This window comes from Drosophila persimilis, unplaced genomic scaffold (genome assembly GCF_003286085.1).
Source record: "Drosophila persimilis strain 14011-0111.01,24,50 unplaced genomic scaffold, DperRS2 tig00000191-arrow-pilon, whole genome shotgun sequence".
NCBI classification, from domain to species: domain Eukaryota; kingdom Metazoa; phylum Arthropoda; class Insecta; order Diptera; family Drosophilidae; genus Drosophila; species Drosophila persimilis.
In genome coordinates, this window is record NW_020825298.1 from 4,216,726 (window position 1) to 4,359,447 (window position 142,722).

General features: G+C 42.0%; 10 protein-coding genes and 2 non-coding genes across 24 annotated transcripts; 7 read left to right on the plus strand and 5 right to left on the minus strand.

Moving 5' to 3' along the window:
* Nucleotides 1–5,697: 5,697 nt before the first annotated feature.
* LOC6588951 (NPC intracellular cholesterol transporter 2 homolog a) lies at nt 5,698–6,416 on the minus strand. The gene is made up of 2 exons (XM_002015336.2): nt 6,349–6,416; nt 5,698–6,288 (listed from the first exon to the last, which is right to left on the minus strand). The coding sequence occupies exon 2, from the start codon at nt 6,264–6,266 to the stop codon at nt 5,823–5,825; it is 444 nt and encodes a 147-aa protein (XP_002015372.1). The 5' UTR covers nt 6,267–6,288; nt 6,349–6,416; the 3' UTR covers nt 5,698–5,822.
* Nucleotides 6,417–7,294: 878 nt separating this feature from the next.
* LOC6588950 (aspartate aminotransferase, mitochondrial) lies at nt 7,295–10,686 on the plus strand. The gene is made up of 4 exons (XM_002015335.2): nt 7,295–7,416; nt 9,118–9,277; nt 9,352–9,702; nt 9,759–10,686. Exons 1-4 carry the CDS (start codon nt 7,340–7,342, stop codon nt 10,452–10,454), a joined length of 1,284 nt encoding a protein of 427 aa, XP_002015371.1. The 5' UTR covers nt 7,295–7,339; the 3' UTR covers nt 10,455–10,686.
* On the minus strand, nt 10,687–13,124 carry LOC6588949 (uncharacterized protein KIAA2013 homolog). Its single transcript, XM_002015334.2, has 5 exons — nt 12,898–13,124; nt 12,364–12,841; nt 11,356–12,300; nt 11,174–11,298; nt 10,687–11,105 (listed from the first exon to the last, which is right to left on the minus strand). Exons 1-5 carry the CDS (start codon nt 13,082–13,084, stop codon nt 10,918–10,920), a joined length of 1,923 nt encoding a protein of 640 aa, XP_002015370.1. The 5' UTR covers nt 13,085–13,124; the 3' UTR covers nt 10,687–10,917.
* Nucleotides 13,125–13,179: 55 nt separating this feature from the next.
* LOC6588948 (histidine triad nucleotide-binding protein 3) lies at nt 13,180–14,203 on the plus strand. 2 transcript variants are annotated; one of them, XM_026988105.1, is made up of 4 exons: nt 13,180–13,570; nt 13,655–13,845; nt 13,910–13,956; nt 14,026–14,203. In XM_026988105.1, exons 1-3 carry the CDS (start codon nt 13,258–13,260, stop codon nt 13,949–13,951), a joined length of 546 nt encoding a protein of 181 aa, XP_026843906.1. In that variant the 5' UTR covers nt 13,180–13,257; the 3' UTR covers nt 13,952–13,956; nt 14,026–14,203. The 2 variants fall into 2 exon arrangements, with proteins under 2 accessions (XP_026843906.1, XP_026843905.1); XM_026988104.1 differs by having other exon boundaries at nt 13,910–14,203.
* A 1,129-nt stretch (nt 14,204–15,332) lies between these two features.
* LOC6589363 (histone-lysine N-methyltransferase 2D) lies at nt 15,333–20,844 on the plus strand. Its single transcript, XM_002015332.2, has 5 exons — nt 15,333–15,493; nt 15,618–15,792; nt 15,900–16,173; nt 17,046–19,491; nt 19,569–20,844. Exons 1-5 carry the CDS (start codon nt 15,433–15,435, stop codon nt 19,781–19,783), a joined length of 3,171 nt encoding a protein of 1,056 aa, XP_002015368.1. The 5' UTR covers nt 15,333–15,432; the 3' UTR covers nt 19,784–20,844.
* Nucleotides 20,845–20,972: 128 nt separating this feature from the next.
* Nucleotides 20,973–22,086, minus strand: LOC6589362 (derlin-1). The gene is made up of 3 exons (XM_002015331.2): nt 21,533–22,086; nt 21,354–21,464; nt 20,973–21,291 (listed from the first exon to the last, which is right to left on the minus strand). Exons 1-3 carry the CDS (start codon nt 22,030–22,032, stop codon nt 21,171–21,173), a joined length of 732 nt encoding a protein of 243 aa, XP_002015367.1. The 5' UTR covers nt 22,033–22,086; the 3' UTR covers nt 20,973–21,170.
* A 5,962-nt stretch (nt 22,087–28,048) lies between these two features.
* Nucleotides 28,049–54,304, plus strand: LOC6589360 (fez family zinc finger protein erm). Of its 2 annotated transcripts, none has more exons than XM_026988617.1 (2): nt 28,049–28,566; nt 51,513–54,304. In XM_026988617.1, exon 2 carries the CDS (start codon nt 51,525–51,527, stop codon nt 53,415–53,417), a length of 1,893 nt encoding a protein of 630 aa, XP_026844418.1. In that variant the 5' UTR covers nt 28,049–28,566; nt 51,513–51,524; the 3' UTR covers nt 53,418–54,304. The 2 variants fall into 2 exon arrangements, with proteins under 2 accessions (XP_026844418.1, XP_026844417.1); XM_026988616.1 differs by lacking the exon at nt 28,049–28,566 and adding an exon at nt 49,443–49,689.
* Trnar-ucu lies at nt 34,783–34,855 on the minus strand. The gene has a single exon. It is a non-coding gene; the product is annotated as a tRNA-Arg (tRNA).
* Nucleotides 54,305–60,131: 5,827 nt separating the features above from the next.
* On the plus strand, nt 60,132–61,119 carry LOC6589359 (protein lifeguard 1). Its single transcript, XM_026988864.1, has 3 exons — nt 60,132–60,285; nt 60,362–60,610; nt 60,684–61,119. The coding sequence occupies exons 1-3, from the start codon at nt 60,178–60,180 to the stop codon at nt 61,041–61,043; spliced, it is 717 nt and encodes a 238-aa protein (XP_026844665.1). The 5' UTR covers nt 60,132–60,177; the 3' UTR covers nt 61,044–61,119.
* Nucleotides 61,120–61,544: 425 nt separating this feature from the next.
* LOC6589358 lies at nt 61,545–61,957 on the plus strand. Its single transcript, XM_002015328.2, has one exon. The coding sequence runs from the start codon at nt 61,545–61,547 to the stop codon at nt 61,869–61,871; it is 327 nt and encodes a 108-aa protein (XP_002015364.1). The 3' UTR covers nt 61,872–61,957.
* Nucleotides 61,958–63,647: 1,690 nt separating this feature from the next.
* LOC6589356 (mitogen-activated protein kinase-binding protein 1) lies at nt 63,648–109,185 on the minus strand. 11 transcript variants are annotated; one of them, XM_026988933.1, is made up of 18 exons: nt 108,776–109,185; nt 76,501–76,592; nt 74,740–74,983; nt 74,203–74,412; nt 72,991–74,136; nt 71,662–72,926; nt 71,280–71,596; nt 71,048–71,193; nt 70,758–70,802; nt 69,579–69,690; nt 66,822–69,329; nt 66,487–66,582; nt 66,261–66,406; nt 66,122–66,197; nt 65,980–66,054; nt 65,253–65,450; nt 65,035–65,191; nt 63,648–64,964 (listed from the first exon to the last, which is right to left on the minus strand). In XM_026988933.1, the coding sequence occupies exons 1-18, from the start codon at nt 108,851–108,853 to the stop codon at nt 64,787–64,789; spliced, it is 7,089 nt and encodes a 2,362-aa protein (XP_026844734.1). In that variant the 5' UTR covers nt 108,854–109,185; the 3' UTR covers nt 63,648–64,786. The 11 variants fall into 11 exon arrangements, with proteins under 11 accessions (XP_026844734.1, XP_026844732.1, XP_026844735.1 ...); XM_026988931.1 differs by lacking the exon at nt 108,776–109,185 and adding an exon at nt 104,166–104,467; XM_026988934.1 differs by lacking the exon at nt 108,776–109,185 and adding an exon at nt 81,542–81,672.
* Trnag-gcc lies at nt 70,094–70,164 on the plus strand. Its single transcript has one exon. It is a non-coding gene; the product is annotated as a tRNA-Gly (tRNA).
* Nucleotides 109,186–142,722: the final 33,537 nt, after the last annotated feature.

Below are 142,722 nucleotides of genomic sequence, written 5' to 3' on the forward strand. Positions count from 1 at the left end.
TATGCTTTAACCTGAACTTAAGCAACTTTTATATTCATTTTTTAAATGTTAAAGATTCTATTTATGTCCGAACGGAAGAAGAATAATTCTTAAACCATCACCACAGTCGAGAAGGTTGTGTTATGGTCTGGAAGGGACTTTCCTATTCTAGTATTTTCAAATGAATTCCCAATTACTCTGCAAAGTTCCCCTGTAGCATGGCTTAATCTGTACAGCTTCCGTTGGATCAATTCACCATCAACTTCGTCGATTGAAAACCTCTTAAGAGCTGAAGAGAATTACACATAATTGACAAATAACAGAAAAATATAAAAAATGTCAACAAAAATACGGCTTGTTTGTCTTTTCATTTCTTTTTTGTTCTCATTGCAGGAGAATTAATTTAAAATTAATTTGTTTTTAATCACGCAAATTATTGCAAAGCGAAAGGCAGCCAACTGAAGGACACTCCCCGGATAATTTGCACATGTGGGCAAACAAATGAAAGCGCATTAAAAATGTAGAGGTAATCAGAATGCTAATGATGCCACTGGACAGAGGACTTCGTACATCGGATAGCGACTCCGGTTGACTCCTGCCCGGGGTATCCCCATTGCAGGAAGCAAACAAAATGTAAACGTATTAAGCTATCTGTTTCGCCATTTGATTAACTGCAGTGAAACGCAATTTCGATTTTTTTTACTCCTCCGCCTCGCTGGTGTCCTGTCGTGTACTGTCCAGCCATATCATAACTGTCAGCATCAGCCCTGCAGATTGTTCCTGTTGAAATTCTTTTTTTCCGGCTGCGTCTGTTCTGTTCTGGCTGACAGAAGAAAAAAAACTGTTAAAGAATTGACAGTTGAGGGGCTAGGGCATGACACTATTTGGCCCCCATGAAAAATTCGCTTATAGTTATGGCTTTCAATGAATTTCCATGTTGTTAACAACGACTGTCCGGCCACATGCAAATAATTAAGATAACTGCAAGCCAAAACTGACAGCGAATGGGATTTATTTAAAATGCCAAACCGCAGCAGAGAACAGCAACCATACCATCCAAAAACAGAAAACCAAAAAAAAACCAAAAAAACCGTACTCTGGTGCAGTAAAAACTGCAATGCCATTAAAATATATATAGAGACGAATTCAATTTTGATCAGCCAGTACTTAGGAGTGGGAGAACTATCAAAAAATACATCGTAAATATGAATAAAGAATGTACAAAAAGCGCTTCTTGGTGTGCAGATACAAGCTGTAGTTCGCGCCTACATTCAAAAATGGAACTCTGGAAAAAACGATGCTTTCTTGGTTGGATGTACAATAATAAAGACTGTCTATGAATCCAGTGGGTGACTTATACAAGATTATAGCATCTTATCGTTATGGCCCGGGTAGTTACAATATAACCAATAAAAGAAATGTTGGGACAAATAATTGTATAATATGAAAGTCCTATCTCTAAGATTTTTCAACTTTGTACCACACAACTTTTAACGGAATCTCTACATATAGAACATTTTCCTATATTTTCTCCCTCCTATTTCTGTCAAAGCCATCAATGCCCCAACTAAAAAATAGTCCCAACTTCTAAAAGTTATAATTATCAAAAAATAAACGTCCTCTAACGACATGTGCCACAAACAAATTTCTAACTTTAACAATTAATCAAACCAATTCTGTCCCAAAAACCTTTTTACATAACTCTAGAAAAAAAACTCTGAAGTTTCGACCACTAAAAGCACTTCTCAAACAAAACAAAAAGTTGTCATTTAGATGGGAAAAAATTATTATTAAAAAATGTAAATAAACCAGATAATAAAAAAAAGTTAAGCAGACTGTCAGCGGCAGAGCGGCCGCTTTTTCCTTGGAAAACACCGAGAGGTCCTTAAAGTGGAAAGCTGGCAATTAACGGAATTTAAAAACAAGAAAATTCGCTCTGTGGTAAGGCCAAAAAAAGCGACATGGCTACCCAGCACTGCAGCTCGAATTTATTTACGTAGGGAAACCGCATGGAAACGAAAATTGTTCATATAACATTAACATTCGATTCCTGGCCAAAAGTGTGGGGGCTTGGGTGGGGTGGGGATTGGTCAACAGTGGCTTGGGCTTGAATGTTGCATTTAACTCTTAAATGCAGCAACAGACCAGATATGATGATACCTGGTACTTGTATTGTACACAGGGAATATACAATTTGCGAAAGCACAAAAAAAGAACCATCTTGGTTTTCGAGTCGTAGCTGTGGAGGATATCCTCTGTTCACCAGCTTCATGAAACATAGAAACGTGAAATGTGTTAAGAAATAGGCCACAGGAACCGATAGAACGGAGCATCGTACCACAAATAACTCCACGGAAAGGAAGATTGGTCTTACCAATTTCTCTAAGGTTAGTAGTATCTCAAAAATGTTGTATCTTTTTTTTTGGTATCATCTCAAGATGATCTCTTAGATACTTTCCTATTGGGTATTGACAAAGAAATGATAAAAACATACAAGTAGTAAGGTGAATACACGATTTTTTCAGCGCGGCTCTAGGCTTTAGCAAAGACTATACAATACAATATTGTATAGTCTTTGGCTCTAGGCTCTTTTAAATTGTTGTTGAAAACGAAAATTCTGTCTTTGTCATTAGTATTGGGTATTTAAAAGTGCGAGTGTCGACTTTATAGAGAATTTTTAGTTGGTTATTTTCATTTTCAAAGAAAGATCTCTGCACATGCTGCTATTTATGCAAGAAATTCCGTGCAGACACAGCGGCTTACAAGGGGGTGTGACAGCAGAGCGAGTACGAGTATGGGTTGTGTATGGGTGAGGGGGTTGTGGCGGTTCTGATGCACGGGTTGACTCCTCATATGATATGCAGCCAGAGATGGAGGCAGTGCCACCAACAGCAGCAGCAGCACGAGACATGGCTATATCCGCCTACATATTCTTTTTCTTTTCATTTTTTCCATTTTATTTTTTCTCTGAATTTTCCCTCCTTTTTCTACTCCGTTGGCTCCACCTCCTCATCTTTTCCTGTATGCCTCCCCCGTCGCGTTGTGTCAAGTTTTTAAACGTCAGCTGTGTCTACAGAGAGAGTGAGGGAGGGTGGGAGAGGGGGAGGGAGTGGGAGTGGTGCCTCGAGGGGCAGATTGGGGGCTTGGCCCACATTTCTTTGGAGTTTCGGACTGTCGTGTGCTTTATGCGGATTCATATGTAAATCAAGTGAAAACATCAGGGGTACTGGCGTAGAAGCATGTAGGAAGTGGACTTGTGAAGGCTCTAACCGGAAGACAAAATAAAATTGAACTTTTCAAAAAGGAATCGCTTGAATTCGGATAAGTGCAATTTATGACTATATTTTTTGCAGTTAAAGTTAAACGTTATGTTATAGCACTTTAAATAATGGCACAAATCCTCCAACACAATTTCCCTTTATCTCCACAAAAACATTATTATTCAGAATCCTAGGTAATTTCAGTGATCCTCCAGCATGATTAATCAGTAGTTAATGTATCATATTCAATTTAACATTGAGATTTCCCTTCTAGTCCCCTCATCCTATACAAATGATATCATTTGTCTAGTTATCTTTCAACCCTCTTAGGTTCCTTCCTCATTATTCCCTAAATTCTTGGTTTTCGATGGTCTTTATCCCAGTAAAAAGCCAATTACTTCCACTCCCAATGATCATAGTTCAAATCTCAATCAATCCCAAACCCAAATAAAGCATTCAAGTCAACCTTAAGCTGTTCGAAAATGTATCTGGTAGCGCAACAACTGAATAACGGAACTACTGGAGTGGGAATGGGAATCAGAATCTGCATTGCATTTCACGAAATTCGTGGGGTAAAGTGAATGTAATAAACCGATTTCTTTTGCTTAAATATCCTCCTCCTCCGCCTGGCGCACTGCGGATAATTCTATCTGCACCGAGCTCCCTACGCCGTATGCCCCACCCATAACCCTACCCTTATTCCCATCCCATCCCTCATCTGCTCGCTCAGCCTTTGCATTATTTGCATTTTGCCATATGGTACATGCACGTATATGTGTGTGTGGGTGTGTGGGTGTGGGTGTGTTTTGGCGGAAAAAGGAATGGAAATTGAGAAAACGAAATGGAAAGCGCTGCTGCTGCTGCTGCTTCTGCTTCTGCTTCTGGGTGCTGCAGTTGATTTGTGTTTTTACTTGGTTTCAGCTGCTACCCCCGAGACCCTCTTCTGGTTCCCTCCCTTTCACAATCTCCTCGTATGATTTTGCAGTTGTTTTTTGCGTCTTATCAGCCCATTCCATTCCATTCTTTGTGCTGGAGAACAGAATACGTAAGCGAAACTGTAAGCGAAACCGAAATCGAAACCGAAAGCAAAGCCACTGGTGAACATTGTATTCGATTCGATTCGATTCGGCCACCTAGCAGCTAATTCATTATCTCCGTTGTAGGGAGGACTGAGAGTTTGGAAAACAATGATAGTGATTCATAATCAGACGGCAAATCAACATTACCCTAGTCTTATTTCGCCTGTAAAATGCTTATCAGTACAGTAGCCATTCTGTTAGGTGTACACGTACTCTTTCATAAACACAAATGTCGTTTTTCAACGATGTATCCAGTTCCTTCTAAAAGCCAAGGAACCAACAGTTGTCTGTTTTCTATCAATGAATCAACATCTACAGTAGAACTTCTAGGTGTACGCGTACTCGTTTATTAACAATCTGGTGATATAGTAACTGAAAACAGTTGTCCAATTTCTTCTGAAAGTGAAAGAACCTATGAAAATTCTGATCAGTACAGTAGCACTACTGGGTGTACGAGTACTCTTTTATAAACAATCTGTTGCACATTAACAGTTGTCTGTTTTTCATCGAATTGTCGACTTCTAGTTGGGTGCAGAGGAACCAAATAAAAAGAGACTCGACTAAAAAATCTATTGGATACCCTTGAACATACAAATTGTCTCTGTAAAAATGGTGTTATATAGCGATTTAATTACTGGCACTTTAATGAACAATACAATATCAAACTCTTGTCCTACGACCTCCTAGCTACTCATTTATTTATAAAAATCTGACGATCCAGTAATAGGGTATGGAATAAGATAGGCTAGGTTTATATAGTGAACATAGTTTGAACTACAGAAAAGTATGCGAATAGGTCGTGCCGAAAATTTCGGGTTGGTCTAGACTCTACAGGGAACGGCAACACTGATCTGCCCAGAAGTGTTTTTAGCTATCAACAATCCCAAGCAGTAGCTTTTGAAAAAACATCGCCCACTTCATATTCTGCGAGGAAGAAGTGAAATTTCGAAGGTGAATGGTATAAACTTGTGAAATATAATTACCGAAAAAGCAACCCTCTCTGCATCGCAAACTTCTGATCAAAATCGTAATATCCCCTTCGAGGGTAAATGTACAGGTTTCACCCTTTCAAAAGCTGATCAGTATAGAATCACCAACCGGGAGCTAACATTACCTTCCCCTGTTAAAAAGCAATACTTGTCTCTTACCCGAATCTCACTCTCTGATTTGTATCGTGTGCCTCCCTCTTGTGATGTTCTGATGTATAGAGGGAGATGACTGATGATGGATGACCGGAGGCAGCAGAAAGCGGAAGATGCAATCAGAAGCAAACAAAGGAAATAATAATAAAAGGCCTAACCGAAAACATACTCACACTCAGGCACGCAGATAAATATAGACACAGGGGCTGTGACTCGTACAACCCACACACACAAAAGTTAGTTAATTTTGTATTTCTTTATTTTAAATTAGATTACAATAAGAAAGAGGGAGAGAATACAGGCTGAACTTGGGGCGGCTTCCGTTCGCCACTCTCATGCCCAAGTAATTCGCGGGGAGACTTCTATTGGATCTTGGCGGGGATCTCCACACAGATGATGTCGTCGCTATTCTGATCCTGCAGCTCCCACTTGACCAGCACGGCGACCTTCGGATAGGTCTTGAGAACTGGCAGGGTGGCCGTGTAGCGATACGATTCCCCCTTCTCCAGGGGGCACTTCAGACCGCTGTTCACACAGGCATTGGGATTGGCCAGCGGAAAAGGCATCTCGATACCCAGAACCTTGCCGTGGACGACAGTCTTGACGGCGGTCGCCTCCTCCGCCAGGTTAATGTCTATCGAGAAACTCACTGTCGTGTTGCGCCTGAGGATGCACTCCGACTTGGTGGTGTCACAGCCCTCGACGACCACACGGGTGAACTTCCCGGTCTTCGATCCGCAATCGCTGAACTCCAGGCCCTGGACGAAGGCCACCAACAGACAGGCAATTACAGCAAATCTCAGCATTTTTCCTCTCGCTTTTGCTTTCCTGCTTAATTCAATTACAAGGTAAATTCACGTTTATCGAGCGGAAGACTTTTCTCTTTACCTTTTATTTTTCTTTTTCAACCCCGCGGCGGCTACGAATCTACTGAACTCGCTAAGCTCGGCAAATCTTACAAGAAACCAAACGCGAAAGAATAACGAAAACAGCACGGACAAAGCTCCAAGAATATGCGAACAGCTGTGCGAAGAAAGCTTTCACCTGGAGAGATGGACTTGTGGCGATAGGAAGATCTGTTGTGGTCTTTTAAAGCGTTCCCTCACGGTTATCGCAAGCGTTCTTATTTATTCCGATATGATCTACAAAACATCTTCTGAATGGAATCTATGGATATCATTCCCTATTAATTTATTTACGGAAAGATCGCATAACAAAACGTTATAATTATTTTAAAAAAATTGTCGAAGTTTGATCGTGTCCATTTAATTTATTTATTTATGATTTGTGAAGATTTTTGAATGGCTAAGTTGTACTGCTGTAAATGAAATTTCGGTTTAATCAGAAGCTGTTCATCAACCAACGCAGATATTAACGGGTCTTTTCTGCAAGACTTCTTAAAAACTATATCTGATATGAAAGAGCCCCTTAGATACCTCAAAACACTAGATTCCAGCCATACTTAAAGACATCACCATCTATCCATCTCTATGCAACCTCCTTATTTCATGAAGTGGTTTCTCTTGGCCCATAGACCAATTTTAAAAGTAAAACCCAAACAGAAAACTTAAAAGTAAGTAAAATGCAAAGCTTTTGGCGAAGCTGCCAGATGGGTGAATCAAATTTTAGCGGGCCCATTCTCTGGCTGTTTTCATAAGCTTTCTAAAAGTTTAAGCTCTCTTCTGTCGTATTTTCTCGTTCCCCATGCGGTCACATTACTTGCGTGCGTAGCTTTTACCTTAGTTCGGGCGGATTTGACTAAAATTCCACTAGTTAGTATTCATCTGAAATCCATCGGTGGCTCTACCGTTTGCCGGCATTTACCTCTCATTATTATTACGAGAAAATAGTACATTTATTTTGTGCATTTATAGCAAACATGTCGCAGATCTATAAGCGCAGTTTGCTGTTGAGCAACCGTGTGGCACCCTCGGCTGCCGCCGCTTTGCGTTGCAAGTAAGTATGGAGAGAGGAGGGGTTGTTGTTGTTGCTGTTATGGAACCACGTTGCAGATTGCAGCGGCGCAGTGTCATCTGTCAAGGTCATTGCAGTTGCCGGTCTCCAGTGACTGCGGCCCCCCAATGATGTTTTTTGTGTGCAATTACTGGTGCAATTTGTGGGCCAATGCGAATTCTGAGTTGTGCTTTTTTCTTTGAGGCTGATTTCATTATGTCAGCCATGAGGTGACTGAGAAACTGGAAATGGGTCTGTGTGAACCAGATGGGGCTTAAATTTCATCATTTTATGGGGACTTATAGCAGACTGCTCAGCTGTTCTTATCAAGTTGTGGAAGCTCTTGCTAATATTTGCATATGTTTGGAATTCAAAGAAGTAAATGTAGGCACAGTGGACTATCATTGGTTACAGAAGAGAGAAAACATTTAAAGTACTTTAACGTTCATAAAAGTAATTTAAATGAGTTAAAAGTACGAGTATCTGTTTGACTAGAGAGCTTTCCCTATATAATATAAGTGTCTAAAAAATGTAGTATGTTTTTATGTGTGAATTTATCAGAATGAACGGATGTTTATTTATTTTTAAAGCTAATTTCATGACGTTCCATGGGTGCGTTTTTGTTGTATTTCTATTTTTTCTTCGCGCTTGACAAAACATTCCAAAAGCAAATAATTGAATAGAATGAAACTGAACGACTTATAGATGCCCTAAATAATATTTATTATAGTTCAAAACTGTTTCGAACAATTTTTCGTTAATATTTCTGTATGGAAACCAATATTTGACAGTTAAAAAAATTCTGATAATATATTAATACATTTGAATGGCTTTATCTACAGATATTCTCTTCTACACAATGTGATTTTTATAAATATCCTAACCATAAAGTTCTGGTTTTTTTTTTCTGACTATCACTGTACTTTCAGTATTTTACGTCACATTTAAGCTATATTTATATTAAAAATCTGTTGTCATAATGCAAAATTCATTACCTCTATTAAGACGCCTATGGTCCAGCGAATGTAAGGGCGGGTAAGCCAATCTGCTATGGCCCCTGAAAAGCCGCACACAAATTTCGTAGGGTAATACATTGACATATCACGCTTTGGTCGCGTGCTTTGATTTTTATGGTACTACTCGTACTTCTTGGTTTATGAGAAAAGTTTGTTTTATCGAACTGCAACCGGAAACTTTTGTGGACTTATCAACACAATCAAAAACGGCGATAGGAAGCGGCTTCCTTAATTGAAAGAACTTTGATTAAATTTAGAATTTCCTTGAGTTCTGCATTAAATGTGACAAAACCGTATACGTCAGCAGAGACATTATCACTGACGTAGGCTCCGTGAGATCCTATAAGGGTGGATTCAGTTCATGTAAATCGTTCGAGCTTGTTTACTGTGGCGTCAGGTTGATAAGAGAGCTTGTACCCCCTCGAGGTGTGAGAACAGAAGGTGCAAAATCCAAGAAAACCTCCAGATGACTTTCAAACTTTAGCCACGAAACCCAAATGATAAAAGCAAGTGGTAGATAACCCACTAAGCAGCGCATTTTAATCTCTCAATTAATTTTAGGAAAGATAACAATATAAGAAGAACCCATTAAGGGGGCTAAAGGTTCAGGCTACAAAAATAGAACCCAAGATAGTTGAAGTGCTCCAAGAAACCCAACTGATTTGTCACACCATTTACTCTCTTACAGATCATCATGGTTCTCGGAAGTAAAAATGGGTCCTCCCGATGCCATTTTGGGCGTTACAGAGGCATTTAAGCGGGACCAAAATCCGAAAAAGATGAATGTGGGCGTTGGTGCCTATCGCGATGATAACACCAAGCCCTTCGTCCTGCCCAGTGTGCGGGAGGTGAGTCCTGAAAATAGCCAATCAGCTTAACAACCACTCAACGATACATTTTCTATTTGACAATCATTTGACAGGCTGAAAAGCGGGTTTTGGGTCGCGGCTTGGACAAGGAGTATGCCCCAATCATTGGCTTTCCCGAGTTCTACAACAAAGCCATTGAACTGGCTTTGGGCAAGGACTCCAAACGCCTGCAGGCTAAGCACAATGTCACCACCCAGACGATCAGTGGAACTGGAGCTCTCCGCGTGGGTGCCGCCTTCTTGAGCCGTTTCTGGACAGGCTGTCGCGATGTGTACATGCCCAATCCCACTTGGGGCAATCATGTGCCAATCTTCGAGCACAGTGGTCTGTCCGTTAAGCGTTATCGCTACTACAATCCCGCCAGCTGCGATCTGGACTTCAGTGGCATGATTGAGGATCTGAAGGTGCGTCGAATCGAAAGCGAATACCTAAAAGGTGTATATTTAATGTGCCTTTCCAGAAAGCCCCCGAAGGAGCTATTGTTCTGCTGCATGCCTGCGCACACAATCCCACTGGCGTGGATCCCAATGTGGAGCAGTGGCGTGAGATCTCCAAGGTCGTGAAGGACCGCAAACTGTATCCCTTCATTGACTTTGCCTATCAGGGATTCGCCTCGGGCGATGTGGATCGTGATGCCCAGGCGGTGCGCATTTTTGAGGCCGATGGCCATGACTTCTGCCTGGCCCAGAGCTTTGCCAAGAACATGGGTCTGTACGGAGAGCGTGCTGGTGCCTTCACCGTTGTCTGCACCGATGAAGAGGAGGCCGCACGTGTGATGTCCCAGGTGAAGATCATCATTCGTGGTTTGTACTCGAGCCCGCCCATACACGGAGCCCGCATTGCGGCCGAGATCCTGAACAGCGATGACCTGCGGAAACAGTGGCTGGTGGATGTCAAGCAGATGGCCGATCGCATCATCGATGCCCGCTGTACGCTGAGGGAGAACCTCAAGAAGCTGGGCTCCAGCCGCAGCTGGGAACACATTGTCAACCAGATTGGCATGTTCTGCTTCACGGGCCTGAAACCCGAACAGGTCACGAAACTAGCCAAGGAGTACAGCATCTACATGACCCAGGATGGTCGCATTTCCATGGCCGGAGTGTCTAGCAAGAATGTGGATTATCTGGCCGAGAGCATACACAAGGTCACCAAATAGAAGATGGTATCAGTGGAAAGTGGAGGGTGGAATTTTAGTAGCTACTTATCGGCACCTGTACGGAATTTTTGATTGCACCAATCCAACGAAATTTAAATCGTGAAATTTAGTCAAACTAATTGCATTTTCTCACACAATCACTCTATCTCTCTCTCTCTATATATATATATCTCTGTACATAAGCTAAAAGATCTGCCTTTTGGAAAAGTAAAGCATTTTAAATGTTAATGAATATAATCGAATTTTGTTTGCTTTAATTTCGTACAAATCATAAGTACGCGATATAATGGATATTTACTGGGCTGCAGGGATCACAAATCAATTTGATTTACACTAGGATTCACACTCTTTCTCTTTATCGTAAATTTATGATATTTTGTTGCCATTTCGATTTGTGTTTTGTATTTTACTAGCATATGCCACACACTGTCCCAAAAAATATATGTACTATATACAACTAGGATCACGGTTTGTTATAACGATACCTTAACTTATCGCTTGGTTCGCAGTACTCCTTGATAATTAGCTTACATAGGAAAATATGAAATACTATAATTATTGCACACACAGATACCCAAAAGAGCGTGGGCAGGCCGCCCAATTGATGGCCATGCTTGTGCAAAGCAATCAAATGTTGTTCATGGGCAGGAGCTATACATGGAATACACGATTTAAAGGTTTCAAGGTTCTCCAAGCAATAATGAATAGAAGAGACTCACCCTCGACCACTTCTTTAACATGAATGGCATGATGGAGCTCCTCCATGTGCTGTTTGTCCTCGGTTATGTATAGTATTGCTGTCAGAGGTTCAGTCAGTTTAACTGGGAAGTGTCGACGGCTTTGACTGCAAAAGAAACTCATTTAATACTTAGAAAATTACGTTTTTATCAGAGATATTTACGTGAGCAGTACAGGCTCATCTAGACAGCCGCCATCGCAGGCATAGTAACTGCGATCAGAGCGATCCAAAGCCACTTGGATGATCGCCTTATTATCATCCTTGACAATGATGGTGACATTCACATGTGTCTTGTTGCCATAGTTAAGACGTCGAAAGTGGAAGTCCCTGTGCAGGAATTTTGGATGGATATTGCACTCCAAGTGCTGATTGCTAAAGCGAAAGCTCCCAAAACTTAAGACCATTGCTTGTATAACACCTGAAGCACCCGCACGTATGAGATTGTGGCAGCCCTGTTTCTCGAGCGTCAGCATCCAAGAGGAGACCAGGGAATTCAGCTGCTGCAGGGTGGACATCTCCCGCCACAGGTTCTCCGCCTGCAGCGTGTGATAGGAATCATAACAGCCCTCGGCATAGGTCAAGGCCTTAGCTATATCCTCTTTTTTGGCCGAAGATACGGCCGTGCCCATTTCCTCGAACTCGAAGCAACGCACCTGGGAGAGCACCGCATACATGGTGGCATTGATGCGGTCCCCGTTCAAACTATGCTCTGCCTTGGATGTGCTTATCGTAAAACCTGTGGCCCAGAGATCTGCCCACACATCGATATGCTCCTGGCGAAAGGTATTGATGCTGTACGATGAGCCCGTATTGGCTGCCTTTGAGCCCAGTTTCTGCAGGAGCTTTATCATGGCTTGCGTGGCCTGTTGTTCGTTAGCCTCGACAGTTGCCTTTATCTGCGCCTCAGCAACGGGCTTGGAGTAGTGTATCGCTATGGGGTACACAATACGCACTGTTCCCCGCTTGCGGACCTGCAGCTTTGCATCTAGCTGTGGCTTCACAATGCTTACGACAATCAATTTACTGGGATCCTCTGCGACGGGCTGCACAATGCCCGTTAACACGTCCAGCTCGTTGTAGAACACCATACCTGCGGAAGCTGGCTCACTGAAAAGGTAAACAAGCACACGTCAGAACAATAAGAGGCGCCGATCAAAGACACACAGTAACCTTAGCTTCAGGGTGCGATGCGAAAGCCTGGGCAGGTTAACGCGTGGCATTATCAGCTCCACGTCTTCAATCATGTTGCGCGTATTGGTGATCTGCAGCTCCTGCACGAGGACATTGGGCTGCGTGCGATGTGCGTAGTAGGTGTAGGAAGCAAAGTAGCCAGGGAAGCACTGAAACCGATGCACCATTCCCGTCAGATACTCGACAACGGTTGATTCCTTTTCGACGCCCACACTCTGCTGTGCCACGGACACAATCGGCTGAAAACGGATGGGCAGTTGCATGGCACGACCGTGCTTGATGTTCAGCGACGCATCGTGGGCTATCTCCAAACCGATGTAGCCGTTGCCAATATATGGCGTGAAATCGCGCTCGCCCGGCAGCTTCGAAGGCGACACGTGACGAATGTTGGCATCGAATTCATAGTTCTGGAGTATGTACGGTGTCAAACGGTCATCCATGCACACGCTATGGGGATCTGTAAAACATAATGCGGTTATATATAATTGCCCAGATGAAACGGCCATTGGTTACCCTTCTGCTCCGGTGCACTTAGAAATATATAACGAAAGATCGGCGGCAGCATATAGAAAACTGTGCACACGCAGAGGAGCAGCAAAAACAAACGGCGATACGAGGAAAGGGTGCCTTCGGCCAGACGCTTCAGCCGGCGCATCACATCCACCGTCTCGAATTTGTTTTTGGCTGAGCGGAACAACATCGTTATGGGTTGTCGATTGAGTTTTCATTGGAAAATTAATTTTAAACTCATTTGTTTAGGCTTAAAACCTAAAAAAAAACTTGCCACCCATTTACGTACTAGCCACTGTGAATGGCAAAATTGTCAGCTGATACGAACCAGTGGCAGTGCCAGACTGCACTTTCTACGACAACATGCATGGAGAGAATTTCCTGTTCAAACGGAAGAAAACCATATTTGCCGCCCTCACTGGACTAGGCTTGCTAGGCCTCGTCGCGGTCTATAATTGCGGAATAAATAGCCCAACGACATCAGCGTCTCAACAGGAATGTTTATTTTGTGATTTTGCCAACGGTAAACAAGGGCCGCCGCCAGTTCTGGAGGTTCAAACCGACGAATATGTGATATTCAAGGATAAGAGTCCTGCGGCAACGTATCACTATCTGGCCATCCCCAAGCAACACTTTGACAGTTTCAATGCTTTAAACAAATCCCACATTGGACTTGGTAAGAGCCGCCACGTCCCAACAACATATACATACACATGTAGATGTTTGTTTATAATTTATTCATGTCCATGTGTTTGATCAGTGCTGCGGATGGAATCGGGCATGGTCGAGCTGCTAAAATCGAAGAATGTTGACCCTTCGAAGGCGATTATTGGATTTCACATCCCGCCATTCATCTCAGTGAAGCATCTGCATCTACATGGGATTTATCCCCCTTCGGAGATGAGCATTTGGAATCGTATCAACTTCATGTCTTCATTTTGGTTCAAAACGGTGAGAAAACACACCTGTATTGGGCTACTTTTACTTATTGTTTTTTGTTGTTGCTTTAATGCAGGCCAGGGACGCCAACGAAGCTCTGGAATTGAGAGAACTGTAACAATGGTCCGTGTAAATACCCGAATGCTGTTTTTTGTGTAGTTGACTTTTTATATTTTTTTTTGTTAATTTCAGTATGTAAATAATGCAATATGTTGTGGTGGTTGTTTAGCATTAAGTGAAACCAGTTACCTGTGAATTGGTATCGTATCGAATCAAGATATCAGTGATAATCGTACTCTTGTCTTGGCCAAAGACAAGAGTAAAACTCAACTCAGACTCAAGCCATTAAATAAAACTGTACAATATTTGATGTGGCAGTATTATATTTGGTTTAATATATGCGAGCGTATTTAGTAACTTTAGTAAATTTAAATTGTATATTTATAATTACTGATTTTCTGGAAATAGCAGTGTTGATAACAGACCAGTGGTTTCTTAGCGTTTCGCTGTGAGTGGTCACGTTTATTTGAAACGTTTCCTGATAATTTTCGGTATATTTTGACGTCGAAATTGAGTTGCAAGGTATATAGGTATTTGTTATATTTTATCAAAAATTTGCATTCTATTCTTGTCACTCATTCACTTTCAAATAATCCCACTTTGGCGGTCAGCTCAGCACCAATTGTCTTACACTCTATACTCACTTACGTCTTATTACGCTGTATTGAGAGGGGGGTAAAGGGTATTATTGGGATCGAGATATTTATAGGAATCTAATCAAATGCATTAAACACGTCAATCTGAGAAAATGTCACTTTTATAGTTTTCAAATCAGCATGGAAAACAGAATTTTCAGTATTAATTAAAGGAAATAGGGTATAAATACGTCTATACTCATAGCGGATACCTGTTGAACAGCAACAATGACGTAAAACTCAATACACCATACGTTTCATGCCGTACATTTACGTTTTATTCTTTGACCTTCTTTTCTTAAACCGTATTTTAGACACAATCCAATAACAAGGAGTACTATTAAGCGACATATCAGTTACAAAATGTATTCATCAGTCTGATAAAACTATGTGCTTTGCGCTGAGGGTGTTAGCTAGCCAGTAATATTAAACCAAAGATCAAAATCGTGGAATATGATTTCCGACCATGCACAGAGAGCGATTAACCCGTTGCCGACCAGTGGGTATTGAAATACTCTGATGAAACTTGAAGTAGTTCCTTACAGTTCAGGTAAAAGATATCGTGGTCTTTTTTAAAGCAATGATAAAGGATATGATAGACCTGCCAGAGCAATTATTATTTGTATTATTTTCCTCGGTGTAACTGCATTTGTTATCCTGTTTAAAATAACGGGGCTTAAGTGGGCTAAGTTCGGTTTTTCATCGGTATATTTTGAAAATGAGGCGGTATATTTCGGTATATTTTCGGGGGTCAGTCACACTGTTAGAAACGCTGCCTGAAGAGAGTTTGTTTTAATTTTTGCAACAAGATTCGCGAAAAGCCTTTGAGAAAACCCACGGATTAACACTGAAATCCAGCGGCTTGGAGTGCATTTAGCATACGGTGTGCAAAACAGCGTGCACAATGTGGCCACAAACGTTGGAAATGTCGCGGGACGAATGCCGAGGCATGCTGCGTCGACTTGGTAAGTGGAAGGCAGCACATCCAGGAGCAAGCGACGCTCGCATCATGCCCAAATACGGCCAGATATCTAGCCAGAACCCCAGTGAAACCCCTCTAATGTGTTCTCTTGCCTTTCATTCGCTTAGAGCTTGAATCCTATTCGCATATAATAAGCGTTTTTCGCGCGCAAGGCTCGCTGAGCGAACCAAAGGGCAAAATGCTGGAGGAACTGCGACAACTGTTTCACATAACCCCGGAGCGTCATCGGGCGGAGGTGCGGCGCGCCGTCAACGATGAACAGCTCTGCACCATAGCCGAAAAGTAAGTGAAGTGCAGGAGAACCCAGTGCGAAAATTAATTCCAATTTTCAATCTCAATCTCAACCTCGTTTCGTTTCGTGTCACTCTGTGCGTGTGTGTATCTCGCAGTGTCTGCGGTCCGAACACCTGGCAGGAATGGTCGCGCGAAGGTCGTCGTCCGTATCCGCTGCTACCGCGTATCAGTCCCCAAACGGCGCTCAGCATTGTGGCCAACGATCTGGCGGCGAAGGCGTGTCTGGAAAATGCGAAACTATTGCCGCCCGCCGAAACGGGGGCCCACTATGCCGATGCCCTCATCGATCAGGCCAACCTAATGGCACTGAAGCATGGCCGGAACAGGGCCCAGGAACACGGTCCGACGCTAGTGATCATGGATGAGCCGGTGAGAGAGAGAGAATTATATAATCCCCCTAGCACCGATGTGGCGTCCGCCCGATGTGCATATGTGATTTGCTTCGTGGGTTCTGCTTGTGCTTGCTTGTGTGCGCGCGCGGGGGCAGTGAAAGTACAGTCTGCCTGGGCCGCGGCTGCGGGCATGTGTCGCTTAATCCGCGTCTTGGTTGGTGGGTGGTGGGGTCACGTGTGGCGTCTCCTATAGCAACATTTCCATTGGAATTATTTCCCCGGATCGTATAATTTCTATCATGATGGAGAGTCGGATTTTTAGTGGGAATATCTTTAGGTCCAATTGGAATGCTTCGTTTCGTTTATGTTTTGCCTGGAACGCCTACAATCAGCACGAAGAAGCAGAAATATCAAGTGTTTCTTTTTCGATAATTTTATTTTATTTTTTATTTATGATTTGTATATTGATAGAAATTTTATTAAATTATAGTTAATTTTAATGTGTTAGCAGCTGTTAAACATTAACTGCTGTTAACAGCAAAATGATAGCACGCCGCTGTGAATGGTTATTCCTTTACATGGCACTGTAAGCAGTCAGCCGTTATGTTATGTTATGCCTGAAAATTTAACAGTTCTTTGGATTACATTTATTTTAAATCGTTTTTTGAATGAAATATATTTAAATTTAATAGCTGTTAAAGGTAGATTTTAGGCGTTATATTCTACATTTGATTTTCTTTGGGTTATTTTTCTTTTAAATTTAAGATATTTTATGAGATTTTTAAACAATTTGAAGGTTTTTTAATTTGTTTAGATCTTTCTAAGAAATACGCTCTGATCTGAACGTTTTAAGATACGGACATGATTCCAACGACTAATCTCTTACCCCTATCCTATCCCCTTTCGCAGTTCAAAGTACCCGATGTCCCCAACGAGGTAAAGAAGGCCATACAGAAGCGCAAGGAGAACGAGGGCATCGATGCCAAGCTCAACAAGAAGCGACACATGCAACAGCAGCAGCAGCAGCAGCAGCACGAAAAGCTGGATCATCAACTTCACCACCAGCAACATATGCACGTGCTGGGCCAGCTACCCGGACATCAGGCTGGCGCACAGGAGGACGGCGAGATGATGCCAGTGGAGCCGCGACCCAGTCCGAGGACGCAGCAGCAGCGCTTCTTCTACCAGCAGCAGCAGAAGCACAAGCAACGGCTGGCCAGCAAGCGCAATCTGGCAAACAGCTTGGGTCCCTATCCCGGTGCCGTAGCGGCGGGTAGGGCGGCAGCAGCGTCAGCTGCCACAGACTCTGCGAAGCGAGTGGCAGCACCGGCCAAAAGCGGACGACGGGCACAGAAGCAATTGCAGCAGCAGCAACAACAGAAGATGCAGCAACAGCAGCAGCAAAAAGTATTATTGCCCGTACCGGAGGCGGCGGGCAATCATTTGGTGGTGCAATCACATGTGGAATACATCCTGGACGAGGCACTCAAGTCGGTATGTGCCACCACAGCGACGCCAGCGCCCGCACCCGCACCCACACCAATGCCATCCCCATCGCCCACCGTTATGGTGTCGCCACCCACGGGCTTTATGAACAAACTGAAGCCAGCCACGAGAGTCGTGTATGGCCCGACAACAGGAGCAGCAGAGATGGGTTCGCCCACAACGCCCGGTGCCCCCAGTCGGGTCTTTGCCAACTCGCCGATTGTCTTTAAAGAGAAACTGCAGCCGAGCGTGGTGCCCGTCCAGGTGCAGGTGCAGAGCCACACGCCTGTCAAGAAGTTCATTATGGAGGAAAGGCAGCCGGACACCACACCAGCGGTGCCCACATTACCCGTTACGCCCACTATACCCATGCCCATCTCGACGGCCAATCTTCCACTAGCTCCGCAAATCATCAGTGTCCAGCAGATACCGGCCCCGCCCATGGGGGCCAAGCTACGACCTGCTCTGGGGCTGCTGAATCCAACAGGCAGCAGCACCACCACCACCACCATTCTCCCACCCGGCACCAAGCTGACGCCGAAGAAGATCAATTTCCTTGACGGCACACCGCTCGATGTCAAGCCCAAGACCTTGCCCAGTTCGGCGGTGCGACTACTGCCCTACACGACGGATACGACGGCCACAGCCGTTGCCACCCCGTCCTCGCCGCAGGCCATGTCCAGCAATCTCAAGGAGCAGCCGCGGGGTACAGTCACGCCTCTCAGCAGCGCCTCCACGGTGAATATCATCAAGAATATACCGGCCAGCAGCTTGAACAATACACTTATTACGCCTCTGGCGACGTCTACGGCAACGGGCACACCTATCTTTCGTGCAAAGGGCCCATCTCAGCCGCAGCAGCTGCCGCCAGGCAGTGTCACTGTCAAGGCAGCGGGTACAGGCGGTGCATCTACCACCACTGGGGGCCCACAGATACTGGGAAACATCAAACTGACGAGCGGCGGCACAGGGACGGGCAGTCCCCTAAACATAAAGCAGGTGCACAGCAGTGCCCTACGCAACATCAAGATCTGCTCGCCCAATGGCAAGGTGTTCCTGCAGCCCGGGAAACTGACCGCGGGCAGCATCATCCACAAGCTGAACAATGTGACGGGAGCGAGCGGGACGACAACGACAGTTGCCACGGCGTCCCTTTCGCCGACTGGGGGGATGGCACATCCGTCCAGCTCTCCGCATCAGAGGTTCAACCTACAGAAGATGCAGATTATGCCGGCGCACACGCAAGTGATGTCCAGTGTTGTGACCAGCAGCAGTTCAAATACAATCACCGTGACCAGCGGGACCGGGACATCATCGAGCAGTGCCAAGCTGACAACAAAGCCCACCACCCTGACATTTTCCACTGGCGCTGGGGGGAAAAACAATCTGGTGTTCCTGCCGGCCAGTGCGGCGAGCGGTATGCGAGCCGTGACGCTGAGCACGAAGCCCAAGCCGAGTGTCCTGGTCATTGGTGCCTCCACCTCGGCCTCAGTAGTCTCGCCAACGGCAGCCTCAGTCTCGCCCAATATTCTCACAGGGAGCAGCAGCAGCAGCGGCAGCTCAGCGAAACCCAAACCGAATCAACTAATTACAGAGGACACGCCCATCGATATTATCAATATGCCCATCATTGTGGCCGATAATGGGACGACGGCGATGGAGCCGAAGGTCAAGTCCGGGCCTTTGGTGGTACTCAATGCCACCGACTGGGAGATGGAGTTGGATCAGGCGGCCACCCAGACGGTGACCACAACAAATTCTTCCAAACAGAGTCTCGATGATGTCATTATCGAGGATGTGGATGTGGAAGACGATGATGTGGTGGCAGTGGAAGTGGAAACGGAACAGGACACCGAGCTCAACAATCGCAGTGAGTTGGGAGTAACGGGGTTCCTCCTAAAGCGAGAAAGACAGTTGCTAATCCTTTGCTTATTTTATTTGTTTCAGTCATTGAACTGCATCCAGAGGATGACAGCGCAATCGAGTATGTGGACATGGATCTAGAGCAGCCCATTGAGATTGAGAGCACCAGCAACATATCTCCAGAGACGGCTACAACAGCGAATTCCCTGATGGCAGCTATCGTTTCACACGGGGGTCATCCAACGCAGCTAAAGACGAAGCAGCAGGCAATGGAGCAGCCACTGGCCACCACACTGTAAAAAAAGCAGCAGCCTGTTAAATCATTGTTAAACGGAGTTGGAGAAGAGAGTGTTGCAAGAACGCACAGCAGCAGCAGGATTCGGTTTGAATTAGGTTTAGATTTTCAGTCTTAGTCTCAATGTCGAGATGTGTCTCTTAGATATCTCTGTCTTTTGGGGCAAAGTGCAAGATTACCTTATACATAATTTTCTTAATTTGAACGAAAAGAAGCAACAATATTTTTAATGGCCAAAATCAGTTTAGAATACCCCATAAACAGCCTCCCAATTCGTTCTAAACATTATCGTATACGTAGTTAAAGGAAGGTTTCTTTTTTCGGTTATAAATATTTTAAACCTCTCTCTCTCTCTACTGTACATAGGGCCCATTGCCATTGACGTCTAACCCTTTTTGCCGGGGATTCCTCTCTGCAGAACCTTACCTTGTATTTTGTATAGATTGTATATAGAGTCTACGATTCATCCATCCCTCCCACCCCAAATCATCATCATCAACAGCCCCAGCCCCCTATAACAACATTATTTTGCCTAGCATAGTTTCATTTTAGTTTAGTTTTCTAAGTTTATGATCGAAATTACACGCAAAATAACACACACAAAAGCAGGAAATAAGAAGAAAGGTAAAAATTGTTTTAATGTTCAAAACTTGGAAGAAATAATTCTTAGTTCGTATGAGATTATAGAGCATAAATCGCGCGACGACCCCCCAACCAGGATATGAACATGTAAATAAACATCATATGATGAATTTCGAAAATCCAAACAAGCCCCTATACCGCATATATAAATATATACATATGTATAGATTCTATCACCCCTAGTTCCATTTTTTTTTTGATAGGATTTCAAGCCCCACACAACAACAAAGTGCTAGATGTTAAGTATTTTACTGGGTCGATTTTTTCATAAAAAAATGTTGTATCTTTTAGACCAAAACGATAATGGAGAAAAACCCCTAAACCCCTAAAGAAAAAAGGAAAAATATAAAGTTTAAGAACAAAAGATAACTCTTCCTCCCTCCAAACACAGAGAAAAAGAGAAGAATAAGTAAAAAATATTATAAAACGAAAACAAAATATATATTGTTGAACAATTGCGTGTCGCTGTAAAATTTTTAGCATAGAAATTTTAAACCGAAATAAATTTAAATGTAACAAAAAACAAAGAAATAGATTTTTTAATGGATATATTTAAATATATATCTATGTGTATGTATAATTTCATTTTAATGCACAATACAATCCTCCCCACTTAACAAAATTTACTTATTGCTGCTGCTGCTGCTCTAGAATCGAGCGATGATTGAAAGATATCAGGTTTTTGGACTTGGTTTGTCACAAAATGCAGATGTATAAAAAACGGGATCCATAGTGTATGCGTCTGCTTCCTAGTTTCGACCCAGGGCCATGCCCCTGCCCCAGGGACTTTCGGGAGGCGGTGGCGCTCTACTCTCCGGTGGGACGCCAAAGCCACCAAAACCACCAGAAGTGTCGGGTACCAGGCGTTTCCTTAAAGAAAGACCAAAGGTAATATAAAACAAAGTTTCTTTAGAGGCTCTCCTATTACTTACAGGAACTGGGGCGTCTCCAGCAGGGCATTGCCGCCCAGCTCCTGGGAATATTGGAACTTGAGGAAAAAGTAAACATGTCCATTGAAAATGCCAATTAACGAGGCCAGAGAGCTGTAAGGATTAGCAAATAAATAGGTTTAAGAATGCTCTTACTGCAGACTTCGATAATGATAACTTACAAGTGGAATATAAACTCAAATGCAGCCAGCACCCATGGCAAATACATGGCTTTAAAGCGACTGCCAAACCAGAAGCTGACTGTCACATCTTTGTTAAGCTGGCACCAGACGTAGGTGATCGCCATCACCATCATGTCCATGAGGAACTGGACGTTAAACAGCATCCCGCCTATGTTGGCCAGCACTGATGTCACGATGAGCAGATACAGGTAATCGGAGGGACTTCGCCCGTACTGATCCTTCTCCAGCCTGCTGCTGTACTGCACAATGAAGTAGCAGTTGATGAGGAAGTGGAAGGCCGTGTTCGGTGTGATGGGGAACACAAACAGCGAGGTCACACATCGCCACAACTGGAGTTTTCCAAACACCATCGAGCGGTCCAGCGACAGACTCCAGATGTCCAGCAGTTCAAAGCGGCATAGTAGACTGAGCAGCACAGTCGTCGTCAGCCAATAGCGGGTGAAGCGGGGCAGCGACCGGTACCATTGGCCAATGTCCATTGTGATTTTATTTTGATTTTACTTAATTAAAGGCTTTTCATATGAAAATATATCTTTTTAATCGAGATTCTTCCAAATTTCCAACAATTTACGTGTCTTTTAGTGGCGGACTTATCGAAAACTTAGCCCTCTTTACCCCCTCTTTTTAAACAGTTCAACGAATTGAAACATATGGCGAATAATATTACTGACTGTAAATTCTTCTTGAAGATCCATACCGTTTTCCGTTTAACTTACAAAGAAACCACTATATCTGTCACCTAAACTGCGCTAAAATGATTAAATTTTCAGAATTTTCGGTAGAATATTGACATGCCCCCTTGGCTTATAATGGGTTAATCGTTCTGGGTCAAGGATTTGAACCCATATTCCTCGATTTTGATATTCCATCGAATATTACTAGCTAGATAATGAATCTATTTTCTACTTGACTGGCTTATTTTAAATACATGACTTTGATTGTTTTTGTCTCAACAACAATATAATATAGTGGGCCATTAGCCCCTCGTTTTAAAAAAGGCCACACTATTTTCTATTAATTTAATCTTTCTTTGATTTAAAAAACATCGCAAACATCGACTTGCAATCCGAATGACTTTCTTTGTGAATGGCAAATATAGCGATGATGAAGAGTGTGGCCAGAGTACCAAACTGTACTGCGATTTCGTATGGAATATTTGGCGCGCTCTCAGAGAATTTTCAAAATTTAAATAATGGAATTAAATTAAAATAAATGGAAATTAAAGGCCATTAATACAAAAACTCAATACAATTAAGAAAGCGTCGGCGATGATAATAACGACGACGATGGAGACAGGTTGATCAGTTAAACCATCAGGCTCGGGGAGAAAACGTTTCCTGAAAGAACAGATTATTGTTAACAAATGCCTCATGAAAGGCAGAAAACTTATAGAATCTGAGGTGTTTTTAGAAATTCCCTCCCGCCCAACTCTGCAGGATATTGGAATTTGTGGAAATAATAGACATGTGCATTAGAATAAGCAATACAATTTTCCCGGGAGCTATATATAGAAATTTATAAATAAATTGTGCCAGAATATGCAATGTGATTAGAAACAAAACAAGTGTAACCAACACATTAATAGTCGATTCCTGTTTCGGAGTTTCCTTATAATCCAGCCACGTTCGCCAGGATGGCCGTGATGATCAGTAAATACAGATATTCGGATGGACTGCGTCTGTAACAATATTTCTCCAGTATGCTGCTTTCATAATGGATAGCGACGATGCTGATGGGGAATAGCCCCACATATTCTTTGCTAATGGGATACACGAACAACGCGGTGACACATCGCCAAAACTATCCTCCATTGAGTACATCCTTGCCGTTGAGCTGCAATCTTTCGATGGGAAAATATCCAAAGTGGCAGAGTACAGAGACCAGAATTAGAGTCGTAATCCAGATGCGTGAGATGCGGTTTGATCTGATGCCGTATCTGTCCATTTAATGGAGATGTTGTACAATTCTCCAGGCCTTCTGGCTATGTCAGAGAAATCGAGCGAATCAACAGAATAGGCAGACCATGTCCATTGAAAATTGAAATTAATGAATCTAGGGAGCTAAACGGCTTAAATATTAAGAGGATTGCCGTGTTCGAGTGGATGAGGGTACAGTCACACCTGAAGTTTGAAAACATTTGTTTCCTGTTGATGTTTGTTTTCGTTTTATAGAGATGTGAGATCTAAAAATGTTGAACTTCCTGGTGAATGTCAAATATCGCAAAAGCTTAGTGTGACCGCCCGCAATAGAAATATTAAGCTCTGCCTGACACGCTTCTTCTTCATAGCTGAATCTTTGCCGCCCTAATTAATTTTGAATTTATTACACTAGAAAATGTGATTATTTTCATTTAGTCGTATGTTACAATGAAAATTGACAGCAGGGACATCTTTACTCAATATCCCCTCTCTCGTTTGATCGCATTTTTGGTTATTTTTATTTTGTATTCCTTCTCAAAAGCAAACCCACAAAGAGATTTGCAACTACAATAGCATATATATGTATGTATTCATTGTGTGTGGTTGCAGGACACTTAATTCATAACGGGCGAAGGAACAAAAATAAAAAGCGAAATTTTCATTTCATTTTTTGGCAACCTTTTTTATAAGGTTATCTTTGAGGCCTTTGTGCAACTTTTTGATAGCAGAGCAGACAGGTAAAGCAAGCGTGTGCCACACACATACGAGAGGAGTATGTACACACCGCCAGAACACATCCACGAACAATTGCAGTGCAGTCGTGCGAAATTAATGAAACACTTGGAAACTGTGCGCTTTTCCAATAATCTGAACTTTCAAGAGTTCCGATGTACTCCACTGAGTGGTGGCCACGGCCATGGCGAATTAATTTGACAGTACGTACAGTACATCAATTTCCACAGAAATTATAACTGTCACAAAAGCGTTTACGTAGATTAGCACAAATTGTTGCTAATTGTTGTTCTTCTCCGAAACGAAAGTAAAAGCCGGTTTATGGTCGGTCTCTAATGTAAAGTTCAACATTTCGAGTGGTATGGTGTGGAAATTCCGATGCATACCGTACAGTCTTTTCCCCCATTGGAACTCTACAAGTGCGAGCGAGTCAGCAGCTGTGCGGGTGGTTTGCCTGTTGCGTTTGAATGCGGTGGAAGCAAGAGAGCGCTAAGAGAGGGAGAGAGTAACAGTTACAAAATGTCGGGGCTAATCAAGTGACTTGCGGGACCGGTTCAGCGTCAGGCCACACCCACCCGATTGGCCAGCCATACGAGAAAATATGGCTGCTAGAGTAGCGCAGACGCATTTTCCCTGCCTGTTTGATACGCCCACTAACGGTACTCGTTTGCTCATCATGAAGTTCCAGGCACACGACACGCACACGCACAGTGGGATTTACATAGATTCAGATGGTGGCGGGCGGGGGTCCTCGTATTTATTTACTTATCCGTTGAGCTTTTTGCCTTGGATCCTGGGCCTGTGCCTCGCCTGGCACTCACCTGGCCGGCCGTCATTTTGTTGTTGCTGCTCGCTCATTTCGTTGCGTTCTATGTAGAGAGAGAGGGAAGAGTCGTCACCACCTCCGTACACCTCGCCACTCCCCATATATCCACCACTGTACACTCCTTCATTGCGTCTTTTATTTAATATTTTATATGCAAACATTTTATTATACCTTTTTCAACTCTTTACTGCCTTGCACAATCCGTTGTCATCGTCATCATCGTCTTTTTTGCTTGCCTAGAATTTGGCTTTTGTCCATTTCAATTGCTGTAATGAATGCCTGCTCTCCTTCTCGCCTCCAGGCCTTTCAGGTAACCCCTTACCTCACCATTACCACACCTCACCTAACTTTACCTCTTCTTTAGCTCCATCTGACTCTCTCTCCCTCTCTCTTTCTCTCTGTCTCTCTCTGTGTATCTCGTTTTGCTCTCTGCCTTATTGTTGCAGACACTTGAGGTGTGGAAAATGCAAAAAGTTGATTTCTTGAGCTCTTTATGGAAAAATCTCTTGCAAAAGTTTTCATTATTAAATGGAATTCTCTGACGAGAAATCTTAAAAGTTGTGAGCTTAACGAAATGGTAGAGGAAGTTTTCGGAGATTTTAATGTAGACACAATGTTTAACGGATTTTTTTTAAACATTGGAATGATTAATTTTCTTGTATTTCGATTATGGTGTTTGGATATAAATTTTCAAAAGAAGTGTTGTATCTGCAATTCAATAGACTTAATGTTTTCCGTAATTGGAGATTTTTTATACGAATAGTTATATACAACTGATATATGTATAAGGAAGGATGTAATTACTAAACCGTCAAACCAAAGTTTAAGATCCTTTATGATCCCCAAGGTTTTTAACCAAAATATCAGAAGATGCTAGATTAATTATCTCAAGCTATTGGAACTTAAATTAGATAACAAATATATTACATATTAATAAGTTTTTTCTTAGGATTTCATAAAGAAAATGAAAAATCTTCTAATGAAGATTTCATTAGAATCGCTTATCTTAAATGGCCTAAGGCAATGAAATCTCATTTAAATCCTTCGTTTTGCGACCAATACAAGTAATAAGTAATATTTTAAGATTTTTAAATAACTAACATCAGAATCTTAAGGAGATAGTTTATATTAAAGCCAAGGCAGTCTATGCTCCATAATTGAACTTTTCTACTCATTCACGTACTTAAACGTACAGCCAACTCTTCAAAAATGAAAAAAAAAAATATTATTTGGGCCGTTCCAGATCGGGTACTCGGTTACGCCCTTTGCCAATTGTGAATTCTCAGCGCGTAGTCCTGCTTTGCTGCCCTTACCGCCTGGGAATTTTTGTGTGCAATTCGTTTTTGACATTTTGCCTTGCATCTAATTACAGTAATTATTTGATTAAAAAATCTCCCAGGGTGCTCAATCGTTTCACCTTTTTTCGACACACATTCTCCCGCTCTCTCTGTTCCGTCCCTATTTTCTCTCTCTATCGCTCTCTCTCTTTCTCTGTCTCTCTTTCCCACAGCATCTCCATTACAAAATAACAAAGACCATCCATCCATCCATCTCATATGTGTGTTTTGGTTGTCATGGAATCCAGAAGGAGGAAAATTTCATTGCGTAGCATATTTCACAGGACCCCGTCGATGCAAAACTACACAAAAATGCGATTCCATAGAGCATTTCTGCTCCGATAATGGCCCAGCGGGTAAGCGAGACGGAGCGAGCGTACATAGAGGGGGGCACCCAAAAAAAAAAAACAGAAAGGAAACCAAAAAAATAGTGGAAAAAGTAGGAAAATACTCGTACTCACCTGTGTAAATGAGAGCCCAAAAAGAGGCAAATCACAGGAGCAGGCAGCGCAGCCAACAGCAGAGCGGGCGACGGCGACGGCGACGCTACGCCAAATTGCAGTACAAATATGTACACTTCTCTCCAGGGGGGGAACGGAAGGGCAGGGCATGGGTGATGACTCCAGGGGGGGTGGAGGAGATGAGGTTATGTAGGGGCAAACGCTTAGTAAAAGGACAGTCAGCATTATGGGTATTCTGGAAAAAGATATACGATTATTGAAATTAATTTGGAGAGACGTACATACATATATATGTACATATGTATCTTCAAGCACAGTCATTGTATTGAAACGAATAAAAAATCATATACATATATTAAAGGTCTTACAATTCAGGGGGACCCAATTGTTGTCCCGTGCCAAGTTAAAAATCACTGTTGCACAGTGTAATTAATAAATAGTAAACTAAACATATATAATTCCTGATATCAATATCTACAAGTGTGCAAGATACGAAGGTAGTATGGATTTACTTTTGGCCTTTAATTTTACAAATTTAGTTAAACTTCTATCACGCTATCCGTGTTTTATGGAATTCAGACCCAAAGCAATTCAGTATATCTTTCAGGAATACCCTAACTATGAACGATGACAGCTGCCATCTAGGCCCCGAACCCGAAGCCCATTCCGCGCAGATGATGATGATGAGCATGATGGCGTTAATATCAAAGCACACTCTGACTCACACGCACACACACACAACGTTTCCCTCCCTCTCACACATATTTGACACCACCGTCACCACCGCCAGCGATGGGTGCGAATGGGACAGGAACAGGGGAGGAGATCAAATGATAATGATGTTTCTTGTGTTCCGAGCAGCCAGCTTGCCCGCCGCCTGGAAACATAACGGCAGTTAGTTTCGTGGCGGGAGAGCGACAGAGAGAGAGAGCGCGCGCATCAAATCGCGTTATGTGCTTTTTATTGCTTTGACTTTGCCGTCGGCAGAACACACGCATCGAGAGAGTGGGCGAGTAAGACAGAGACAGAAACAGAAACCGAGCCGGAGCGAGGACAGAGAGCAGGCGCGCTCTTGTTGGATAAAATTACCGTTGGCTGTTGCCGTTTGCCGTTTACTGTTTTCCGTTCTTAGCGTCGCCATATTTGACTCTGGTGCGGGGCACAGGACTCGTCATACATCCTGCCGCCTCCTACATTATTCTCTGTTGCTGTTGTTGCTTTTTGTTTTCGCCTTAATTTACTTTGAATTCATAAATCAAATATTTGCATTACGAAATTGACGTCTTGAACGCGCGGTCGCAAAAGTATTCTCGTTCTGGCTGCAGCTCTAGCACCAACGCTCCTTCAAGGACTCCTACGTGAATGAGCGAGCGTCTCTGTGTGTGGCAGTAGAGTGAGGCGAGCCGAGCGTCTCAGTGTGTGCCCCACACAGAGTGTGGCACTGCCAGTGCGTTTCGTGTGGGAGATAATCCCTAAAACAAACAAGAATCTGACCTGCAGCCGATTAGTGGGTGCTACGGTGGGCAGCAGCGGCATCTCGAACTTTGCCCCAAAAGGAGGCTCTTTGAAGTGCTGAAGAAATTTCGAATTCCATTTCAATATTAACTCAAGCTCAAGACATCAAAAAAGGAATATTAATTGCTTCTGGTAAACATTCGAAGAGCATCAGATCTACTTCTGGCAAATAAAACGTACATCTATCCTTCCGGTGATTGGCGACTTTCGTCCTTGTTTTGAGGTAAGTCTAAATATATTTACACACCTTTCATCTTTGTCTGTTAATTGTTGTTTGTGCAACGTCCAATGGTTTGGCATTTAGATATTCAATAATGAAATTGATTTGTATTTGGTAAATGTTTGTATGAAAATTATGAATGACTTTTCATCCAAATGGAATTTACGAGAGTTCTAATCGGTGTTGGTTATTATCGGGAATGGTGTTTAACTAACTGGAAAGTTATTGGCACTGGTCTGAAAAAATAAAAATGCAATTAAAATCACAATATCTAAACTGTAAATATTATATTTCATCTATTGTATGAAGAATATTATCAGCCTAGAAAACCGATTTTGTTCAAAATTATCATATTCATTACTTTGCAAAATCGATTAAATATTTGGTAAGAATAAATTTCTATTTGGTAAGAATAAAGTCTATTACTCCATAAACAGAAGATCGGAATAGAAGGAGCAAAATATATATATTTTTCAGATAGTTATTCTCTAATAATTTTAAACATTTTAATCTCCCATAACTAACAGAGCTAATCCGATTTGAATTGGTGCAATATATAGTCCTACAGCTAGTTTTCCAACCTAGCTCAATAAAAAATTTCATTTAGATGGTTTTCAGGCCAGTAAGGAAAATATCTCTCCCCTCAGACGCCTCTGACAAAAAAAAAAGCCACTAGCCCCCTGGGGAACTTGCCCAGAAACCAACAGAACTGAATTATTTAAGCCAGCGACTGTTAAATGCCAACTAGCGGCTAAGCCAGGCACTCGACTGCTTGCTTGCCACTTGCCCCAGTGGCGGACATGGACACCAGGCCGAAAAAAGGGAGCCCCTCGAGCGGGGGTGGGGGGCACGACTGGGCTCGGGCTTTGTTGCCCCCCAAGGCAACTTCACTAAGGATCAGACGTGTGTGACTCTGTGTGTGTGAAATGAAATGGAAAGTGTCCTTAGAAGCCGCCAACGGAGCGCGACAATCTGTCAAATGTTCAGTTGTTGTCGCCTGTCGGCGGGTGTCGTCTGTCGTCTGTCGCCTGTCGCTGGCTGGTCGTCTATCAATTGTTAATGTCACAGACGCCCAGCAGGATGGAAACAAAGATTCTCCTGAGGATGGGAACCACCTCGGGAAGCTTCACTTCACTTAACATGAGGTTTTTGGCCTGTTTAACTTTCGTTTTGCCTGTTGGCTTTCTTTATTTTTAATTGGGATTTCTGGCGCTGCGGTTGGTTAGAGACCCAACGCCTTGACAGGACTCGTTCTAGCTCTCGCCCTCGCCCTCGCTTTGTGGTCTCCACGCCTGAGTGAGCACCGTCCACAGTCTGGTCCTTGCTGGGGGTAAATCTTACTTCAGTCTTACAGCTACAGCCACGTGGTTGCTCCTGCTCACTCCCTCCAAATGCGCTTTTGAATCAAACACAATATGCAGAAGTCCTTTAAGGGTTTGAGGAGCCCTCTGGTTGGGGTTTTACAAAGCGTTTACCAATTTCTTGCTTCTATTTTGTGGTTTTTTTTCCTTTTTGGTTTTTTGATTTCCTGACACGGGTAAGCCGGCAATCATTGTGACATTTTAATTGTTTATTTGCACAGAGCTCTTGCGGCCTGCCCTCGCTTATCCTGCAGGATTTTATATCCTGCTGTACTCGGAAGCGTAGCAGGAGCTATAGTCCTGAGTCCTGCAGCCCACTAAAGTGCTTGAGTTGCGTTGCCAACTTGCATATATTTTCATAAAAGATTTAGCGGGTGAGAGCAGTTTTTGTGTGTGTGTGCCCTCTGAGGAATTGAGTTCTCTGGTCCGTTGTGGTGGTCCTGCGGTGGAGAGTCCTTTGCTTTTGTCATGCTCTCCACTCTCCTGGTTAATGTACATTGGTTAATGTAAATATTTGCCTTTTGTTGTCACTTGAAGAGCTCTTCACTGCTGTTTATTATTAGTTCCCTTTTTTATTTGTGCTTTATTTTATTTGGTTTAATTCGGGGCTTTCCAGAGGACACGCATGTCGTTGGATGCTAAACCAAAAATGTGTGGAAATTATTTATAAGATGAACGAAAATGCAGACATTATTCATGATTTTTTCAAACTTTAAATATAATATTTAAATACAATTTGGTTAGTGCAAAAATGTAACTAAATTCTGGATTATTTTGTGATGGCTGTTATTTATTACAGAACAAAGTTGTACAAATCTATACATTTTCCAGACATATATAGCTTTATCCTTTTTACCGCTAACTATAATATTTAATAGCATCAAAGGATATACATAAATATGTGATTTTTAAGTACAGAAATTTGATTTAATATCCTCTATATATGGCAAAAGAACAATCCATTTTCCAGTTAATATTTGACCGAAAACAGTATACTTCCCTTATTCTTTTCTAAGCACAAATAATGAGCAAATTAGGAAGCATCTGCTGCCTAATAAAATGAACAAATTTAAATTACATATATTCAACCATAAAAAGGCATTTCATATTCCCATCTTTCAATCCCCTTCTAAAAAAATATGGTTGCCTTGGCACCCCGTACCTTTCTTAATTAAGTCAGCTTATCTGATGTATCTCTTACATATCTCTGACTTTATATCATATCAATATTTAATAATAAAAAGAACCCCCCCTCCCTAAGCCTCGACCGAATCGCTCAACGCGTTGGGCAGCACTTGAACAGTCCGTGCGTCAGTCAGCTGGAAAAAAAGAATGGTTAAAAAATCAACATAATCAACTTGTAAGTGCAACAGTGGCACACACAGAGAGAGCTCTGAACCACCACCGAAAATCGAGGAATAAACTTCCATAGCTCTGGGCACCCTCATAATGTGTCTGGTTTGAACTCAATCAAACAGTTCAGGCCTAATAAACCAGATACCGGAATGGATGGTTGGATGCTTGGATGGCTGCATATGGAAGTTTATTAGATACAAATTCTATGGATTGTGGGATATTGCTGGCTGCTGTTAAATGACTGCCCACTCCCCTGACTTTCAAAAAAAAACATAGACGACAACCATTTTGCTGTTCTGATAGTTGCTCTATTTTTTGGCCGCTTCTGGGTGCCCCCGATAAGGGGGTAGGAAATGGCAGAGGCTGGCATCGCCATGTGTAGCCATTTTTTTGTAACAACTGGTGATCCAGGATCAGGACCACGTCGATAAGTAACCCCTATAGGGCATACAGGACTGCTGATTCAAGTGCGCAAAAAAGGAACTCTCTACAGAGAAGGAAACCTGGGGTTCGTTCGTTTGAAAAACCCGCAATTAAGTCTGCGTTTATGTAGTTTATGTAGGACTCACTCACTCTCTCTCGCTCACCCTCTCTGTTTCGATTCCTGTAACTTTTTGTTTATTATGCCTAATTGCAGTTACTCCATCATCATCGTAGTTCTATCCTTGTGCGCTTTTGTCTGCGCTCCTTTTGCAGCTGCTTTCATTCTGTCCGGGCCTGTTCTTTGTTCTTTTTTTTGTGTTCTCTCTTTTTTGGATGTACCACATGGCGCATGCTTTATATCGCACTGAAGTCAAAGTTTGTCGAGGCGTTCCCCCGAGCCACTTGCATGCTTAGATATTTGCATTATTTGCCACTTTTTTTTCTTCTCTCTGTACAGCTCTAAAAATAACTTTGAGCCTCGTTAGGGGTTTTTCTCTCGCTTTGGATTCCACTTTTTCCTGTGGCGAAAATTGTTAGTTTCGAGCCGAGAAAAAAGTGTGGAACTTGCTCGACTGTGCACAGTGGGTCACATTTTTACTCACAATCGATAGTGCAAAAGAAAAGGGTTACATAAATGGGGTAGTATGGGATGCGACTCCTTAGGGGGTTAGGTTCTTGCGTAGTAGATCTCAGTGTGCAGAATGGGAATATGTACTTGTTTTTTTGAGCTGCGTTGAACTTGTTTCTCAATTGGTTAATGCTCGCATGGAATATGTGTTCTCAGTCTGTAGTTCGTAGTGCGAATGGCACTGTGGAGAGGTTTACAAATGAGATCTGAATAGGGTTGAATCATAGATTGATCAGAGATAGAGGAGAGTTCTAAAAATGATTGAATAAAAGGTGCACATGGGTTGAACTAGAGATGAACAAGAGATAGATATTACAGGGATGCTGGAAAGATGCGTTCTATTGATCAGAGATAGAAAAGAGTTCTCTCGAAAATGGACAAAATGTGGACTAGAGAGCAATGGAAAGTATCTACTAATGAAAGGATCTTCAGGCTCTTGCAAGTCAGATACTATGTACCAGGATCAGTTATTTACATACTCGTATGTTAAACAGCAAGAGACTTCTATAATATTCATAAAGTGGGAATAAAATAGAATGAATAAAATCTGATAAAATTAGAAGGAACCAAGAACCAACAAAGATACAACTGTAGATTCATTATTTCCATCAAGATATCTGTTTGAGTGTGTCTTTTATATCTCCAAAAGATCCTTCCTTGATCAACAGAAAGATCTCGGACTCAATTTATTAGTTCAAGATTGTTCCAATCCAATTTTCCACTTTCTTTAGTGCTGACCTGGAAAAGAGCTTTCAGCACAAAATGCTCCACTTCTGCACAATCTGAGTTCCATGGCAGCAGGCCTTAGGCGAAACCCTTCATGAAAATCATTTAAAAAGAGATTAGCAACATGCAAAAGTCAGCCAGTCAGACAGGCCGCAGCAAAGGTCGATGAAAAGTAAATTATAGTGCACAATGCCAGCCAGAGATAGACGGGGGCTGGAGCCCAGACTGTCGGCAAATTACCTCCCAGTAAATGGGGAATTTATACATAAAATGCGCGCCAAGAAGAACATCGTTTTCGGTTAGGGGTCTGTGTCGGGGTCTCGTCTGACTCGAATGATTGCACATTTGAAGGCGTACCAGTGGAACCAAAATGGCGGAATTGCATTTGATTTAGATGTGTATTTGCATGTGTATCTATGGGTGTGTGTGTATCTTTGTTTGTGGATGATTTGCGTGTGCGGCGCTGATCATTTGACAAGCGACAACAAATTGCCGCGTTTCTATAATAGGAAAGGTTACCTACGGGTACATGTACGTGTACGTGTATCTCATGGATAAATCAACCCTCTATAAAAATACATATATACATACATATATTCGTAGAAGAGAGAGGGGCAGAGGTAGAGGCCCTGCATCATTCTGTCAATATTTGCATTGGCCGTGTAAACAGTTTTAATAGGCTGTTTATCAGCTAGTTTGCCACTGCGCTGCGAAATGTATCTACCAGATACACGCGTACTCGTACTTGACAGCTGTTGCAATTTACGCTTGAACTGCGCGATTCAAAAATGTACGCTTTATTTGCGTTTGGGCTTGCGGCAGTCGAGATTTCTCCATCCACTTCACTCCACTCCACTCCACACCACTCTCACTCTCCTCTCTAGCGTTTTTCTCTAGTTTGCTTAATGTATCTTGTAGATACTTATGATGGTGTTTGCCCTGTGCAAATAGTTTTGAAGAGGGCGCCAATTTGTTTGCCGTTTGTCAGTTTATTTTTAATTGAAAATTACACTTTTTCCAAAAACACAAATTCCCCCGTTGAGGTTTTTGATAAACACAACACACAAAATGAATGAGAGAGAGAATAAGAGATGTTTGCTCTGCTTAATGAGGTTGAAAGTGGGTGGTGAGATCAGGGAATTCCCTGCCCCTATACAAATTTAATATCAAACCAAAACATTTGTAACATTTGTAAAGCATTTGATAAAATACAAACATCTCTCAGTGATGATGTTCTTTAAGTTCCAAGAAACTCAAGGTTGGTTTTCAACTTTTATAATTTATTTATTTTTTCATAAAATCAAAAAACAGGAGATCTATAATACAATGCAGTGGATGGAATGCCTGAGAATACCTTAGAATCCAACAACAAAATTCATGTCGTGTGCAAGGCGAAGCACATAGAAAAGGGTTGGCTTGGATCAAATAGCGCAACCACTTCTGATCCGAAGCAGAGACTACATAGACTGCATTATTGATTAAAAATATATATATGACTATCATCGGAACACGTTTTTTCAACATTCTCTACTCTAAGCCCGCACTTATATATATCCATCTGATCTTCCACTTCATCTGTCTTTCACTCCAAACTCTTATAGTCGTGATCAAGAAGATCCTTAAGTGCATTCAATTCATTTGGCCCAAATTATAGTTCTTAGCACGTAGGAGTATATAGAAAAGCAAAGCAAAATAAAATTAGAATATAAAATGTGATTTTGGTTGCAACCCTTGCGGGGATCGAACCCGCGACCTTTGGATTAGAAGTCCAACGCGCTATCCGCTGCGCCAAAGGGTCTAACAGACAACGGGCGGCATTTTACGCACGAAAAACATCAACGGAATCCGAAAAACCAAAATGCTAGGATCCGAAATAAACATATCAAACAGAAGTCTAGGAAACAATAGAGAAATTATTTAGTAAATATACACGAACTTATGAGAGCAGCAAACATCTATCGAGGCTCTATATGAAACACCTATTCAAATACAAAATGTTGTGCGGGTTTTGTTTGCTTTGGTTCTATTCCACAGATGTCTGTGGTGCGTGTTAATTATTTATAGAACAATGCGAATATTCAGGTATACATACAAAAGTATCTGCATAAATTGCCGCTGGCTGGAACTTGTTGTCGTCTGCTTAATGTCTTTTTGGTTAATCAATAGATCCCCCGATTGAGATTATGCTAAGGAACTCTTAAGGAACTCTCCCCCTAAAACGTGCAACTCTGTTGGAACGGGCATTCAAGTGCTCAATTGGTGCCTTTCATTTGGTTTCTTTTCTCAGTTTAGTTCGGTTCGGTTCAGCTCGGGTACGGTCTTTGGTACGCTTTCTTATCAACCCGCTGAGATCTTCATGCGCTTTTAGCTAATATAGGGGTGAGAGGTTTGAGTAGGGGTTGTGTCCTGGAGGGTTCATTCTCTATCGTGACTCTCGGCAATTACTCAAAGCATTCGCTTGGCTGTTGCTACTTTCAGTTTGTTAACAATTTAATCAAATTGAACCAGACACTGGACCTGCCACCCGCTCAAGCCCTTCTCCTACCCCTATCCATGAAATTCCTTAAATAGAGTAATCGTCGAAATGTGAAAATTTACCCATTTGAAGTCCACAGTTTTATATCTCTTGCTTATCTTTCCGCGCTTTCGTTTTCGACTTCATTGAAAGTGTCCCCTTTTTTTTACTCTGGGGGAGTTTTCTCACTTGTTTTTCATTGTCCTGCTACGTGATTTATCTACACCTTCCGACGGTTTTATTTCTGGCGGTATACGTGTACGTGTCCGGTGTACTGTGTGCCCTGAGGGCAGATTATGCAAAACATTTTCTGCTTGCACTCGAGGCGGATATTAAATTTTATTGCTCATGTTGCCATGGACTCTGGCTCTGTGGGGGAGTCCTTGGAGTCGGGAGGAGTGGCTGATTCCATTGTTGCGCTCATTGAGCACTGAAGTGGCCGTTTGGTCAATTAGCCTGGACTTCTCGTAATAGGAATGTGTGCAGTTTTTTATGGGGGGCAAACGCGAAAGGACACCCAGCAGGAGATGGTTCCATTTGGCGGGAAGAATGACACAGTTCTAGGATTGAAAGTTGGTTTAAAGACTCTCTAAAATTGTATATTTGAGTTCGTTTTTGAAAAGGGTCAAGTACTTATAGAATGAAAGTTTACACAGAAACAGAAAATGGAATTCTAACAGGGTTCAACTTTTCTAGACACATAGAAGAAGACCTAACGATTCCAAATGAAACGTTAGTAAATTGCCCAAAGATCTAATAGATTTTCACCCCCCCCCATCCTGAACTTTCCTCAACATTTCTCTTCATAACAACTTTATTACAAAATCACAGAGGATCATTGAAAACCCTGCAGAGTTCCAGCTGTTTACAAAATATTCTTAAAGGTGGTACAGTTCCTCTTTGAAGAAAAATCTAATGTTTTTCCGTTGTCCTTAAACACTCTCAAAGATCGCACCTTGTCCTTGATTACTGTACCTTCAATTGCCTTACTATTATGCCCCTTATAAGAAGTTCATTAAACAGATAGACGCAGCTGCTGCCTCTCAATCTTAGCTCAATCACAAAAACCCTCAAAAGCAGATCGGATGACGTTCGGGCGAGGAATATGTATGCTGCTGCATGCAGCAGGCGCTACACGCCCCATAGATGACGCCTCCTAGAACCACACGGCACGCGCTATCCCGCCAAGGACAAGGACAAGGACATACGGGTTTCTTTCGTGAAGTTATTTGCACATGTTCGGATGACAAGAGCGGGGCATGTTAATTGCTACATATGCGACACACACCAAGGTATCCGCCTACTCGGAGGGGGAAGAAGTGTGCTGCTAGGAGCTGTGACTGTGCCTGGGCCCCCGACCAACCCTCAGATAGAGACGGCGCTGATCCTTCCGGTGCCTCGAAGACAGGAAGCAATGTGCGCCGCTCTGCGAACAATTGTATTTATGCTGCGGCTGTGCCACTGAGATTCTTTTTCTCTCTGGTGGCAGCTGTCGACAGCGGTCTTGTCTCGCTCCTTGAAGTGGGCAGAAAAGGATAATCGAGCGACTTGTTTGCCCTTACTCAACTATCAACATCATTATCATCAACGTCGTTTCATACCGTTCCGTTCCGATCATCATCTTCCATGATTATCCTGGCGAAAACCGGTTGCCTCTTTTTTTTTGGGGCGTTCACCATCCATCGTCCTGGCCTGACATTTGATTTCGCTTTCGGCGGAAATGCTTTTTCTTTCTACGGTTGTTGACACGCGATCCGATCCTGCTGTGGATCGGTGGAATGTCCTCTCGCCTTTAGAGCGTCTTCGGGGAGCGTCGGCGTGCGGCTTCTACTCTCATCCTGTTCGCGTCCTGGCGCGTGTGCCGCGCTTCCGGTTAATTATATTCGAACTGTGCAAAGAAGTCCTGCGAATGAAAGCGAAATTTTATGCTTTCAATTCTTGAATTAAATGCATATGTTCTCTCTCTCTGATTTCTGTTTTTTTCCCCTGTGCTCCCTATTCTGGCATGTCCTTTTGTGTAGGCTGTCAGTCGCCGTCGCCGTCGCAGTCGCAGCCCAGCTCCTGGCATTGTCCTTTGAGTGCTTTGCTAACTAAACAACTGCTCATTAATTGCTGGTTCTGTGCGCTTTTCTTTCATGCTCTCCAACGAAACGAAACTCCAAGACTACTACGAGTAGTCGCAGGACGATGATGACGAAGATGACGATGACGAGATTTTTGGCATTATAATTTGGCTCGTGCCAGCAGCTTGCTGTAATGCGAGTAGGCGACAGGATGTCGTTGTGTGCTCTCCCCTGTGGGCTCTAGGGAAGATTCCTATTCCATCCTTCAAGGTGACGCTTCTCGAGTGACTCTAGCGGGTTCTCCTCCTAAGATTGCGTTGATTTTTCATAAAAAGAAAACAGAAGGCAACAGAAGGGGAATTTAATGTTAAAAACCATAATTATATGCTTCTTGAATAATAATTGTGCAAGGTTGTCAAGATTTTGTCAACATTTATTCATATTACACAACACATCTGATGGTAGAAGTAATTTTTTGCCTTTGGACAGCTGTCGGGTGTTAAGAAAAGCATTTCAAATAAGAGGATATCATTAAATATTCAAAAGGAATGCTTCTGATTTTATAAATCCAGGGAGAATTATTTAAGAAACGAGTACTTAAAGGCAGTTCGCTAATATGCTCTCGATCGTTTCCCAAGAGGCTTTTACCAAAGACAATATTTCTAAACAGTAAGATGAATAATGCCCATACGTTTCAATAGCTATATACAGCCAACCCGTGACATCTTGCTAGCTTTGCTTGTACATATGAAAGGTGAGTTCTATATTAGGTATATATTGTGATCTATTGAGTTAGCATTTAGGCAAAGAATATATTTTTGCAAAGGAGTCTTCTATGCATGCTCGTATAAATCAGTCCTACAGTTCTCTTAAAAAATTATAATCCCTTAATTCATTCAACATATTGCCCAAATCCATTGAAAAACATATTCCCATAAATTTAACTGTCATAACCATTCAAGTCCCATGCCATTTTCCGTTTAAGCTAATTACCTTGTTACACCTTAAACCCCTTTTGGAAGCCGCTTGCCACTTCTACCCCTGCCTCTCCCTCTCTCTGGCACGACAAGCCCTAACAAAATATTTAACTATCATGTCAAAACAGGAACACGGTACGATATTCTCCCACGCTGTAGCAACAGGATTCATAATAGCAAATAAAACACTTCCCGAATGATTAGCATAAGGATATGAAATGTTGTTCGTCGCGTCGCTTCCTGTCATAAAAAAAGCAACAACATAACGCAGAGGGCGACACTTCCCCGGAACAAGCGCCGTACAAGGGTTGAGCGCCTGGGCGACAGGACCTGCCAGAACCAAAAAATATAAAAAACACGGAGCTCAAACTAGACCGCGCGGCTGGGTCCAAGTCAAACGGTTGTCCGAGTCCCGAGAAAATGTTAAATTTTCAACGCGTGTCAACGTTTTTGGCTGGAAGTTGTGCCACTCCCTCTGCGCCTCCCACTCTGCCACACAGTGCCACAATGCCAGTGCGGTTAAGCGGGTTATGCAACATTTTGACATCTCTTTGGTGCTGGACACGCGACCCAGGGACCCGCAAGCGGGCCAATACAATTATAATTGCAACAAATTGAACGCCGCCACGCGGACACGCGTCTCTATTAGCTCATCTTCCGGTAGAACGGTGGGTGGAATGGGTATGCGAGGGGGTGGTGGAGTGGCTGAGTTGGGCTTACTTTGTTTTTCCTTCGGCTCGATTTTCCCATTCGTTGTGTGCTTTTTTTTGTGTGTGTGTTTTCTGTCCTCATTGGTTGTTTGCTGGACTTCCTCTTTGGCTGATTTATTGGCTTTTACTTATTTCCGGTCATGTCCGGTTGCTTCTGGGTCTCCGCCTGGGTGGTGTCGTGTCCGGCGACACTTTAAGGGCAATTTCCCATAAGTACTTATTATTGGCTTTCTTTTGAGTCATTTCTGTGATGTGTTGGCGGTGACACATGCTGATGAAAAAATAGATTGGCAAAAGGAATTCATGTGGATTTGCGGGATATTAATATTCATCTATGGAAATGATTTTCTTGCATGAAAACTGGATATTATGGGAGATATTATTTGAAAATTCAGCAAACATTTTGTGTGCAGTTTTCCAATTTCAAAACATATTTTCATATCCTAATTCCAACAATACCTCTTCATTTAAACTTCCATTCTCAAAGAGTTCATCTTTTAACACTTTGACCCCAGGCTGCATTCCTTAACCGAACATCCATCCACTGATTCCCACAATTATTGTGGTCTCTGTGCATATCCTTTCCTTAGGACAGGGATAACGAATAGTGTTTTGGTGTACCCTTTCTTGATTTAACCAAAATATTTAAGGCAAATATTTTATAAGCTATGCATACATTTAAGCACAATTAAACGACTAAGCAGCCCAAATTACAGGCCTAATCCGAGCAGAGGTTCTCTAGGCCTGGCCCAGAGCCCTTCGCGATGGGCACAATAGGGGCACCCACACACTTACCGAGGGGTACGTACATATAATGGTAGAAAGATCTATGGGGCTTAGGTAGCCGAACGGAATTGTCGGCCCTTTTCAAAGCTAGGGAAACCTTTCCCATTCCGTGTCCCTCTCCAGAGAACAATTGTGCACAAGTGCAGAGAGATGGAGAGGGAGAGAGATTTGGGAAACGTATTGACAGTATTTTGACATGTTTCGACTATATTTTGATGGGTTATTAGACAGCGGCAAACATAAATCCTTTGCTACCGTTCGGCGGCATCCCTATTGTTGTGTTCTCTCTCTTTCAGGGGCCTGTGTCCATAGTCCGGACATCGAATGGACCCAAATTAGCACAAATTACTGCCAAAATCCCTTGAGCGTTTCCCCTCTGCACAAATCAATAGGTTTTTTGCAGAACATTTTCAGCTGGCAAAGTGTTTTTTTCTTGTTCAATATTGATCAATGATCTGATAAAACGTAATTTCCTAATTGTGGTTAATTTCTGCGGCTGACCTACGATCCACTGACCAGAGGTCCTTCAGCTGCAGCTGCGGGTTTGCGCTTGAGGGCATCCTTTGGGTTGGGGTTGGAAATTATGTAAAATATTTGTGGGCATATGCAAAATTGATTAGGAAAGACCACAATGGGCAAGGGCAGATTGGTATAGGCGATAAGAGATTGCAAAGGATTTTGGAATAGTTTTGGATCAAAAATTACAGCTGTAAATGCAAGCATTACGTGGCAGGCTTAAACGAGCTGTGGTAGAGTAGTAATTATCAATATAAGATATACATAGATAACTATCAGTTGGACACTGTTTTACTGCACAGTAATCAAGATATTAGTCTTCAAAGGAATACGAAATTATTTCCATCCAATTCTAAACTCTATTAGATATTCTAAGTCTTTTTTTGCAATAAATACAATATCTTGTATTTGAAGTACCAACTAGTAAGAGAAGGAAATATTTATTTTGAAGGGTTTCAATAGAGATACATATATGTTCAAATATGATATGTGATCCATAATCCAACCAACATTCCCATTTCTCTTGGTTAACCCTATTCTCCCTCTAATCCCTCAAAAATCGCTTTCCAACCCCATACCTCGAGATAATTATCTTCTTAAATACAATATTTTTTCCCATTAATAGGCCTCACATACCATACCATCCAATCCACTTAACATGATGCTCCCAAACCAAAGCCTGAGCCTGAGCTAAGCCCCCCAGAATCCAAATCTTTACCTCCAGATAAATAACTTGCCTTCACACTCAATTTCGCTAATAAATATGTTTTGCCAATGTGGGCGAAAAATAATTCCCCAACCGCGTCACAACCCACCCCCATTCCCCCCCCTCTCTGATATTTAATTTCCCTTAGCTAAGCCACAATTTCCGGTGACACCTACCAGGAATATGTATAAAGAGTAACGCCCCCAACAGACATAAAATCAGGAATTTTTCGAAGCTGTCAAAATGCGGAAAGAAATTATGACAGACGGGAGGAGAGTAGAAGAGAGGGGGGAGCTGTAGGTTGGGGGTAGGGAAATGCCAGCATACGCATCGAAAGCCAATTAGGGAAAAAAAGTAAATCACGCGTCACATGCGAAAATCTTTCATTCATTGTGGCTGGAAGGGAGAGAGGACATATCCCAACCACTTCAAACGACCTCGAAACAGACAAAGAAATCTACCAACGAACCAACCACACACACGCACACACAGATATACCACACATGTACAGTAGTCATCCCACCCCCAACCCTTGGAGGAAGCCCAGAAGGAAGCCGAACAAGTGCCAAAAGCTGATTTCCACTGTAATTACAATTCACACTCCTCTCCCCCTCAGCGACAGGGTGGACAGGGGAGGCAAGGACTTATAGCCGGCAAAGGGGAGAAATAAAAACCATCCTGTAAATGTGTTCTTTTTGTTTGGCAGCACTTAAGCGATGGCCTCCCCACCCCTGCACCATCCATAGCAGAAAACCAAGCCAAACATTTAGCTTATTATTTCGACTAAAAGATACCCCTTATTTGGTTTTATTTATTAGGTTCTAGGCAGATCCCATACAAACTTATAATACGTCGAAAGGATGAATATATATGATTGATCAAGAGAATTTCGCTCACCACAATACCATACTATAAAGTAATACCATACTATAATATTTATGCGATTGCAATGAATTTTGGTGAATTGGTAGATTACTTTAATATTTGTAAATTATAGACACCACAGCCTTTTCTGAATTTGGAAATTCGAAAAAGACAACAAAATTAGATCAGCGATTACATGTTGCTTATAAACACTTTGAATGCTCCTCATCTTATTGTTTCCATAATACATTCCATTTGTTCTTCATTCCGATCGCGATCACTTTTGACAATTAAAAGGAGAGTACCCGCAAAGTAAGATTCTAGTATCTTTAGAATTGTGGATACCACAAGTTTTTGTAGATTTTTACTTAATTGTGCACAACAAATCCTCCAATATCTAATTCTTTGAAATATTCTATATCCATTATGGGATCTAATGTAACAAACATTTATAGAAAATCAATATACCCTTCAACATCTCGGAATACCTGGTATAAACAGATTCTGAGAATGATGAGGAGGCTGAGCGTGGTGGGGGAAGGAGTCTGAGGATGATGATGAGTTGTCGTGTAACCCACAAAACAGACACACCCACTCGGCGTAGAATGGTGTGGAGATGGTGGGTGGGTGTGTCTGGTGTTTCTCGGTGCCGGTGGTGGTGGTGCAGGGAAAAAACTCTTTCTGCATTACGACTCATGGCTGGGTGGTTTTTCGGCCTTCTGTGTGGGCGTCAAACGCGTGTCAGGCCTACCACTAAATAAACAAAGAGCCATCCTTGAGGGGGAGGCAATAGAAATGTCACAAACAAACCGATTAAACAAGTACTTTTCAAACAAACACCCACAGAAAAAACGAGGACTGAATCAAAGACCGAATCAGAGCCCGAACCCGAACCCAAACCCTAACCCAGACGCACAACGAAATCAAACAATAACCAAAAAGTTTCCAAGGGTGACCCAAAGCCAACCCAGCAACCCTTTGCAAAGTTCATCTAAAACATTTCCCATTTTCCTGGGACTTCCGATGATGATATACCGGAGATGACATCGGTTTGTGGGTCACGCGCCGGAAATAATTTCGGCTCTCATCTTTTGGGCATTAGCAATCTGCTCAATATGTTAATGCCTGCTTAAGCCTATTACTGCCCATTAAAAAATTATTTCTCCTTCACCAGAAAGGGATTCGATTTTTTAAGATTTGTGCGAATTTCATGTTTAAAGTTTAGTTTAAACGAAGTGTGCCGGAAAATGTCAAATGCATGTTCGAAATGTAAATATCTATTATCTGTTGATGCGATTAGTCGGTCAACGGGGTTTGGTCCATAATTGGCATGGTCATCTCATATGCGGGCTCTAGATGGTGGGAAATAATAATAATTGGGTTGAAGGTGTGATATAAATAAATTGTAAAAGGGTGCTGGGATGGGTTGTCAGTGGCAGAAGGAGTTAAACCTTTGGAAAAGCTGTTTATGAGAGTTTAAAAAGGGAGTCTTGGGGGAATGGGAATGGCTGTGGAGGGGTTATGTTTTCCTGGATGAAACTTAAGGGAAGATTTTAGCAGGTTTTACACGGATTTAACCTCATGGATAAATATAACAGTAGACTAGAATACAATCAGGAAATTATATAGATAGGGATAGATGGAGGCGAGTTTTTATCTATAGATATTCCTGATGTAAAGCATTGATAACTTTCTTTCCATTGAGCTAGTATTTCTATGAGATGTAGCTGTGATCCACAAATACATTTGACTGAATATCTCTTTGCAGCTTATCAAACTTAAGATTGATTCGTAGTTCCTACAATTTCCTCAAAGGAATCTCTATAAAACAATCAAACTATTCGCTCATCCAAACATGCATTCACCCAAGAAATAGAAGAACTCTTATTCTCAGGACATGGACACATTCCCTCCTTTGTGTGTTCCCATTGCTTTGGTCTAATTTGTGGGTGTTATGGGGAATTAACCTCTTAATGAACTAATTTACTCAAGATTAAGATGGCAAACAAAGGAGGCGACCGCAGCTAATTGTAAAAAGAGAGAGAGAGAGAGAGAGATGGAGTGAAATGGAAACAGGAATTGGAACGAGCGGGACATGGTAGGGACATGGACATGTCCTCAGGGCCTAGGTAAAAGATCTGAGATATGAACCGAGCAAATTGCCAGGCGGTTAATCTATTTAAACGCGCCAAATACGCGCGACACAAAAGCAGGCAAAAAGATAGATCATGGTCGAGTGCACAGATTTAGGGATATAGCGGATCAAAGGAGGAACAGGCCACACGAAATCCGTCTATGGCCAGCACCCAGACAATGGCCTAAACTCGTCTAATTGCGCGCCTATGAATTGGTCAGGAGCAAAAGCAGTAGCAAAATCTGTAGCAGAACCAGGAGCAGAAGAGAATGGAGAAAGAGAAACCTGCCAAGCCGATTGTTGAGATCTGCTTCGTTCCCTTTCGCTTTCCCACTCCTGCGAACATCCCTTAATCTGTGTGTTGGTAATCGGTAATCGGCGTAGCAGGAGCAGGAGCAGGGGCAGAAGGAAGGACAATACAGCGGCCGAAATCTTTTTGAACTTTTACTTGAGCGCAAAAGAAGGTTAGCAAAATATTATTATAAACCTTCGGAACCCATAGCCCACATAAACATGGTTCTACTCGTGTCTGCCTGGACAGACCGCATAGGAGAGTCCTGTATCCTGTGCGTGTGTGTTTACTCTTGAATGAACCGAAAACATTTCAATTTGACAATCGTAATGGAGGCAAGGAGGAAGCGGCTCAGCGCTAATATAGGCAGGATTTGCAGGATTACATCAATTGTAAAATTGGTCAAACACCGCAATTGTTTCATTTCTCAAATAGGATATTCCGTTGCCCCAGGGGACACTCACCCACACACATAATCATAGATACAGATACAGATACAAGCCAAAGGCAGCTGTTGAGTTTCCCTTTGGTCCGGCAGGAGAGGCTCTCATCACTGGCCATTGTCCAGCGGCTGGGACTCGTCCTAGTTACACATATGCATAGACGACATAGACCCGCTTAAGTAACCAAATGTATCTCATGGATACACGCACTCACTCACTCAATCTGGAACTCGGGGAAGGAGACAGGAACGGGAACGGCAACGGGGACGGACCTCTTGTATAATGCCTTGTAATCGCCCATGGCTTACCGCACAGATTATGCAAGCCACGAGAACACTGCGAACACGCTCATTGATTGGGTTCATTGGAAAAACTCTCTGTTATGCATGGTCTCTTATGCATTTCCCTTCCATCAAAGCCCCCAGCTTTCCACTCTCGAAGGTGTAAATCTTCAATTTTAAGGTTAATTCGATGTGGCACGAAATGTGAGTTGTGCAAATGTTTTATTGGTTTAGTAGAGCAGTCAGAGGGCGTACCGGCGTACTGGAGTAGTAGGTGCGATAACTAAAAGGTTGCCAAGTACGCGTATAGGAAATGGTGTGCAGATTGGAAAACGAAAGATTTGTGATCTGAGTTGCTAGACTTGAAACGGAGCCTTTTTATGTGTAATAGTTTATCATTCGAAATTTTATAAGGGAACCATTAACTATCTACTGAAAATATATAACTTTGAGCAGGTGAAATGTCTAGTTTCCTAACTCTACTATCCCATGAAAGTATTTTACAATATTAAAATCTAAAAAAATCTAAAAAAATCTAAAAAAATTCAATAGTATCTTTAATCTGGGCTGGAATATTACAAAGAGAAACCTAGCCTTTCTATCTATAGATTCTTTATCTACATATCCAAAATATATTTATAATCAGAATCGCTTTACCCTCCCTTCGTTATTTCCACCCCCATACCATTATAAATCCTTTAAATCCATAGCGCACCAATACTCACACAAATATCCCTACTTTTGGACGCTTTGAAATACTCTCTCTGTTCATAATTTATGTTTGTCCAAAATGAGCTTCAGGCACTCAAAATTAAAAAAAAGCCTAAAAATAAATGCGAAATCCACAACCATTTTGCAAACTCATTAAAAATTAAAAAAAAGCACAGGACAGGGCAAGGAAGCAAAAAAAGGACATGAAGCCTGGTGAAACAAACAAAAAGAGCTTGCACTCGTACTCACTCTTGCCTTCTCCCTCCTTCGCACTGTGTGTCCCACTCTGGCATTCTGTGTTACCTTTGCACTCTGCACTATTTGCATCTCTGTCCGTCTCCCTCTTTTGCACTTTTGCAGGCTCTTTTTTTGTAGTTGTTGTTGCTCTGATATTTTATTTTTGCACTTTTTGCGAGACTTTCAAGCTTTTTGTTTTTGTAGTTTGCTGCTTGCTGGTGCTGCTGCGCTGCTCTGCATTTACAGTTAGTCCACTCTGCCAGACCATTGCACTCCTCTCCCCGTTTTCCACAGCCTCTCTGGCTCTTTCATCGTCCACTGTATTCTTCTCCTCCTATCGGGTCGCCGCCTTCCCTGTCACCTCTTTTTGCTGCCTCTCTTCCTGAGTGTGTGTGCTTGTTTGCGTATGCGAGAGCAGCGTGTTTGGTCATGCTTGCATGGCCTTTGAATCGCAATGAATGAGAGAGAGGGAAAGTATGAGAGCAGATGGAGCAGGAGAGGAATTACCAGTTCGTTGCCAGCAGAGGTGGTCAGCAGAGGGAGAGAACCCGAAGCTGAGAGCGTAGAGCATGAGTGGGAGGGAGTAGCAGATGGACCAGGTGGATGGGCAGCCCCAAGGTGTATTTATATGTGGTGAGGCGCTCCCTTTATTAAATGTAGCCTATTTTGTATGTTGCTTATTTCCTTCTTGGATCGCTTACTGAAAAAAAACATATGTATGAACATCCCAAAAGCAAACTTTGGAGAAACCTCACCTGGCTTTTTCAACTCTGGGATCACAAAAGGGAGTAACTGAGGAAGTATGGTATGGATCTGAATAGCTGGAGTTAGAGGGAGTACTAAGCAGATGAAATGACAGAGTGAGCAAGAAGTGGAGTAGCAGAGGGAGCAGAATGTGGATCCAAACAGTGGACGTACCGCCCCTGGGAAATAGGAGAGAGAGTTGTCGTTGTCGTTTTGGTTGGTGACTGCAAGGAGAGAGTGAGTGGTTAGAGGCCAGCAGTAGGGGCAGCTTCAGATGGAGACTGAATGGGGCCTTCAGAGGGAGCAGTATATGGCACAAAAGAGTGGACAGCCCCCAAGCGAACCGGAAATGCCATCGAGTGAGGTCAAGGTGGATCCCAGGCCGTTGTCGTTTTGGCTGCTGAATATACAGCTTTTCCAGTGGCTTTTTTTTGCTCATTTTATTTATTTAACTAAATGCAGATTGCACATTTCTACATCTGACAGTCATTTTGCAACAAAATGTGTATCTAATAGTCATCATGATGTTCTGGACGACGCTGATGATACATATACTATAGGGCATAGTTCGTTTCGGACTGTTTTATGATGAGTGACAAGTGAGTTTGTTGAAACAGCACTCGGACACGAGTTGCAAGCAAACAAGTCCACATGGAGGTTACACACACGAGTACCAGATAGACCCCGAATCTAGCAGGGAGGCCAATGCCAATGTGAGCGGGGATATGACCTTTTTTTGGTGGTCAGGGGCGTACATAAATATGTATGCTCTGCCGTTTACTATGGAGAACTTAAAGAATAAGATTATTCAAGTATGTACATATGTATATGTGAATTTTCATTTGATTTTACTGCAAAATGTAAAAAATTCGTACCATATATATAAGTTTAGAGAATTTGCTCTTAAATTTCCATTCTTCTGCTTCCCTTCTCTTTAGCCTTGTTGCATTTTCGACTATATACCACTTATCCCACACTATCCTAAGTAGCATCCTGGCTTTCCTTTACCAAAAAACTACCATTTCAATAAGGATATCTAATCAACAATGGACTGATATTTGCATATCGATTTCCCGCACACACAAGAGTCGAGTCGCCACAATGAGCCCCAGTCGAGGATGTTTTCGTTTACATAAAAATGCAATGAAAATGGCGGCTACTGTGTATTTCCTTGCTCATCCTGCTCGTCCCGCGCCGCTGTCCCTTTTGCCCGTAGACCCCTAAAGAGTTGTGCTTTTGTGTGTCCCGTTAGCTGCAACTGCACAACTCCAGGATGCGCATTGCCAGGCCTCTCGGTTAGGGCTCTCGGAGAGCCCAGCCAGGCTCCCAGAGCAAACAAACTTGAAGAAAGTCGCGTGGGAGAGGAGATATCATCAAAATGAATATGAGATTATATTTGCCTAGTGCGCGGGGGATTCTTGAGCAGGGGAAAAGGCATACAACTTAAAGGAAACGAGAGATACATATATAAAATGAGATAGAGGGAGAGGGTACGAGTATCCTTGCCCGCTGGCAGGCGAGAGGTGAGCAAACAAAGACGCTGATAAAACGAAATGCCAAAACGACAATTGAAAGGCACAACAAAAGACAAGAGCGGCCCTAAAAGGGGGCTACATGGAGGGGGTTTCGACTGTTGGACTAGTGGGAAAAAGTCAACTCGAGAGGGAGTACCGGTTAGGGGTCTCCCTGGGCTGCCATTTTTTGGTGTCTGCGACTCATCCAAAATCAAGTGTGAAAGGAATACGGCCAAAGGTTGCATAGCCCTAGACTTCTCTTTCACTCTCTCCTATCTGTGGCTGATTCTATCCCTCTTATTCCCCCTCACTCTCTTCCTATTCTCTTTCTCGTGCTGATTCACCCCCTCTTTGAATCTTCCTTTTGCTCTTCCCTCACTGCTCTATCTCGTATAAATATTTTAGGGGCGGTCTCTGCCTCTGCCTCTTTCCCTCTACCACTCTCTCTCTCTCTCCCTCTATCTTGCTCTCTCTTTTGCTCTACCTTTCTCTATAATATTCCAATTCGACATTTTGTCGTTTCATTCATAATGCAGTCGACGTCCTCCGTCGCTGTCGACGACAGCGTCAGGACCCCATCCAATCTGAACATCATAATGATGTTCTTCTTTCGCCGGACTCAAGCAGGCCATCCCGCTCTTTCCTTTGGCGAGGCTACCTCTCACTCTCTCTCTCCCCGTACATCTGCCTTTCTATCTCGCTCAGAGAATTTCGGGGGTTGTTTTGCCATCCAACGCGCAACCCTCTGCCGAAGCAGGCTGCTCGTCCTTTTGCTCACTCCCAGCTGAGGTCCTGTCGGGCCTTTCGGGTGTGTTTGCGTGTGTTCTTTTCATATTTCTTAAGGCCCGCACTACCGTGTGTTTGCCATCATTCCGCTTCGGTCGCTGATCCTGTGCTGAACACAGCGCTTCCCACTGTCGCGTTCCGTATACGTATTCCTCCCGAACAAATAACTTTTTACGAGATAAAACAAGTGAAAAAGAACAAACTTTAAGCAAGTTGCCAATTGTCGTGTGTTTTAATAATTGTGTGGGAGCTATTAACCATCGAGTTATTTGAAGAGTGGCTGCAGAGTGTCTGTCGTCCACCCAACACGCATTGGATACCCACATAGGCAGCGCCTAAATATGGTTTACTTTGTACGTATCTATAAAGAGTATATCTACAATATATTATGCTTACTTCGGTGTTCTTCTCCGACGGGAAAATTATCATTGTATATATGTATATGCAGACCTGACAGTGGGTCAGCGGGAATTAAGCAGTGTCAGTACTTTTAAAGTTTTTAAAAATAATAATTATAAATTAAAATTAGCCAAAAGTTCAATATTCCAAAAAAAATGCATTAACGAAGTGAAAATTCATCAGTGGTTCCACTTGTCATTTCAAATCTTTCTATAGTCATCTCATATTTTTCAAACAAATGAAAAGCCTTCTTCAACTTTAAAATTATTATAGATTTATTAGGTATTACTTGAAGTTTTTCAAAGTTGTTGTTTTTAATAAGAAACTATAGCGGAAAAGAATTTTAACTTAGTAGACATTGGGAGTTAGCTTTAAAATATTGTTAGGAAACATTTAAATCACTATTATGAGAGTATAACATGTCTACTTTGGAAGAAATATATGATCTTAAACAGATCTACAAATAATGGAATTTCTTGTAACATGTTTTAAATCCTGTCTGCCATCGATCGATCTGCCTTCAATTAAGTCAACATCCAAACTCCCCAACTTGAGACAAAAGTCGCCCTCATTTTCTCTCCAAACATTAACAATGTTTTCTACACACACATTTAATAAGTCTGATTGCATAGTCGCACTCTTCAAGAGTTGCCCCAAACACAGAGAACTCTCAAGAGGCCACTAGAACACCCGAGCATAATTCGGGGCACTCAACCAAAACAGAACTATGTACATATATGAACATGTACAATATATGGGTCCCAGCCCGGGGGAAAAGTGCCAAAGTTCCAATTGAAATGTTGTCCGTATCCGTCTCCGCCTCTGGGTTCGGGGTCAGCGTGTGAAATATGACCAGCCCCCTTTTTTAATCTTATTAATCTTAAACAACACTTAGAGAGAGAAACTACTCGGGGGACACGGAAAGTCAGAGTCAGAGTTAGCCTTGGCTATGTGTATGCTCTGTGCCCTCTAGAGCTACTTACTGAGGCGTCAAATCAAGTTAATTAAAAACGAAACTCAGAGGATGGAGGGTTAAGTTAAGGAAAGCGGTAATCGCACCGGATGTCGCACATTAGGAACACTCGAGAGCACATGTGGAAGATGGAGATGGCGACCGGGAGACCGGCAGACCGGCAGACCGGGAGAGACTGAAAGACCTTACACTTGCAGCCAAGTGTAAACGATTTAATGATGTGCAAATAAAGCCAAGACCCGCGCCAAAAAAAACAACAACAACCTTCGATTGGGAATAAGAGTATTCCCGGACTGTGTTATGATTGATGGCAATATGCTAAAAAGAAAAGCGAAAGAGTTGAGCCCTTGGGCTTTGTTTGGGTTAAGTGATGTGTGAGCCAGGGACCAGGTCCAGGACCGCGCACGGGTTAAAATAAATATATGCAAAAATTGGAAAATATCGGGGAATATACATATTAAACGCAAATGCGGTTTTGTTTTAATTGCAACCCGCTGACTGGCCATGAATGAGATGGCCGATCCCAGGCCAGGATAGGAAATGTCCTGCCGCTGGGAGCACGCCCTCTCTGCCTCGTAGGCTCTCCCTGGAGTTTGTTTTGCATCGCATTTGTGGCGCATTAGTTGCACTTGACTGATCCTGCCCCCGGGATACATCATAATACATATTACGTTGCATAACAATGGAGGCGTACGCGTAGGCCTTCGTATTAATTGATAACCCGTTGCTTAGTTTGCATACACACCAGATCGTAGAGAGCTCTCGACTCATTTCTATTCTTTCTTTTGTTTTGTTCTATTGCAGAGTCCGCGTGGCATGCAACCGTGTAGTCCAGCGGGCGTTATTGCAATGATGCCGCCATCGAAGAGTCCCGTCATGGAGAGCGCCGCCTCGGATCAGTCCGCCGTCGGCATGAACCAACAGAATACCACCAATAATGGCAGCAGCGATGCCAAGCGATCGTGTCCCCTGAAGTTCTCCATTGCCAAGATCATGGAGCCGGACCACAAGCCCCATCAGTCTGTGGCAGTGCCACCAGTGCAGCATCCATCCGCCATCCTGGTCGATGAGGAGGAAGAGGATGCCGACGTTGATGCCGATTCGGAGCGATCCTGCAGCCCCATTGAGGTGATCAGCCTGGAGCAGACACCCCACTCGGCGGCTGCCGTCAACTATGACTCCGCCTTCAAGAAGTACGTCCCCGGATCGGCGGGGGCTATCTCCTCCTCCGTGTCGCCCTCCGCCTCCGCCGTGCAGCAGTTTGTGAGTTCCCGCCACCAGGAGCTGCTCTCCCAGTATCCCCTGCTCTACTATGCCCCCAATCAGCTGATGTGTGCCGCTGCAGCCGCGCAGTACGCGGCCCTCACGGCCCAGCAGCAGACGCTGGCCAGTGCCGCCCACCTGAGCAGCTTCACTGCCTCCCTGAACGCCAGTCTCCACCATTCGCAGTCGCTGCGCCGCAACCTGGGGCATCCTCTGGCCGCGGCGGCGGCTGCGGCAGCAGCTGTCCAATCCCAACAGGTGCCCACGATACAGCAGACCCTCGAGAAGTCCCCGGTGGGGCAGAGAACCCCTCATGCCAGCGGCTTGTGTGCTCCCTCTTTGAAGCGAAAGCGATCGCAGCCAGAACAGGGCGAGACCACGCCACCACCAGCATCAGTGGCGTCAGCAGCAGGAGCAGGATCAACCACTCCCACTGCAGGACCCTCCTCCAGTACAGGTCCACGCTCCAGATCCCCTTCCCCACATGGCTCCATCGATGACAGCAGTCCGGGATCGGCGAACGGTGGCAAACCCAAGACCTTCTCCTGTTTGGAGTGCGGTAAGGTATTCAACGCCCACTACAATCTCACACGCCACATGCCCGTCCACACGGGGGCACGCCCCTTCGTGTGCAAAGTGTGCGGCAAGGGATTCCGACAGGCGTCAACATTGTGCCGCCACAAGATCATCCACACCTCGGAGAAGCCGCACAAGTGCCAGACCTGCGGCAAGGCCTTCAATCGCTCCTCCACCTTGAACACCCACGCGAGGATCCACGCGGGCTACAAGCCGTTCGTGTGCGAGTACTGCGGCAAGGGGTTCCACCAGAAGGGCAACTACAAGAACCACAAGCTCACCCACAGCGGTGAGAAGGCGTACAAGTGCAGCATCTGCAACAAGGCCTTCCACCAGATCTACAACCTCACCTTCCACATGCACACGCACAACGACAAGAAGCCCTACACGTGTCGCGTCTGCGCCAAGGGCTTCTGCCGCAACTTTGATCTGAAGAAGCATATGCGGAAGCTGCACGAGATCGGAGGGGATCTGCTGGACGATGATCTGCCGCCGGCCTACGAACGGAGGAGGGAGTACACCCGCCGCGAGCCCTTGTCCAGTTACAGTCAGGCCAGTCAGCTGACGCCGGACTCCTCCGAGGGCAGCATGTCGCCGCCCATCAATGTGACGACTCCTCCGCTGTCCAGTGCAGAGACAAGCAATCCCGCATGGCCTCGCTCGCAGTACCAGTCGCCAGCAGGCTTCCATCCGTTAGCAGTGCCGCCCTCGAGTATCCATGGGGACTATCCCGGAGGATCGGCCTTCCTGCAGCTCGCACATCCCGCATCCCAGCAGCAGCACCAACCGCCGCATCCACAACAGCAGCAGCAGCAAAGGCTGTCTGCAGCCGCACTGGAGAATGTCCCATTCATAGCGAAAGTATTCTGACAGAGATACTATGCGGACAGTCTTAACTCGGCGTCAGCTACGGCTTCGATATCCACGACTGGCTCCACGGCCACGGTAACAACTACGGCAACATCCACCGCCACGTCGGCGGCCAGGAGCGATTTGCTCATCGATTGACTGCAGTTTGTGGCAGCGGCAGCCGCTGCAACCACAACCACCACAGCAACCGTTGTAAGCGATTCTCACGAAGTAGGGGAACCCCTGAGGAGTTCGACATCCCCAGAGCTAACCTGCACGGCCCTGAGCAGCGCTGTACGAGCCCTGAATGGACTCTTCTAGGATGAAGGAGATCCAGATACAGATCTACCCACCAGGACCCCCCAAAAAAGAACAACAGCCAACAAATGGTTTCAACTTGTGCAATACTCCCCACTCACTGATTATAATGAACCACCCGCTCAACACGCCCTCTATGATAACTCTTTCATATGTGTCCAAAGGTGTGTGTGTGTGTGATTCTAACTGTATATAAAGAATAGCAATATAAGAATTGTTCCCCCTTAATAGATGTTGCATTCCCTTAGATATACTCACTTTACACCTAAGCATCTCTCTCTTTATGTGTAGATATATAGATACAAGTACGATCGTACGATCTAGATAGTTCTGAATGTCTCCCTACCCCACCACGCACTGAGTTCTGTGTAGATCGGCTACACAGATCCTCTGAAGTGCGCTTTGATATAGGAAATGTTTTCGGAATTGTCTACGAGCATCATCTGTTTTAGGGATCTATCAACCAATTTACATCATTGCAAATGTATCTTAGAGTTGTACTAGATTTAGCCCTCGATGTCTGTGTTTAATCCATGGCGAAAATTAAAGAACATTTTAACAAACGAATCGATGGATGCTTTGAAATTGTTTAGAACTTAAGTGATATTATTGATAATGTTTAAGCAATAAATCAATTCTTCAATTATTAAATGGAATATTGTTTTACTTTGGGAATGGAGGGTATCAAAGGTATGAGAAGGGTAGCTTCTGTGATAGATCATTCAAAATATTCATTAATTTATGGGTGTATGGTATAGCATCCCCAAAGAATGGAATTAAGCTGGAAATCTCAAAAATAAAGGACTTCGTTTTCATTATTGATTGGGTGTGGTATTATGGTATGGATAAAATTTATGAACTGGAATTTAATTAATTCTTGATTCAGTGTGATATGGCAGGAGTCTGGATACAAAATTTTATGGCTCTAGCTCGTACAGTCGCTGAGAACTACGCGTCAAACAAGACGGGCAGACAGATATGGCTGAATTGGCTCGGCTATTGATTCTACTACATACATCTACTCTCCCCAAAAATCTACCCCTATACCTTATCCGAGTAAAGGGTATAAGATAGATAATTATTTCTGAGAACTTGTTTGAATTTTGTAAACAGGCTTCCCTTTAAATAATCTGTAACGACAAATCCTACTCCGGAACCATCTCTCTCTTCCCTGGCTCCATTTTAATTCCCTTCCCACACATATGCAAATAACTGAGCAACTGAATGAGGGATCCCCTTGAGATTGTTTGCGATCCTGGGAGTAAATAATGCAAATGGATGCGCTGCCAGCGCCTAATGAAAACAATTATTGCTGCATTACGCGAGAGAGTAGAGTCGCGTTTAATGGGCTCTAAACTGTCGTCCCGGCCGCCGCATGACATTTGCAACTTAATTAGTGGCGAGCTGCCTGGTTGTGCCTGCCCCCACTCGACACTCAACGGAGCCCAGTTCCACTCGGGGAACTCCGCAGGTGGCAAGGACTAAGGACACCAGAGGCAGGACCTGGCACACGCCAAAGTCATTTGCATAACGCTTTGATCTGCTGCTAAGAAAAAGGCGGCACAGAATCCGACTTGGTCTCTGTCTGGGACTGAAACTGAAACTGAAAGATGGAAGTCGGAGCTCTTGAGGCTGCTCATAAAAATGCAACACAAGCTGCGTGCCCTCTCTCTCCGTGTCTGCTAGGACTGCCGGCCCCTTGCTTGTGAGGATGTGTCACAAATGACAGTCAGAATATGTTTGGGCAGAGCGCAATTAATCAAATCGAGATGGGGAAATATTCATATGTGTTGGGCATCAACGAATAGGGAATACTTTTATTTCAAGAATTATATTTATTAATGCTTTTCATGTATTTTAATAGATTTTTAGCAAAGAAGTCTCGTCTCGTGTATTTTCTTAATAAAGAAAACTACTTTCTGGAGCTTACACATAGTTTCATAGAGTGCCCCTATATCCTAGGAAGACGTAAGACACGCGCTACGGAAGGAGGAAATTATTAATTAGAATGCACTTAAAACTGGGAATATTTATTTAGAAATATTTATGTTCATTGAAAAATATGATTGTCCTCCCACTGACTTTGATTTCTTGACATCCAGCAGACTTGCACTAATACGTAATACCCCTGTCGGATATGTCGCATGTGACGACCACTTGAGTTGACATTTCTCGATGCTCACCCTTACCCCTGCCCGCTCTTTCTATAGAGTGGTGGGGTGTCAGGGTATATGAATAATTCAAATGGAAATGGAATCGAATCGAATGGGAGGAAATGGGAACGAAAAGCGAAATCAAGCGATGCAATGCGTTCTTTTTTATGCAAATATCCAAAGATCCTTTTTGGGTTCCATCGTCATTGTGACTTACAGTGGACCCTCAGCATATGCTCAAGCACACCGCCCACTGACAAGTTTTGCCCTCCACTTCCTCCTCCTCCTCCTTCAGGGCCATTCAGTTGACAGTCTGTACGCACACACAAAAGGAAGCTTGTGCCCAATTTTTAGATGACTTTTGACACCGCCTCGCGGCGTTCTTTTGAACCTCAGAGAGCGAGAGCTCGAAGCTCGGAGCTGCGATGCGCTCGATGATGATTCCTATCATAATGCCCAGCATCATCGTCATCGTGCAAGTGTGAGAGGAAGTCGAAGGACAACCCCCAATTGTGGAATGAATGTGAATGGTCCTTCACTTGTTGTCATGCTGTCCGTTCTCTCTCGTCCTGGGTTCCTGATTTCCTTTTGATGTTTGCCTTATGCACGCCTAAGCGACCATTCGAGTATCCATCATCTACCATCTCCATAAGGCCCCCTCTCCCACCAACAATCGCATTGACACAAAACTGACTTATTTGGCTAATTGAACGACGCGGTTGGCTGGCTGGCTGGTGGTTGCCCCATCCGCAGCCGCATCCGCATCATGCAGATGTATTCCGGATAATACTACTCCACTTTTTCCCACTTTTCAGCTCGGTTATGCATGACGCCTTGGCACTTCATTGAGTCGATTCCATCCGCTTTTGGCAACTCAGCCAAATGACATTAATTAAGCTAATTAATATCAATTGATAGCCGTCAAAATGGAAGTTTGTTTTGTTGCCAAAGCTAATCAGTGGTTTGCAAGGGAGGCGGGTAGTTATGTAGAGGTTTCGGTAGGTTACAGCTCATTAGAGAAGGAGTGAAAGGAGGCTCAAGGGCTTGGATTACTTTTAATTAAATTATTCCCTTTCTTTCGAGGAATAAGAATTAGTTAAGTTCCTCAATAATCCTATCTTCTCTATCATCTAATGCTACATATTTTTAACCTGAGCTGGAGCTCGGCTAGAATAATATGCCAGCAATTGGCAATTTTACGATGTAATTTCTTAAATTCACTCTTATCCGGATTCCTTAAAACCCTGCTCGGGGGATATATATTTTATTAAGAAAGTTCTTAGTAAGTATAGATTCCAAATGCAACAAATTGAGGCTACCGCTACCTCAAGTCCTTCAATTACTCATCCCCAAATACATTTTCTTTCTGGGTTCCGCCCTCAACAACTCCAATTACCCCAAAAGTATGATTAGTTCCACCATATTTATGACTTTTTTTAGATATCATAAATCTGTTTACCCGCCATAAACAATTTCCCCAGGCGCCATCAAAAATCAGACCATAACTATTTCGAACTGATGTATTTTTTTGCATATCAATAATTTGTATCGCTCCAAGGGTGCGGCCACGCCCTCAACAACTCAAGCACGCAACAAGGAATCGAGGAATCAGGAAAAAATAAAATCAAAATAGAGCAAAAGAAGATGTGTCTGAGCGGAGCACTCGAGCACCTCGCCCACAGCACAGCTAAAAAATTATAATCCAATTCCATTGTTTAGCAGCAACCGCAGCAGCAGAAATGCGAGGGGAGAAATGAAATTTCGCAGACAACGACTGCGCTTATCACCTACAAAAGCGGGGAACAATGGGTCTAGATGGATGCAGAGAAGGATGGATGGTTGGATGGCTGGATGGCTGGAGGGTCTCACTCCCCGCTAAGCATCGACACAGCAGTCGAGCGTGAATTGCAGCGTAATCTCTTCCGGTTATGATTACGCCCTTAAGTGAGGGGATCTTCCCGCGAACGGACAGGACGATGATGCCAGGGCATTGTCTGGCTTAATGCTGTGACCTATCAGCTTTGTATCTTGTATCTCGGCTCTCGGCTCTCGGCTCTGCACTGCACTGTACTCTGCCTCTGTTCATCTCCTTGTGAGCGCAATCTGCTGTGATTATAATTTCTTAAAAAGCTAAAGCTGCATTTTCCTTTCAATTACGAGGCATCACCATCTTAATGGCCATGTAAGTGTATCACTCTCTGCTTCTGGTTCCTGCCGCCTGACAATGCGCTGGCAAAAACACTTAACCCACGCCGAGCCGTGGCCCGAGCTGTTGATAGCCGACGACGACGACGACGACGAGAAGAACCTTCGCTGTTCGGTAATTGTGTCGTTAATTGTCGAGGTGTCGACCCCGCGCTCGCGCTCTCTGAACTATGACACGACTTTATCCTCCTACGCTTCGAATGAGTCCCATATCCCATGTCCCATGTCTCTCATGTCAATGGCTGGCTGCCATTAAAAAAAGGAAACCACGGGGGCTGAAGATGCGAGCATTATGGCATTCTATATATGAGTATGAGTACTTATAGTTTGGTTTCTGTTTCTTTTGTGTGTGAAGGATGGGTAGGATGTGTAGATTACACTGCAAGAAATTTGTGTACACCAAAAAGTGAAGATGAGTTCTTTGGAAAAGAGTGCTTTTACATTAATATTTCTTCTGATTTCTTTGGATAGTCTAGTAGAGATTTAGAATGTTCTTAAAGGATATCTGAAAGGGTTTGTGGGGACGACTTTTATGGGTCGTTTTTCTGACGATCTTTTACTTTTAGAATACTTTATATTTGGAATCCCTTTCTAATAAGCGATATAAGTATAAAAAAATGACTAGATAAAAACGATTTCCGCTCCATAATGAAAGGTATGCACTTTACTTTTCTGTTGAAAGAAATATCCTAGCTAAACTTCTCATACTTTCAAGTGATTTTTGTGTGAGCTAAGTATATTAAGTATAGTGGAATCTTATCAAAGAAGGAAACGTGCCATACAACCCAATATAATATCAATATCTGTCGTTTTGCTCTACCACTCTGACCACTCTTATTCCATCCTATGTATTGTTGAACATATTGTCAAATATAATAGCAATCCAAATCAGAATGTAGCAAGTGCAGCTGATGGGGGTCTCAGGTCTCGGGTCAGTTCGGTTATGTGCAGAGCAGTTGCTCGATTTCCCAGGGCTCGGGCCCATTATGGACCGAGGTGAGAAGATACAAAATGATGACAATATATGATGGGATCTGCATGATGCTTGGCAACACATTGAAATGCATTCAACTCGACGTAACGCGGCTCAATTAGTGCGGTTCAGCGGCTTCCAATGCAGCTTCAGAGCGCTCTCCTCCTTCCTGTTGTTGCCATTGTCGCTTCTCGCTTGTCGCCTGTCGCTTATATACGTCCTGGGCCGACAGTCGTCAGTCGCCCGTTGGCGGCTTTATGTCAACTTCTTACACGCTTATTCACACCTGAGGACAAAAAAAGAGCGCCCGCCCCGCTGCCAGTTTGTGCTGCCTGACAAGTTATGAATATGCTGAATATCCGAGTGGTTTGCATGCCCTTTATCTAGCCCAAAGGCTCTGCCTTCCCTCCCCCTCAAGCACCTCCCCAGCGGCATAAAGCATATTGCCGGGCATTGAGGCATCCCTCATTACGTGGCAAAATCCGACGCACCGACTTTCTATTAATTAGTTTCATGTGCTTTCAAGTTGTGGCTGTGGCTAGAGATGTTCTAGCCAGTTGCTGTCTTACAGTTTTGAAGCACTGAGAGAAATTCTTTGATTATAGCAAACAAGCGTCGCAACTTCAGATACTCTTGTAGATTCATGATTCCTTGAGAAGAATTATGATTAGGCCATACGATTTTGGTCATAATTGTCTGAAATATGAAGAAACATATTGAACTACAGCTCTTGGACAGTCTGACGATTGATTTTTGATATGTCAGCTGTACACTAGTAATATATTTGCCCAATCTTTATCAATTTTGTCCGAATGATTTAATACTAAAGATGTTATGACCTAAAGATTGTTTCGACAGATTGTTCATATTGCTGGTACCAGCAAAAGGAAGGGCCTGCAAAAAGTTTAAGATCCTATTAATAATTAGATTGCCCAAAAGTATAGAAAGTGTACTTAATCGAAGATGCAACCTGTTCTCTGAGATCATTCTCCATTCTAGTATTCGCTGGCTGTACTGATCGAAATTAAGTTAACTTTTTTTTTGCCGCCACAAAAACACAAATAGAATAACAAATTCAAAATTAATAATAAAGTAAAAACAAAAAGAGAGAGGGCGACATCCAACAGCAAAGATGCCTTGCTGCGCACAGGACAGCACCCATGACTTGACATACGAAAATGTGTTCGAGGATAAATCGACTAGGCGCAGTTTCATTATGAAAGTCTGTTTGATAACGGCAGTAAGTTAAAGATGCCATCGGGCAATCCGGCATGAAAAGAGACATCATTTGATATCCTCGTCTGTCTGCACCACAGTGTATGCTACTTGCGACGACAGCAATTTTGGCAATCTTTGTGACTAATGAAGACGCCAAAAGTTGGCTGTACAGAAATTCTTGGATTGTCATTGTGGCCATCGCCGCCACATTAGTAATTCTGATTATGTGTTGCTATTGCCCCTTCCTTTTCCGCAAGAAGCCGATTAATTATATCCTGCTCATGATATTTGTCGCTGGGGAGTCCATTTTAATATCCTTTATATCAATGAGATATTTGCCCTCTCAGGTGAGCCATCCATCCGCTCTGGGCGTGATTCACTAAATTTCCCCTACATATGTTCCATTTCCTAAATGATTAGGTGTTAATGGCCATTGGCTATACGGCCCTCCTGGTGGTGGCTCTGGCCCTGTTCGCTCGGTTCGCTCCCTGCGACTTCACCGGCTGTGGTCCATATCTGCTGATTTTTTGTCTTGTGTTGTTTGTAATGGCTATTGTTATGTTCTTCTACCGATCGTTCTGGCTGCTCATTTTATTCTGCAGCCTTGGAATATTGGTGTTCTCCCTGTATCTGGTGGTGGACATACAGATGATGATTGGCGGTAAACATAAGAACCAGTACGATGAAGAGGACTACATACTAGCTGCCCTCTCTATCTACATTGACATTATTCAATTGTTCTACTACATACTCCTGTTACTTGGCTTACTTGATGAGTAGAATTACGAGTATTTATTGTGCTGATTTGAATTTTAAGTGCAAATTTGTAAATGTATGTAAATTAAGGATTACACTATCTATCGTCTATAAACTCAATAGCTTTTATCAACGCGAAAACTTGAAGGATACGCAGAGAAATAAAAAGAAGCAGCGGTAACGTTGTGAGCCCTGGCAAGGCCCGGCAAATTGTAAAATATTTTAGCTGTTTCCACTCGTGTATAAACACAAGAATAAATAGACACGAATACCAGGACGTTGAAGATTTTTTTATGAAAGCATAGCAATCTTTAGGATCCCACATACCAAAACTCTTTCCGCAGTTTCTGTAATATTTTACTTCTGATAATGTTTGCCGGTCTTTTGATCGATCAAAATATTTTTACTGTACTGAGTTTTCCCTCAAATTCCCTGAATCATTGCTACATTGTCAATATATTTCCGAAACATTAAAGATCTGTATTTACAAAAAGAAAATAACAAAAACTAAAAAAATCTTCAATCATGACCGAGGTGCAAAAGTTAAAGGATGATCTGTCTCTGATCTACACAAAGAACGAGATGAAGCGAGTGACGGATATACTTGATATAGTCAACAAGATTCCATGCTGTCACTGCGGCCACAAGATTCGATTGGCTTTGATTTCGCCGGTGGTGCACAAAATGTTCAATAAACGGAACGTTCTCATCGCAATTGGAGCTGTGCTGGGAGTGATACCCATCCTCACAGCGTATCTGACCAGAAGGTATAACCATAATCAATCCCATGGCAGTAGTGCTTGTGTGTCGTCATTTTTCTACACCCTGACGGATTGCGAAGTGGTCTTTTGAGTGGCCCTGCGTTCCTGCTTTTATGTTGGCGTACATTTATTTTATATATGCATTCCGTTTGTCAGTTGGATAAATGTTTTAACATTTTATTAAATCGGTAAAAGTTTTGTAGTTACGTTACCAACTTATTAACTGCAATTCTAATTTCCTTAGATTATTAAATTTTCCAAGGAATGCCATAGTTTCTATCAATAATTTACTCCCACGGCCATCTCTATTAAGCGGAGTACAAAACAAGAACCGTGGGTGTCCGTTCAAGAGGGCTTTCGCTATAAATAGAGGGAGTGGAAGGGCCGGGCATTCGTTGGCAAGGGCGTGTCTGTCTGGCATTTATCGAAAACATTTCGTGTACAACTTTTTCCCTCGCCTCATGATTGGGCGCTGCCATAAATTATTCATAAACATAAATGCCAGAAAGAGACCAAAACTGATGGGTAGATTGTGAGAGGGATAGAGAGAGCGAGGAAAGCAGAGGTCGATGGGGAGGTTGGGAGTTGGCAGTCATCGACCCAACATTGAACATGGCCAACCAGTCTGATTGAGTTAGCAAGTAGAGCATGCAGTACAGTTTTCCCATATTCCTTGTCCGCTCTTGTCTCTTGCCCTACCCACCCCCACATATTGGCCAAGTTGTTAGGCTGGCTCAATATTGACACAAGTTAATTGAAGCCCAACGGCTGGCAAAAGTATCAATGGCAAATGGCGGACGCCTGGTCTCCGGGTTCAACGCTGAACTGAACAACCACGCAGGGCACTTTGGCTTGCTCACATTGTGACCCTCACCCACCCACCCATTCACCCATCCATTCTCAGGGTGGATGTACACACAATACCCACCCATTCTATGGGGTGGGGACGGGTGGCCTAATCCATCCGTGAAAAGTTTAGAGCGGGCACAGGCCGGCAGTCGATTGAGTCTCATACACATACATGTGGAGCGTGTCGATTTCATCACCTGCTGGGCCGGTCATCTCTTTGATAGCTTTAATGGATCCTGATTGCCCAGGACCCAGACGTTTTGTGAAGGCAATTTTAATTCAAATATAATTGGGTCTTCTAAAGGAGTTCACATATGGGGACCATGCTTTTGAAGAAAGGTTTGCCTTTTGATTGGGATGTTCTGGCACTTCTGTACACATATATTAGTGGGTAACGGCCAGAAGAAAAAATTTCTGAAAAAAGTAAATGGTATTTATACTGAAGACGTTTCCCCATAACGGCTTGAATCTTGAATGTCTAATTTCTTTTCCGTTTCTTGTAGAATAATCTATACAATTTACTCTACAGCTATATCTCGATATCTATCACAAATCAATATGATTGAATAAATAGGCATACATGTTATGTATATATTCTATTTTTTTCTAATAAAAAGTTATTCTTTTTTTTGGTTTTTCTTCTGGTAAACGTTGAATTATGTTTTATTATTATTCGATTTCAATGATCTTAAACGTAAAACAATACACGATTCTTGACAGTTAGTTGTATTAATCAAATGTGTACTTCGATATTATTTTTGGTGTTGGCCGCTACCCATCCTATGCTAAGATATATACACACGCTACGTGTCGATCCAGTAGCCATATGCTGGCTGCATATGGCCAGGTCTCTCCAGGGTTAAGGCTCCTTTCAAGCCCAATCGACTTGGTTGCTAAATCGAAAAGAAAATTTAGCATAAAGTCGAAATGGGCCAAAAGGTTTAGTGGTTAAGAAGAGAAAGGAAAAGAGAGAAGTAGGGGAGAGTTGGAGAAGAAGAAAAGCAATTTTTAATGTTTTCAAAAATTATGCATTATGTATTATTTTCGTTTTGAATTAGTTGGTGTTGATATTTTTTTTTTGTTTTGTTTGTTTTTAGTTTTTGTTTTTGAGTTTAGCAGATAGCATAATTAATCGTAAGTGTCGTTTTGTTCTAATTTAAGTTAAATTTAATACATTTCATTTAGTTGTAAATTATTGTAATGTAACTTTTAGGACTAATACAAGTTCGTATCGTATATATATGCATATATTTATAGGTAGGGTTATAATTGTTGTAAATACAATCGAATAATTAACTATTACAGCATAATTACAGAACAAAGTGCTGGGAAATCGTTCAATGGAAATCTTGCTTAAATGTTTTCAATCCGAATAAAGCATCGACTCGGATCGGAGTAGATAGTTCATTCACATAAGCATTACTCTGATAATCGTGTGGCATAAGTATAATGTTGGAGTAGGCAATACAATATATAGTATATATATATATATGGATAATTGAAATTTTGGAATATTAAAATTTGACACAAAATTCTCTTCCGTCATCTCATACGAGTACCTGCATAATAGTGTTCTGGTCTTGTACATTTTGACTAAGCCCCACAAAAAACACAATATCGAAAGGTAACAACAGAACAAAGATTGGAATACAAATACAAATAGAAAATCATATACAAAGAAGGCATAATGTAAGCGCACTTTACAACAATTAGTACATTCGATATATCATCACGATCATCATCATTCGCCGGTCCATATCATTCTCGCCTTAAACTCAAATAACACTTAACACATACGAAAAACACTGCTTATTAAACTTAACATTTATAGAATTGAATTCAAAGCTAAACGGACTTTTATTGCCATATAAATTAGTGTTTAAAATTGAAATGCACTCGGGCACAAAATGAAACAGAATTCTTATCAACGGATCTAATAACTAAGCAAAAGATTACATTAATTAATTGTTATTAATTTTTATTAATTACAAATTAGTTGCTTGGTTGGTTTGTGTCTGTTGTGTGTGTTGGTTGGTTGTTTGTTTGTTTGCCTTCTGCCAGAGTGTTTAGTTAAATAAATATCCTTTTAGTTAGTTGTATCTCCTGCGCAGTTTTTTTGGGCACTGCCTTCGATTAGTCTAGCCTAAGCTCTACACACTAGGAGTTATTCTCACAGTCATCGGGTTTGTGCTTCGTGCGTAAATTGCTCAATAGATCGGCACAGTTATTGACCATCATCAGATAGTCTCCATTCTCAGCTGTCAGCTGCTCATAATTGGTTCCCCCACCAACTCCCAATCCCACTCCTCCCCCATTATTTGTCTTTTCCGTTTGTCTAAAAGGAAGAGAAAACCATAACTTATATTATCTACTTATATATGATTCATTTTTATTGATAACTGTACCTATTTGTGGGAATGCTGCTGAGCATATTCCTGGACATGATCAATGCATTCTCCAGTTCCTTCAGCAGCAGAGTGTTCTTCAAGTTGGCATGCAGCTGCATGGCTGCCTGCGTTGTCGTATAAAGTTTATTGATCACATTGTGGACCTGGGCCTCAGCTAAAAGAGAAAAAATATCTTTGTTATATCATATCTCATATTTAAATGAAAATTTACTTACGATCTGCTCCTTCATAATCTTCTGCAGTCGCCACTCCACTTCTTTGCTTGTTGGCATTGGCGACGGGACTGCTGTTGTTGATCAGTTTGCTCTTGTGATCAAAGGCCAAGTTACGCGGTCGTGGCGGCACTATTGGCTTGTTGTTGACGGTGCTATTGGGCGTCTCCTCGGAGCTGGAATCATCCTGCATGGGTGTGGCTGAAAGGATTATTGTGTATGTTTAGTGTATTGTATTTGCTTGTAAATAAATTAAAATTTTCTGTATTCCTTAAACAAGTAAGGAAAAATAATTAAGAACATTTAATGTGCCCTTCATCATAATGCTTGCTCAAACCGAGTACTCTCTACATTTACCTCTAACGTACATACACCTGTAGATGAATTTATCTTTAAATTAACATCATTTTAATTATATCTCTACTCTTAATGTAAGTTCTAAAATTAAAATGCCGCGAATTTCAAACATTGTACCGTTTGAACAAGCCACTAATTTCTTTACAAATTATAGATTTAAGCAAGAAATTATAGGTTTTCTTTCCAACACACTTGTGGTACTACTGGATAGTTCTACCGTAGTTCATTAAGGTACCAGTAGTCAAAAAAGTAGTTACAAAACATTGAATATTTTATAGTATTCATACTGTTTTCGTTTCCTACTTAAATCTTCCTCTCCTTCCTCTACTTAAATTTTGATACATTTATTGCTTTTGTACACAACTGTACTAACCACTGCTAAAGTTTGGCGTCTTGCGACGATTGTTGTTGACATTGTTGATCTTGTTGCTATACTGTCGACTGGCAGCTGAAAAACGAAAGAATATATATATTAGATTTCTTTGCATATCTTTTGGGTGTATCTCACGACTTACCAATGGGTCCATTGCTGCGTCCCTGGCCATTGCTGGTACTGCGCAACCGATTGCTGTCTTCGGGCTCCGAGTCGCTCTGTAAAGTTAAAACCAAATCACAATTGTTATGATATTTTAATGCGTTATTCTCGTTACTTACACCCTGATTGAGGACATTCATGGAGTTACTAGAGGCACCCAGTCCAGTCTTTCCCTGCAGACTGTTGCGTTTGCTGGCCGATCTGTTTACATTGCCATTGCGATGCTGGACTTGAGGCTTTTGCGGTGTTCCATTCGATTTGCTTGCTGTTATATGGAAAGAAGGGGAAAATATCACAGATTAGATCGTGTTGGGGTACTTTTGCTATTATTTCGAGGCTTCTTACGCTTGCCAAAGTTGCCCATGTGCAGGTCACTCAGCGAGCAGGCACGGCGTATGGATGACTCCTCGATGGGCATGGGATTGAGCGTTTTGGGATTACCTGCAAAATGGGTTGTAGACAAGCGATTAGTGGTTGGATCACACATGCTTGGGGTGTTATCTGCCAGTGCTCAGTCATCGAATGGCGAATGGGTTGGTGGGTCAAAAAAGAACACAAAAACTAAGTATAAACGGGTGCAAAAAGAGGGGTGGGCGCACAATATGAAAGTGGTGGGTGGGGTGGAAACTCAAGAGGAGATTCTATGGTACACAACAACCAAGACGGAATGGGGCTCAAACCTTGCTCCGTCATAAAAACACCATCCGAGGCATGATCATCATCATCCGCATCATCCTCATCATTGATATCCATGGGGTTGTTGCCTGGTTCATCATCTGCAATGACCTCTTTGGCCAGTTCCACTTCATTGCCACCTAAATGGTAGGCAAAATCCGCACTCTCCAGGACATCCGGCAGGCTGCAGTTCCTTCGCATATTCCTCGCATAGGCACACAAATCGGCATCTCTCGAGGCCTGATCCTCGACCAGATCCTCATCGGGTGGCTCCCCCCGGGCCAGCATATCGAAATTCATGGTGAGGCTCTTCACGTAGCCCTTCTCCTTGGAATTGCAGTTGAAGGGACGCAACCGCGACTCGGTGGCCAGGCGTATCTGCTCCATTTTGCGCTCCTCCATGGCTATGAGCTTCTCGATAATGTCAATCTTTTTGGCTATATTCTGGCACTGATGGCTGGTGGAGTTGCCGCCGCCACTCTCGCCGCTTCTCTCCGCATTGTCCATGTTCTTTCGATACTTTTCACGCTCCTGCTGGATCTCATCTACAACGGCCTGCAGTTGCGGCTTCGTATAGAGCTTGAGGCTCTGCATATGCTCGAGATTCTCGGGTGCGTTCCCATTCTCCGCAAAGTACATCTCAAAGCTACGTTCTCCATAATCACTGGGCAGGCTTCCCACCTCCAATTCGGGCACATCCTCATCTTCATGGTTGTTCTTTGCGTTCCGCTTGGCACTGGGCGTGTACTTGATCTGTGAGACCGTGTTGAAGCGCACACTGATCTTGGGCCTGCCCATCCGCTGCTTCATGCTAGTGGCCCGCCGGCTGCTCTCGCTCGTATCGAAGCGTGAGACCTTTTTCAGACAGCTCTGTGTCCCAGCCAGGGCTCCACTGCTCACCGAACTCCTCATGGCCGGTCGCCTTTGCTGATGCTCTCGCTGCTTCTCCCGCTCAAACTTCTGCAAATTATGCTCGAACTGCTGCACCACACTGGCCGTCCTGGACTGTGATTTCTTCTTCTGTGCCTGCTGCTGCTTCTCCAAGCAGGTCAATGTGCTCATCAGATTCTGTGGCTTAGCAGGCACCGGTGGCTTGGGCTTCAAGGGTTTCCGTACGAACAGAGGCTCCCTGGTCTGCATGGGATTCGAGTTGCGCTGCTGCCGCTGCTGGGCAAAGTCTGTGCTTAGGGATTTGTTCACACCGGAGTTGTACTGCTTGTTCTTGGAGCGCATTGTGGGTATGTTATCCATTGTCCCTGGACCCTGGGCTATCCGGGGATACGTCTTTGAGTTGGGCAGCGGCTTCAGGGGCTCCAGATTGTAGCCCGTCACATCGAAGCTGTCGTAGGTAGCCGATGTCGTTGTGGTTCTGGCCGCTGCCGCCTGCCTCATGTAGTAATCAAAGCTGCCATAGGCATTGGGACTGTTCCCGTACGACTTGGACACGGGTCCGTGGATGATGAAATTCCGGATGCCCGCATGGCGCTGCATAGCCGCTGCCTGCAGGGGACGCTGCTCGAGCAGTGCCTGCTCCAGCGGGGCACTCTTGCAGTCGCTCTCGTCCGAGAGGACACTCTCCAGGCTGTTGCAGTAGCTGCCGCCATCGGACAGGAGTGACTCTTGGCTGTGCTCGTGCGGCATCTGGCCAGAGCTGCTGAGGAAAAAGCTGGCACTGGAGTGGCGCTGCGTCTCCAGGAAGCGGGCCTCCTCCAGGCGCTGTTCGCGGGCCGCAAACTGCTCCGGCTGCAGGATGTCCGAGAGGGAGACCTTCCGCTCGCACTGGTAGATCTCCCGATACACATAGGTACACTGCGTGCGGGTGGGTGTGGACTCCCCCGTGGAGCCGAGCCCCCGCAGGTTGGCCGGCATCGAGTAGGAGGCGGGCAGGCCCCCGCCTCCGCCCATTGGCATCTCATCCAGATCCCCGTACTTTCGCGTGATCTCATCGATCATCTTCTCGGTATCCGCATGGATCATGTCCAGTATTGTCCGAGCATCATCTGCGTACACCGAATGTCGCTTGGGCTCTGCTGTCATCATTCCACCGCGCTCTGATTCTGCAGACCACTCCACCTCCTCGTGGACGGGCGACACGGGACACGATTTGTAGTGCTTCAGGATGCTGGGCGTGCGTCTATTGTTTCCTGCCGGATTCCGCTTTACACCCTGCCGTGCAGGCGCTGTCTGAGTCTGCATTCGCATCGTATGGGCAGATCCGCCGCCACCGAAGGGCACTCCCGGGGGCGGATGAATCTGATGCACTCCCACATGGTGGGGATACGGCGGATAGTGCTGTTGCACTTGTCGCATGGTCTGGAAATTCTGCTGCAACTTGGATTTGGGTGCCGCACAGTTGAAGAATTGCTGAGAGGCTCCAGCATGCGATTTGTGTTGGAAAGACTGTTGTTCAGATCTTTGAGGTTGTGGTTGTTGTTGAATATTTCTGGGTGGTGGTGTGGCATTTGTTGGTGAATCGGAGGAGCTAATATACTGCGAAGTTTCATGGGAAGCAACTAATTGGGTTAGTCAACGTTTATATAGTTTTTAAGGCAGGAATTTGGTTTAATATTTCAACAATTTTTACCACATTGGGAGAGCAATATTTAAATAGATATAGTTAGAGAAAGAGAAGGAGAGATCAAACAACGGGAGAGAGTCAATTGGTTACAATTTGCCATCTACATTCCAACAACAGGTTTTCGGGGCTTAGATCTTCAAAAATCAATTCTGTTTCCAACTTTTGGGGTTCCCTAATCCCTTACCTGGCTTTGTATAACGTCCTGGAGTACCACCCGCTGTCCTTGAACCATCCAAATTTCCAGCCAGACTCAGATCCGATATGCTATGGCTACCCCTCAGGGGTCTATGGCCGACCTGTTTATGTGGAATGATATTAAGGGAAGGGTATTAAATAATTATGCGAAGTCTAGGTAGGTTTTGTTAGTTTTCATTAATTATTAAAAAATATACAATAAAACATTTAACACATGTTTTCAGTACTTTTCCTTAAGTTGTTAGTGAAGCGCTCATTTTGATTTTTTGAGTGGTTTTCTGGCTGGTTTTGCCAGCTCTTTTCCCCCGTTTCGAGTGGAGTGAGTGAGTGGTTTGGGTGGTTTAAGGCCACGCTGGCGACCCGGCTTATCTGACTAAGCAACTTTCTCAGTTGTTGTTATTTCTTGTTCGGTTATTTTTAGACGCAGCAACTATTTGAATGGATAGATGGTCTTTTGTGGGCTCTCTCTCGAGATTGGTGTTATTTTTGGGAAACTTTCAACAAGCATCGGTGGTTCAGTGGTAGAATGCTCGCCTGCCACGCGGGCGGCCCGGGTTCGATTCCCGGCCGATGCAAAAGTAATTTTTTGTTTGTTTCTCCTTTTTCATTGTCTTTTTAGTTGAAGAATTAAATAGATGCATCTATTAATTATTATTTTGTTAGCGAGGTAGTTCCGAATATTTAGTAATTAAGTATTTAAGCTTCAGATTAATTGAGATTATTCTTGCTTCTATTCGTTCTAATTGTCTGTTTTTGTCAATTCTAATAAGGCTTTCAGTTGTAGATGTATGGTAATTATGATTTAATTTTAAGGAATATTTTCCTTAGCTTATCAACGAGGTTCGAGTCGAGCAACGTGTGTTGCGTGTATTTCGTTTTTGCATTCTCGGTCTCGTTATAGCAGCCGCCCATTCTCGGTACAATATATCGAACCCAAATAAAGCACAATTTACAAATGGTATAAAGCAGCTCAAGAGAAACAGCTATGTTTTAAAGAGTATTGAAGAAGTATGAGAATTTCCCTTTCTTTCCTCCATTAATGTCATGTTGGCTGTTGATTTGGTTAGTCTTTAAGCGTTTGTGAGAGTGTCAAAGTGTTGCAGAAGCATCATTAGGTAGCGCAGAACACAGGGTTTTGTCGCTACAACGAACTCATTTCGGGGCTCACCTCGGCTATAGCATTTAACTTTTTGATGCCATTTTTGCGGGTACCCTAAACACACATAGATTCGGCGGAGAAAGGGTTGTGTTTTTTGGGTGGGGGGATTTGTGTAGATTTTTGGGAGACAGGAGACAGACACCAAAAACAAAAGATGGGCAACACATAAAAAATAAAAGAGTAAACGGAAAAAAACAGATACATAAATTAAATAGGAAATAAAAAAGACCCATGGAGCACGATAATAAAACACAGATACAAATACAGATGCCGAAGGCACACCCTGAGAGGGGACTCACATTCTCCAGCTGCTGTTTGACCTTGTTGATGACCTGCAGCAGCTCCTCCTTCTTGGTGCTAGTATATGACTTGGTGATGGTGGGCGGTGCCGAGACACCCCCCTTGCTGGACTCCGTATTGTGCTTGGCACTGATGCTGCGACGACCTGCAGAGAGAAATCGAATTCAAAATGAGAAATGAGAAATGGACTCCACGGGAGCCGGGAGGCTTTCGCTAGACAGCGACGCTTACTGGTTGTGCCACGCTCCAGGGGCGCCGTCATTCCGGGTCCCTCGGGCAGGGCTGCATGAAGGAAGCTATTGCTGCTCTGCGGCAGATTCTCATTGCTGCCACCCAAAGTGGAGGCCAGCGAACGTTCCGCATTCTCGGCACTCGGCGTGGAGCCCTCGTCCTCGGTGTCCGATGTCCCAGTGCCCGTGCCCGTGCTGGCGGTATGGGAACTGCCATTGCCACTGGCCGTCGGCAGCTGCAGGCCGGACTTTTCAAACTTCTGTCGCCGCACCGACTTCCGCAGCTCGTCCTCGTTCATGGCCGTCACTTTGAAGTCACTTTATTGGGGGCAAAAAAATCCATTAAATTTGGGTTTTAATTCGGAAAGAATCGATAGACTTACGTGGGTGTACTGGGCGCCAGATTATTGTAGAACATTCCATGGTCGGAGCTGGTTCTTTCGCCATCGGAAATGTCCTCCACATCGCCATCGTGATCGTGGGTGTGCGGCGTATCGAAGCGCAGACCGGGCTTCCGTTTGTCGGGCAGCTGCAGCCGCTGCTGGCCGACGCCGACAGCTGCCATGGCACCATTGCTGTTGTTGGCCGCCGCCAGGGAGGAGGAGGATGACACGGAGACGGTCACGGTGCCATTGTTGCTGCTGCCAATGAACTTGAGCTCGCCGCGGCGCGTCTCCATGCCCGAATCGATGGACGAGTCCTCGCTGAGATATGTCTGATTGTACATGATGTCCTTGGACGAGGCACTGTTGTAGTCCGACGTCTGCACATTCACACCGCTATGGCCGCCCACGGAGGAGACTGTGCCCAAGGGGCTCTCCGAATTGGAGCGCAGATCATCTGCCTCCAGCTGACTGCTACGCTGCGCCCAGCGTCCGCGCGCCCTGGGCGCCATCATTCCTAATTGCTGGCTGGGCGAGGAGCTGAGATTGCCCATCGAGGAGGCCGCATGCATGGCTGGAATGGACGACGATCCTCCCTGGGCACTGGGTGTGGGTATGGACAGGGCACCGCTATCGGAGTCGCCGCCCGCCGCCGCCTTTCGCATGGCCCACTGCGGCAGCTGTCCCACATCCGACAGCCGGTCGGCCACTGCGAATTTCGGCACCATTTGCGGCTGTTCTATTTCGCTGGTGGGCGACTCCAGCACAATGCCCTCTGGCGGGGATATGGGCGCCAGGGGACGCGGCAACGGGCCATGACCAGAACGTAGACGCTGCTGTGACATTCTGGCCTGCATGGTCACAATCATGTCATGTGGGACTTGCCAAATGAAGATGCAGCCGTCGCCGCTGGCCGAAATCAAATGCCGGCAATCGTTGGTGAACTTCAACCCCGTGACCAGCTCACTGTGACCGTACATGCGCGCCATGCACTCACTCGAGTAGTAGTCGTAGACGGCCAGGGTTTTGTCCGTGCAGGAGGTGGCCACATAGATCCCACTGGGATCGAGGCTGAGTTTGATGAGGCTGCCCTCATCCGAATGGGAGCCCTTGAAGGTCTTTGTTTGCTTGGCATTCTGGGTGCCATACACGCGGACATTGCGATCCTGGCAGGCGGTGAGGATATGTTTGGAATTCGAGTCCACCTCCATGTCGTAGAGCGTGGTCTTGCCCGAGGTATTGGTGCCCCGCATAAAGATGTTGCCCTGGAAAAAAGAATATCCACAATAAGTAATCCGATTCAAAGAGGGTATGTCTCCCACGACTCACCTGAAAGCTTCGGAACATTATGGATTTATCCGCACCACAGCTTATCATCTGGAAGTTCAGTCCAGCGCCCACAAACTTGATCGATGTGATTGAGGAGCTGTGATCGTCGAGCGTCTGCAGCAGCAGATAGTCCTGGGCCACATCGAAGACATGTATGAGACGATCGCGACTGGCACTTGCCAGCAGCTTGCGTTCGATCTTATCGTTGGAGTACTCCAGACACAGCACCTCCGACTCGTGCGCCTCGATGGTGGTCATCAGCTTGAGATTGACCAGGTTGTAGACCCGTATGTTGCCGCACCGGTCGCCGCTGGCCAGATGCCGCAGCTCGGGGCTGATCTTGATGCAGCGCACACCGTTGCGGCCGTCGTAGGAGGAGCTGCCCGTCTTGTCGGACATCGAGGCGCAGCCCTGGTCCTTGATAAACTGCAGCTCCTCGTCGCTGTAGACGATCTTCAGCAGGTCCTTGGAGTAGATGTTCTTGCGATAGATCTCATTGTTGGCACATCCGTCCAGGCCCCAGACGCGTATCGTATCGTCCGAGGAGCAGGTCACAAAGCAATCCTCCGGCAGCGTCTGCGATGGCTCTCGCTCCAGATTATATGGCACTGTCTCCACGCCCCAAATGCACGTGGAGTGATACAGGAACGAGTGCGACTTGCCCACCCGCGTGATATCGCGCAGATCCCAAATGTACAGCGAATGATCGTTGTAGACGCAGCTCACCTTCGATCGCTGCTCATCGAACACCATGGCAATGCAATCGGGAAACTTGGCCTGCTGCGGCACCGACATGATGTGATTGATCTGTATGCCCTGGGCCACATCCACGCCCAGATAATGGGTCCGGGGCAGCGTGGTCACGTACTCCAACGTGGCCGCATTGAAGATGCGAATGATGGACTCGGCACAACCCACGAGTATGAAGTTCTCGTTGACGCAAATGCAATTGGCATTTGTGGTGCGGCACTGCACCCATTTGTCCAGCAATCGCCGCGAACTGAACTCCACCAGATGGCCCTGGCGGGTGATGGCATACGTGCTCTCCGCACAGATCCCCTTGCCGCAGGCCACGGCACAGAAATCATTGTCCCGCAAATCGCCCAAAATAGCGCTGCGTCCCATCAGAGGGATGGGATCTTTGTACTGTCGAAGAGAAAAGAGAACTTTAATCACACATTCTCCCAAGGATATTTCAGTTTCGATACGTACCCTGCGGGATCCTTCCAAGTACCAATATTTGACATGACGATTGCCCACGGTGACAAAGTAGGTGCCGTCTTCGGCAAAGCAAACGGCAGCCACCTTGGAGCTAATCTTATTCGAGGCCATCTTTAGGTTGGCCCGCCAGTCGAACACGTTTACGATCATGTCGTGCTGTGAGCCAACTGAAACCAGGTACTTTCCCGTGGGCGAGAAGGCCTAAAGAGGGGAATTAATTAATCGATTAGTGAATGATCGTATGGAAATTGAATCTTTGACTAGGGAAAGGGATGATCGATATTTTTAGTGGCATCCAGTATACGAAATCATATTAAAACTTTCTAGAATCGCAATAAAAGTTCATTCGTAAAAGATAATATTTGATTTTGTATTGGAATATTATCGATTGTAACATTGATACATCAAATGTGTCACTCCTTTAAATCTTTCCAAGAATGTTGTATTTATGATCGATTTATCGGTTCTAGATATTCTTGATAGTCTTATCGATTGTAGACAACCTTCATCCTTTTGTTATGGACTTACCACACAGGTGACGGCATATTTGTGATCCACAAAATCGGCAATAACACTGCCGCCGGTGCAGTGCTCCAGATTGCCATTGGGCGTCTCCAGCTCCCAGACTTTGATGGCCGGATTGATGCCACATTCGCCGGTGGCCACATACCGGCCGCAGCGTGAGAAGGCGACGGATGTGAATGCTTTGCGGGAGGTATTGACCAGATAGGCCTGTGTCTGACGTTTGGCATTGAACAGCACCACAGTGCAGCTGTAAACAAGAGAAAGAAAACGGAATATTCAATCAGCCAGAGGATTCATTGAATAGATGGGTATTTATTTTTCACAATCATTTTGGCAGTGACCCTTTAAGGACGTCCTTGACCAAGTCAGAGGGTAAATGTGGCTCACACATTTAAAATGCCCAAGGATAGCCAGGCCATGTTGGCCTTTCTGCGTTCTCTTTTGCCTGGCGAGGCGACGAGGCGAAAGAGTCGTGCCCGCCCATGTCCTGCCCTTCAACCAGTTCCTGCCTCCGTTTAACCCTCTTATGACTGTAGCTAACTGCCTGCCTCCCGGCCTCCCTGCCACACTGCCTCCCTTCCTCATTCCTTATTAAGCTGCTCTTTGGGTTTTATTTCAGCCAGTTTTATTTCTGTTGTTGCTCAACGTTAATGAGAACATAACGCCCACATCTTTCACTTGTGTATGTAGTTTTATACCCTGAGAGAAGTGGATTCCCCCAAACGTTCTGGTGTCATCATCTTCTGGGAAGAACAGATGGGCTTCTACTAAAATATTCTTGGGATTAGCTATAACTACTCGTATGTTCTGTGTTAGATTTCACCCCTAAGTTTTCTCTCAGTTCCCTTTTCTAGAGCATTCCTTAGTCGTTGTAGAAGCTGCCGCATTTCTCAGTCCTTAACATTTTCTATTTATTATCCTCCAACAAATTGTGTGCTGAGAGAAACGGAAACACACAGACTGTAGGGGCCCTCAAAGTGGGAGTATATATGCAGTTTTTGTTAATGCACATAATTGGTATAATGCCTGAGCTTAATTTACTGTCATAGAAATGCGGCACCAGATAAAAAAGCAACAGCAATTGCTGCAAGAGCAGCTCAAAAGCCAAAGCAAAAAGATCACGGTATAAATCCTCTTAATTGAGTGGAACTGTTGACATTACGCATACGCCCTGGTGTAATAAGATAACTAATTGAGGGACTGTCCAGGCTCCAGACTCTATTTAATCCCGATTTGCAGCTGTCATTCCCCGGACATTTCCTGCCGCATTCCCATCTGTGTATCTCCGTTTAACCAATCTGTCATTGATAATTATTATTATTACTATTTTGCATATTACGTACACGCAGCGTAATAGCCAATTGTGAGAAAATGTTCAGTGACATATGCAAATCCTCACGAGAGGGGACTCTCTGTGGAAATTGCAGTCGCATTGACATTAAATGTGTAACCAGCTGACGTTATGTCACCTCCTAGCCTGTGCTCCTATTACCCTGGGCCTCTCCCCTGCCGCTGTGTGCATGTCTCTGTCACAGAAATTTCCCGAACTGAATCTCCCCCCATCCGAATGTGAAAAGGCAGCCATGTATGACAGTCGTAGAAAGATTAAATCAACAATTTTCATTGCAGATTTGTTTGCGGTCCCAAAATCAACCTTCTGTCTGACGGAACTGGAACCGGATTTTCTTTTAAGGCCAAACGAAAGGGAAATGAGGGATCCAAGGATGCGTGTGTGTGTTTCCTTTAATTTTAGGTTTTTCTTACCCCGCTGGATAGGCCAGGAGGCCGCTGACTGGTGAAACATCCAACGCCGCATTGCTGCACACAGTCAGACCCAAGACTTTTTTGAGTTTTATCTGCAAAAAGAGAGAACATGCGAAATCATTAGATATTGCATCACTTTTTTTTCCAACTTCTTATGTGGTAAGAGATATTTGTTTTTGGTGTTTATTTTCGTTCAGACAAGGTCGCTCTGTAGATTGTGGAACATTGAACCATTCGTAATATTTGCCCAACATTCAGTTAAAAAAAACCTACAACTTGTTGTGTGAATTGCTAACGCACACAATTCGCACATTTATCTTGTTGTTATTTTTTTGGGTTGTTTGCATATCGTACCCCAAAGCCTTATTCGACTTACATAAACCCCAACATTAACATGAGAAAAACGAAAACCGAAATGCCTCGGCACTCACTACAAATGTTAACATGATTTTCCAATCATATTTTTACCAAAATAATCAATTGGATTATGAATAAACTTGGGTTCACTGTTGACTTGATTTGGGGAGAAAGTTTGAGGTTGAATTAATCAAAAGGCAATCAGCCAGGCAGTGAGCAGCGCAGCCACAGCGGAAATGCAAAGAAATCTGTGATTATGGGCGGATGAAGGGATTTGTGGAAGGTCAAACCAAACAATTTTATGGATTAACTACTTAAATTGTTCTAGTAAAAATTACTAAATTAATTAAGGGACCTCATCGTATAAATAGTATGTTTTCCTTCAACTTTTCTTGGCTTTTGTTTCTTTAAAGAAAAAATAAACTTTTACTCTGCCTTGTTTTACCCCAACTATTCGCCGACTACCATATAATTTTGCACGCTTCTAAGTTGGGAAACGTAAAGCCCCACTAATGATTTCATTCATTAAAAACAAAACAACCATTGCTCTTTGTATTTTGCTCGTATTTATGTTCATAAATGCCGCCAGGCGAACACCCGAACAGCAGAGCAGCTGTTACGCCTCACTTGAGAGCCTCACCTTGATCTTGCCCAAGCGTTTAAGTTATGGGTTATTAAAAAACAGAGAAAAAAGGCACGAAATAGCCATAACAATTAAGGGGCGTACAGAGTGCTATAGAACACAACGGAACGGCAACGGCGACCGAACAGGTTGGGCTTTTTTCAAAAGGAAGTGCAAGAGTCAGGTTGAAGTACTCTGTGCCACTGACTACCGCATTCATTGAATGTATAGTTTTCTACTTATAGAGAGACATTGATTCGTACACCCAATTGAGTGGGCGATCTCACTTGGTTTCAAGGCACTCCATAAAAAACAAAACACTTCCATCAATGCGGCCGCATTTGCACAGAGAGCATCCGAAAGATACTTGAACGATCTGCGTCGCAGAACAGAACCCCAGATACAAACTAACGAATACATTCAGGCTGAGATCATCTCGACCGAGAGAGGGATAGAGAGAGAGTATTTGTCTACAACGAGAATCGGTTTTATTGTGGCTTGTTTCACTTAAGCAAATAACAGCAACACCAACGCATACGCAGCCTTTAAAATCTATATCTTAATGCATAAGGTCGATCTATCCCAACCGGTTTTTCACTTCTCTCTTTCTCTCTCTCTCTCTCTGAGTATTCCTCAGTATTTGTATCTCTCTCTCATTCGAATATTTGCATTTTTAATGACAATAATATGCCGTGAAATTGTAAACAAATTTCTGATCATGACTAAAATACGGCAACAATGAACACAAATCTGCTAACCGTGCCTGAATAATGATTATGATAAAAGCCGCGAATTTTATGCTACCCCCAGAAATCATGACCAAGTGGCATCGATTTCAGTTAAGTGGCAGAAAGAGAGATGATCGAGAGAGATCGAGAGGGAGAGTGCCAGAGGGAGATTTCTAAATAGAGATGTAAAAACAATTACGGGGCGTATGCGCAACGAAATCCCTGAGCTACGATTGCAACGGCAAGGCAGGCGGCGCGACGGGGGCGTAATCTGTTTTCGAAGCAATAATTAAGCAAATCAGATGCCGCCACTGGGAATTTCTTGGGATTTCAACAGATTGGAATTCTCCTTTTAATTCATTCAACATTTTTTTTGTATTAGTTATTTGATAAGATTATTTTTATTTTATTGGACTATTTATTTTATCCACTTAATCATATGAGTATTTTTAATAAAACCTTCATCTTTCTTAATCTTTAATTAAGTGAATTTAATCTGTTTCTATTTCCATTTGATTTGATTTCTTTATTTATTGACATTAAAATTACTGTAAAGTTGTTTATACTTGACTTTTTATGTTTGTGCATTTAAACCCTGTATTTATAGTTTTTTCTCTTTTCTATAATATTGTTGATTTGTTCCTTAATTACTCGTAAATGAATGACTGATTAATTTATGTTAAATTTCGCAGGTGAAAATAATTATTTTAATATGAATAGCATTTGGGGTCGAGGGATATATGGTTATAGAATATTGACTTATATTTGAAATTATATATTTTTTTATAATTAACATTTTTTTAACTGAAATCTTTCTTAAATTTAAGTGTCTGTCTTTTTCTTGTTCACTTTTTTATTTCCACTTTTTTTTTGTAGTTTTTGTTATTCCTTAAAAATCTCTTGTCCATTAATTAACGATAAAAATCAATCAAAATCCTTGCCACTCTCTCTGTTGGTTTACCCTAATCTATTTTCTATATATCCACCACAAACAGATGCCGCCAGAGCACCATAGAATTTTAAAAATCATTAATTTTACAAATTTTTCCTTTGGATTTTTTGGAAACGGAAGTCAACACACGCCATCCATCAAAGCCGAATTTGGGTGTTGCCAAAAAGAACGGCTACGGCTCACAGACAAAAAAACATTCAGCAAACATTCTTTTGTTACAAATTTGGTCTAGTAGCGAAATTTATTGTGAGCAGCCGAGAGCTGAAATTTCCATTTTGTGTGACAGATGCGGCAGTTGAATGGTAATTAATTATTATTTAATGTTGGCTTGTTTCGGATTCGGAATCGGACTCGGTTTCGGTTTCGGTTTCGGGGCTTGGGGATCGAGATCCGATGGAGTGACGAAATCATGGCCATGACAGCAAAGCAGCAAAACAGCAGAAATTGGTCAAGAAGCACAGTAAACTGTGGGCCAAAGCACAACACTTTTCGGTCAAGTGGCTTTTGGCCCAATGCCCGGACTGTGTTAATGAAATGGCCAGTGGTGTCTGTGCCTGTGATGTATGATAATCATGAAGTTTGTGGTGCTGCTGTTTATTGATTTGACCAAGTTCAATGCACGCAGCAGTTGCAGCCGAGTGCTGGCCAAATTCTATAGCTGCCCACATGGGATCGTACTGGGATTATTGCTGACTCTGCTGCCCACAACATCTGCTGGCAGAAAGGCCACAAAATAAGCTGAAATATTTGCCGGGGACAGGTGTCAACCGAGAATCCAGCAGTCACGCAATGAAAAGTCAACAAAAAACAAACCCCCACGAGAGAGAGACCATCAAAAAAGATTTATTTATGCAAATGGATTCTCCCGCCAGTGAGAACCAAACTTGACTGCAAAATGAGGAAGTTTTCAGCCGAAATTGGGTTGCCTTTTTGGCCGGGCTGTAATTTCAGCAGACTTCCAGTTAAAATACATTAATATTTATAATAAAAACCATGTTCAGTAATAATTATATTTACACATGGCATGCCGCAAATTGTTGGCTCGGTTACACTCCAGCAGCCAAAAAACCATCTACCAAGCAAGCGGTGGCGCCTCCATCAAGCCCAAGTCTTGGCCGCAGATTAAGCCGCAAAAACAAAAGCCTGGCTAATTGCCTACCCGGTTTCAATCGATAAAAGAGCAGGCGCCGGAGCAGGAAAAGATTTTCATTCTTGAATAATTAATCCATGAATTATTGAAATGCTGATAAGTCAGCGCCAAGGAGTAGCTTCTTCGGCTAAAATGAATATTAATTGCAATTATGCTAACTCCACCAAAAGTTGGCATAACTTAAAGTTTGATTTGTGGTTTGGATTTCTTTTCTTAGAAGCCTTCAAACCTGAAATACATTCTTAGGCATACATTTTTGTATTTTTGTATTTTGGTGGCACACTATTTTTAGTTAATAACAAAAAAAAGCTCAAATCTAAGTCAATTTGTTTTTGTGTACAATTCTTATTTTCAATTTTTTGTGTTGGCCACGGTTTGAGCATTTCCAATTGGCTTTCATCGGCTTATTCGCTCCCCCTCGTACATGGCCCTCATAACAAAGCAAACAAGAAATAGTACAAAAAAGACCTACATACAAATAGAAGCTCAATAGGCGAGGTACCTGCATAGATACATTTGTATCTACAATGCTATTACGTGAGCAAAATGTTTATGACTATAAAAACAAGAGCCAAAACCAGAGCCAAAGCCAAGACAAACGAATTATAGATGGAACTTTGGTTTCCTTTTGAGCTTTAAGACTCTGCCGATAGATTGAGATTCCTTACAGATCTTTGTAGCTGCTGATATTGAGATTCCTTAGAGTTTCACAAAAGCCACCGATATTGAGATTCCTTTAAGCTTTTAGAAGCTGCCGCCAGCAGCCGAAACTCGTAATTGCCTATAATTACCAGAGGCAGGCACAAAACAATTTAAGATCCGAACAAAAGCAGATAGAATATCTACAGGCCAGAGCGGGAGTAGAAAACCACAAAAATCCATTACGAATGCGGAGACAAAACTTGTGTGCCACATGAATCATGCGGCGGCGACGGCGGCCAAGACCAAGTCCACACAGCCCCCATGTGGGCCGCAACAATGTTTTAATGGCAGATACAGATACATCTAACTGTAGCTCTGGCTATATCTAAACGGATGTTGCTTTGGCAAATATGCAAAAGCGGGAAAAAGAAAGAGAAAAGCCCAGCCAGACAGACAACAGAACTTGCTTTCAAATGAAAGTTGTCTCCAGCCGACAGTCCGATTTCATTCCATCTACTACATATACTCGAACTCGAAGTCGTACTCGCACTCGTACTCGTACTGGTATCCGTATGTGGAACGACCTTTACCTCATAGGCTGCCACATCCTCCTTGCCGTAGATGGCAACTGGCGACGAGTTTCGTGGGGCAAACATTTCTCAATCCCTTTTTGAACGGCGGCAGGCAAAAACATTCCTTGCACAAAAAATATTCACTTATTTTTTTTTGGTTAATTGTAAAACTTTAACTTCTTTTTTTATGGCACATTTGAGACAGACGCCCACCAAAAAACGGTTGTTGTTTTTGTTTTATTTTTTGGTTTCTGTTTTTTTTTTTTTTTTGTATATAAATTCGTAATGTTTTTTGGGGGCGTTTCGTATAATTAATAATACACTTGAAATAATACTTTATTTGTCGGCTTTTCTGCTATATTTCCTCTATATATTTCCGAGTTTAAGGTTTTTTTGTGTTTTGTTCGTTGCTTTTTCGGGTGACTAGTCTTTTATAACATTTAGTTTTTATTTTCTTCTTTTTTTTTTTATTGCGACTTTGTCAAGGTCGTGCTGGGTGTTCTCTTCGGTCTCGCTCTTGGAGTTCGGTTCGTTGTATCTTTCAGTGCCGATTCATTCGTTGCGGTATCTTGTATCTTTTGCTTATTTTTCCACTATTTTCTCTATCACTTATTTCATCTTTTGCCACTAATTTTTCTGTAATTTATTAAATCTTTTTCCGCTTCTTTTTCTATAATTTATTTCTTCTTTTATGAATCTCTCATAAAAATATTCGTTGCACGTTTTTGCTGCGGGCTTTTGCTAATTTCTTTTTTACAACAAATAAAGCATAGCTTAAATAATTATTCAAAAAATATTTCTTGTCGTTTTATTGCGGTTATTATCGTCGTGTGTTGTGTGTGTTTGCGTTTTGTGTTGTGTTGTGTTGTGTCAGCCGTTGTCGCGTATCGTTTTTTAGCGCGGCTCAAATGAAACTGCCGCGATTCCAACAGGCGGCCAAGGCACACGACGCGTTTGTTGTCGTAGACACATATCGATATTGAGTTAACAGAGAGCTTGAGACGACAAGACAGAGAGACAAGACAAAAGAGCGCGGACACTGACTGCGGACTGTCGACTGGGCAGCCGGATTGAGTTTTTGAGAGACACACACACACACACACACGCACACAAACACACAACAGATTTGGTAGCACGCACACGTATCTCTTAGATACTCAATCTTCAAACTCAGTTCGCGCTGGCTTGTCTCAGCGGTCGCGCTCATTAATTTGCATATTTCGTTAAGAAAACCAAAACAAGAACGAATGCCAGAGACATTCATGAGACTATGAGATACCCAGTGAACAGATTTATTGAGTGAGAAGATTCTGTAAACATTAGCTCAATATCTTAAGAACTTTGGATGCTATGAACATTTAAACAATTGTCGCTGAAGCAGAGATGTAAGAAAATTCAGAGTATTCCCTGACGTTCATTGAGTTCACAGTTTTACTTATCTGTTTATTCTGTTCCCCCCAAAACCGAATACACCCTTCTCCTCTGCGATTACCAGGTACCCCCACCTAAAAACACGTTTGGATAACAGTCCAAAAAAAGGCGATCGGATCGTTGATTCTAACACGCGATTCTCGACACAAAAATCGAACACAAAATGTACTTCAAATCAATGCAACTTCAAGAGGGGCCAAAGGAGGGGGACAGTTCCAGAGCGTATTCGATTTAGTGACTCTCGTAATTAATCAAATGTCACTAGTGGTTATGTCACCCACGATTCGCTTTAATTAGTTAATAATCTGCATATATGAATAATCAATAGTGGAAAGTTATCAATACAGATCGGTCCATTGTAGTGTTGTCTGTCTGTCTGTCTGCACTGCCCACCGAATGCAATAAATTCTCGGGCAAACAGATCCATATTCCCCACTGAAAGAATTGTAGGCGTACACGTTCCCTCCAAATGCCGTATGCCGTATGTTGTAAAATGAAATTAGGCAAATCAACAGCAGCAGCAGCAGCAGCAGATACTCGTACTTCGGGTCAGCCAAGTGGAACACAATTTAGTGGCCATGCGGATAGATAGATAGATAGATAGACAGATAGATGGCTTTTCCGTGGGTCCGCCAGAGCCCGTTCCAGATGTAGTCGTGGCTATGGCTAAATAAAGCCATAGAATTATACGAGATTGTTGCAGAGAATATATTTATGTATATGGATAATATCTGACCAATCGTTTATGACTTATGGCTGTGCTTCATTTGGGTCTGCGTCGGAGTGCTTTTCTGCGGGTTTACACGTTTGGGAATATCACGTAGTAAATTATCGCGAATTTGGGAGATTGGAACTGCCAACTTGCTGAGCAAAAGCCAAGTATTTTGAATCAATTGTTTAACCAATGAATGCAATCAGTAAAAGGGGAATATATTTGATATTTAAACCAGAAATGTTGCACTTCCTAATCCTAAAGATACATTTTCTGCTTAAATTTAGATGGAGAACCACATTATCTGTAGTCCTTAAACGTAAAACTATCCTTACGACAAGGTTTGTTGAAGAATGAAGCCTTTCTTTAGAGTATTGCAGGCCCTTTCCACTTTTTTAGTCATAAATCTAGGCTGCGATGTGTTTCCACATCCCATAGTCATAATTTTCCGACACATTTCCCCACAGCCCAAACTTAACCCCATGTTAAACCCATTTTGACCCCCCCCTCCCTAGGCATGCCCCACCATAAATTGCGCTTTCATTTCAAGATCTCAAGATCGTGATAGTGTCAGCACGCATAAACTTGACGCTTTAGGCCTTTCGTTCAAGTGCAATCATAAGCCCAACTATTGCACAAAAGCCAATCAAAAAGGTAGCTACCTTTCCATAAACAACTCGCCGCCACACACAACAGGCAGCACACACAAAACACTCGACAAACAACTAGACAACAGCAGAAACGACAGAAAAGAAAATCAATTTGCATAACACAAATCAAGTGAAATAATCAGGCATCACAGAAAGAGAGAAAGAGAGAGAGAGGGACAGAGAGACCGAGCCCCAGCCCCGAGACCAAATCCGAGCGCTCGAACGCATTGCACCGACAGATTGACAAACAAAGCAAAAGCAAGCACATGGGGAAACGAGAGAAGGAAATAGAAGACGAAGATAGAGATACCCTATAAGCGATCTATACTTTGAAAGATAAATAGAGAGTGATTAGGCTTTGATGAATTCAAAAGTGTAGAACATATCTCAAAGTCTAAGGGCAGATGGAAGATATAGTAGCATGATTGGCATCATAAAAGACAGATATCCTTAATACTAATCGTTCTCCTAAGAAACAATCGATAAATCACATTCTTATAGACAATCCATCTTCAAAGCATAGAAGTTTTTCCACTCCACTCTTTGATATACTATCACAATTGTTCCTAAGAGAACATATTCCATATAACATAAACTATCATGGATCACCTGATTATAATGTAATGATGCGATCCTTGCTCAAAGACTTGTTTGCTTATAGTTCCCTAAAAACCACAATACCCTCTGGAAGGATAGGGTATTCAAAATAGCATAGTTGACATACACCTCTTCTCCTCTGTCACCTTACGGCGGCACACCCCCTGCTGTCATCCATCGTCCCCCCCCCCGAACCATTCAATGGGGTTCCCAAATTGTGCAGCCAATTTCTTTATCTTGTGCCATGGCCAAAAGAAATGCCTCTCGCTCTTCCAGTCGCAGTCTTCGCTGCAGTTGCCTCTTGTTTATGGGGGAAAGTTACCAGCGACTTGCTCTGACAGATGCTAGGCAGATAGATACATAGATTGGAGCTGGAGCTGGGGCTGGGGCTGGGGCTTGGGTTGGGGTTCGGATCCGGGGGATCTGTGGGTCCCGCCTGCATTCGCCGCATATTCAAATGAATGCAGACGCTGCCTGTTGCTGCTGCTGCTGCTGGTTGTGCCACTTGGCTGCCTTTTTCCTTTGATTTGCGCCGTGAAAAATTGCTGGACTGAATGACGTCTGGGTACTGGGGTACTGGAAGACTGGTAGGCTATCCATCGTCAATAGGGGCTACCATTGTATACCCCCTATATAAAGCTATTTATCGCCATTACCATTGCCTTCCCACCTTCTTGCAATTTGTAATTAAAATACTTTTTGCCTCATTGTCATTTTTGGATTGCATTTACGTTATTGCTGCCTCCTGCCCCTGCCCCCTGCCTCCTGCCGCTGCCGCTGCTGTTGCAATTGTACAATTTTCAAATAAGTTTTTGTAATGCAAATTGCAAATCGAATTACTTTTGTTCGTGGCTGTCCAATGATGGTGCGGATCTGATATTGTGATCTGTGCTTTTGTTCGCAAAAGATCTCCGTGTGGGCATTATAATTAATAATTATTATTTATGATTTATTTTGTGTAATGCTCTGGGCGTTGCAGATTAGATACCGAGTATCTGGCAACTGTGGGGCTGGCATTTGTGGGGCGGTTGCATCAAGGCAGGTTGTTGTCGAGTGGGGCAGCCTTTGGGAGAATAGATTGCAATCTAGTATTTAGCTCTTAGCTTGTTCAAGATTTTGATAGGTCAGTCTTTTGAGGGTCTTATTTGCCTGATGGTGTGACCTTTTCTTAAACTGAATTCTTTGAAAATGTATCTTACACTGAGTACAAGATAGAGCATCTATCTATTGCAAATTAGTGACGATAAGTCTACTTCTAAGTCTTCAGTTTAGGAACTGTGCACAAGATTCAGTACTGTTTTCAGCTATCTTTGATATGTATCTATCTCTCTAGGGCACGTCCAGAGAATTTCTGAAACAACATACATGTAGTGTGCACGACGAAACACTTTAAGGCTCCTCGCGAGTCTCGCCGATGAGGGTGATTTTTTTCGCTCTATGGTTGGACTGCTCTGTATCTATGTATCAGTTGTTCTGAGGTATCTTTAATCTATAAAAATAATAATAATATATCCTGTAACTCCAAAACAACAATGAAATAAGTCCTTCCTGATCTTAAGTCAAAATATTGCCCTGATTGTTATTTGTGATATTTAATTCTTAAAAAATACCACCAATTCTTCCAAGAAATTACCAGAATCGCCTTCATGAATGCATCCCTCCATCAATCCGATTCCGTCAATCAAACGACCACCGACCAGCTTTAATCTGAGCTCAAACCAAAAACACTCAACATTTCAATCGCCCGTGTCAATCAATCTACCACGTCACTCATTCACTCACTCAATACTGATGTGGCACATGCGCAGGTTGGTCAATCCATCAATATATTGGCGAACGAATTAAAAAAGCTCTCTCTCTCTCTCTGTGGGGCGATGAGGTAAGCAAGACTCCACGATCTGCGATCTTCGGATCCAATCATTTACAAACGACTGAAACGTTGCCGACAATTTTGATTAATTGCATAAATATCTATGAATCTTACAGATGCAATTTAATGTGTTACAGCAAATAACAGGTTGCCAGCCAGTCGCTGCGCCTGGCCATCAATTAATACGAAATCAATAAACCCATTCAAAGAGCGAGACAAAAAAGAGCTAAAACTAAGACTTAAATTACACTTTAATGTGGAGATGGGATGTGGTTATGTGGGGTGTCTGTCGGGTGGGAAAACCCCCTTCCGTAGATAGTAAAATATGAAACATAATTCAATAATAAAGCGTTGCAATTTACTCTCTCGACTCTCGGCCAACTCTTGAACTACGTGACAAGCGTGATGGCCCTCGGCCGCGGTACGAAAATCTGGGAAAATCTGCCCATAAATTCACAAGCGAAAAAGCGAACCCCACCGAATGGAAAGTAGGAAGAAAATGCATTTTCCAGAGTGCCAGGAGGCCTGCTCTCGAGTGTCAAAGTTGATGAAAGATGCTGGCTGTCCCCGGGCTGGACAGGGGAGTGCTCTTTGTGCAGCTTCAATCTCTACTAGTCGGGGTCTGGGCTCTAGCTGTGGCTTTAGTTGATTTGAAAGTTTAATCATGTATTAGTGTTGGTTAAGAGACTCTTTTTTTGGGGGTCTTTTGTTGGTTATTTTATTGGTGGCACGTAGTGCACTCTGTAATGGCCCCGCAATTTGTCTAATGATTGCTATTTGTGCAGAGAGTCAAGCGCTGGAGAGAGAGGTTTTCTTTTGGTTTTTCGGCCGATTATAAGTGTTAATTATATGGCTTAAACTTCCGAGTGTCGGCTTTTAAAATGGTTTTCGGTGTAAGCTTCATTTAATTGACAGACAAATCGCGGGGTTTTCCTTGATTTGGTTAATGTTTTTAGTTTTGTTGTGTTTTTTTCGGGTTGTAAATTGAAAATGATTTGTAGCTGCTTTCGGTTGGCACTAATGCCTTAATGTGTGGGCTTTAGTGAGTGATTACTGTGGGAAGACCTCTCGGTCGTTAGCTACGGTAAGACCTCTTAATGGTGCAGTCCATTGCACTTTAATGTCCTATCACTCCGACAAAACTTCGATAGTAATAAGAATAAGTAATATTTAAATTAAAAATTGATTTTTTAATTACAAAAATAGTGTTTAATACTTTGACTTATTAACTTTTAACAATTTCCTCTCCCTGAGCATACGTTTTTAAATCTAAGTGCAAATACTATAATTCCAGGACTTATTTCTCTGGTTTCTGAAAAGGTTTTATAAAAATCGATTGCTCAATTCATATTTCTTCATTACATATGAAGAAAATCTACAAAAAATCCCCATCAAATCTCTCCCTTTCCTTCACTTATCCCATTACAGCTCCATCTCCATCTTTATCGGGATCTTTAACCCTCGTCATTATCGCACTTCATTTGTGGTCGCCGTTGGTTTGCATATCAATTACCCTCCTCCCCCTACCCTCTCTCGTGATGGCCCCATTCAAGATATTGATTACATAATGCCCAGATACAAAAAGAGAGAGAGAGAGGGGAAGGGAGAGAGCTAAATATCAATTTCGTGTGGTCACAAAATGCATTTAAAGATTTAATTATATGGAGAGTGGAGCATTTTATATTTCCATTTTCATTTTTATGTACTGCTAAATGCTGCAGAGGAGTGGAACGCGTTGTGCGGGGCACTCTTGTGGCAACCACTCGAAAAGAAAAAAAATGCGTTTCAAATCGTACCGACGGGATACGCCCACAGCAGACGAGCACCGACACTGGTGGCCGATAGTCGCGGGGGAAATCGGGTGGGGGAGACAGACACACCATACGCTGCAGTTCCATATGTTGTTCCACACACAAAAAAAACGAAGCAAAATGGTTAAATCTCAGCAGCAGCAGCAGACAGAAACAGCAGTTGCAACGCACTTAGCCAAATTGCTACAGTTTGACAACCACCAACAGCAGCAGCAAATAACAACAAGAAATCTTAAATATATCATCGAAGACGAAGTGGGAGATACTCTTGCAGATGCGTTTTCTATTCCTTTGTAAGACTTACGGTAGAATTATTAGATTATAATGAAATGTTGCAGATTAATGTAGTCACATTAATGTGAGGGTTTCTTGAAATTATTATTTTTTTTTTTTATTAATATAAAACGTTTTTTTTATTCTTTTCTATGATAGATATAAGATAGAGTTCTTTGAATTTAAACAATCTTTGAAGAGTAATTTCTATTGACTTATTTAACATATTTATTTTTTATATCTAACCCCATCTATGTATAAATTTTGCATTATCTATCTATTTACCTCCTTTAATACTTGAAAAGTCTCCGAAATTCCCTCATCTCATAAAAGCCCATAATACCTCCCCTAGAAAGAGTATAAAAAAAAACTCCGTAGTACACCCAAGCGCAAAAGAAGTGTTGGCTCTAATAACAAGTGTCAGTCGTCTGTCTGTCTGTCAGTGACTGCCAGCCCCCAAAATCTGCCCACAGTTTGCTTTGCTTTGCTTTACATTGGTTTCAATTTTTCATGTTTTTTTTTTCTTGTTTTCCAATGCAGTTTTCCTTCTTTTTTTCTGTGTTGTTTCGTGCTGTGTTGTGGTGATAAATTTTAAGTACTTAATTTTGTGGTATTAAAATGTTTCTTGAGACATTACTTATAATTTGATTAAAAGTCGGCACAAAAATCATTGCTAAAAGATGATAAACAATTTCCGGCATTTCATAAATTAGAGACTTTGTTTGATGGCAAAAGTTCTGCCCACATATGATTGTTTTTTGGGAGCATTCTTTGTGTATTATTTTTTGGATAGGCGGTACATTCATTTTAGATGGAAGTTTGAGCTATAGAAAGGTAAGGGAAGATTAGTATAACACGGAGAATCAAAATATGAAAGGATCGATTAAGGATGTACTGGATAAATACCCATCGCTAGAGTATCATTCCATCATTCTCTTCTCGAGATATGATTCCATCTTTTTAGATCTTTAAGGAGAAGGATTTATTTCAAATTTCTTTGTTATTTTGAGGTTTCTAAGATCTTTCTTATTAATTCGCTGCAGTATATAGGAATCTGAATGGTTTAAAGATAATAATATTTTTCCCCTTAATGACTTTGTTAAGGTAGATCCCTCTTTCCTTCTACGCAAAGTATCTATCAGATAAATAACATACATATGTCCCAAAAGAGTACCTGAATCTTCGTCTTAAGCCTTCATTTTCAGCCCATAATATGTATAATTATAAATTTGCCAAATCCAAAAGCCAAGTGCGAAACGGCGCACATTCCGCCAACGCCCCAGCCCAACTCAAGTGTTTTTTAGTTGCTTCTTTGTTTCCATATCAGAAACTATTACAAGAGCCATAAAATATAGCATAGTAGAAGCCAGAGACCAAATGGATTTCCAGTACATTTACGTGTATCTCAGCGGGCGGCGGGCATAAAGATTGCTTCGTAATTCATGTTGAAGTATAATTTAGTTTTTTTTTTCTCTGCTGGCTCTCAGATATTTTGCGTGTTTTGGCCTGTTTGTTGTTGTTGCTTTCTGTCTCATGGCCAGCCAGAAAGGCGATGTCGGGCGACGATTTCCTGAGCTCATTAAGACCTCCCATTCAAAAAATTGGCACCCAGACAAAGTTGGGTTTGACTGAATGAACGACTGACTGACTGACTGAAATACTTGCTTTAATTAAGATTTAATATACATATATATATATATTTGTAATGGCAAAAGGAAGTTATTAAAGTTAAAAATATAAACCAAATTTAAGAGGGTTTTGAAATAATGTCAAGAGTAGAGTTCTTATCATCGTTCGGGGACTACTTATTTCTGATTTGTGTTTGTTTTCCACTGGTTACATTTTATAGAGCTATTAACTTATCAAAAACCATTGACAGGCAATTGGGGCTATAAATGATATCATGTCAGGGTAGATATCATTATAAAAGGAAGCGATTTATGGAGGAGATACCAGGTGCGACCTTCTTTTTGTACTCCCATTGTGCATATCCCCACGATTATCATTTTTGTATAGTAAAAATATTTAAATATTTTATTAAAACATTTATTCATTAAAAACCCATGATTCAAGGCAAGGTAGAAACAGATCTTTCTTAAATTCCGTTTGATAGATTTTGTTTTGTAAAATTCAAAATATTTTTTATAATTATAACATTTATTTTTAGCAATTATATCATATAGAATTATTTTTTAAGATTTGTACATTTATCCTAAAAGTATGCTTTGCAAATTGTAGGCGATTTTTGAACGTTTTTGAATGCCAGAACACCCCTCACTGTGTGGTGTAAAATTTACCCTTTCTGCTTAATGTAAAATGTGTACTTTTTTGTCACACAAGTTCACACTTTAACCCTCATTAAGGCCGCCAGCCAAGCCCCATGTGTGTGGTTTGGCTGCCAAAAAAGCAAACCCATCCCAAGCACAGACCCCACACAGAGACAGAGAGCCAGAGCCAGAGCCACAACAAATAACTTTCAAACTATGCAAATCAGATACAAAAGCAACAAAAAAGAGAAGGTGTTGGGTTGAGATAAACTCTTAACACATTCTTATACGATGGAATTACTCATTTGGGTCAGAGATGGCCAAGATTCAGCCAGCCAACAAACCACTCTGCCCTGCCCTGCCCTGCTCTGCTCTGCTCTGTCCGATGTATCAGATTAAGTTACAAATTCTTCAATGAGCCATAAACAACAAGATTTAGTAACCTCAATTTGCATATATCCGTACCCGTACTCGTACTCGTATTTCTGGTAAAAAGTTGGGCAAACTGCAGTTTCTTTTGGTCTGGTTTTGCATTGTCCGACATTGGTCCGAGTGGGTGGCCAATAACCAATAAAGTCAACAAATTGTTATGCCTCCGTGGTGATTATTTTTACAGCTTGTTAAACAATCCAATTTGGTTGGTTGTTGTTTCGGACATGACTGCCTACCAGAAAAGTGCAACAAAGTGAGGAAATGCCATATAAAACGTGGGGGAAGACTTGCTTCATCCGCTGTTAAAAATGGAAGCCCAAAGTAAATAATACTATTTTTGATTAATGATCAAGCTTTGCTCTTTGGACATTCAGCAAAATGGTTAATAGAAAGCTTAGACAGAGGCCAATCCCCGAAAATAATGTTTTATTTATGATTTCTATGGCACGCAATGGAAGCAAAAAGGCATAAGAACAGCAGAGGGAGAACCCTGAAAGGAGAATCAAATTCGTTTAAGTCGAGAACAGAGAAATTCACTTGGAATTCTTTAGAAATAGAATCAAAGCGAATACTGACATCATCCCAAGTATCTTTTGCGTCTCAAAGTCTGACAAATCTCATTAGAAATGCATTTGCAAAGGCAAAACAACAAAAACGGCAGCAAAAAACCTGAAAAGAGCTCGAAAAATAACGAAAAAAACCCAAATAGATTTAAGGTTCAATTTAAAAACCCAACTGTTGGTTAAATACTAAACTCTAGGGGAAAATATGGAAATTCATAAGCAAGTGGGCAGCGGATAAATGATTTTCCAAAGACTTTTCCTTCACAACTTTGTGGGCGTCAACAGCTAATGGAATGATAAGCCGATAAACAGTCCATTATCATCCGAAAAAAATGCAAATGAACCCGAATCGGATATTATCGCCACTTAACCTTTGGGCGGCAGCCTGAGAAAGTCAATCTGTCAAAAACACACACATAAATATCGAAAATCGTTGAGCGTCTGTCTGTCTCTGGGCTCTGTTTCGGTAGCTCCACACACACACAGACACCCAAGAGATACAATATCTCAGAGCATGCTGAAGTAAAGCAGAACGTAAAGGCATTTAGGAGTGCCGTGCCCCATACATCAATCAATTTGCCAATCATGTGGGTTGGCTCCGAAAAGCAAAACAAAACGAAGACAGAGCTCGGAGGAGACACTAGAGAGAGGGGAAACGCATATGATAAACGAAAGAGAAGGTGTTGAAACTGCAGGGGAAAATAAATCACTATTTATGGGGTGCTTTAGTGACATAACTAGAAGAATTTCAAATCATTATTTTATACAAATTTATGACAATACTTTTGCATTCATATTTTATGCAAATTTCTTATAAGCTTTTTTTTTTGAACTGCAATCTATAAAGGTTGTGTGCTATCTTGGACTCCTTTTAGACTCCTTTTCCTTAATTCTTTCTATGTTCGCGCATAAGAAATTGAATAAAAAAGTGCAGAAACTCAGTATATTGGTTACACTGATACATATATTTCAAAGAAAATACCTAGGCTAAATCTAAGATTTGCATTAATATCCATTAGAGTTCTTCTAGTTTCTCCTAGAAAACATTTAAATTCCTAAATCTGAAGGCCACAAATTTACCATAAATACATGCATATCTCTGCCAAATATTTAAACACATTCATATGCAAGTTTTTTAAGTAAATTTGACAACTTTTTTGGCACTTGCCAGCCCCGCACCAAATGTCAGAACTTGAAATGGAACTTCAAAAGTTTTTATGCCGAAACAAAATGCGCATTGACCACAGCACAACACAGCACAGCACAAATCAAGTTTAAGTACAGTACAACAACAAAACTAAACAAAATTATGTAGAAAAAATAAACAGCAACACTAACGACAAATGTTAGTGTGGGCTGAAACAAATGTAATTGCGCGTGTCGAAATGTGGAACAACAAAAAGCAAAAACAACAAAAATAACAAACACAAAAGAGAAGCTAGAGGTGGAGCAACAGATCTACACTCAGGGAGATACAGATACTCCAACAGAGAGCCATATATTAAACAGATACTCAACCAGAGAGCAATAGATACAAATACTTAAACAGACAGTCGTATAGATACACAGATACACCCCCAGACAGTCAGTCAGACAGCCAGTCAGTCAGTCGCTTGGTCGTCATTCTGCCTACAACTTTTGCGATTCTAAACTTTTGATAAATTTATTTGTCTGCTCGGCTGCTCGGAAAAACAATTGAATATTTTTGCCGGCCGGCTTTGACTTCATTTAAAATTCACAAAACGCAACGAAAACACAAAAAGAGAGACAGAGAGAGAGAGAGAACACAAAACAGAAGACGGAAAAAAAGAAACAAGTGCTTAGTGCATTTTAAAATTTCTCAATGCGAATGGGCATGGCATGGCATGGTGTGAATGAGTGACACGCCGCCAGGCAGCAGACAAGCGGAGAAAAGAGACGGAATGCGGGGAATAGATACTGAAGAGAGATAGTAGGTGAAAAGTGTTAACTACGTTTTCATGGTGCGGTTAACGGCGTTCCACGATCGGCCACAGAAAAATGCCAAGACGTGCCAAAAAGCCCCCTCCCGCCCCGCCCCGCTCCACGCCTTTTCTGATCTCCTGTCAAACGGATTGCATAAACGTTGAAGAGTGGTTTGGTTGCGAAATACAGAGAAAGATGTAGGGAAATGTGGAAAGCAATGAAGGGAACTGCAGAGAAAGATTCAGAGAAATGCAGGGAACAGTAGAGAAATGCAGAGAGCAAAAAGCCAGTAACTGCAGAGAGAGAAACATTTTGTTGCTTAAGCCAGATAAACTGTTGCAACATGTTTAAGCCATCAATTTGGCGGCTATAACAAAGTTTACCATTCCCCCCTTGGGGTGGTTAGTGCTCGTCTTAGGCAGTGCTCGTAAAACTGTCAAACAGACAAGTGGATGGTCTGGAGTGGAGAAAGAAATGTGGTTCCCAGTCGGGGTCTTGGGACTGATTCCGGGAGACCCACTTTAGGGGCGTCTGCTAAGAAAGAAAGCAGACTCCTAAGAAGATAAATAATCACAGAATGTTGAACTGATTATCGGTGTATGGACAAGGATATGAAATCCTTCATTGCAGACCGGCAATGAGTGCACCCAGAATGATGCGATTTTGGGAAATATTATCCACTAGAATTAATGTCTAGAGCTCGCTATCATATCACATTTTTCAATGGCTTTAGTTTCAATCGCTTAAACCCAACCGGGCATTACGTATACCACCTGTTGACCACTTCATTGGTTTATAAATATTGCAAAAACATTATAAAAATAAATGCTTAGGTCATTCGCAGCAGGCAGAAACTTTTGCTCTTGAAAGCTTATCAATAAACTGAATAAAAATCAAGAACGAGAGCTTTTTTACCATGCTCTAGGCCAAGTCCAGTTCCCAGACCAGTCCGTAACCAAAACAGAAACCGATTCGGAATCAGAGTCGAGTTATTTGAATTTGTAAGGCACAAGAAATCACGCTATGCACACCTCGTGCATATCTAAGGAATAATTCTGCAATAACTGGTCACGTTTTTCCGGTGCTGGAAATTATGCAAATCACAAATCACATATCGCTTTGCGGGGGCGGAGGGCGGAACACCTTAGAAGGGTGCAAAAAGGCAATTGATTGATGGATACAATGGAACGTTGCATGCAGCCATGAGGCGTGAGGTAACTCCAGATTGCAAATATGTACATGACCTCCGCGGGAGAGCTCCAGCCATGTTCTATCTATGGTACAGATAAGATTGGGGGTGGGAGGTATTCTTAGAGTGGGGAAACTACTATTGAAAGAGATGACTTATGAGGGTGCAGTGGCACTGCGCTATTGGGTTCTCATTCGAAGGCGAGAAGTTCCTTAAAAAATCGATCTGCATGGTATGGTCATCGGAGAATGTTAGGCACAAGCTTCGGAATTTTCGAACGATTCTCTGAACTAAAGCCGGATTCCTCATTTTTCGAGTTTAATCCCATTCTCATGTAAAGGTCAAACCATGCAACAACAACATATTTGTCCTATTTTATATTGTTTTGCTAGATTTATCCCTCCTTTTTTCTCTGTAATTAGCACCTCTGTACTACATTACAGTATTCCCCCACTATCCTAAAGATTCTCGTCAAAGAAGATGGTTCGAAATACAGAAGGGAGTATAACAGCTCCCATAGATCGAACAGAACATAATATTTGCACTTGGATGCGCCATGGGGATGTCTTCTATGCCTTCTATAGCTTCTACTAGTATCTCCTTTAGGCTTCATCTTTTTTACTCTCTGCCGTAAGTATCTTCAAGTAAGTATCTTCCCCTCTATATATTAAAAAGATTCATCGATTATTTATTTCAGATCAGGTTCAATAATTTCCCTTCCATTATGGCAAGCATTTTCGCTTGTCTTTCCTTTGTTTTTCCATGCTTGAGAGATGAGCCACCATCTCGCCTACGAATACTCCCCCCTCGGTTCGCAGGTCAGTCTGCCAATCTGTTACGCCTTGTTGCCCCCCAAGAAAAATCCAGATCCCACCTGACACTTGCTCTGTGGCTCTATATATATATATATATTATATTCGGGCAACAACAATTGAGTGTGAGAGTGTTGTTTTTTGGCTCAGTTCATTGACACTTTTTCGGAAAAAACTTGTTATAATTTCATGGGTTACAATTCGCTATTTGCCTCTGCCCCTATGCCCCTCTGCTCTTCCCTCTCTCTCTCTCTCTCTCTCTCTCGCTGTCTCTGTGGCTCATTTGTGGCTCTAACTGTTTTGCATTGTTTTATGGTCAACTTGATGTTTTTTGTTCACACATGGGAAACAGCGCCATGCCACCACTGGAAACACGACTTGCTGCAACAGTTTCCATTTAATGAAAGGTGTGTGTGTGTGTGTGTGTGTGTGTGTGTGTGTGTGGGGGGCAGGGGGCAAGTGGTGGCCAGGGGGTCACACCCATGTGGGCCAGAATAGTATGTTACACCAGAAAATAGTGCCGCTCGGTGGTAAGCATTTACCGTTTCAACAACTATTTTATGTTCCACAACTAAACGGATCTTTCCCACTGTCTCTGTGAGTCTCTGTTTTGTAATAAACTTCACCTCTCCCCGTCTCTCTCTCGCTCTCTCTATTCTCTTTCCCTCACGAGTGTGCATATGTATGTGCTCTACATAATGTTCTTGTAATTAGCCTTTGGGGCGATTTGTCAGAGGGCCTGAAAGTTGTCACGTTCCTGTCTTCGAGTTAGGGAATGGCATGCCATGGCATGGCATGGAATGATGATGATGTTCGCTCTCTTGTGGTTTTCTAAGCATGAAATTTCATGGCTATATCGTGAGTTCTTTGACAGGCGATAAAAGATATATGGGGCTGGTGACATTACAGCAAGTGGGTGACAATTGACAGGGAATGTTAAATGTACTTTGTGCTCAGGAGTTCGGGAATGTGATGCTAAGGAATTTAAGATATATGTATCTTTAGATGTGGAGTCGGGGGGGAACTTGTTTAAGCCATTTCTGGAAGAGATCTCTACTTTTAGGGAATAAAGTGCCAGTCCCAATGAGTCTTGAGTAGAGCAGCGATGAGCATCATGCACAATATATTGATTTTGTTTTTCTTCTAACAAGTACTCAGGAATCACTATATAGTGCCTATATTCCCATAACTATTAGTAAACATGTAATTATTATTTCTGTATCTCTCATCTTTAGCCCAAGTATCATTAATGCAACCATTTATCCACTCATCCATCCATATCTCTTGTATCTTGTATCTTTTGCAAGCCTTTTTACCCATCCTCATAGCCGCCAAATCCGTTCATACATAATTCATAGGATAACCCGCATTAATCCCATAAACAACATCTCAGATCTCACTTTCAGCACCACAGATCCATTTATCCAGCAGGCCAACAATTATTTTCTATTCACTCTGGAAAACCGGAAACTACAGCCTTGAAAAGACTCCACCCACACTCACAGCAGGGCTGCCACAAGTAAATGCAACTGTAATTGGGCTTAATAGTCGAGTTAATAAGTAAAAGATGGCACACGCCCCAAGGCCCCGACCAAATGAGGTTCAAACAGAGGAGAGCTCTGAAACGAACTCTGGCTCGGGCACTGGGCATCGGGCACTGGACCCAACCCAAAAGAGTGGCCGAAAAGCATTAATCATGCAAATGGCCCAAACACTTTTTCCCCTCCCAAACATCCAGAAAATACAGACAAAAACCAGCAGCAGCCCCAGTCTATGGGTGACTGCGCTCCCACCAACAAAATTTTCTAAGGTATAAGGAAAAGCGAGAAGAAAACAAGAAAAAAAGGGAAAACAATTTGTGAGGCGTTCGGCCAAGCGGCCAAGAGTTTTCCACATGGCCGCACAAGAAATTAGCAAATACTAGAAATGAGATCAGACGAGGAATGGAACACAGATGCAATAGATACAGTGCGATACCATTCGAGTAGATGCAATAGCTGGATGGCATATCAGTTTCGAGATTTTCCAATAAGAAAAGCTACAATGTAAATTTAATCAAGGAAAAACCTTCAAAGAGAGAAGCAACAAAAAAAAAACGCATTGGCGGTGAAAAGTTGAAAGTAAAAGGAAAGACGGCCAAGACGGGAACGACTTTCCCAAAACGGCAGCAAAAGGCTACTCTAGACGGGTCTGGTCTTAGGCCACTTTTCCTCCACCTCCTCCACCACCCCCTCCTGCGCCTCCTCTTGGGTGCTCTTTGCGTGGGTGTGTCGCTGGCTGCAAAAGCGCATTGGGGATTAGCATATATTAGCGCCCCAAGCGGCATGCAACCAGACCAGACCAGAGCAGAGCAGTACGGAGAAAACTAAAGGAGATCCAGGCCAAAAAAGCCAAATGGCAAAGGGGGGAAAACAAGTTCAAACCACTACGACGATTGGATACGCTGTAAATGGGGAACTGGGCAAAACTCTCTTTTGACGAGGTCACCAAAGGTGGTGCTTTCTTAATGAACATCATGTTTTATGGCAGAACTAGAAAAGGGAAACCCCAGAAGGCAAAGAAGGTAGAGTTCTTCAAGCATACTTCAGGCAAATCCCCTATAATAATGTGATCCATTTCGTGGTTAAAACTGCATCTTCTTAAGGATGATTCCAGTTCCTAAAAGATACTATAAAATAATTGAATCTAAGAATATGGATTGCATATAAATCTCTTAGCTTTTCTACAAACTCCCCCCGTAAGTCCTTGCATAGGTGTTCTTTGCAAGCCACTACACTCTCCAAAAATCCCTATAAATTATGCACTTGATCACTCCAACTAAACCTTAATTATAATCATGCATGTTTAATCCTCTTGTCCTTTTCATAGAGGCCACACAATCGAGCAAAACACCCATCAATATTAGAGTAGAGCCCAAAGAAGGCTCTCAAGTGGCGTAGAGGTCGTGTGTGGTGGGTGGGTGGCTGGGTGGCTGGGTGTTGCAGCTCTGAGTGAGTGGTTTCTTTTTTGTTTCTATTGCCTTTAAGGCTCCATTCATTGTGCGGCTTTCAGTGGCTTAGTGGCCAAAGCCAGCCAAAGCCCAAAGCTCTGGCATAAATTAAAAGTCGGATATTGTTTCAATAAACGACGACGTCTCGGCTGCATTGTCTCTAATCTTCAGGCCCGAGATCTGGTGGGGCTTTGCGGAGAGAAGTGGGGGCCTGACAGCCCGAGAGGAGCGGCAGCTTTGACTTTCAATATTCGTCGTGTTTTGTCGCATGCCCAAAAGCCTTTCAATTAAACGAGCCGCACGTTTTTTAGCCCCAATCCCAACCCCAACCCCAGTCGCAGCCGCAGCCTCAGCCGCTGAGGAAAATGCATTTTAACGCCAAACGTTCAACACCAACCAAATGCTGGCTACAAAAAAGCAACAAAACAACAAAAAAATAGGTGAAGCAGAGCAATAAACAACAACAATGTTCAACATTTATATAAATTGGAAGTACAGTGGAGATTCCATTAACAAGCGGTAAAAAAGAAAAATATGTTTTAGGAGAAATTTAAAAAATCATAATAAAAAAGGGCCGCACACTGTAAGAGGAAGAGCGTGAATTTTTGTTCCTTCTGGCTATCCAAAATAATCCGATCTCAACCAAATCTTGTAGATACGGTCATTCTTTATGATTCTGCCACAGATTTACGTTCTTAGTGGAGGCGGAATTGGGAGTGGCAAAATTTGGAAGCTAGCTTGATTCAGTGTGATATCACAGGAGTCTGGATACAGAATTTCGAAGCTCTAGCTGTTATAGTCTCTGAGAACTAGGCGTCAAACAAGACGGACCCAACAGACATGGCTCAATCGACTCGGCTATTGACGCCAATCAAGAATAAACATACTTTATGAGGTCGGAAACGCTTTCTTCTGGGTGTTACACACATCCACATCGACCACAGAACTAATATATGTACTTATCCCCATACTCTTTGAGTATCGTTTAATCTAGAAAGGGCATCATTTTTCTATAATTTCTATGAACCCCCTCAAGTTTTGCTCTCCAATCGCGTACCATTTCTTTAAGAATCACTTACTTTTTCCTCACCCTCCCATTAAATCCAACAAAACTCCCAGCATCGATGACATTTTGATAAAACTAATTTCGCCATAAAATCCCAGCACTCCCATTAAGATATCAAATCTATCGCTCAATAGAGAGTCCCCACTGTATGTGGTAAGCATATTTTGTTACATTTTGAGGCCAAAGTTGGGTTGGGGCTGCTGCTGTCTGGGCTTTGGGCCTCCTTTGGACCAGGGACCAGGGACCAGAGGCCTGCCTGACTCATGACATGCCGCATATTGATATAATTTTTCTGTTATTTTTTTCTGCAGATACAAAAAGAAAACTCAAATGATATGCCACAAGATACGAGTACGAGCTGGAGTGCATGCCACTAAATGATGTATGACCATTGCCGGGGAATGGAATGGAATTGGATTGGAAATGGTATTGTAAAAGAGGGCTGGGTCTCCGCTGGGTCTCGATCTGCAGACAAAGGAAATCTCTGTTTAGAGCCAATGGGCTGCACTTTTCCTCAGAATTTCCTTCAAGTGAAAAGCGACAAAGAGTGAGAGATTGCATTTAATCCGTGTATAAATCGGTTTTAATTAATCATTGAATGGCGAGATTCTTTCGAAAGGAAAGTGGGAAACGAAGTGGAAAGCGGATGGAAAGAGAAAGAGATAAAAGTCAAGGCTGGGGAAATGCATATCCGCTTCCTTTCACCAAAAAAGAGAGTACGAGTGGGAAATGGAAAACCCAAATGGAGGCAGACCGCTTGGTGCCACATGCCACCTGCCACCTGTGCCACATCACCTGCCGCCACAAGCTTCAAGTTGATTGAAAGTTAATTAAGTTTGCGGCGCCTCTGATTCCCAGGCTTCCCTTTAATTTGATTGAAATTCTGTTCGATTTGTTTGCATTTCGCTGCCTCTAAGCCTCTAATCTCGCAATGAAAGCCCCCTCTTCTGTTATCAGAGGAACAGGCGGCTCCGTGATGGGTTCCACCCCCGAACGATCGTTGAACGATCATTAGCCAAAATAATTACATGATGTCAGGCCGCCAATTCAAACAGTTTTTCTACGTTTTGGAGGTCTCTTTGGAGATAAGTGTATATTATGATATTATAGGAACACGTTTTGTGGGGACTTTAATTGGATATTTAGCTCGGAGATTGTCTGGGCTTGGACTGAGACAGACGTGGGTGTATAGGAGTGTTATTATTGAAGGAAGAGAGGAATTATGAATGATCTGAGAACTACAGATTGATTTGATCTAGGAGTGGCTTATTCTATGTAAATAGATCTGCAATTGATCTGAATTATCCCTCTACGGGAGCTTTGTTTCTTCCTGTAAAACATCTATCCATAATTCCAATTATTTTCATTTAATTTCTCTTTCTGCAACATCTTCGGACTCTCAATCACTGATTGACAAATCAATTCCCAAAGAATGATTAACACTCGTTCAAGAAGAGTTTTCACTTTGTTCGAATGCCATAAAAAGAGAATCGTTTAGGCCATATTTAGAAGAGAAGAGAAGGCGATCCGAGCCAGTCCGATCCAGCCAAGAAAGTCAGTCTTTCAAACGCTTTGTGCCTGGGGATAAATGCTTACAAAACGACGACACTTTACTTTCTGGCCGGGTCTGAGCGATGTGTACTCCTTCTACAGGCACCACCCGCTCCTCCTCCTTGTCCTCCTCCTTCGCCGCATTCACCTTCTCCCTGTCTCATTGCAGTTAGAAAGTCTCGCGCTGGAGACTAATAGCAAAATATGATAAACGACAGAGGAGACTTGATGAACACTTTCCCAACAAAACCGAGACAGGCAGCAAGAGGCGTCCAGAGAGAGGAGGAGGAGGAGGAGGAGAGTGCAGGGAGGCCTGGTCATTAGAAGAAAACATTGCCATGAGACAGACTTGCAAGACAGCTTTACATTGGTTTTGTTTCTAGCGGACACAAAAGTAGAACAAAACAAGAAAAAGGAAACTAAGGATAGTCGAGGTGTTTGATACTCTACCAGAGAATTTTTAAAGAAATAAGCGCACATTATTTATAGCAAAGATAATGTTTTCCTTTGCTCAATACCAACATCTCCGCCAATAACCTCTAACCAAAAAACAAAAAGAGTAATAGAAATAGAAGAGGAAAATCGAGACGACTGCTGCTGCATTTTCCCCCCAAACAGCTTTTCCGCGAGAGTTGCCAAAGAGAGACAGAGAGGAGGGCAGACAACAGAGGGGGGGATTGCGTTTTGCTTTCAATTTGCCAAGTAGCCAACGGAATGGATAACACGGCGTATGAGCAATGTGCAGGCTGCTGCGTGGAGGCTGAGGCTGCGGCTGCGGCTGCAAAAAGGAGAAGCAGCATATGGGCCAAAACAATTACGGCTGAAAATGAAGTTGTTTCTTGCTGTTTGCTGTTGCTGTTGCTGCGCGGTGGTGGTGGTGTGGGCGTGGCTGTAGAGGGGCAATTATGTCCATCATTCGTGTAGAAAGAAAAGTGGGGGCATCTGCATATGGAAAATGCAGGAAAAAGCCCCCCAAGTGCAGAAGCAATGTTTTCTGCTCCAAAAAGCTCAAAGCGGCTGTGAAAATGATTTTTCTCTGCAAGATCAGATGGAAAAACACAGCAAAGAAAATGCCCAGGAAAAATCATATTTCCATTTGGCAACAAAGTGGCCGAAAAAAATGAAAACGAAAGGAGGGAAAAAGACTTTTACACAGAAATTAAAGAAAAAACAAAAAAAACAAGGAAAATGCAAATTGCGTGTGAAAATGCTGTTTGATTATCGACAACGACCTTGAACTTTGGCTTCAGCCATGGGGCATAAAGAGGGGGCAGGAGGGGGCTGCATCCGAGAGATACCTCGTTAAATCAAAATGCTTGCACAGTTTTTTTTTCCTGTTTTATTGCTGCCCCTCTGCTGCTGCACAGCCGTAACTTGATTAATTATTGCCGCATTACGCAAGTCGTTGAAACGTTGAAAAGTTTCTGTTGTTGCTTTTGCTGTTGATTTTTCTCCCCACGGCTGCAATCGGGGAAAACAAATTAGAAAATTGTTTGCCGCAAATTGCGACGCTGACATTTGCAAAAGTTTTCCAGCCTTTTTCCCCACAAACCAGAAAAAAAAAAAACAAAAAGTTGTCTTGCATGCGGCCTAAAACCAATGAAGGAACCAGGCTTATAATTAGGAGATCAGGCGATGGATAGATGGCATAATAAAGGTCAAAAGGGGTAGACAGAAAGAGCTAGAGAGATAAGGGTGAACATGGAAAAAGGTTTTTAAACATTGGGTGTGGATCTAGCCTTAATAAAACTAAAGCCCAGGGAAATATCGTATAAAGAAAATAGAGGATCGCCTGGGAAGGTTCTTCTAAAGACACTCTTAAATATATCTGCCCAATAAGAGCTCTCTTCATTAATGTTTAACATTTAAAAAAGGAATTTCTCTGTTTATTACAAAAGAAAGGCTGAAACGACACTCCTTAAGAAGTATTCCAAAGAAGACTACAAAAAACCAATCCCTGAGGCCATGTTTAAGCTTAAGAACAGCTTAGAAGTAGGCCTTGCCCAAAGAAAAGTCCACATTCCAGGCATCGTCGAAGAGAAAGGCACTTGCAAAAAGGCAGCTCCATGTGCAAGAAGCCTCATAGAAAGGCTCTCAATAAAAAGAAGAATGTGGGAATTCCTCTACGGGAAGAGGCTCTCCTGCTCGGATTTCCAAAGAGTAAAGGTTTTAGTTTAAAATTCCAAAAAAAGGCGAAAAGCCAAGCCCAAGGAAAAATGAAATATAAATGTCAGGTGCTCAAAGTGCCCCAAGAAAACAGAGGCCAGAGACCTCCTCTTATATTGCCCCACAAAAGAGAGCACACAGTTCCATCCATTCAGAAATGAAATGAATGCAAAAAAAGGTCCAAGAAATTAACATAATTAGAGGAAAATGCAATGCACTCATCGTGGATCGAAGCCCATTCATGGAACAATATGGAGTAAATTATGATGAGCGGGGGGAGCAGGTTTTCGGTTTTCTGTTTGTTGTTTTTGGAACTCACTTTTTCGCTGCGCTCATAGTTCGCTGGGAACTTGGGCGAGGAGCCGCCACCAAAAACCGATGATGGCGATGGCGTTAGCGGCGTGGATGCCGCTGTCGATGCCGATGTCGATGTGGATCTGGAGGGGGACTGCAGCGCCATGCGCTGGTGGTGCAGCGTCGAGAGCGATGGCGTTGACATCGACAGCGATGTTGGGGTCATGATTAAATGCCGCATGATGGTGGGGCAGGGGCAGCAAACACCACGCTGTCTTGTGTGTCGCCTCACTTTTTCACTTAATTTTTTCTCGCACTTTTTCACTAAAATTTTCCACACTTTTCACTTGTTTTTTGTGTATTTGTATTTGTTGCTATTGTGTGTGTGTTTCTTTTTTCTTTTGTGATTTTACATTTTCACAATTACATTGTTTTTTGTGTTTTTGTTTTGGTTAACGATTCGTCACATTCCGTTTTGTGCTGCTGCTCTTTTCTGCTCCTATATTTTATTCATTTTCTCTCTCTCTCTTGTCCTCTTTTTCAGTGTAAATGTCAATTGCTTTTGTGGGGCAAAACATTTTGCTAAAAACAACACACAAATTTTAATAAGCTGCGGGCAATGGCGGGTGCAGAGGGAGGGAGGGTTCTAGGGGGAAGTGGCATTCAACAGCTGCTGCGGCGACTTCTGTGGCGGATGTTGACAGAACAGTCATCGCAAATAGGGTTACGTTCTGAATAACAGAAATAAAACAGTTTGCTATTTGCTATACAATTTCTCTGTTTTTTACTGCTTCAAAGATTCCCCAAAAATTATTTATAAATATTATGTTATGTCCTGCTTCTTTCATTTCATTTTACAAGGTTTTTTTTGCCCCTACACAATTTTCTACATATTTTGTATACTCTATAATATTTACCAAATTTATTATCTTTTCATTTATTTTTCTATAAATATATTTCCGTATACCTCCGACATTTAGTTATTGATATTTGTTCTATACTGCATTTCATTTGCATTTCCACTTTGCCCACTCTCCCTCTCTGTCTTGCTATCTGCCTCTTTCTTCCTTCCCATCCCTCCTCCTCCCCCCTCTCTCCCACTTTTGTCCTCTTTAATTGCCTCGACTTGTTCTGTGTTCTGTATCACCTTTGCCTCTCACAAAACTGCCGTTTCCCCTGTGGGCTTTTCTCTTATCACCTTTTCATACTCTTTCAATTGTTATTCTTTCTGTTTCATTCTGCTCTTGTTGTTGTTTTTTTGCCTTAACTAACATTAATTTTTGTTGTTTTGCCAATGACTTTTTGTTGCTGCTCACGCGAGGTGAATCTTATCAGGTGGAAAGAGCAAAACAAAGTCTACAACTGCAAACATTTATAGTATTTTTTTGTATTTTATTTGTATTTCCCTTTTCTCTCATTCTTTTTTAATTTTCACACAGAATTAATTTTCAATTGACATTTCCATGATGTTTCAAAGTACAAAAAAATACAATTTCGTTTTGGGCTCTTGCTCTTTATCTTCGAAAGTGTTTATTTTTGGGGTTCAGGAGCGGAGCATATCAGAACACCAGACCTCTGATAAGCAGTCGCGGAATACTATCAGAAAAAAACGAGTCGAAAGTAAGATAAATAAATGTTTTGCACGAGTAGACGCCACAGAGGCAAAAAACTATAAAAATAGAGATGTTCTTACGAATTACGAATTGGTACTACTTTAGGGGTAAACAGATGGTTTTAAATAGGTTTATTTTTAGTGGGACTTAAATTAATTATTATATTTCATTTATAGGAATTAATTTGATTAAGAGGATGAAAACATTTATTGCCTTTCCCCTCAATTTTTTGGTTTCTTTTCTAGAATTTTCATAGTCAACTATCAATGATTTAAACCATCTGTACGTCGAATATCTATCGAATGCTCAAAACTAAATTTCAGAGTCTAACTTAATAGAAGAATTCTTTCAATAAACGTTTTCTTCTTGTTGGGTTTCTACGGTCGAATTTAAATAATTTCCAACACACATTCTACAAACACTTTCGAATGCATTCCACTCCCCTCTGTACCCTCTTTCCTTCTCTCTCTCTCTCTCTCTCTCTGTTTATTTCAGAAGAGTGATCTAATCACTTGATTTGATTAAGCGCAAGAATCACAAACGGTAAATGGTCACCAGCCCAGCCCCCCACCGTCTTTTTCTGTGTGATTTTTACTCTTCTACAGACATTATATAACGTCATTTCGGGGGGCATTAAAACTAATTATTTTTTGTTGTTGGCTGCGCTGACGTTGACGTTGACGTTAACGTCGCTGTCGACCGAATTACACGCACCAAAAAAAAAAAAACAGAAAAAAAGAGTCGAACCGAGAGGGGGATGGCAATACATCATTCCGAAGGTCGTTGGCGCAGTTTTTTTTGGGCAAATTAGAAACAAAAACAGCAACAAAAGTCGAAAGACACAACAACAACTAAACGACCAAAGCGGGTCGTGCACCTCCTCTCGCCTCTCCTCAGGAAAATTCAACACAAATTCAATTTGTTAAACATCGAATATTACCACTATTTCTCTTAATATTATTTGTTTTTGCTGCAGGTTGGGCTGTTGTGTTTTTGCTCGATTTTCTGATTAGTTTTTCATAATTTTCAAATTGCAAAATGCAGCAGCAGCAATAAAATGCAACAACAAAATTGCATGCGCACCAATACAAATGCAAAACGCGGGGCGGAGACGCGACGCGACCGCGCAGCACCAAATGGAAACAAACTGTAACGAAAGCACGGCATACGGCGCATGGGGACGACCGACGCCAAAGCGATTTGAGCCAGAGCCAGCGGCGCAGAGCAGAGTAAAGCTCACGAGAGAGAGAGAGAGAGAGAGCCAGACAGCGACAGAGTCAGAGAGCAGTGGGGAGCGAGAGCCGACGCCTCTAACGGGCTAAGGCAGTAGCATTGTAGGGTGTGGGGATACCCTCTAGTGCATCACAAGGAACAGCCTTTGGAACGACTTTTAGTAGATGGTTGGACAACTTCTATACAAAACAACAACTATGGTGGCTCAAATTCATAAGAAAACTAATTCTCAACAATAAGATCTCGCAAGCATAAACTCCTTCTCATATACATATGTATACAATGCGCATTTACACGATCAAATCACAGGCATTCCCTTACTATATACGATTACAGGGTGTAAAAACAGCAGCAGCTGACAAACAATAACAGAAAAACCTTTTGGCCCGAGAGAGTGAGAGAGAGATCAACAGAGAGAGAGAGCTTGTTTGCCGGATCTTGGCTCTCCACAACTCCAACAGCTGACGGGCGGGCGGGCACACACTGGCTGTTGTTTTTGTTGCTGGCCAAAGAGGGTCACACTACCAGAGAGAGCTTTCATTGAGCGTGAAAGTCTTTCGCTTGATCTCTCTCTCTCTCTGCGCAATAATAAATGCATTTTCGATTTGGTTTATTATTTAATAGGAGAGCGTGGGAGGGTGGGGGCTTTTGGGTGTTTGTCTGTCTGCTGCGTGCATTGAACTTGACATCAGCCGCTGAATGCAATTGTTTTGTTTTTTAATAATTGCGTGAAATTCGAGATTAATTGTGGGTTACGTTACCCTGTGGATCCCAAGTGCTGAGGTGTGAGAATGGCTAATGACCTTCCACCATCCACTTGCACTGAGTGGGGTGGGTGGGTGCGGTGTGGAAACTGGCTAAGCGGGGTGGAATGTGGGTCGAAAAAAGATGATGAAGGTGGGATTGCGTGTAAAAGTGGATTAAATATGGGACTGTTGTTGATTTTTGTTACATTTAATTGATATTTTTGGGTGTTAAGAGGCATGAGACATATTTGGTGTTCCCACAACCGAAGAGATTTCGGATCACAAGTGAATCATTTTATGTGGATCCCATTTTTAAACACTTTAGCCGCTTTTGACCTATTGTGTAAGGTAATACAGCCAGCAAAAGGAGAAATCCAGTGAAAAATGATCGTCAACCAAAGCCTTTTCTTTGCAAATGTTTTGTTAGCATTTCCCAACCATTTCAATGAAATACCTTACGTCCAAGCCCATCCCAAAACGCCCCCTTATAACCACTTTTGCATTATAAATCAAATATTTTTGTCTTCATTCAAACAAATTAATCAAAATGCAGACAAAAGCGGTACAAATAAATCGATAAAAATATAAAATAAATGACATTTGTGGGCGATGTTCGAAATGAATGCACTAAAACTTTCATTTTTCCGTTGGGAGACACAGAAAGAGACGCAAATAAAACAAGAGGAAAACTGGATCACGAGCGCAGCAAGATGTCGATCGTAGGGAGTGAGGAAATGAGTGACAAAAGGGGGGACAATCTCTTATACAATCAACAGCGTTAGAGTTCGATGAAACTCGGCTTACATTTGGTTGTTGTCAAGGCTGCAGTGTGGAACATAAGAGCCCATACACATCTTCCACAAGGTGTGAATGAGTTCTACTCCATAGTATAATTTATGTAGAAGAGAATTTTTAAAGCATGTTTCACAGTATTTAAATGTATTTACATACTGCCCACTTTGTAGGGATCTTAAAGATCCAATGACTCTTCTTTTAGACACATCTTTGAAAATCATTAAAACCAAAATTCAAGATCCACTTACCCTATCCATCAACTGCTCATCGTTTCTTTTGCGTCGCGCTGGCGCCCTTATAATGCGTCCCACATCTGGAGCGTCCATGGTGTTGCTGTGGAGTGGATGATGTTGTTGCTCGCTCTCACGCTCTTTCTCTCTCACGGCTCAGTGGAGACTCGAACCAGCGCGGTTCACTTATACGTCGGTTGTGGGCTGTGCTAAGTGGAGCTTTGAGCATTTAAAGCGGGAATCAAAGCTTCCGGTTATTGGAGATTCACAAATATCGGTGCATGCTCTACGGCTGGCGGCATTTGTTTCTTTTTCAAAAATGTTGGCAGTTATTTGCTTAAATTTGTATGGCAATTCTTTTTAATTCTGATATTTATTTTTGTGATGGAAGCAATTGTTGCAGGTTGGCTTTTAGCGGATAGAAACCTGTAAAAAACAGAGAAGAAAAACGTTTATAAGGAACCCATTTAAATTCATTGAAAGAGAAAACTATTCCTTAGAAAAGTTCCCTAAGAAGACTATAAACTTATTTCCTTTTATCAAGAAATTGAAAAATTCATTGAAAAGGGCCCATTGCCACCTTTTTTGCTCCGCCCCTTGGCCTTTCCCACGCTTTTCCACTTGTTAGTTCTTGGCCAATTTCCTCCGCTTCTGTCCTCACACTCAGCCCATCTCCTCCTTGTGGCTGCAACAAAGTTTTTCCGCCTCACGTTTTCCACCTTTTCCCATTCGCTGAATAAAATATGATTGAGGTTCAAGGCGACTGAAGGCTTTCAACGGCAACAATGTCAATTTGTTGTTGCCGGCCCCGCCTGAAGTGCTGCGCCTAACGGTTGTTTCAGTGTTGGTAAATTGATTTGAAGTGTGTCGAGTGCAGCTTATTAAATAGTCAAGAGGCAAGCGAAGCCGTGGGGCAGCAGCCATGGCAGTAAAGTTGTAGCAGCCGTGTAAAGCCAATCAATTTATAAGAGCGAGGATAAGTGGAAAAAGCTAAGAAAAAGTCAAGTTAAGCAAACATAAGCTTAAGTTTATAGCTGGAAAAAGTGTTGGAAAGCGTAGGAAAAAGATATACTAAATAAAATTGTATAGACACTGCAAAAGTATGGTAAGAAATACTTTTAAAATAGTTTCATCTTCTAAATTCCTTTTCCAGCACTGACATTTCTTTATTTGCTTTCAAATCTCACAGATCAAATGACATTCACATCCTTTAAGCAATTAGCAAAACTTTTCTAATCAATTGAATCAATATTTGACGACTAAAAGACTCTGCAACTTTTCTCAGGAGTAAAGTTCATTAAAATTGCAGGCAGGCAGGCAGGCAGGCAGGCAGGCAGGCAGGCAGAGGAAGGCCCCAAATGGCTTCCCATTGTTAGCCAAAGATGGCTCTGATGGGTGTCGGCCACGTTCCGATGACGTCTGACTAAATGAATCACTTTCTGCGACTGCAATTTGCACTTATTCATCCTCTGACCGGGAGACAATCGTGCCACCCGATTGATAAAGTATTGTGCCCTGAAATGATTCCAAATGATTTCATTCGGTCTCAAGTCTCAAGGCGAATGGGCTTTTATCTTTGTCGGGCAATAAATGTTAGTGGGTCGACTGCACAACCACCTATCCACCTATCCACCTATCCACGTTAATTAAACAACAAGAAACAAGGAAATACTCGTAATTAATGCGCAAAAAGGTAGCAGCAACAAAAACAATGACTAAGTGATTACAGATACAAAGCGAGCGACGAGACGCGACGCGACGCGACGAACGAAACCCTCAAAACCTCTGCTTCAATGAATCCAAAAAAGTGTGGCGCGGAAAAGCGTGGAAAAGCAGCGGGCAAAACTGCAGCAAGCAGCCAAACAAAAGAAGCAACGATAGACCCTCTGGAAAATGCAAGCCATGAAGTTGAAAATGTACTTCTTCTCCCTGTTTTTTGGGCTCTGATGCCGCGCCGATTGCTGCATTTTCCTTTGCATAATTTTCCACAGCTATCGGGGCAGGGGCGGGGCGAGGGCGGGGGCAGGGCATCATCAGGTGACTAAAAGTTGCGAAAAATCTTCAAAATTGCAGATGAAGTTTTCCCATTTTGAACGTGCCGTAGCTCGAAGAGGGTTTGGAGTTGGGAAAAAGGTACAGATGATGAGGGTTTCCTGAAACTTAAACGAAATTATTTCATTTTGCATGCTTTAATAAAGAAATATATGCAAATTGTGGGACTCGGAATGGTTGTGGAAAGACAAGGCTAAAGGTAATGGAATTTAAACAAATATCATGATTATAGAGTGGGATTTACTTGAACGAAATGAATAGATAATGGCCTTAATGGCGAAAGGTCGGAGGATTTTTATCTACTTTTATCTTTGTCTTTCGTTCAAAGCTTCTTCGTTAGATCTTTACGTTCTATATAGGAATAAAACTATAAAACGTTACCCCACTTTAAGTCAACAAAGTTATTTATACAATTTATGTAGATTGCAGCAATCAGATTTTCAATACACAAAAAAAAAAAAAAAACAGACATCACAGCCGAACGTCCACGAATTTATAATCCCAATCAGCACTAAATTGACAGTATTATCATTTTGTTAACTTGTTTAATTACCCCGTTTAGGGTTCGAGGCAGAAAAAATAAACAACCTATAAATAAATGTTGCCTTATTGGCATTCGAGCGAGTGAGTAATTTATCAACAAATTTATCAGCCGAGCAGAAGTCGACACCGTGGACTGATGGGATGAGGGGCAACGGCTAGGTTTGGGGCTTTGTCTGACTTTCTTTCTTCTGCAGAATTTGATCTTCACAGCAGTTTTTGAGGATCCTTTTATAAGGTAAACATGAGATGCATTACCATCACTTCAAGCTTTAAAGAGGAAATTAAGCCAGAAAGAATGAATATTCAACTGCTTATATTATATGTAAAAATTCTAGATAATAGGTAGAACTAAGGAAATATAAGGAATGATAAATAAATAGATTGAATGATAGATAGCGCCTTTCAAACATGGAGCTCTCAGAACCTCTGTCTCAGAGGCTCCACCATTGTATCACATATTAGATCATCATTCGAATTTCAGACCTTTAGCATTAGAGCCATGGATCTTCCAAAAGGAGTCTCCCCAGAACAAAGCTGCCTTCCATTCTTTTACTCACATCATAAATATTATTTCCCATCAAATTCGATTTTGTCTTTAATTTTCTGTGCAAAGTCAGACCTTAAATCGATTAGTACACTGGCTGACATAACCGTATTTCATATGCGGACATTGTTGAGTGATTTATGCGGTAGATATTTCATACAATTGGATTTTATTTTTGATTTTTATTTGCCATTTTGTCTATTGATTAGATTGCCAGCGAGACACACACGAGAGCACTCGTACACGTACTAGTGGGGATTTTTATCTCTTGACCATCTATACCCCTCTCTCTCTCTATCTATCCCTCCGTTGAGATACTCTTTCTCTGTCACTTTTTGCGGTTATTATTGTCAGGCTTTGAGAACAAGTTTTATTCCATCGCTTTGTGTTCTCGTGTCTGTGCCTCTCGTGTGAGTCAATTGACCCAAATTGTTGGCTCTGGCTCGGGCTCGGGCTCGGGCTCTTTTGTGCCTGGCCCGGCTCTCGGCTCTCGGGCAGCAGCAGCAGCCGCCTCTCTTGTTTGGGGCAGACGTGTCGTTTCTGCTGTTCTCAGCACGGACACCCCAGATACCCTGTACTCCTGGGGGGTCAAAGGTTGTGGGGTTCTATCTTAGGGCAAAGGCAGAAAGGCTCGAGGCTCGACTATCTAGTACCTAGGATATTTGTGCAGGGAGCACTTTTGCAATGGCTTGCTGCCTGTCTACGGAAATCTTACAGATGTACCTTTTCGTCTGCCTTTTCACTTTTCACTCTATTAAAATCTCATTTCACTTTAATTTTTAGCACACAAAAAGTTCTTTCTCTTTCCAGAGGGTATCCAAGCGTCGTTCCACTCACTTGCACACTCACTTTTTCTGTTAGTTTCTTGTTCTTTTCTTTTTAGTGGGTCGTCTTAAAACGAAAGGCAGTTGAACTCTGTCAAAATGATCATCCGAAAGAGCTGTGGAGCTGTGGGGCTGTGGAGCTAATGATGGAGGTCCGATGATGCTGCGTCGCACGCGCTTTTTGCAAATCTCTCTCTTATCTGCTTTGATACGATCTGAGAGGGGGTTATCTTAATTTTGGAGACTAATGAATGCTTAATTTTGACTTGAGAAATCTGTCCATACCTCTGTCTCTCACAGCTCAAAGTGCACTGAAAAAGAGTCGATACTTCTGTCTGGTTTGACTTCTGTTCGAATAATCTTCTGCCTCAAAAGGGTACTCATGATTTCCTTTTGCCATTTCAAAGTATATATTTTTCGTCTAAATTTGGCCAATCTTTAACGATTCAAGAGTAAAGACCTCCCTCCATGCTCCACTGAATGCTCAGCCAGCGGAGATTCAATATGGATTCTAAGCGTTTCTCGGGGATTGAACCATTAAATACAGTTTATGGCTGGGGTAACCATCGCATACCTAGACCCCAGACCTCAAGGCCACTCTGTGGCAGCCTCTCCGTTGGTCACAGCATTACATTATCTCCGTGCTTCTCCTAAACATTTTATGGATCATTTAGCAAATGACGAGAGGAACAGCAGAGGAAAATACCAGCAAAAATCAAGCATCGTGAAAAATATTGCAAGCTTTAGTTCATTTTTATGGTATTCGTATTTTGTTGGGGGGCCTTTGACTCTTTACGTGCGAAATGAGTTCAACGAATTTCTGTGTCAACAGTTTGCAAAGTTTTTTCTTTTTTATTTTTAGTGCTGACTCGATTTTTAGGTGGCAGCCAGGCAGGCGGGCGGGCAATCGATGAACCCAAAGATGCAACTCAATCAAGTGGAACGAATATTTCTCTTTCGAAAATTATCTAAGAAGCAACAGGACAGCCACCAAAATAATTGCTCTTAACGCTCCAAGGCATCGCCTTAATGAGTTTTTGCTGCAAATAGGCCATAAATTATTAATCCTATGGGTAGGTGGTAGGTGTAATGGCACTCTGCTGCAGGAAATTCGAAATGGCAAATACTTTTTTGGCTAATTTTTAACGTTAATGGGTAAGGAACAAGAAAATAAGTAAAATTCTTGTTAAGGTAATTGAAGGCTGTACGATTTGGTTTAAGTATGATGAATAATTAAGAATAATAACGAAAAAGGGAAACAAAGAAAATATGGTAATGGACAACTGAACACTGGATCAAATTTACTAAATTGCAAAGGCATAAAACGGATCCTTTTAATACTAAAAGAGTATCAAAAGAAAATCTAGAGAAATATACAATACAAAGAGAAAAGGACTGACGCATTGACTTTCAATGAATCTTAAACTTGTCTAAAAATTTCCACCAGAAAAACAAAGGTAGATCCTTTCCATTAACTAAAATCTTGTTTCTAAAAATATTTAAAAAGTGCCTTCGAAAATTGTATGATAGAAATACAAAATTTTTTACCAAAATCCATTATTTTATAATTTTTTAGAATCAACAGAAGTTATAATTATATAATTCTATCTAAAAACATTCTTTTAAATTAATGATTTATTTTTTTATTTATTTTAAAAAAAGGTATTTTTGTTCTTATAATTTGATATAATTTTATGTATTAATTTTGTACTATTTTATTTTTGTGCTTTTACTTTATTTTAAAATTTTGTTCATATATTTTTTTGTATGAATCTTTTTTTTCTGGAATCTTGGCTCAAAGCACCAGCCACATGCCATTTTAGTTTCTAAAAATTTCGATTTTAGTTTAAATTCCAGCATTCCATCCATTAACCCAGCTGGACAGTGTGTTTCAAATAAAAATCCCCAGCCGAAAAACGCCCACCAAACAAATAATTTACCAAAGGGGCATCCCATTAAAGCGGGGGAGGGGGTTCCTGGAGAGTGATTTGTAGTGGAGTTTAGATTAAGATAGAAATGGGGCGGCTGGGGCGGGTGGGTGTTGGCAAATGCAATCAAAAAGTGCCTCAAAAAGGGGCGTCACACGAAATTTGAGACCCCAGAAAGAGTGGAAAATGAAGCTGAAACCGCGACTGAAATTCAAACTGCACTCAAGCCAAAACTCAGCTGGAATCAAGCTAAAGAGGGGCATGGAATGGGAGGCAGTAGCCAGTAGCTGGCTGCACGATGTCTGCTGCGTGGCTGCATGTTGCACGTTGCACGTTGCGCGTTGCGCGTTTTATCTTTCGCCTTCGTCGCCTGCGGCACAAGTGTTAATAAAATGTTACAGTTAAGTTGCCATAACACATGTGGCTGTGGCGGGGCAGGGCCGGGCAGGGCACTCTATGCGGCAGAAATATTTTCCCAAATGGAATGCAAAGTGAATTGCAACCAAATGTGGCAAGATGATTGCAATTTCTTTTCCAATGATTGGCACAGCATCCCCTGGAGGCTGGCACTGCATTTAGGCGGAGGGGCGTTCCAGGGGGAGAGGCGGCGTCAGCCTGAGTTGCATCTTCGTTGAGGCACAACACATGCAACAGCAGCATAACAGAGGGGCACAAAAATTTGCATGATCTGTTTTGCCCATATGCAAAATATGTTTTTGCACAGCAATGCACTGAGAGAAATTGTTGTCAAGGAAACAGAAAATATGGGAATTAAAAAAAAGGAAAAATATTTAAATCTTCTTTAAAAGAGATTTCTATACGATTGCCATAAATTCATTTTTGCTCGCTTCTTCAGCAAAAATTCTCTCAGTGTAGTGCCAAAATTATGCGCATTTTTGCCATTAGATGTTGCCCTGTCTAGGGAAAACCTTAACTCTCGAGAGATCTCTTTAAACAACAACAATAATAAATGCCAAAAAATTTAAATACACATGTGAAAAAAGCGGCAGAAGCAGAAGAGAAAGAGAGATGTAACGACGCAACAGAAATAATTCCACATCCAAAGAAAAAGGCAAAGACAATGGGAGGAGGAGGCTGCCAGAAACGAACGCATTGCAGAAATTTACACGGAAGCAAGCCACCAAAAAAAAAACCAGAAAAAACACACAAATGAATACGAAATTTATGCAATGGAAATGCCTTTTCAATTTTCCAAGGAAAGTGCACAGCGAGTAGGGTGTAAAGAAAAGTTAAATGAGCGTTAAATTGGTTTGAAATGCAGACCGCAAATGGAAAATAAAAAACAATAAATGCTGCGAAATTTCGAGGGATTTTCTATTTAGGGCTCTAAATACAGGTATTCCCAAGACAAAAAAAAAAAAAGAAAAACAATTATTAGCATTAGCATAAAAGGTACTACGAGTGCTATCATGGGTTCATTGAACCCCTCCCCACCATCCCCACCAAAGAAAAATCTCTGTTGCCAATTGACGCAACATTTCAACGCAGAAACAACAAAAGCAATAGAAAACATAATGAAAAGCAAACTTAAATCATAAAAAAAGCCCACACAGAAAAGAAAAGAAAAGATAAAGAATGGCCCCAGAATGGAGGGGGGAAAAACTTAAGAACCCAAGAAGCAATGAACTGCTTTATAAAGTTTAAAACAAAAGCCAGAAGTCGCAGCAGAAGTAAAAGAAAGAACTACAAAAGCATATTCCAGGGAAAAATGACGTCATGACAGATCGTTGGCCAATTTTCGGGCACCAAAAGTGTTAATTATATATAGCATATATCTCACGATGGCAATTAGTTATCAGCCGAGTGGCGAAGCCATTTTTTATCAGCGAAAAGAGTCGCCAACCATCGAATGGTGGAAATAAAAGATGTGTCACGGGTCTCAGATGTTTGTGGCGCCTCGGGGCATGTATTATCAACAGTTATCGGCGGAGATATACGATCCGTTTGATTATGAAACAGATGTTGAAAAGGCCTGGCTGACAGAGGATTGATGGATGACAAAAGCAGGGAATGGACTAAGAGATGAAATCATCAGAGATCAGGCGTTAAGCAACTGCTAGTCGGACTGATCAAATAAAGATAACTTTAAGAACATTTGTTTGTGATAATCCATCTTCTTTAATAAATTTCCCATATCTAAAGTTTTGTCACATTAATTGCTATGATCTTGACCCAATGCTTGCAACAAACATTTAAAGCTCACTGATCACCCCATCATAAACATTATTTTTAATGGCTATCTTATGTGTGTGTGGGATCATCAGTTGGTGATCTTAAACAGCAGCTGTTCGAATGAAGTAAACAGCAGTTAATATAGTGATCTATTGATATGTGGATGATTAGAGGTAAAGTTTACAAAGATGAACAGGGGAAAAGGTATTCTGCTTAGAGAAAAATATTCAAAGGTTACTTTTTGAGAACCCAAACCAAAGAATGTTTTCCCCACTCTACTGGGAATTTTCTCTTCTGGGAAGTAAGCTAAAAATACATAAATCAGAGATCTTAACGTCCCTGCTCCCACACTGACTCCATTGCTCCATTGATGCTCGGACTCGGATGCAAAAGGGAATGCCTGAAAGCCAACACTTTTATGCTTCGCTGATAAGGGTTCTTTTTGTTGCTCTAAAGATCCATTCAGTAGATCAAATGTTGTATCATCTTTATATTCCCTCACCAGACGATCTACAGCCTGACGTCTGAGTGACCTTGGGCTCTTGACAGCCACTGCAATATGCATGACCAAAGTGCGTGTTAGCCCCACCTGATCACATACGACGAGTGTATCTACATCTAGAAACACAAAGTATATTCCTCCATCTAGTCACACATATAATCATTGATTCAACGCACACACACAATCGACCGATCGTTGATCAACAAACACAAACAACCATAAAAGTAAGATAAGAACATAATAGTTATAGAAAACCAATAAGCAATAATCATTGATTGTATAATCGTATCGCGGAGAGGGCCCAAGCGAACGCTGAACCCAAAGATAAGCAAAACTGTGGGACCCATCCAACCATTGACCCGCTTTAAAGTAGCCCTAACTATCTTCAGATTTGGGTAATATTCACCATAAAAAAGGCTGCCGTTTAGTGGCTCTTTTCAAATGATAAGGTAATCCTGCTTTTGTATCTTTCATTCAACAAGCCCCAGCTGGATTACCCCCCTGACAAAAGCTGCCAACGGCATTCATTCCTCCGACAAAATCTGGCAACAGCATTCCGCTAGCATTCAAATATGCAAAATGTAATTAATATGAAGAGCAAAAAAGGGGCAAAAAGAGGCAAAAAGAGGCAAAAGCAAACGCTTCTGGTTGTGGGTCTGCTTCTGCTTCTGCTTCTGCTGTTAGATCCGTCAGGTTGCACACACAACACACACGTCAATGGCAGTGCAACAGAATCACATCACAGAATCCGCAGAGCCAGTGTCCGGAGTGGGCCGGGGGCAGGGGCAGGGGCAGGGGCTGACAGCTGGCTCATATCAAATAACCTTCATGTTGGACGAACCGGTTGCAAATATCTACGACCGAGTACTTATATAAAATTATATACATACTAGACACCAGATGTAGGGCTATGTGTGCGCGTAATAAAATTAGAAAATGCAGCCCCACAGAGTCTGCGAGAGACAGAGAGAGAGGAAGGAAGCATCGCTGGCTGCAACCCACCAACAGAGCTGCAACAGAGCGGAAACTGTTGGCCTGTTGGCTGTTGGCTGCTGTTGTTGCTGTTGGCCATGTTCGGGCACTTGGCTGTCGGCCGTTGGCAAATCTCCGGTCTTGTTTGGGCCATTTCTTGACACTTGACAAACTCGGCTACAGGGTAGCTCACGGGGTAGACTGAGTGCCGGCGTGCTGTGATTGTCTGTCCCAAAGATCATCAGCAACAGCAAGTTTTATGTGCACAAAACTTTTGCCAGAAGTTGCACCATAAAAAGCGGCAAAGTTTCTTTCGGTTGATTGTTTTTTATCAGGCTTATTTATGGTTTGTATTGTTGGAACTTTGGACCTTTGGAATATTCAAAGTTTAAGGTGTTTAAGGAAGCTTTTACTCTTGCCAGTACATAAATCTTTTTGTATTCTCAAAAATGTACAAGTACAAGTAAAAAGTTCATCAGAATCAATGAATTATCAACTGAAATGTCTCATATATTCGCTTTATAGAAAGTATCTTTTAAATTTACGTCTCCTGCTGTTTTTTCTCTCATTTCTTCAGCCTTTCCAGGGTATTCCGCCAGTCACAATCATTCCTAAGCCTGCTCCCTTTTCCAGTTACATTTAATTATGCAAATCCCTCGACAATTGGCATATAATTACGTATATCAACACCCACACACACACACACACACCCGCACGGGGGTTTCAATCTTATCGATATGGACAAGGCTGTTTGTCGGGGCCCACAGGGGGCGTTGTCACCCCATTAAGTCGTCTAGAAACAGTCACAAAAGTCACTTAAAAGAGCGAAACAATTGTTAACGCATGAAGGCACGAGTACGAGCGTACGGGCACTCGAATGGACACTTCATTAGCAAACCTCAAACAAACCGCAATGAGATCGCATGAACACATGACGCACATGCCACCAGCTCAGAGACTAGAGATCTTTAGTCATGTGTGCTCAGAGACTAGACCCCTTACTCCATTTAAGAGTTAACCACAGAGATCTTTACTCATTTCTGCTCAGTGACGGGGGATCTTTACTCATTTCTGGATGGGGCTGAGAGATCTTTACCGATTTCGGGCTGGAGCCGAGAGATCTTTACTCGTTTTATACTCGAATCGGGATAGGAATATTCTATACTATATACTAAATACTATAATATTAAATATGATAATACTAAATACTGTAATACTAAAATTTACTAATTTAAAATTAATATTAAAGAAATTTAAAATAAATAAAAAATCAAACTAGAACAAAATAAAAAATTAAACAAAAATAAAACAATTTAAAAATATATAAAAAATTAATTATTTTTCTTATACATATATATATTTTTTTCTTTTTTATTTGTTTTTTTTCTCTTCCTTATAGTTTTATTCAGAGTTTAAGCTTCAGAAACCAGATATCTTTCCACAGTTCAACCTAGAGACGACAGATCTCCCCCCGACCTGAGATTACTCATTACTCTACTCTGAGAGTTCACAGATCTCTCCACCATTGAGCCGATTCCCCGAGAGAGAACCCACACAAAGAAATGACTAAAGATGCAAGATTTGTTCAGACCTTGTCTGATAATCTCCTCAAAATGATGGATGCGGTGCCCCGTGCTGGCGTGCGTGTGCGTCTGGGCCCCCCCACAAAAGACTCAAAAGCAAACAACAATCCACTTAAGAGCTGTACATAAATATCAATTAAATGGTTTCGCTCAGTCTTCAGTCTTTTTGGCCACTGAACTTTTGTTTGTATTACAAAATAATTTCAAGTTTAAGTGATTTTTGAACCGTGAAAAGCAGGCAGGCATTCCGTCAAGCCACCTGAAGGTCATTTGTCTTCTTAAAGATAGTTTTGTGGGTCACACACACAGCCAGTTGCAGTTTGTCCGTTGCCACAGTCCTAATTAAATGTCACAGAAAGTTAAGCACTAACCGACAGTGTAATCAACATCCACATCTACAATTCAAACTTCAATCCCCAATCCCCGACTGGCAGAACCAACAATTGTGCAATTGTCACTTTGAAAGTTCGGGGGAGTGCACTGAGAGAAAGTACAACCAGATATTAGTTAAATATTCGGTTCCTCAATAAAAAACATTCAATCGAAAGACAATTTTCTTCGATTTGAGCATAAATGTACTCCATTCTCGGAGCAAATCTATTTCAGGGGTTCTTTCTCTAGGTGTACGTGTGTTTCCAGAGTCGACCTACTTTTTCCGGGGCTGTTGACTTTAATTTTGGCAAACGAAACTCCCAAAATGTGCCAGAACACACGCTCGGGAGCACCAGTTCATGATATTTCAATTTGCATGTGAGACAGAGCAAACCTTTGGGAATTATTATTTATTTTTTGGGTTTCGATGAGCAGAACGATCAGCCTCTAGAGAAGAAAGTCCCTAGCTTTCAGTCCAGGAAATGGCATAATGACGCGGGGAATGGAATAATAAAGGCACAAGAAAAAGAAAAAATTGCTCAAGTGAGTCATTAAGTTGGCTAAAAGTGTCGTCTGTCTTCCAGTCTTTGTCGTTCGCAGTCTTCCCTTCTTTCTCTGTCCTTCGTTCTTCCATTCTCTGTCTGTCTCTCGTGCTTTTGTGGAAGCAGCCATAAAGGAAGCACACTCCACAGACACACTCTCTTTGCCACTCAAGGGGCAACCTGGCCCAAACACCTTGGCAAACAGCAAATAAAACAAAATAAAATCATCATCAGCCCAGAAAATACTCGTAACAGGAACTGCAGTTTTTGCTGTGTATTTTTTGTTTGCTTTGTGTGTGGCAGGGAATTTTAGGGAACAGCTATGGAGGATTTCCTTTGTTCTTTGCTGGTGAGAGAGACAAAGAGGATGAGGATGAAGATGTAAACGGGGACACGAGTCATGGAGTGCAAGAGTGGAAGAGGAGTTCTGGCAAATTCTGCATAATTTTATAAGAGATTTCAGGGAATTTCCTTTAATTTATTTCAATTATTCGTATGCCAATGTTCTCCTTAAAACAACAGCCAGAAGAAAGCATCTACAAAGCCCATAAAGGCCTCGAGCGCATCGTCAAAAAAGTTGAAGGGAAAGCAAGAACAGACCATAGCTTGAGCTGGTAAAAGATATGCTATGATATGCTGAGATATAAATCGTTTTATAACTTCCTGAAAATACATTTCGATATGGTTCAAAAACATATAGGAAAACACGCGGTGAGGAATGAATCATTTATGAATGAATGTGAATCATTTACAGTCATTGCGATTTTTACAATCGTTTAATCAATAATGAATCGGTAACGATTGATCTTGAAATTGTTACCAATCATCGCATGGTTTCCTTTCAAGTTAGGATGATTCCAATAATGGATCTTGAATCATGTCCCTAACTTCTTGTATCCGAGATTCATGGACCATTTATCATCCCTAAAACTGTTTCTGTTTATATTTCAAATGAAAATTGAATGCAAGAGCCACCCAAAACTATGACGGAATACCTGAAAACTAACAGAATTATTTATGAGTAAAGTAAAAGCGTAAATTCCTAATGAATGCCGCTCAAAATCGGTCGGGTATCGGCTGAATTGAATCAATTGAATTCTGAATAGTTTATGAATGAATTTTATCCTAGAACACCGTCACACACACCACAGCGCAATCCTCTGCAGTTTGTTACTTCCTCTTCCCTCTCTGCTCCTTTCTTCCTTCCTGCTCCGTCACCTTTCTTAGTTTGTTTACTCTGGCAACTTTGGCAGGAAGCAAACTGCTGGCAAACACGACGTTGCCCACCCAAAAATTATGCAGACGACAAAGGCAACGCCACAAGGGAGAACGCAGGGAGGGAAGAAGTAGGAGGGCCACCTGTGGGGGGCGGGGGAGGGGGCGTTGTCAACATTGTCAGACGCTTTGCCACCCGCAAAAACCGAAACCGCAGCATTTACGGAGAAAACTGAAGGAAATGAGAAAGAAAAACGTCAACTACGAGAACTACGACTGACAGACAGTGGTCTGGGGCTGGTCTAGGGCTGGTCTGGGGGGCAGGTCTGGGGGGCAGGTCGGGGGGCTGGGTGGTCTAAATTGAGTTGGCATTAGTCAAACCAAACAGAACGCTAGAGGATTGTCTGGAAGAAGCACCACAACTGCGTGGACTCCACCTCCCACTTTCTGTGGATTGTTCCTCCTCTTAAAGAACACTAAATTATAGCCAAGAAATGCTAACAGAGAGGCACCCAGAGAGACAAAGTTTTCAGCCATCTCTCTTCTTTTTTTTTAAGTATATCAAATGTTTTTTATTTTCCCTCCACGATACGTGTGCCGCTTCTCACGCTCCAGCTTTAGTTTCTTTCGGAACAGATGTTGGCAGAAATATTTCTTATATGCTCCGCCCTCGCCCCGCCCCGCCCCTGCAACTTCTGTTGCAACAACCAGACAGCAGACACAATCGCGTATTCACATGTCAACAATCTATACGTACGAAAAGAAAAAAAGCCCAGTTCAAAGTTTCGATAGAGAAACAAAATATTTTATATAGTATTTTTGCGATAGACATCGAAGGGGCGTGTGGGGGGGGAGGGGGAAATGCCCCATGGAATTGTCTGGACATTGGAAAAGTCAATAAAAATGCCCGACAGTCAATGGAAATCAAGTGAGAATGGAATTTGCAAAAACAATTTTATGGGAATGAAAAGAGGGAATAAAAGGATTCCACGTTTGATGGGGGAATCTAAATGTTTATGGTTTAAACTTTAACTGTGGGAAATGATGAAAATGGGAAACAGGATAAGTATCTAGAGGATCTTCTGATTGTTTATTGTGGAATGGGAATGGTCTACTAGGACTAGGTAAAGCTCCTAGACAGGACTGTAGGATGAGCCACTGATAATAATAATTAATTAATAATATAAAAATAAATTACATATATTTACATACTGTATGAAAAACCAATTGTGTGATTGAAATATATTTTTAAGAAAATTTGATAAAATATTAAAAGATAAATTTTTTTAAATTATTTTTTGTTTGAAAATTAATAATAATTTAATTTATTTTATATTTTATTTTATACCCTAAATATTTCTCATTTCTGGAAATAAATATCCCATCACTATAATTTATAAACCATTATGTGTGAAATTACCTTTCAATAATTTAACAGACTCAACAAAATAAATCCAACATTGCAGACCATTTATTTCTCAACAATACAACTCCTGATAATTGTATGCAAACACACAATAAAACCAAGAAATTATACAGGGAAACCTCTCTTTCGGGAAAATCTCCAAAATACGAACCAATTTCAATTCCCCATAATTTACCGGTAGAACAATTACTTATTTATTTATTCCCTCAAACGAATATCTCTAAAGCAGTCATCACAGTCTCCCCTAAGAGGGTCTTCACTGTACATTTTATGCCACTTTTGTTATCTGATAAACCAGAAACAAGCTTTTGCCATTCGATTGAAACACAAGTTATGAATAATTATCCAAAAAAAATATAATCAGTTTTGCATATAAAGCGATTAATAAGCCAATAATTGAAAAACAGACACCAAAAAATCATTATTTGTTTATCATGAGGTGACAACAAATTAAAGACCGAAGGTGAAGCTTTAAATACCCTTTTGGAAAATCAAAAAAAGAAGTTATATTTTTGAATTAATGAAAAATATCAACTTCCGAGTGGAGTGAAAATCATCCTAAAATTTATACAATTTGATGTATTATTATTATTTTTAACTTTTATAGTATTGTATGTCACATACGACTTGCTTAATGAACAATCGTTTCCATGGAATCAACTAAATATATGATACAGTAGCCCAATTGTTTTCCACGAAAATTCATGTATTTTTATAGACAGATGGTCAGAAGTTTGTTTCGGATCCTTAGCATATGTTACAGTGCACACTCTAAGAGACCATAAATTCGTGGCAAAACATCTGCTCAAAATCCAAAACTCCCTCTCTTTCCAAGGGTATCCAAGAGCCGAGCCAAAGCTTTTCTGTTACTTTGGTAAATCATTCAATCGGATTGTTGGGAGTAAATAAACAGAAAAACCACGTACAAAAATGCAGTCCAATAAAAGCAACACTAACCATACAAAAAAAAAAGTAAAAACAAAAAAAAAACGTCTAACAAATGTGGAATAATTTGAGTCGTCGCGTCGCGTCGAGACTGAGAGACTGAGAGAGCATAAAACGCAGTCAAACAGTCAAATGCCATTTCCGACTGCAGTCAGACATGAAAAGCAGCAACAACTACATGGGAAAACGCAGGCCAAGTCGGGCCCCAGACCCCACCAGACCTGGACAGACCCCAAAAACCGAACAGACCGACCAGACCGACCCCCGCTCGAGAGCACGTGGCTCCCCAGACGGAAGCCAGTGGCCAGGCCAGGCCAACACATCGGAATGGGTGCGGTGCAGTGCGGAAGGAGGAAGGGGAATAGAGGTGTGTGTATTGCTCTCTGGGGCTGGGCAGGGGGGGCCTCTGAGGCATAGGCTACCGCTGGAATGGTCTATTCTACAGTCTGTTCGAAATATCCATAAAGTAAATGAAGTAAGCGACGTTTTGTCATGCCTGGTAATCGTAGAAGTAGAAGGGTATATTGTGTTTGTGGAAGCAGTAGGAAGCTATCATCTGTTTACCCAAAAAAAACTATAAGATCTGGGAATAAACTGAAATATCTAAGAGGAAAAGATATAAGGTGAACGATCCAAAGATCCAAAAGCGTTGAGTTCTTTCTATGAATTCCTGGCTCTTTAAGTTTTTTTTTACCTAATACCTGGCATCTCTAATATCAACGATAATTGTCTAAAATGTTCTATAATCATAAATAAAGCCTCAATCTATTCATCTAACAAAAATCTACAAAATTGGATGACAACTTAGGTCAAAATAGGATTATATTCATAGGCAATTAATCTCTTTGCAATTCCCAGAGTTTGCGACTGGAAAACTCTTAAAACTCCATGAAAAAGCAAAGCTACAGGGTATCTCATTAGCCGCAACATCCACAAAAGTCCTTTAACTGGTTTATGTATGTTCTTTGGTATTTTATGTAGTTGCATGTTCAACCGAAAGACAGTTTGGAGTATTAGTTTTTTGTTTTTTTTGGTGGTTGCTGGTTGTTTGTGGGAGTTTCAAAGAAAGACAGAAAAGACACCTGGGGGAGAGACAGAGAGACACCAGCAACTGTGTAATTTTGTGTAAGTGCAACTCCACATTCCACGTTTTGCCCTCATCGAAGGTGCGCCCACACATAAAATATATCATTGCTAATTTGGATGGATATGCAGAGCTTTCGGAGCGGCGATGGTGTGGCAGCCACCTGGAGCAAGAAATTGTCTCCCAAAAAAAACAGACACACGCAATGCATACTGTATGCAAAGTGGAGCATTCAATGCCCCGAGCCTGGGCTGCGGGGGCTGGGCCTTGGCTCTATCGATTCAGGAAATCTACAGGAAGTTGTGTGGAGTTTTGGTAATGAAATTTAAGGGATACGCCCTTTAATTTATCTGGTAAAAATTCTATTTAATTGTATTTCGCTAAAGAAATCAGAACTCTTTGGGAAAAAACATAAAAATCTTTAAAAATATTAGCCATCGTTAATCGTTAAATCATTTAAATATCCCATCATTTCCAGCTCAAAACTTTACCAAATGCAGCATTCAAAATAGCAAACGAGACGCAGTATTTTTCAGGAGTTGTTTTCTTTTACGGACAGGCCTAAACGTTGGGCGTTGTCCGACAAGATATGGTTTGTTTTCCTCTCTGTTTTTTGTGGACTCTTAACTTGAATTTGCGCGCCTTGACTTGAGGTTGATGGAGGACTTTGTTTATTACCTGCAAAGATAGCAAGAGACAAGTAAAAGTTAATAACAGCAACAGCAAATAAACATTGGGGTACAATAGACATCATTAAAGCGTTTAAATATTTGCACAGAGCGGGAGAGATATCGTATGAATGTTAGGGGTATATTGTGTGTATGTTGAGGGTATCCCACTGGTACATCTATCTGTATCTGTCTTTCCTTTCATGTGAATTTAACCCACTTTTGTTAAATTTATTTATTCATTTATTCTCGCCGTCAAACAAACTTCCAACGAATTTATGATTATGAAATCAACAAACGGTTTTTATTTCATTTGCATTGGTTTATTTGTTGTTTTATCATTGGCTTTTGGCCATAAATGAAAATGAAAGCAAAGAAATTGCTTCTAAATAATTTTGCATAGAAATTGGATTTGTCTTGGATCCGAAACGAAGCCAGAGCCAAGCGAAAAGTGAAAAAGAGAATGTCCGAGAATGCAAAAACAAAATACTTTCCAAAGCCCGAGAACTCAGGAGGGCAAAATATTATCGAGACTTCGACACGGAAGCTCGGGATTGGGAATACAAAACAAAATACATACAGTGCGCGTTTTTAGGCCATTCTCTCTTCCATTTCTAGTCCTCCTCCAAAGAATTCTTCCCCACCAAAACTGTCTTACTTTCAAAATCGTTCTTGGTCTCCACTAAACATATTCTTTTCCCTCAAAACATGACTTTCTCCATCGAAATCCTCCCACAAAGTTCTTCTCTCACTCTTTCTCTGTTTACAGATCCCACTCGCAGTCTTCCCTCCTCTCAAATACTAACCCCAACAGCATAAATCCCCGTCTATTGCCAGTTCCCAGACTTCTAACAAGGAAGCCCCTGGCGTCACTATAAAATGACTTTCAACTTTGACACTGACCTCCGGCAATGCCAGAGACTACAAAGCACACACAACAATATATGGACTTATATAGAGAAAAACTGTATAAAAAATGCAACTGCACAAAACCCGACCCGACTCGTTCCATTGAGCACAGCACAAGCGCCCCTCTGGGGGCTGCCTATTCAACGACTTTGACTTTCTAAGGCAATTTTAGCGTTAGCTTGAGGTTTTTTTTTTATGGCTAGAAAGTGAGCTTTGGTCTGTGGTCTCTGCCGTCTGTGGATCCGTTCATAGAGTTGTAAAAACCACACAAAAAAATTCATAAGCAAAAATCGTTTTGTGGCCATTTAGCGGACCAATCAAATGTGCAACCTGTAAATGTGTCTGAGAGACTGCCACATGCATTATTAATGCCTCTCGACTCGCCCGACAGTTGCAAGTTGCAACTGCTGTTGCTGTTGCTGCCTCTGACGCTTTGTGGCTGCATGTGGCAAGGCAGCCGTCGCATTGTTTATAACTGTAATTTGGCACAAAACTTTTCTAACAGAATGTGTCTGCGGAATTTCACAAAAGGGGGGTGGGGGAGGATTGTCACCAGAAAAACATCTGGCCACCTGCAGATAAAAGTCCTTAATTGCATTCCAAATGCGAAGAGAGAAGGTTGCAGGACCCTGGCTTATCGTTTCATGCAGCTCTGGCATTATTTATGTCACTTTCCAATACACACACACAGACACACATTCATAGTTTATGGCAACACACACACTCATTAACATTACCTAACACTCCATTGAAATTGAACGTGTAAGTGGATGTACACTTGTATGAGGGGTTTTATTGCCCCATTGAAAGCATCATTTTACTAGTGTGAAAGCTCAATTAGGCAAAATATAAAAATTAGAGAAAAAGTGCGATGAAAGGTGATAATATTGTATAATGATGCTCGGGAAATACTCTGCCAAAAGTTGAGGGTAACATCTACATTTGGAGGCGGCTTTTGGAGAGTGTTAATCGAGGAGAATATTTTTACTACTCTTCTTTGATTGATACTAATTTATTGAATTCAATAATTAACAATTATCTGCTAAATATGGATTACAAATATTTAAATTAAAGAAACTAAAGGAGAGGAAAAAGAAAAATAAAAGAAAATAAAATATATTGGGATAAATTTCAGGGTAGTCCAGTTTTTGGGAGTATGGAAATAAAACCTTTAATTTATATAGATTATTCAGAGTCTTTGATATTAGTATCATCACTTTATAACAATTTTGTGCATTAATTATTAATTTTTAAATTTTTTTTATTTTAATTTTCTTCATTTATTTTTTTTTTAATATAATTCCCCTAAAACCCCATTTGAAATTACTTAATTGAGCACTCCAAAGAAAGAGTATATTCGCAGTATTAAACGAATACTCACGCATTCAATTCACCTTGCCACAACGGAAATGTTTCGATTTTGTTACTCATTCGAAAATGCCAAAACCGAATTTATTAAAACATAAATATCTGTCGATATATATCTACAGATGTAACGCCTAAAATAATGAATGTCGAAGTCAAGGAAAAACTTGAGGGGGAAAATATTTGATGCGTATAAATAATGATTTTGTATTTGGTAAATAAATTGTCCGATATGGAAGTTAATGCCAATCGGACACGCAAACGCCAAAGCCACACGAAAAACTTTTAGTCTGATTGAACAATATGGCCATATATTCAAGGAGGAATTTGGGGGAATGAATGCGGGAATAAATGAGTGGGGTGGAGAGAGGAGACTGGACACTGAATGGCTGTGGCGATGAGTGGCGGCCAAATGTTGATCATAATATTTGGAGATTGCATAAGGGTGAAAATATGCGATAAATTGAGGAGAAATAAAGGGAAAAAGAGCAAAAAAAAGAACAGAGTGATGGAATTATTGGATATGAAAAATCGATGGGAAATTAGTCAAAAATGTTCAAAATTCTTGCTTTTGTTTTTGATATCTTTGCAGAACGTTTATTATTTTAATTATGCTATCAAATATTCACAGATATTTTAAGATCTTTCATATCCATTTCTAGCCACAACTCAACCCCAAAAAAACCCCATAAGAAACTTTCGCCTATTGTGTGGGAAAAATCTACGAGTGTGTGGAAGGTGCCAGATACAAAGATCCACGGGGGCAAGGGCAAAGCTATTGAACTGAGAGTTCATCACGTTTGTCCACTTCGAATTGGGGTACGGCCAAGATCTTCCTCCCATAGTCTATGGAATCGCAAAGATCATCTTCAAATAGTCAGTGAAAATATCGTCATAACCATACGCGTGTGTGTTTCTTGTTCAAAAGACTCTCGAGGGTCGTTTGTTCACTTTTACCGCCAGACGACACGCCAGCCACAATGACAGTCGATCGGTCGGATCATGGACTTCCAACGATGACAATGACGGACCGCTAATCATAATTTAAAGCATTACAACAATGCCACCAAGACAGACAGACAGACAGACAGACACCCAAGGAAAATCGATGAAACGTGTGCTTCATTAATATGTGAAAATAAAAATAATAATAATGTGATTTTACAAACGACAAAACGACGACAAAAAAAGGCTGGAAAAAAGCGTAACATTAATAAATAATAACAAAAAAAGTTGTCGACAAGTAAAAGTCAAAAGCGTTGAACGCATTTAACGAGGCGCAACAAAAAACGCCTTTGAGGAGTGGGGCTTTCCAGAGGGGGGGCAGAAAAGGGGAGGGGTATCGTGTAATTCCATTGGAGGTTGAATCACGAATTGAATCACATATCGTGTATGGGAGAAAGCTCTAGTCGGCGGTCAGATGGGAGATCCAGACAGTTGTTCTTTTCTTATATGTATAAGTGAAAGATATAGAAAGATCTCCAGGGAATAGATTCTATAAGAGAATTACAGCATTGAGAAGATTAAGGAATATCAAGGAATATGTTTCTTTTTGAATTTTTAATATCTATGATCTAAAAAAGAAGGAAATTTCTGAATATGGGATGAAGATTCGATAGATAATGAAAATGTAATCTTACACCATTTTACGATGGAGTTTAATCATTAATAGTATTAAAAGTGATCTTTAGAATAAGGACATTCAGTTTAAGATTAAACAAAACCAAAACATCTATAAGTCGATAGCTATTATAAAGCCTTCAATTTCAGCTTGAATTTCAACATTTTCCCTAGTTCTATCCACCTACTTTCAGTCATCAATCATCATAGATAGGGTAAACCTCCTATTCACCTATAGTATATACCCCCCTTATCTACCCCTTACATACCAAAAATGTCCATTCCCCAATCCATATCAAATTGGAACTTTCTTTTACACAGAAAGACACAAAAATATATCTCCAAGTTATAATTGATTAAAAGACAAAAACTATCAAAGCGGGACTTTCGTTTTGGGATTAGAAAAGCCTCTCGACTCGTCTCGTCTGTTGCCAATGAAAAACTACTTAGTTTTCTGGTAATTGCACGGTAATCGCAATCGAATGGACACGGCACTATTGTGGGTTGAAGGTGTGCCCTGCCAATTAGCCAAAGCAAAGTGCGATTACTTTCGGGGCCAATAAAATGCAATAAACAAAAAAAAACCCGAGGGAAAAGTGGAGGGGAAAGGCGTCGCGTGTCTGCCTTGAACTGTGGCACGTGAAATAGGTGCCAGTTCCGCTTTTAATCTATATCTTTTAATTAAACGGAGGACAGGCTTCAATTAGTCAAACAAATTAAAATTAACTAAAGTGTGGCTAAAGTTTTTCTGGGTGAAGTTTTTCCGAGCAAACGAGATAATCTTTGAGCGTCTAAATATGGGGCATGCCTGTCGGCACTTGTTTTTCTTTTGGCTTTTCCCTTTGTCTCTCTCTCTCTCTCGCTTGAATGAAAGGTAAACAAAAACAGGGAAAAATGGGGCTGGAAAATTGTTGATTTGAAGGGCAAACATTTTGGAAGCATTCTATTTATAGCAAAAACTTTCAACCATCTTAAAATATAGTTTTTGATTCAGACAGAAGGAACATTTAAATGCAGAGAATTCCCTCCAAATTTTAGTAAATTTAATTACCATTGACATACATCGATAATGTTCAGATATGACGTCAAAGCTTTGTAGACATATTATTTAGGTTGCTCTTCATTCCTTTCGTTTAGTCGATGTTTCTTCGATTTTTTATGATGTTTATGGCGCTTCTTTTTCCTCTGCTTTTCCGTTATTTCCTGCACCTCCACCTTCTCCTCTTCATCGGACAGACGGGCCATTTTCGCCATTGCCGCTGGACCGAAGGGTTCCTCCAGCTCCAGACTTTTGCAGGCAGTGCTAGTGGTGCTAGTGGTAGTATTGCTCCTTTTGACCGCCGTGCGATTTGAGGATAACTTGGCTGTGATTTCGCCCAACTGGGCTTGCAGTCTGTCGGTCAATATCTTCTGGTCGTCGGGGGTCATTACTTGCGGCACCAGCGCCTGGTAGCTGCGCCTCGTCAGATGCAGACCCTCCTTGATCAGGGATACGACTTGGTGGGAGAACTTCGTTACGCTGAACTCCACTTTGCCGTTTCTAACGGTGGCTGGCATATTGTGCTGCACCACTATGTGCATGACGATGTGCAGCTCACACGACGTCAGATCATCCACGCCCCTGTCCCACATCTTGCAGTTGTTCTCAAAGTCCTCAGGATCAGCTTCATCGATGGGCTGTTCCGCTGCCCTCAGGTAGTCCTCCAGCTGCGCTTTGCCCAGGATTTTAGTAATTATACGCAATGGATCATCCTCATCGCTGACATCCTCTTCTTTGGGCACTATGTTCCTGAGCCTTCGATCAACCAAAGGCTCGGCGGGCACACACATCCAGTCAGGCGTCATAGGCTCTGTTTTAAAAGTATTTGGATCATCGAAAGGCTCTGGTGTCTTAGACATCCAGACAGGATCCAAAGGCTCTGTCATTATAGGCATGGGATCGTCTATAGTCTCTGTTATCAAGAAGATGGCATCGTCCGTAGTCTCTGTTATCAAAGGCATGGGATCGTCTATAGTCTCTGTTATCATAGGCATGGGATCGTCCATAGTCTCTGTTATCAAATTAATGGGATCGTCTATAGTCTCTGTTATCAAGAAGATGGAATCGTCCGTAGTCTCTGTTATCATAGGCAACGGATCATCCATAGTCTCTGTTATCATAGGCAACGGATCATCCTTAATCTCTGTTATCATAGGGGTTGGATCCGGTATCATAAGCACTGGATCGTCTATAGGTTCTGGTATAACAGACAAACAGACGGGATCCATAGTCTCTGTTGTCATAGGCACATCCACAGGCTCCGGCACGTCAGCCACCCAGACAGGATCCATCACAGTCTCTGTTCTGTCCGGCATATGATCCTCCGTGAGCTCTGATATCTCGTACACCCATTCAGTCGCAGGCTCTGCTCTCACACTATCAGGCTCTGCTCTCACACTATCAGGCTCTGTTTTGATTGGAATAAAAGTGGAAAGGGGTTCCATCTCCTGCGTGCCATTCAACTGCAGCCAGGGAAAGTCCTTGATGGACCTGGCCGTCATCCTGGAATCCTTCTTGATCTCAAACTCTTCGCCATCTGGCATTTGCACCAGCTTGTTTTCCACGAACTTCTGCAACTGATTAGCGGGTCGGCACAGGATCGGACTGCCCTTCTTCAAAGCAAACCAATTCCGGTAGACCAGCCTCAGATCAGCTATCAGTTCGTCCGCATTCCGATAGAATCGGTTCTGCACCCAGGTGATGATTGTGCCCAGGTCCATGGGCTTCCTGATTACGTTTTGATAGTCCCCATGGCGCTTGTCCATCGGCCGCATGAACACCTGTGCATATTGCTTCTTTGTTAGCTCTTCGAGGATTTTCTTCTTGATGTAGTGGATTTTATTCGTATATGAACCGACCTCAGAAGCCTAAAGAACGACGGTTTCGTGTATTAAATGCAACTTTAGGCACAAAAAAGTATGTGCTTACCATTGTTAAAGCTTTTCAATTTGATTTAATATATTTCAATAGAATAGTTTCCGTTTTTTAGCCGCCAAATCTTTTTGTCGTACATTTCACAGCTTTCGATTGAGCATTGAAATAATTGTACCTGTCAAAATGTCCCAGAGATGAGAAAGCATCGATTTTTGTGGACAAAGCAGTACGATTAAATTTTTTCCAACACTAGCACAGAAGGAAAGAGGAAAAATCGTTTACAAACACTGAAAAAAGTAAGCCTTTCCATCACTAGAAAACGACTGGGGAAACGTCTCAGATATAGACGTCTTTTTTTTGAGGAAAACTTTAATATGTGGTGTTTTTGTCTATTAATAGAGCAAAGTTTAATAAGTAATTAGGCAAAATAAAATAATGAAAACAATAAACTGACTTGAACATCGTTCGGCGTCTGGTCCAAGGTTAATTTACTAATAAGGTGACGTCGTCTGATGTGGTGAGGGTCCATCCGTTCCCGGCTCTCAGGGAGACAAAGCTGGCAACGTTTGCATGCGGATTGCATGACAACCGGATGGACCCTCGAAAGAGAGCAGATTTGGTGAAGATTTAGTCACCTTTGGTCTGTCCTCTGATCACAGCCCCTTTCGTCAGAGGGTGGTTTTAAAACTCCCGGAGTCTCTCCCGCCTATCTTCTTTGTGCGCCCCCTTTTATGGTTCGTGATTCAGCCTCGCTCGTTAATCCCCTGTGTAGAGAGCGCAATTGTCAAAACCCAGGCCCACATGTAGGTGAATAGCGATAGCGACAGGTTCAAGCTGGGTATTTCTATGTACATAGACGTTCAAGACTATAGTTTCGAAAGCGAAACAAATGCCAACCAATCTAGCTACAGGGTATCCCGCAAGTCTGCATTCTGTATTTATTTTTTATTTTTTGCCCACATTTTTGGGGCACCAACTGTTGAAATTATGTTCAACCTTTCACACTCTACATATTTTGAGCCCCGAAAACAAAGTTCAATAAACCCCCCCACTAAAAAAATTGAGTTAAATTTTTCTGTTTTATTTCCGCTGTTTTTCTCATCTTTCATTTCCACTGCCCTGGCGGCCGGCTAATGCTGTCTTCAACAAAAGCAACAAACAAATGGAAATGGAAGGAGTTTAACGGCAACAATGCGTGGGGGAGGAAGTAACCATAGCTTTGACCTCTAGTTAAATTAGCGAACAATAGCGAAAGAGATACAAGGGACAAACAAAGAGAGAGAGAGGGAGAGAGACAGAAAGACTGAAGGAAAACCCCGTTCCAATTCATTTGGCAAGAACAAATGCAACAAAAACAACAAAAAGAGGAAGCAAATGCCATTCAATAAATTCGACAATTTTTACAGTTAGTAGTTTTCATGTTCTGACATCACAGCCCCACCACAAAGAAAAAAGCCCTCCATCCCATTCTTTTCGGTTCTCGCGAGAAAACAAAAGACTTTTGAATCTGACATTCATTCTGCTCTATTTCATGGGAGGAAATTATTAGCTGAATTTATTGTTTAGTTTAAGCTGCCTTTGTGGGGGGAAAACGCTGAGATTCCCCTGTTTATTTCCTGTTCAAATTTCCTCTAAACGAACAGACACAGCGCCCAATTTTATACTTTTTTTCGCTTGAAAAAATGGTAGTAAATAATTCAAGAAAATTGCGCTTAAAAAATTATAGAAAATAGATTAATTGATCGACTAAAATTATGTTGGTGTAGGTAAAAAATAGCAATAAAATTAAATTGTATTGCTGGAAAAACACCCCTTCAATTTCCTTCCTTCTTTCCCTGCATATTTCACAGATACTCGTTGTTTGAAATAGTTATAAAATAGAGGTTTTGTTGCTATTGTATCTCTCTCTCTCTCTTCTCTCGCTGTCTGTGGCTGTGACCTAGCTGTCTTTGTCTGTCTATGTATCTTTCTATGGACAATCGACACGCGCTTCACACACGCCCATGGATACACTCACACACACACACACACACACCCGTAGTACTCGAACAGCCACTCATCGTGTCAATTGTGTTGGCCCTGGCCAAGAGTCAATGCATTTTCGATATTCAATCACATTTTGCTGACCCTCACAGATTTTTATTTCTCAAACTATTATTATTTTTTTGCAATTACTATATAAAGCCCCACCCCCTACCTTCTCACAGCAATTTTGCTTTGCGCTGTCTTTCGGTTTTTATTTGCTATCTTTCTTTTGTTTTCTTTGATTTTTCCTTAAGAGCTTTTCGCTTAATTAGTTTTTTGTTTTCTTATTGATTTTTGCTGGCGATTTTCTTTTTTTTTTTTAGCTTTTAAGCTTTTTACTGTTTATGTGGTTTTTCTTTTGTGGAAAGCAAACACTCCCCCAACGAATTTTGGGCCCAACACACACAAAAAAGGCCACAAAATTTGGCAATCGATTGGGATTTTCTAAGTCATAGATATACGGCCTTGATCCTCTTTCTCTTTGACCTAATTTTATACATAATTTAGCTTTAACTTTCTCCCCAAAAGAAACGTTAGTTAATTATTTAATTATTTATCAATAATCGAGTCTTTATAGCCATGTCGTTAAGGCCTTGATCAAGCCTTCCACTAATTTCCCCTTTTACTTAATTATTTTTTCCCTTACAGAACTTTAATTAGTTATTCAATTATTACTTTTCTTTGATCTTCCGTAAAAAATGTGGTTCCAATTTTCCGTGTATTTTCTAATGATTTATTTGGCCTATTTTTTGACAGTCTAAGAAACACTCGAGTAATTTACTTTTGCTTTCGTTTTGTTATTTTTCAAACGTATTTTTGTTCTTTTTTAGCCACTTGTCGTCTCACTTTCGCTTTGTTTTTCGCTTTTATCACTACGTTTTTTGGCTTATCTTTTGCCAATTTTTATTTGATTTTTTTTTATCTTCTTGTCTTTTTCATTGTTTTTTTACCCAACTAATTTCTTTGTTTTAATTTTGGGCGGGTGAGTAATTCATTTGTTTGTTGATTTTTCTCGAGAGGTTTATTTTGGCAGATTTCTAGTTTTATTTACTTATTTATTTACCAATCGAATCGAATCTATGCGGCGAGAGACAAAACAATGAGAGACCAGAATCTCAAGGAATACAGCAAGGGCTGGGTATGATCGCTGTCGAGGCCTGCTCAAGGGAGCCGGTGGCAGCGGCGAAAGATCAGCATTGGAGGATGGCAGGGAAGCACACTGGGAGACAAGCGGAAGAAGGACGCTGCGTCTAAGTTTATTGGCCAAATGGCGAGAGTGCGGACCCGTTTGTTGTCTGGCGGATGAGGCTTTAGCCGAGGTGTAGCCCTCGAATGGGTATTCAAGGAGCGAGAAAAATATTGAAATATTTTAGTATATTCGTTTCATTTCTTCTTATTTCTTAACAATTTTTTGTATTAAAATGTATCCCAAAAATTCGACAAAACGGCAGTTTGGTAAATTAAAAATTTTAATTTCCTTGCATTTCATTTCACATCCGACTTCCCGGACAAATGTCGTATTTTCGCTGTTCATCAAAGGATTGGGAGGCCATAAAACATAATTATTACCAGTTTGTTTCGGTCTGGCAGTTGGCCAATAGCAATAATATCCGTCAGGGGATGAGAGGCAGGAGGCAGGAGGCACAAGCTGTTGCAATATTTTCCATCCTGCAGGGTTCTCCGGGGGTTCTTCCTTGTTCCGCTTCCCCGCCAGACACCAGTTTTATGGACAGACAACAGCGAGACACATAAACATTGTTGCTGCCGTTTCCACTAAAAGTAAAAAATTTCCTTAAAAAATAAGAGCAACTTTTAGCCAGTTGTGTGTGCTCTGGAGACTGCATATTACTTCCTCTCGAAGACTTGGCACCACAAACCATTTGTCAGCCGACGGCCGATGGCCATTGGCAAAGCCAATTGCGGACTACAAAAATTCCAATTCCAGCTAATGGGTTATGACGTGCAAAGAGTGGAAAAGGAAAGGGTATTCCATCCACAGAGTTGAAAAAAAATCAATTGAGGAATGTCTGTTAATCATCAGAGCAATCAGAGAGGGGTGGGGAGACTAACAGGAGTACAACTTGTAATCCTCGAATGCAATTTTCCACCGTCAATTAAGATGTTCGTTAATAGTTCGTTAGTTGAGTAAATAAACTAAAGTTAAACGATTTCTTTAAGGCATTCAAGAGGTGGTGTGCGGGGGGGGGACTGGCAACCTTTAATGGAATGCGCCATGACGAGGCTCCAAACGTGAGTTGGCAGCTCTTTTGACTCTCCCTCAAGTGGCTCTCCCCCTCTTCCCACCTTGGAGCGGGCAGTCGCCTCATCAGTGGATGGTATTTTATAGCAAAACAATTTTGATAGTTGGTTTTTGATTTTGAAAACCATTTAAGATCTATAATTAAGGTATTAGGCTACAAGGATTAAAGTTTAATATAATTATGGATTAGTTAAGATTCACCAATGTTCCACACATCAGTTTTACAAATTTTCCATAAGCGAATGGATATATATGTACATTTTAAATTGGTTGTCGAGGTAATTGGAAATTATTCAAATACACTAAGAGTTATTTATTTATTGCTCTTTTATTTTATTTTATCAGTAAATACACATACACACATACATACAGCTTATTGCATACAGACAAACAGCTAATTTCATGCACACAGATTTGCATACAACTATTATTTATAAGTAAAAATCCATAATAAATCAATGTCAAGCTATATTTTAGACATGGGAAAGATAATCCAGAGATTTTCCAACTTAATTCCACGTAATTCAGGCAGCTCCAATTATTTTCCTTACCCAAAATCTCCCACATAAAAGAGTTAGCCCCAAAGAAAATACCTTTAAAAGCAGTTGGAAGAATATAATACAATTTTTGCTATAAACGCAACAACAAGAGAAAATTCGAATTAAACTACGGATACAATGCGATTTCCACTCATTAGAAACGAGACCGCAAAGAGCGGCGGCATAAAAAACAATGGGCTGGAAAAGAATGTGAGAAAAGCTGCGAGAACAGAAGGAACATAAGCAGGGAACCCCTAGGGAGAAAGGGGTAGAGGAATCGAAGGAGATGTTTGCCTCTGCATAAACATAAACATGGGAGATGCAGAGACCATTCTCCCAGGGCGAGAGAGGCAGAGAATGAGGCTGAGAGAAGAGAAAAATAGGGAGCATGAGGCAGACAGAAAGAGGGGGAGTACGGAGTACGTGTGCGTTCAACAGACATGTCTTATCGAATCGGGTTTGCCATTAACTTGAGGCCGAGCCCGAAGCCCAAAGGAAACTGCATTCCAGTCATACCTCAAGAAGTACTTCTCTCTCTCTCTCTCTCTTTGAACCTTTTCCTCTTCTTCATCTTCATCCTTCCCTTTCACATCTCCTACTTCTTCTGCCACATGCCACACTTCCCTTCCAGCTCCCCTCCCCAGCCTCCTTAAATGTCTTCCCGTTGAGGAAGCGCCGCCAAGAGTTACATGATATCAATAAAAATGCACAGGATAGGGACAGGGGTCCCTCAGATAAACTTCAAGAGCAAACACAGAAGGCCACAAGAGAAGTGGCCAGAGGAGGAGAAAAGAGCATTGAGAGGGCATACATACACAGCTTTTGATTACACCGAGGCCTTAGATACTCTAAACTATCGATCGTTGCTATATATCTTACATCTTTATCCAATTTACATAGATTAAAATTGGTAGAAATTATAGAAAGGCAATCGTAACACGTTATTCAACTTTTGCTTTCATTATCTTAAAAAACAGACAATTTTTGTTAACATTATAGACCATAATCCTCATAAAAAAGTTATTAGACCTTGCCGATTCCGATTTATATACTGCGTATCTTTATATATAGAAACCTTCTTTATTTCGAATGAAATAACAAATATACTCTTGAATATTTGAATAGCCCTTTGAAAGGGTATCAAAAATGTTTGCCAACACACAACAGCAGCAGCCAGAACGAACAACAAGTGGAATGGGGCTGGAAGGCAGGCAGGCAGCAGTAAAAATGTTGCACCTTGGTAAGCTGCCACGCCATGTGGCCTAATGGATATGCAACGCATATGGCAAATTATCCCAAAAATGTTTCAAGGAGAATGAGGAGAGAGCTGGTGAGTTCTCAGGTGAGTGCCAGTGCTTCGCTGTGGATGGAGCCCAGACACCTTCCATTTCCCCGAAGGTTTCCATCATTTTATATGCTTTTCATTTCTCTTCTGGCTTTTCCTTTCCGCCGTTTCTTTTCCATTTGGCAAATTTACAGTTGCACTTGGAATGCATTTGGGATTTTGTTGGGTGTTTCTTCGTTTACTCGAAAAGGTGAAGGCTGTCTGGAGTATCTTTTGCAGAGAACTGAAGATAAATGAGTGAAGATATCTGCTATCAATTTGGGTTTCTTCCTCCGTTCACATATCTCTCTCTTACATCATCCCATTCTTGCATCACACACACTTTTCCTGTCTGCCTTTTCGTGGCATTCCGACATTCAACGCTAATCAGACATCCCCTCAGACTCTTCCAATTAGGCCACAAAACGCAACGCCACAGAACGGAACAGAATAATGGTTAATAGACGAGAGCCGAGTTAAAGGTTTCAGCAGCTGAAAGCGGCTAAGATAAAAAAGCGATACGAACAGCAGAGAATGCAATAAAGAAGGATGATAAAGAGGAGCAACAACAACGGCCGAGGGCTGTAGGAATATTCCCATTCCTTGCATATCGCATGAGATACTACGTGAGCCTCTTGGCCCCGACTACATGGAGAGGGGGAGGGAGAGTGGTAGCCACTGTGGTGCCGCATGTCCCCTAAATGACATTGGCATTTGCATGAGAGAGAATGAGTAAAGAATAGGATGGTACAGGATCCTCCTTCTTTAGATAAATTGTGAAATGAACCGCGAGACCGACCACGAAACGAGTTGAATTCCAAAAATCTAGCAAATGGCAAGGGAAGGAAGGGAGAGGTTGCCAGAGAGAGGAGCACACAGAGTAAACGGAGAATGAAGAAAGACAGACAGACAGCGCGGAGCGGAGCGGACACCTGTCGCCAGGTAAAACACAGCCGGCAAATTTCTTAGTCAGCAAAATGAGAGGAAGAGGAAGGCAAAGCGACGAAGAAAACAAAGCAAATACAAGGAAAATAATATAAAGAAAAGGAATATAAAGCAAAGCAAATAGAAGAGTAGGAAAACAAACCAAAGGAAATCAAACAGAAAAGAACAGAAGCGAAAAACACACAACAGACAACAAATCAGGTAAAAATTCTGGAAAAGGGCAAGAAAAACAAACAAAAGTGGAAAAGAGGAAATCTTTGAGAGACAGAATCAGAGCTGGTGGGAGAGAGAGAGACCTGGGCAGAGAGAACAGAATCGAAATTCACCTGTCACCGCGTGACCATTCTTTCGGCTTCTCTTAATATCCTCTTCTCACTGTCTCTCATCTCTCTCTTCCTCTTAAGCAGCTTTGACATCTGATCGTGAGTCTTTGGTTTCATGGTTATACCCTACACAAAGCAGGGCATATTCATTTAACAGACAAAAACATGCAAATGTAAGTAGAATTCTCTTCAAGTTCTTGTAGGGTATTGCATTGCACCACCGTAGCTCTCATTTCATCTCTCTCTCCCACTCTTTTTGTACTCTCACGCTCTCCTATCTCGGTTTGTGTGTGTGTTTCCTTTGGCAATTTATTTTTAACCCTTGGGGAACTTTAATGGGGCTTAAAGTGACCGGCGGCTTAGCAGCTTCACAAATAAAAATACACGAACAAAATATACATCGCAAGAAAAAAACTTTAACAAATTAGTCATTGTGATTAATGAGAGCAAGGGAGAAGAGGAGTCAGTCGTTGCGGCGACTGCTGTATGTCTCTGTTTTCTGTTTGTGGCACCAGACACTCTTCCTCCCTTTACCATAGACCCCCTCGTCTGAGACGTGTTCAAGTTGCGTTTGATTTATTTCGTGTGAGCTTTTTTCGAAAAAGATTATAGGTGTCGGTGGCAGAAGGAGGAGGATGAAGAGGGGTATGGGCATGCCTTGTGCAACACTGCATTTATCTAGATCACTCGACCGTATAAGGGGGAGGCAGGAGGAGGATGAGGGCTTCTGTTGGATCTTCGATGTGTGTTTGGGGTCAAGTTCAACAGTTTTATGCATCAAATCTTAGAAAAAAAAAACGAAAGAAATGCTTTTTTCGGAGCCTCGGCACCTTTAAATCCATTCCACGTAATTGCTATATGAAAGAGTTGTTCGATTTTGTTGTTATTTGACTGAAATATTATTTTGTTACTTTTTTGTTAGTTGGGAAATATTAAGAAACATGCAAATGTAAATGTTTCATTTCATCAATTATCTTTAGAAAAAACCAAAGTTATGTATATAAAAAAAAATTAGATCAATTTTTATATATTTTTTTAGGGTTTTTAGGGATATTAAATTTTCTGCTAAGAAACATATATGATCTAACTCGCTATACCGTTATCTCTGCAAGGTTACACACTGTGTTGCTCAAGGCCTCTTCAAACGTGAGAGTACATAACGGCGAAAACAGCTGTGGGGCACAGAGAACGAACGACAGAGACAGACAGCAGCTGAGAGCGGTACATACTCGCAGAAGGAATAACAAGAACCACCCCCCGTTAGAGGGTGGCATTGAGGCCCAACCACCCATTCATCTCTGGGTCTAGGTTAAGAGAGAAACATTTCGGCACATGAAAATCAGTATCAGCATCCCATATACAATCCCCATTCAAGCAAAGGAATGTTCAACCCCCAAATAATAAAATTCAGCCTCGAATTTGGAGATTTCATTGATTAAAAAGTGTGTCACGCACACCACCTTAACCCTCACGTGAACATTGATTATAGGTGGGATGTAAACACAGGTCTCTATATTTATAAATGTAGAAGTATGGGTAAAAGTCTCACCTGAATAAAAGATCTGGTTTAAGAAATTCCTTGAAAAGTTCGGAAGCATAAAACAGGAATTTCTCCGTTTCTCTTAGTTGTTTCTGTTGGTATTTCTCGTTCTCTTAGTCGTGGCTCCTTCTTTTGTGTGTTGCTGATGTTCCTCTTCGCCTTTCCTCTTTGTTGGTGTTGTTTTTCCGCTGTTGCTCTGCCTCTACTTTGTCTGGTGTTTAACAGTTTAACTGTTTTGTTGTTGCTTTTCCTTTCACTGAAACTCTCTTTGAAGCTGCAGCTCTTTCTCTTGCTGTTTCTTTCACTCTCTTTGAAGTTTGGCTTCAAGCTGCGGCTTTTGGATGCTGCTGCTTCTCTGCTCCCAGGTCTGCTGCTGCCTCCTTCTGGAACTTCCCTCCTCCTCTGCTTCAGACCCTTACTTTGCTGGTCTAGACGTCAGAGTCTGCAGCTGCTGACAATGACATTTCTCCACATTTCGCACAAACACACACAAACAAACACGCGCGCTGTTTTTTTTTTTTGCTTTTGGTCAGCGAATTTATTTCCTCTTTTTATTTCTCTTAAGGCAGACAGGTGCACTAAACACACACACTCGCACTCACACGTGGACAGACGGCGTCGCGGAACACACACACACGCACACACGTACACACTCTCAGTCAGATGAGAGGGACGCCAAATGTTTGGCACTGAACTTCTTCTTTTTTGCAGCTTTTGCTTTGCCGTTTGCCGTTTGGCTCTTGCTTTTCTTTTAGTTGCTTATTTTGCACACTATTTTTTATCTAATCTCCGTTTTCCTTTGCCTTCT

Coding starts and splice junctions, on each gene's coding strand:
- LOC6588949 (XM_002015334.2), bottom strand. CDS start 13,084: ATGTTGTTCCGCTCAGCCAAAAACAAATTCGAGACGGTGGATGTGATG. Junction 12,301..12,363: donor CATCGCACCCTGAAGCTAAG/GTTACTGTGTGT, acceptor TTACCTTTTCAG/TGAGCCAGCTTCCGCAGGTA. Junction 11,106..11,173: donor TGTTAAAGAAGTGGTCGAGG/GTGAGTCTCTTC, acceptor TTCCATGTATAG/CTCCTGCCCATGAACAACAT.
- LOC6589362 (XM_002015331.2), bottom strand. CDS start 22,032: ATGGACATTGGCCAATGGTACCGGTCGCTGCCCCGCTTCACCCGCTAT. Junction 21,465..21,532: donor TTTGAGTTTATATTCCACTT/GTAAGTTATCAT, acceptor TAATCCTTACAG/CTCTCTGGCCTCGTTAATTG. Junction 21,292..21,353: donor CTGGAGACGCCCCAGTTCCT/GTAAGTAATAGG, acceptor TCTTTCTTTAAG/GAAACGCCTGGTACCCGACA.
- LOC6589359 (XM_026988864.1), top strand. CDS start 60,178: ATGCCTTGCTGCGCACAGGACAGCACCCATGACTTGACATACGAAAAT. Junction 60,286..60,361: donor AAGTCTGTTTGATAACGGCA/GTAAGTTAAAGA, acceptor TCTGCACCACAG/TGTATGCTACTTGCGACGAC. Junction 60,611..60,683: donor TGAGATATTTGCCCTCTCAG/GTGAGCCATCCA, acceptor CTAAATGATTAG/GTGTTAATGGCCATTGGCTA.
- LOC6589358 (XM_002015328.2), top strand. CDS start 61,545: ATGACCGAGGTGCAAAAGTTAAAGGATGATCTGTCTCTGATCTACACA.
- LOC6588950 (XM_002015335.2), top strand. CDS start 7,340: ATGTCGCAGATCTATAAGCGCAGTTTGCTGTTGAGCAACCGTGTGGCA. Junction 9,278..9,351: donor TCCTGCCCAGTGTGCGGGAG/GTGAGTCCTGAA, acceptor ATCATTTGACAG/GCTGAAAAGCGGGTTTTGGG. Junction 9,703..9,758: donor GCATGATTGAGGATCTGAAG/GTGCGTCGAATC, acceptor GTGCCTTTCCAG/AAAGCCCCCGAAGGAGCTAT.
- LOC6589356 (XM_026988931.1), bottom strand. CDS start 104,381: ATGCGGCATTTAATCATGACCCCAACATCGCTGTCGATGTCAACGCCA. Junction 71,194..71,279: donor CCTGGAGCGTGGCACAACCA/GTAAGCGTCGCT, acceptor TTCTCTCTGCAG/GTCGTCGCAGCATCAGTGCC. Junction 64,965..65,034: donor AGCAGCATTCCCACAAATAG/GTACAGTTATCA, acceptor TCTTCCTTTTAG/ACAAACGGAAAAGACAAATA.
- LOC6588948 (XM_026988104.1), top strand. CDS start 13,258: ATGCATGGAGAGAATTTCCTGTTCAAACGGAAGAAAACCATATTTGCC. Junction 13,571..13,654: donor CAAATCCCACATTGGACTTG/GTAAGAGCCGCC, acceptor GTGTTTGATCAG/TGCTGCGGATGGAATCGGGC. Junction 13,846..13,909: donor CTTCATTTTGGTTCAAAACG/GTGAGAAAACAC, acceptor GCTTTAATGCAG/GCCAGGGACGCCAACGAAGC.
- LOC6588951 (XM_002015336.2), bottom strand. CDS start 6,266: ATGCTGAGATTTGCTGTAATTGCCTGTCTGTTGGTGGCCTTCGTCCAG.
- LOC6589363 (XM_002015332.2), top strand. CDS start 15,433: ATGTGGCCACAAACGTTGGAAATGTCGCGGGACGAATGCCGAGGCATG. Junction 15,494..15,617: donor AGGCATGCTGCGTCGACTTG/GTAAGTGGAAGG, acceptor TCATTCGCTTAG/AGCTTGAATCCTATTCGCAT. Junction 15,793..15,899: donor CTCTGCACCATAGCCGAAAA/GTAAGTGAAGTG, acceptor TGTATCTCGCAG/TGTCTGCGGTCCGAACACCT.